The sequence below is a fragment of the Pseudorca crassidens genome, chromosome 12 (genome assembly GCF_039906515.1).
Source record: "Pseudorca crassidens isolate mPseCra1 chromosome 12, mPseCra1.hap1, whole genome shotgun sequence".
Lineage (NCBI taxonomy): Eukaryota > Metazoa > Chordata > Mammalia > Artiodactyla > Delphinidae > Pseudorca > Pseudorca crassidens.
In genome coordinates this window covers 15948166-16091475 of record NC_090307.1, presented here as the reverse complement: position 1 = coordinate 16091475, position 143310 = coordinate 15948166, and the positions used below count along the sequence as shown (strand labels likewise).

General features: G+C 46.4%; 3 protein-coding genes and 1 long non-coding RNA gene across 5 annotated transcripts; 2 read left to right on the top strand and 2 right to left on the bottom strand.

The window, feature by feature from the left end:
* The first annotated feature begins 53602 nt into the window (after positions 1-53602).
* SEC11C (SEC11 homolog C, signal peptidase complex subunit) lies at positions 53603-80041 on the top strand. Of its 2 annotated transcripts, XR_010933004.1 has the most exons (7): positions 53603-53796; positions 60918-61027; positions 63048-63197; positions 65368-65487; positions 67456-67513; positions 73341-73465; positions 79633-80041. XR_010933004.1 is itself a non-coding variant. In XM_067698932.1 (6 exons), exons 1-6 carry the CDS (start codon positions 53710-53712, stop codon positions 68407-68409), a joined length of 579 nt encoding a protein of 192 aa, XP_067555033.1. In that variant the 5' UTR covers positions 53609-53709; the 3' UTR covers positions 68410-68556. The 2 variants fall into 2 exon arrangements, 1 of the variants encoding a protein (XP_067555033.1); XM_067698932.1 differs by lacking the exons at positions 73341-73465; positions 79633-80041 and adding an exon at positions 68356-68556 and having other exon boundaries at positions 53609-53796.
* A 21845-nt stretch (positions 80042-101886) lies between these two features.
* GRP (gastrin releasing peptide) lies at positions 101887-113141 on the top strand. Its single transcript, XM_067698929.1, is given in 4 exon segments — positions 101887-102359; positions 108263-108430; positions 108433-108504; positions 112794-113141. Coding segments are annotated over 4 exon segments (711 nt in total). The 5' UTR covers positions 101887-101917; the 3' UTR covers positions 112823-113141.
* Positions 109478-133040, bottom strand: LOC137203243 (uncharacterized). The gene is made up of 4 exons (XR_010933003.1): positions 132792-133040; positions 116191-116317; positions 115151-115317; positions 109478-110518 (listed from the first exon to the last, which is right to left on the bottom strand). It is a non-coding gene; the product is annotated as an uncharacterized lncRNA (long non-coding RNA).
* Positions 133041-133173: 133 nt separating this feature from the next.
* On the bottom strand, positions 133174-137773 carry RAX (retina and anterior neural fold homeobox). The gene is made up of 3 exons (XM_067698928.1): positions 137485-137773; positions 136943-137199; positions 133174-134146 (listed from the first exon to the last, which is right to left on the bottom strand). Exons 1-3 carry the CDS (start codon positions 137771-137773, stop codon positions 133634-133636), a joined length of 1059 nt encoding a protein of 352 aa, XP_067555029.1. The 3' UTR covers positions 133174-133633.
* Positions 137774-143310: the final 5537 nt, after the last annotated feature.

Sequence of the window (143310 nt, the reverse complement as noted above, 5' to 3'; positions counted from 1 at the left end):
TTTACAAATGAGCGAAACGGAACTCAGAAAGGCTGTCTTCTCTATAGGTCAGTTATTTTCAGACGATCTGATAGCTACTGCTAGTTAAGTTCACCCGCAAGTAGAATTTAGATGAAAAAAAAAATAATGACAGCAAAATGTATTCAGTTCTTGCTTGCCAAGTTAGGCATTGGGCCAGATTTTGGACAAATATTGTTCTTGAATCCTTACAACAGCCCTGCCAAAAATGTGCTCGGTTTAAAAGTGAGGGAAGAGGTTCAGAGAGGTAAAGGAATGGGCAGAACTGGGCAAAGCCAGGCCCCGTGACTCTGCTTTGCAGTTTGTGGCTTCTCGGGGAACCGAGGGGAGCCAGGATACGAGGTATAGGACACTGCCGGTTGTGCTGTGACAATGCCAATTCCTGGGGAGAGAAAATTCTTCTAAATGGAAGGGTGCGCTTCGTGCCTTCAGGCAGACACATCTGAGAGCGACGCCAATGGAAGAACTCTTCTTTACAGCTGAAACCTCAAAATGCTAGTTAATTATGCTCTTCCATTTAAGAAATTGATTTAGATTTCCAGAGCTTGGTTATAAGCCAGATCTCGATTGTGAATAAGTTTCTATTCTGCAAGGACTTCTTCTGCCCACAATGTTTAAGGCACCCGGCTACGTCCTGGAGAAGAAATGAGTCTCTTGGAGCCGGCTTGAGTTTTGGAGGCTCCCGTTGCACAATTCCAGATACTTAATTGGCTCTCAGGACGAGCCAAGTCAAATTTGTTTTAAATTAAAGGGAATAAATTAAGTAGAAGGGATTCACCCTTCTTAAACAATAGGGCTTAAAAGAGTGAGTGGTAGTAGCTGTGACACTATCTTATTTGTTTTTCACAATAATCCCATGATTATAAGATCTACTTTGCTTCCCATTTTGCAGAGGTGGAAATTTAGGCCAGAGAAGTTAATTCGCTTGCCAGAGGTCACAGAGCTAATATGTGACAGCTAGATTCAGAGCCAGGCGTGTCCAACTAACGATAAGGTCTGCACCCTTACCTTCCGCTCCACCTGCCGCTCTGTTTTCATACCGTGACAGGTAGAGATGTTGTTGGCAAGTGACCCATTCTTGGGAAAGCACTGGGGATGCCATTTCAAGTGACACGCTGGCCTTATGGAGCATGTCATTTCTTAACGATGTCTAAATCTCCCTTGCCTCAACCCTTTGTAAACCAGGACTGGGTCGGGGGGTGGCAGGCGTTGGCATTTTGGGGACCGAGCTCGGGGAGCGTATTCTATACGGGACACTGGGGCACCAACCTCAGGTCAAGACTGTTAGGGAAAGTCAAGGTTCGTAGGGGAGGGAGACGAAGTCCAAAGGTCCACAGATAGATCAAGAGGGGACCACGGAGAACTGAGTTGAGCTTTCCAGGGTCGCAGGGAGGGAGCGTCCGTGTGGCGGCCAGGATCACTCGTTTGTGTCTTTTGCCTCTTGTCTGTGGGGCAGCGTGTGGACTGGTCTGGCTTTCAGGGTGGACAGTGACACCTTTGCTCCCGCCCAGGATTTCTAGGAGCCATGGACCGTGCTCTGAAATGCTTTTCTTGGCAGAAGAATGTGCCGGCCCTCTGGGCCACAGAGATGCCAGGAAGCACGTGCTCTGCCCTGAACGGCCTCTGATAATTGAGTTTCCTCTGTCGTGTCTGGGCACGCCGGTCAGCTGACCGCATGGCTGTCTTTGGGTGTGGAATGCTGAGGAATCTTTACACGAGCCGTCGAGGAAGAGAGGAGCTTTTGTGTAGGGGGATCACGTTGGGCCCTAGGGCGGGAGGCCGCAGCCTTCCACTCGAGCAGCCTTCCTTCTGTTTTAGAGACAGAGCCACGACTTCCCATAAATGCGTTTTCCAGGCCAGTGTCCAGTGGTTGTTTTATCTCCTCTTGGGTGTAAATCAGGCACCTGATGACCAGGTGAATAGTGATCACTGAGTATTGTATTTTCATCGTCCAAAGAGCTGGGTTCCCTCTATCATGATGAATAAATCCAGAAACTTTTTTCTTCTCTCCTGGAAAAATGGGCAAATATAAATAAATATTGGGCACTAGTGTGAAATCAGTGTTTTCTCGACTTTCTTTCTGCTGCTATACTCCTGACGCACTCCCATCAACAGAGTGGAACTCTCTAAGTGGGGACCAAACACACATATCAGAATTGAGGGGAGGGGCCTGCCCGGCGTGGTTTGAAGATCCTCCCGCGAGATCTGAACCAAGAGAAACAGGTGATGCTGCTATAGCCCCAGGGGCGCTGCTGGCCCTGTAGAGGCACAAAGGAGCGCAAAGCCCCGGTTACGATTAGCTACCTCAGACAGCATCTCTCTCTCTTTTCTTTTTAACTTTTTATTTTATATTGGAGTATAGCTGATTGAAGTATTTGTTGTTGTTGTTTGTTTGTTTGTTTTTCACCATCTCTTATTCCCAATCCAAGTTCTCCTCTTAAGTGAATTACGGGGATGCATAAAACCCTCTCAATACAACTGAAAGCTAAAGATGTTCTTCTTGCTTCTTCTGAAAAGATAAATCACACGATTTTCTTCTGTTAGATAAAAAGGTATTGCTTTTTATGTCTGTTACAGATAATGTGCTTGAATGGAAAGCCAGAGTCCTTAAAACTCCATTGTACCTTGATTCTCGGAGTGGCCCATTCTATCTCGGCGTCGACACATTTTTCCTGATCAGGTAAAATGGTGTTTTCTCTGCTGTAGTGCTTGTGGCTGCTTGTTTGGGGATGTGTGGATGTGGATGTGTGGCTGTTCTCACTTTAGTGAGAAAAATTGAATGGCTCACGTGGACTCACCTTGGCCTTTGCTTCTGTGCATCTCTGGACAGCACTGTTGTCACCGGTTCCTCTCTTTCATATCTTCAGTTTATTAAATGATTTAGGATGGCTCTCTAAAATGGGTCTTTTACAAAAGGTGGTTTTATTTATCAAAATTGTTTATTTCAGTGGTTCTCAAATTCTGGCTCATGGTGTGATGCAAATTCATGATCAAGTTGTCAGTTCTCACTACGGTGAAATGTGAAGAAATAAGAAAATGATGTGATATTACATAAAGCTATATTTATTTAAATTAACTACTAAGAGGTAGATTTCCTTAAATGTTTGATAAATGTAAGGCACTGTGTTAAGTCCTTTGCAGCATTACCTCATTCAATCCTCATAATGTTCCTATACAGTAGGGACAACTGTTATAATAAAATCCCCAGTTTTTTCGCTCTTTTTCTGGTTGAAGTGAAATTCACGTCACATAAAATGAACCACTTAAAAGTGAATGATTCAGTGGCATTTAGTACATTTACAATGTTGTACAACCACCACTTCTATCTCTTTTCATCATCGCCAAAGAAAACCTCATACCCATTAAGCAGTTTCTCCCCAGTGCCCCCTACCTCCAGTTTTTGGAAATCTGCTGTCTGTGTCTGAGGATTTACCTGTTCTAGATATTTCATATCAATGGATCCCACGATATGTAGCCTTTTGTGCCTGGCTTCTTTCACTTAGCATGATGTTTTTGAAGTTCACCTATGTTGTAGCACAAGTGTAGTACTTCGCTGCTTTTTAATGGGTGAGTCATATTCCTTGTATGGCTAGACCACAAAATCTCCATTTTTTTTTTTTTTTTTTTTTTTTTTTTTTTTGCGGTACGCTGGCCTCTCACTGTTGTGGCCTCTCCCGTTGCGGAGCACAGGCTCCGGACGCGCAGCCTCAGCGGCCATGGCTCACGAGCCCAGCCACTCCGCGGCATGTGGGATCCTCCCGGACCGGGGCACGAACCCGTGTCCCCTGCATCGGCAGGCGGACTCTCAGCCACTGAGCCACCAGGGAAGCCCAAAATCTCCATTTTAAAGATAAGAAAATTGAGACTAAAGAGGATAGTCCTGGTGGACCCATCGTCTAAACCCAGGCAATCCGACTGCAGAGTCTGTGTTCTAGCCACTGTGCTGGCCTGCCTCTACCTCCTTTGGGTTAAATATCTCTTCCTTCGTAGGGAGATGGTGCTGGCAGATGGAAGCTATTTTTATTAAATGCTAAGCATTCATCCATCCAACCGTGCTCTATTGAATGCCTGTTTGCCAGGCATTGTTCTAGGTCCTGAGGATACATCAATGGGTAAAACAAACAAGGGCTTCTCACGGGGCCTCCGTTTATGTCTGTGTGTGTGTGTGTGTGTGTGTGTGTGTGTGTGCGCGCGTGCATGATTGGCAATAAACAAATAAATAAACAAGAAACAATCTATAGTAATAAACATCAGGAAAGAAATAGAACAGGGGGTTGTAGCTGTTTAGACTAGGTCAGACAAGACTTGTCTGATGAGAGGCTATTTGATCTGAGACCCAAATGGCAAGAAAGAGCCGGCCATGGGAAAATCAGGATGAGACAGTTTCAGGCAGAGGGAGCAACTAGTACCAAAGTCTACGGCAAGAGAGGGAGAGCCTTGTTAAAGGAGCAGGAGGAAGGCTGAAGCATGGTGAAGGTGGAGGAGATGAAGACAGGAGAGACAGGCAGGGCTGGACTGTGTAGGACCTTGCAGCAACGCTAAGGAGCTTGAACATGGGTCCTGGCGGACTGGGGAGTTGCTAGATTGCGTTAATTTGGAAAGTGATATGATCTGGCATTTTAAGAACAATCACGCTGGCTCCTGTGTTAATAATAGACCTAAGAAGGTCAAGAACAGAAGCAGGGAGGTCGATCAGGCGACTTTTGCCATATTTCAGATGAAAAATGATAAGCCTTGGACTGCAGTAGTGGTGGTTAGAATAGAGAGACAAGGTCATGTTCAAGAAATGTCTTAGAAGTGGAAATGTTAGGACCTGCTGATGGATTGGATGTGAAGTGTGAGAAAAAGAGAAGCGTTGAGGACCATTTCTGCTTTCTGCTTTGGTAACTGAGTAGGTGGTGATGGTATTCATTGAGACAGAGAACACTGGAGAAGCAGGGTTTGGAGGGGAAAATCAAGCTTTCTTTTTTGGACAAGTTAAGATAAAGGGACCTTTTAGACATCCATGTAGAGACGGTAAGTAAGCAGTTTGCTGTGTAAGTCTGGAGATCAGTGGAAATGTCAAGGTTGGAGATGGAAATCTTGGAGTTCTTGGGATCCATGCAGAATTTAAAGCCTTGGTACTGAATCCTAGGACCTCTGGTGTCCCAATCTGTAGAAGCTGGGAAAAAGGGGAGGAGCCCCAGAGGAGTCTGAGAATGAGGGACCTGTGAAATGGGAGGACAAGTAAGACACCTCAGGGACCAGGTAACCAAGAGAAGAGAGCAGTTCAAGAAGGAAGGGTGTGGTCTACGGGGCTCACGCTGGGGGAGTTGAATATGCCAAGAAGTGATCTTTGCCTTTGGCAACATGAAGGCCTCCTGGTGACCTTGTCCACAGTGCCTCCATGGAACAATGGAAGAGGAAGCCTGGCTGGATCGGGGCAAGGATGGAAGGATGTGGAGTCGCTGACTGGGGAGTGGGGCCAGATGGTTAGTGGGGATCAGAGAGGTCATTAAAGAGAGGCGATTCAAGGACATGTCTATGTAGGATGCTGGGAACAGCTGAAAAGGAAGGCACATACTGATGGGTGCTGGAGAGCTTGGTGTTGGCCAAACAACAGAGCCATCTTCTGATCGTGCCTCATTAAAAAAATTTTTTTACAAGTCCATGACATTAAAAAGTGTATGAGCAGGGCTTCCCTGGTGGCGCAGTGGTTGGGAGTCCTCCTGCCGATGCAGGGGACACGGGTTCGTGCCCCGGTCCGGGAAGATCCCACATGCCGTGGAGCGGCTGGGCCCGTGAGCCATGGCTGCTGAGCCTGCGCGTCCGGAGCCTGTGCTCCGCAACGGGAGAGGCCACAGCAGTGAGAGGCCCGTGTACCGCAGGCCTCTCAAAAAAAAAAAAAATGTGTCTGAGCCACTGGCTTAGGTAAGAAGTAGCTCCCAAACAGGAATTACAAATAACCGTCCATTTTCTGCAGCACTTACTTTTCTGCTCTCCTGGTGTCTTGCTCCCTCTCCTCTTTCAGGTTTTTACTCAGATGTCACCTTCACAGCAGGCCTTCCTTGTCCTCTCTATTTATTTTATTTTATATATATTTTTAATTTTTAAAAATGTTTATACAATTTTTAAAATAAATTTAGTTCTTTATTTAATTTATTTTTGGCTGCGTTGGGTCTTTGTTGTGGTGTGCGGGCTTCTCATCACGGTGGCTTCTCTTGTTGCAGAGTACGGGCTCTAGGTGCACAGGTTTCAGTAGTTGTGGCGCACGGGCTTAGTCGCTCCGCAGCATGTGGGATCCTCCCGGACCAGGGCTCGAACCTGTGTACCCTGCATTGGCAGGCGGATTCTTAACCACTGCATCACCAGGGAAGTCCCAAAAACGTTTATACAGTTTTTAAAGGCGACTTTCCATTTGCAGCTATTACAAAATATTGGCTATATTCCTTGTGTTGTATAGTACATCCTTGAGCCTGTCTTATACCCAGTAGATTGTACCACCCTTCCCCACCCCATTTTGCCCCTCCCCTCTCTCCCCACTGGTAACCAGTAGTTTGTTCTCTCTATCTGTGAGTCTGCTTCTTTTCTGTTATATTCACCAGTTTGTTGCATTTTTTTAGATTCCACATATAAGACTTCATGTGTCCTGATTTATCGTTTTTCTTTATCTAACAGACTGTAGATGCCACTTTATTTATATATTTATATATTTATTTTCTGTCTCTCTCCACTGGACTAGAAGGCAGGATATGTCTCTGCTTTGGGTACTGCTGTTATCAGCGCCTAAAGCAGTGCTAGGCTTTTAGTACTGCTCAATAAGTAGTTGTCGAAATGACTTCTTAATTGTTTAATGACTCAGGCGCGGTAGGTTCTTGGGGGTAATGCAGAGGAAGTAGGGCACAGAATGAGCTGAGACCTGACCACTAGGGCAGCAGCTCGTGCTCGGAGGTGGCCAGAGTGACAACAGAGAGTAGCCCAGACGGGCAAGGGTCAGAGTCCACCGTCTGCACTGAACAAGGCCATGATATGGGAACCATTGGGCACCAGACATTCCAAGAGGGCATAGCTGGGTCTAACCAGGCAGTTGAAGTCCAAGTGCAGGGTGGGAGGCTCTGGAGAGGGTGGGGAGGTCCGCCCAGGGGACAGCAGTTCAAAGACCAGAGCTCTGTTCCCTGCAAGGAGACTAGTAAGAACAAGAAAAGGACGCCTTAGGCTGGCTAGGACTGGTTGGCAGAGCTCCAAGTCCGCGGAGGGGAGCTGGCGAGGACAGATCAGGATGGCTGGAACCAAAGCAAAACTCAAGCTGGAGACTTGCCACTAGGAGGGAAGAATGAAGGGCACGAAAGGCCACTGGTCATCCCAGGGCCATCAGTGGGAATCAGAGACAACAGAGAGCCATTGGGTCAGCCCTGAGTTATCCACAACACGGGCCAAGGCCACAGAGATTTCAGATGTCCAAGAAAACTACAAAAAAGCACCGTTTTTATTATAAAGATAACCTACCTGACCCTGGGCTCAGTCTGGGGCCCAGGGAGTGCTTGCTTTTATCAGTGCTCCTCAGAATATGGTCTCTTCCAGAATCATATGGAAGCTTGTCAGAAATGCAGATTCTCGGGCCCCACCCCAGGTCCACTGAATCAGGCACTCTGACTGTAACAAGCCCTCCAGGTGATGCTGCTGCCCGCTAACATCTGAGAACCGCCGTGCCGGCCCTGGCGTGAAAAGCTGAGAGTGGCAGAGTGGGAGCCAACAGATCCTGAAACAGTGCAAGAGACGACATACGTTTCTTTTTTCTTTATTCCTACTTGCTTGTGTTTCTCATTGTCAGTCTCAGTAACTGTTTTTTCTTTTCCCCTTCCAATTTTCATTTTATTACTTTAGAAAGTGCACATCGTCTTTTAAATAAAACTTTCATTTGAACAATGGAAATATTACTAACAGTGATATGTAGTATTGCCATTGTGCTAAGAGATTAAAGTCTTTTATCTCATACAAATCTCACAATGAACCTATAAATTTGGAAGCAATATCGGGCCCACTTTTACAGATAAGGAGGTTGATGTTTAGAGATGAAATAACTTGCCCAAGTCCTCCCAACTAGGGAAGTTAGAATCAGAACTGAAACATAATGTTTTTTCATGGCAAATCTATGTCTTAATCACTGTCACTAATATATTTACATAGTAATACTAAACACTTCTGATGATCACTGGTGATGGTTTTGGAATCCTTTTCTATCTCTCAGGCTGACTTCATACATCTGTGTTGCAGGATTTTATTCTTTCCCAGTCTGTTTAGGTCACTGGGTCTTTTGAGCCTCCTGGAACGAGTTCTCTTGTTCAGAGTGTGTTTTCCTGCCAGGCTTTCTCTTTGTTCTGTCTTTGTGAACTTAGGATGGTGCATGCCCGCACACAGAGTGAGACCCTGATTCATTCTTTCCGGAAATTAAGAGGCGGCTGGAATCAGAATTGGCTGTGCTACTTCCTCAACTCAGCGCTCTCTTTTACATGTCTCTATAAATTTTGTTCCTATTATAGTGAATCCAATTTGCTACATCTCTAAAGAAACTCTTGCTGGAAGAGAATAAAGGCATTCTCCAAGCCTCCCTGATCCTTTCCAAATCCTGCCCAACACATACACAGCCTTATTTTGCAAGAGGAAACACATTTGTTCTTTTTTTTAAAAAAATTTATTTATTGGGCTTCCCTGGTGGCGCAGTGGTTGAGAGTCCGCCTGCCAATGCAGGGGACACGGGTTCGTGCCCTGGTCCGGGAAGATCCCACGTGCCGCGGAGCGGCTGGGCCCGTGAGCCATGGCTGCTGAGCCTGCGCGTCCGGAGCCTGTGCTCCGCAACGGGAGAGGCCACAGCAGTGAGAGGCCCGCGTACAGAAAAAAAAAAAAAAAAAATTATTTATTTATTTTTGGCTGCACTGGGTCTTCGTTGCCGCACGCGGGCTTTCCCTAGTTGCGGTGAGCGAGGGCTACTCTTCGTCGTGGTGCACGGGCTTCTCATTGTGGTGGTTTCTCTTGTTGTGGAGCACGGGCTCTAGGCATGCGGGCTTCAGTAGTTGTGGCTCACAGGCTCAGTAGTTGTGGTGCACAGGCTTAGTTGCTCCGCGGCATGTGGGATCTTCATGGACCAGGGCGCGAACCCGTGTCCCCTGCACTGGCAGGCGGATTCTTAACCACTGCGCCACCAGGGAAGTCCAACACGTTTGTTCTTTAGTGAAACACCCACAAGGGTCATCGCTATAAGTGTCAAAAGATTGGGAAACTCAAAAGGTACAAACTCGCAGTGATGAGACCAATAAGTACCAGGGATGTAATGTACAACATGGTAAGCATAATGAGCACGGCTGTGTGTTTTATATGAAAGTTGTTCAGAGAGGAAATCCTAAGAGTTCTCATCGCAAGGAAAACAATTTTTTTTCTATTTCTTTAATTTTGTGTCTCTATGAGATGATGGATGTTTGCTGACCTTATTGTGATCATTGCTCCATGACGTATGTGAATCAAATCCTTATGCTGTACACCTTAAATTTATACTGTGCTGTGTGTCAATAATAACTCAACAAAACTGGGGAAAAAATGGTTGGGAAGCTCACTCACATACTTGCTTACCATCAAGTTATAACCCAAAGGCATCGCCTCAGTTTCTTTAGCTGAACGTTCTGGGTAATGAATTTGTCATCAGGATACGTTGGTTAAGAAGAATTCTAACTGGGATCTTGGGCAGCCCACTTAGGCTTTGAGTCTCAATTTCCTGACTAGGTAAGCAGGGATGGTAATATTTTCCCTTTTGCCTAGCAGGGCTGTTTATTCATCTATTCAGTCATTCACTCAACAAACATTTACTGCAGAGTTGTTTGGTATGGCTGGAGAAGCAAAACCAACACCATTAGTGAAAGTGCTTTGAAAATGATGTGACACTACAGAAATGCAAAGCCTTGATGTTATTACTTCAAAAGACCAATGTGGTAGTTATTAGTGTCAATCACCAAGTATTTCTGGCTCTCCTCCCTACAGGTACTTGGTAACATTCCACTTCCTGGCCCCATGATGCTTGGGTGGGCTCCATCACTAGGTTTGACGCATGAGTAGTACCTGGTCTTACTATTATGCTAACAACTTTAAGCATGTCACGTCTGGGCTAGAACGTTTACTTATTAACTTGAGGCCCTCCAGAACGCTCTTGTCCTATGTCCTCTGCCATGGTCACTGCTGAACTAGCAGTTAGTGGCCGCTCCATCAGCCTGCCTCCCATAGTGAGGAAGTTGCTGAGCCCAAGGTGACTGGCCATGGACGTGTACCATGAACAAGAAAAAAAACATAATGGTTTTAAGACTTGAAGATGTTTTATTACTGCAGCGTAACTTACTGTGTCCTGAGAGAGACAACCAAATTAACCCATGAACTGTATCACTGATAAATCATTCCTGTGATCTATTCTTCTCTTTCTTTCAGTGGCTGGTTAAGTGCAAGGTCCTTTTTAAAGATGCATTGGAATTCAGACAAAGGAATAACCCCTAAAGTCATACTCAGATACTTTCTCAGTTGCCTGACAAAGTAGGTTATTTATATAACTTCTTAATTCATTATTGCTATGTAATCATTTATTAATTTTTAGTCTTTAACCCTCTTTTGAAAGAATTTTCCAAGAAAAATAAACTGAGAAAAATAATTTTCTTCCTTAAATACGGTTGCTCTTGCTGGTATAATGGCTTTTGCCAGTGGAAGATACCAGTATTCATGGTACTTTTTTTTTTTAGATTTTATTTTAGTTTATTTTAAATTTATTTATTTTATTTATTTATTTTTGACTGCATTGGGTCTTCATTGCTGCACGTGGGCTTTTCTCCATTTGCGGCAAGTGGGGACTACTCTTCGTTGCGGTGCGCGGGCTTCTCATTGTGGTGGATTCTCTTGCTGCGGAGCACAGGCTCTAGGCACGCAGGCTTCAGTAGTTGTGGCTCACGGGCTCAGTAGTTGTGGCTCGTGGGCTCTAGAGTGCAGGCTCAGTAGTTGTGGCGCACAGGCTTAGTTGCTCCGTGGCATGTGGGATCTTCTCAGACCAGGGCTCTGGTGTCCCCTGCATTGGCAGGCAGATTCTTAACCACTGTGCAACCAGGGAAGCCTTATTTTTGGTATTTGTCCTAGTAGAACTTGAACTATATTAAACCAGCAAAAACACCCTTATTCCTCAGCTGACGGACAGCAGGTTTCAATAAACATACAGTCAGATTCTCATGGAATCTATGTTCGACAGAATTTGTATGGCTCATATAAATTAATAGCAATTGGATCCTGTAAATAAGAGACTAATGGTAATGATAAAAATAGAATAAGATACAACTGGGAGAGGGGCTGTTTGAAGCTTGGGACGATGGTCATTCCACTGTCAAGCAGAACTAATGTGTGGTTGGTCGGAGCAGAAAGGAATACAATATTGGGACAGAATATGGAACCAATGGGATAGCAGAGTGGCAGTGATGTAATGAGACAGCAGAAGTTTGAGGAGAAAAGGGAACTTCAACTCATGTAACCCAAACCCTTTATTTATACACTTTCTACATCATGGTTTGTTGCTGAGCCCAGATCTCATTACTTAGGGTCTATGGCTCTCTTGTTACACTGCACTGTCACAAAACAGGAAGGGAAGCTTTGAAACAATCTTCTGGGTTCGTCAAATGGACTAGGTAGGGTCTGACTCTCGTCTGCCTGGGCTTGAATTCTGGCTCAATCATTTACCAGCTGTGTGACCTTGAGTAAGTGTCTCAACCTTTCTGTGCTTGAGTTTTCTCATCTCAAAAATGAAAATAGGGACTTCCCTGGTGGTCTGGTGGTAAAGAATCTGCCTTCCAATGCAGGGGACACGGGTTCGATCCCTGGTCGGGGAACTAAGATCCCACATGCTGAGGGGCAACTAAGCCCGCATGCCACGACTACTGAGCCCGCACGGCTCAATGAGAGAGCCTAAGTGCCACAAACTACAGCGCCCACGCGCTCTGGAGCCCGCACGCCACAACTATAGAGAGAAAAAATTTTAAAAACCTGCACGCCACTACTTGAGAGAACCCGCGTGCCACAACAAAGAGCCCGCGTGCCGCGGCAGAAGATCCCACGTGCCCCAAGCTCTATTAAATCTAGTCCTCGTTCTGAATGCTTGACGGAATGCTTACTCTTTCAATATCTTTTGGGCACGTGGCACTGGGTTGAGTAGCCTGTCCTGCCCTGTGATCTTCTGGAGGAGAGGGACTGGCATGCTGGCCAAGGGTTCTTAGTGACAAATGCCAAGATGGGTTGTTAGGGGTTGGGGTGTGGGATCCAATGGCCTGGTGGGTTCTGCCTGGGACTCTTGCTTCAGAAGAAAACTCCTGGAGCTGCGGACTGAAGAGCAAGATGTGTTTTACTAGGCAGATAAAGCAGTCGTGGGGGGCAGAGGGAGCACAGGGCGGGGGGGTGGTGAGGTGGTGAGGCCTCATGGAGCAAAGATGGCGGCAAGGATCCCAGCGAGTAACTTTTTGCAGGACGTGCACTGGCGATGGGCAGTGGGAATGGAGAGGGGGCCGATCAAGGACACTCCGATTTTCCAGCTCAAGCGATATGGAGGATGGTAATGAATTCTTGAGATGGGGAGTGCTGGAAGAGTGCCAGATGGGAGCCAGGAAGAGAGTGAGTCCAACCCGGGACGAAACTTTGTCACTGCCGAGGGCCCGGGTTCAATCCCTGGCTGGGAAGCTAAGATCCCACGAGCCGAGTGGTGTGGCTAAAAAATCAAACAAACACACCAAAAATAAAACAAAATGAACACACACACAAAAGAAAAATAAGGGAGGCGTCACCAACCTTAAAACACCCTCTTTAAGGTAAACCCAGTGAACAAGCAGCCCTGCTCCTGGCTATTCTGATGTTCTCATTCATGATGGCAAGACTCACTGTTCTTACTCAATTATGATTTATTACTTGCCTTTTTAACTCCAAGAAGAGTGGAAGTAAGATCATTTGCTCACTCGCTCTTTCTGTATTTATTGAGGGTCCAGTATGTACCAGGCGCCGTTCTAGGCTCTGAGGATTCAGCAGTTGAGAAGCCATGCAAGTACCTCTGGCGTGGGGGTTACAGTCTAGTGACTAGAGATAGACAATAGATAAATAAACAAATATGCAACACTAAGTTGCAATATGCAAATCCATTTATAATAGGTCGGTGATGATAAGAGCCACAAAGTGATAATTTGGAGAAGGAAGAAAGACAGAGGGTCTTCCTCCGGAAAGGTAGTCAGGGAAGGTGACGTTTATCGAGGACCCTGAAGGAATTAAAGGAATGTTCTAAGCAAAAAAAATTCCGTGAGCAAAGAAGGATCCATGGAAGAGAACCAAGAGCAAATGTCCTGAGGTGGGAGCCGTGGTTGATGTGTTTGCAGAATCTCAAAGAGCCCAGAGGTGCCAGAGTGGAGCAAGCGTCTTGCAGAACAGAAGGAATGAGGGCAGAGAGGTGGAGGGGAGGGGAGGGGAGGGGAGCAGATGGCCCAGGTCTGTAGGGCCAGTGGGCTGTCTTTAGGACTTTCCATTTATTCTGAGAGCAGAAGCCTTCGGAGGATTCCTGTAGGGGAGTGGCATGGTCAGATTTACATTTTGCAAGCATCACTCTGGCCGCAGGGCAGAGAATAGACTGGGGAGAGGGCAGAAGAGGGGGGCCCACGTGCGGGCTACTGCAAGTTATAGAAAAGGCGAAAACCCAGTTTCTAGGCGTAAGCCCTTACAGATGTTATCTCACGGGAACGAGGAGAGTAGAGGCTCCCGACCCTTACAGCTGTGTGATTATTCCAACTAGGAGCCACATGTTAAAAATTAGTTTAGTAGATTAAAAAAATTGTTGATAATAATGTCTAACTAAAACAGAGGTCACGTACTAAAAATAAAGGCACCCCTTCCAGTCTTACCTCCCACAGGACACCTGTGTTAACAGTTTCTTATGAATTCATTCTTGCAGGGATTTTCCACGTATTGTTTACACGTACTTTCCCCACCCCGTCCCCTGCCCCCATGAATAGGATTACACTTAATGCAGCATTAGTTTGCGCATAGCTTTTTTTATTTAATGATTTAGTGCTGGCATATTTGCATGAAAGGGCTCACCTCACTGATTTTAAGGTCGCCTGGGATGACGCCATGTGGGTGGCCCATCCACCACGTATTTAACCGGTCCCCATGAATGGGCATGAAGGTAATTTCCAAGTTTTTTGCAATCTTAGACGATGATGCAAAGTCTATACATTTTTGCGCGGTTGTCTGGGCACGTCTGCAGGGTAAATTCCTACAAGTGGAATCCATGATTTGGTGCATCTAATGTTCTGATGGATATCTTCCAATGGACTTTCCCACCAGCCAGGAACGAGAAGGCCTGCTTCTCACACCCCCGTGACACTGGCTGGTGTCACACTTTTTAGTCTTTGAAAACCCACTTTGACTTTAAAACTTAAAGGTCGGACAAAAATGAAGCGCATGTACATTTATATGACGCTTCCCACATTTCAGTTTTCTTATCGATCTCCTTTGATTCTCAGAAAATCTTAGGAGGCAGGAACCATCCTCCTTCTTAGAAGAATTTAAGGAACAATCGGCCCCCTTTTCCACAGAAGAGCAAAGGGAGAAATTATATGATTTTCTCAGTGTGAAAAATTTAGACAAAACTAGAAATCATGTTTCACGTTCCTTCCCCTGTACCTCCCCAGGCACAGTCCACCCAGCAGCCGCCACCCACCCCCACTGGCCCCAGCTCGGAGGCTGCCTGGGGCTGGACACTGGCCTCTACCCTGCCCTCTCCTGAGGACATCTGACCTGAACTCTGGTTCAGAGGGGAGCAGGGGGCTGACTTCCTCTCCCTGGGGAGATGGAGGGGACAGATGGTGGGAAGGGATGCCGGGAGGTGAGAGCCTGAGGGCTGTGGGAGCAGCTGCAAAGCAGCGTGATCAGATGCCTCATCTGGCAGGACCCAGGACCCAGTGAGGACTCTGTGGCTGTCGTCTGAGCTGATCTGGGAAGTTGAATCTTGGCATAGCTGGCGTCCATTCTCTCTGAATCGGATCACCAATTTCAGCTCTGTTCCCCAATACCCACCACTCCCCCGCCCACCTGGCGCTCTCTGTGAAGGATGTCATCACTGTGGGGAGGAGAAGAGTCCCACAGGTCGGGTCTGGGTGCAGACCAGAGGCAGGGTGCTGACCCCTATCTCTGCGGGGGGTTGCTCCTCCAGCAGCCCTGCCCTGCCCTCCCTGTCTGTCATACCCCACCCCAGGCCCTGACGCCCCTTCCGAGATGTTCAGAGGTGCTGCTGGGCCACGTGCTCTATCCTTGTTGCACAGACCTGCAGTCTTACATATGTTCTTTAAAAAAAGAGGGCTCTGATGGAGGCCCACCCAGAATCCACGCCAGAATTGTACATGCCTCCCACGGTGTCCAATAGGGGCCACCAGACACGGGTGGACCAGTGAGATGTACTACAAGTGTGTAATACACATCGGCTTTTAAAGACTTGGTAAGGGAGTTCCCTGGTGGTCTAGTGGTTAGGACTCTGCACTCTCACTGCCGTGGTCTGGGTTCAGTCCCTGGCCCGGGAACTGAGATCCCGCAAGCTGCATGGTGCGGCTAAACAAAGACTTAGTAAAAGAAAAATAATGTAAAATAGCTCAATATTTTTTTATATCGGTTATCTGTTGAAATGATAATATTTTGAATATATTGGCTAAAAAAGTATGTTATTAAAATGAATTGTACTTTTGACTTTTTAAAATGTGGCCACTAGAAGATGTTAACCAAGTGGCCGACCTGTCTCCAATTATATTCTATCGAACAGCTCCGGTCTAGACGTCTAGTGCCTTATTCATCATCATTGTAGCGGCTGCAAATCCTGCTTGGAAGCAGGTAGTGTATGAGGGAGGAAGGAAGAAATAAAGTGAGGAAGGGAGGGAGGAGAAGAGGGAGACTGGAAAGTGATTTTCATCTAGGGAGGCCTCGTGGAAGGAGCACGCCACAATGTCAGATCTCGGTACTGCTACGTGGTTGGACCATCTGGGGCAAGTGACTCAAACTTCTCTGAGCTATAATTTCCCCATTAGTAGAATCGAGGTCATAGTTACCTGACAGGAGTATTTTGAGGTTTAGGAAGCTCCTAGCACAGTGGCTGACACGTACGACTTGCTCCGTGAATAACAGTAGTTTTGCATAAGTAGCACCTGCGCCAGCACAAGACAGGAGCTCAAGAAAAGCTTTTGAACCCACAAATGTATGCAGGTTTGGGGGGTGTGTGGGGAGGTGGTCGCCCACGCAGTACAATCTGTTTTCGAACATCTTATCTGTCACTGCTATGTGCCCACCCGGGGGACCGAATGGAACCTCTGTGGAGAGTCACCCTCTCGCCCAGCTTTTTCCTGCCAGGTTGCAGCCTCTTCACCTGTATTCAGCGTGCTTTTTGGTTAGATTGTTCTCCCTTGTGCCCTGGAGACCCGTCTGGGAAGTGCCCGAGTTCCACCTGGAGAACGGCCAGCAAGCGTGGTGGCCGAATTTGCTGTTGCTAGATGACTTCCTGTCGGTCCAGGATGCGGTGAGTTTTAAGTCATTGGCCGTGAAAGGGCAGAGAGGTGCAATCCGGTGTCTCCCTTCACATGGTTTGGTGAACTTTCCCAGAGCCAACCTGAGTCTGATCTGCTTTCTTCTGGCATATTCTCTGGAGTAATAGTGATGCTGTGGGTGGGAAGACTAGCCTCTGGTGATGGGGTGGGAGTTACGGCACCATCCCTGACGGGGCACTTGCTGTGAAAGCGGAGCGGGGGCAGGGGAGTGGGTCTGGGGGGACAGCCATCTCGGTGCCTGCCCCGGACGCAGCCGCCCGCTGCTCCGTCACGGTCCGTGTCGCCCCAGGGGGAAGGACACTTTCTTCACCTCCGCCCAGAGAACCAGTAATGAGATGGAACGCCGCACCACCCCCTCCCCAGAATGAATTCTATCCCATGCCCAGCAGGATCTGACAGAGCAACAACGTCTGTATATGTTGGTCATGGCTTCCTTAAAGCCCTAGTTGCCTCCTAATGAGCCTGGAGCAACTGGAAGTGAAATAGCTGTAATTAAACCATGTCACTGCTTTCGCCTTGAAAGCACAGCTGAAAGGAGCATCGCTACAGCGCGGCTGCATAACCGCTGGCCAGCCAGATGGCTGCCTCTAGTTCACAAGTGCCCAGCAGCTTCGACGGGGTGTACATCACTGTCTAACTGCCTTCCTGTGGACCCACGTCTGTGACGGGGTCCAGGAGGAGAGGCTGGGCTGTTTTCCCAGAGTCAGACTGGCTTGGGCCATACGTGGGACAAGGAAAGCTGTCACTTGTCTTGGATAAGTCTGGTCTCCCTGGGGCCGAGGGCATGGGAGGGGAGGCCAAGGCGCCTTTTATCTCTGAAGCCCTGGAGAGAACTGCCCGCAGGAATTGCCTCACATTGAGTTAGAAATACAGGTAACCGCCTGGTGGCTTTGGCCGGCCGATCTCCTGTCAATCATGCGTGGGACCTCTGGGGTTTCCCACAAAAGCTCGCCTGCAGCCAGGCCTCTGTCCTAAATGAACACATTCTCTCCACCTGGAGTTGCGGGAGGGCAGGAAGGCAAGGAAGAGAGAACAACATCGACCCTCTGACTCCAGCGCACCGTAAGGATAATTAATCCTTACATCCGTGAAACGTGATGGAATTTAGTTCCCACCACTGTCCTGGGAGATTAGCTATTATTGTTGTTTTCAACAAGAGAGAAAAGTTGTCTGAATTTCCAGTTTGTAAAATGGTAATAATATCTACTCCCCCGGGATTGTTATAACGATTAGCTGAGATGAGGTATGCGAAATGTCTGTAACTCAAAGTCCTTTCTGTTCCCATGGAAATTTCGCCCACCCGCCTGCTGAGTTCCTCCTCCTGGTCCAGGAAGGCGAACCGATGTGGAGCAGAGCTGGTACATGAAGGAGAGAAGTGAGCTTTGCTGGTTTCTTTCCAGTGCAACGGCTGGACGTGGGATCTTGCCAATGACTTTCAGTTCCATCTCGTGACCCCGGTGATCGTCTTCATCCACGGAAAGGGAGTCTAATTGGAGCAAGTGTTTCTCCCCGTGTGGCCTCTTCATAAAACTGTTCAGAGAGTCTCCAGTTCTGGGCAAAGCAGCTTTTACGATTTAGGAAACGAATTTTCCAGAAGAGTGAGGACACCAAACCCGCCACTGTTTACTTCTTCTGAGTTCTCCTCTAATCTTTGTCCTACACAATCAGTCTGTATTTTTGCAGAGTTATAATCAGTGTGTCTGTCATATCCGGTCTCAGTTTTTTCCATTTCACTGTTCTTAGAAACATTTCCGCATCTGGACATGACCTGCTTACTTGTTAGTTTCAGGATTTATATACCATTTTTTATGGTGGGCACCTAGATTGTTTCCAATTTTTTTTAAAATTATTATATATATATTTATTTATTTATGGCTGCATTGGGTCTTCGTTGCTGCACGGGGGCTTTCTCTAGTTGCGGTGAGCGGGGGCTACTCTTCGTTGTGGTGCGCGGGCTTCTCATTGCAGTGGCTTCTCTTGTTGTGGGGCATGGGCTTTAGGTGCGCGGGCTTCAGTAGTTGTGGCTTGCGGGCTCTAGAGCGCAGGCTCCGTAGTTGTGGCGCACGGGCTTAGTTGCTCCGCGGCATGTGGGATCTTCCTGGACCAGGGCTCGAACCCGTGTCCCCTGCATTGGCAGGCGGATTCTTAACCACTGCGCCACCAGGGAAGTCCCTGTTTCCAATTTTTTATGATTATGAATGGCACCTCAACGAATGTCTTTGAACATATGCTACTTTTTCCTCTTCTGTACTTATTTCCTTGCGGGGTTATTTCCAAGTGGAATTACTAGGTCAAAGGGTAGGAACAATTTTGCAGTGCTTGTTACATATTGTGAGATTACTCTTCAGAAAGGTGGAGTAATTTATAGTGTCCCAAGCAATGCATCAGTGTACCTGCTTCCCCACGTTGGATGTTTATCACCTTAATTTTTGTTAGTTTTAGAAAAACTCTTAAGGCCTCAGTAATTCACGGGAGAATTATAGTTTGTGGACTGTGCATGCCATATTTTAAAAGATTTATTATTCTTTTTGTTAAAATACATGTTCAATTTAAGAAACATTGGAAAATATTAGGATAAAAAAGGGAAAAAACAATCACCTTAGACCTGTTTCCTCACTTAAGGAGAGGTGATTTTGCTATCCATATTTTGATGTTTATTCTTCTGATCTTTTATTTTGCACAGTTTTTTATACATGAAAGGATTCTGCATATATACTTTAGATCTTTCTTCTAATAGTTTTACGATATAAGCATTTTCCCATTTTATTTTATTTTTTAAGTTAACATACTTTTAATGTCTGTATAACATTCCATTTCATGCATGAACTATGGTTTACCTATATCTTCCCCTAGTGTTAAATACTTAGATTATTTCCAATTTTGTAAATAACAGTCTCATAAACATTTTCGTGGTAACCATTTGTCTCCAACGCTGACATTTCTAGAATGCATATCCTTAAGAAGAATTACTGGGTCAAAGGGCATGAGTCTTTTGGGCTTTTGAAGTATGATGACAAATTGCTTTCCTTAAAGGCTGTATCAATATTCAGTCCTCTGGCCATCTAATTACACCATTGCCAATATGGACTATTAATAATTTAAAAAAACCCCAAATGAAAACCTTGTTATTTTAAGATATGTAAGAAAAATTCATTTTTCACATCTAATTTGTAAGTCTTTGATTACTAACAGTGGAGCTGAATTCCAAATATGTGTTGACCAGCTCTGTTTCACGATTACCTGTTAATGCCCTTTGCAAGGAGACATTTAAATCACAGGCTGACCCATGATGTTGCCCACTCCAGCCACATGCAAGGACTCAAGTATCCTGGGCAAGGAAAATGCATCCAGTTTTGTTTTTTTTTGTTTGTTTGTTTTGTTTTGGTGGCGCTGCACGGCATGCGGGATCTTAGTTCCCCAACCAGGGATCAAACCCATGCCCCCTGCACTGTGAGTGTGGAGTCTTAACCACTGGACTGCCAGGGAAGTCCTTCCAAATTTTCATGTATCCTAAGAATTGAATACTTTTTAAAAAGGCAGATCTGTCTATTTACATGCATATCTGAAGCACGTGAAGCTTCCTGACTTCAAATGTAGAAGAGTTTTTGGCTGACCACTTATAAAACATTGTTCCATGCTTCCACTAGGTACAGAGGTAGTTTGCTGGTATAGTGAGCTTGAGTCAGAGGATGTGGTTCAAATCATGAGTGATAAATTACCAGCTGGGGGACCCAGTGTAAGTCGCTGGACTCTCATCTTCATTGTTCATGTCTATGAGATGGAGACGATGCACTTCACATCAGGGCCAGAGGAGAAAGCGAGATCATACATATGGGAGCTAGCACAGTGCCCTCTGTGATGGGCTATGACTGCTGGAAGGGTTCTGGAGACATGGCGGGTGCCTGCAGGTACAGGTGGGCAGGTGCGTGGCTCGGCCAGCCCTGAAGCCCCAGCCAAGCAGAAAGGGCGAGCCTCTCCTGGCTCCCTCCGAGGTACACTGGCAGCAGGATGCCCTGACTGCTGGTCAGGTGTTTAGTGGAGAAAGGGTTGGTTTCTTCTGAGGCCTCTCTCCTTGGCTTGTAGGTGGCTGTCTTCTCCCTGGGTCATCACACGGTCTTCCCTCTGGGGTATCTGTGTCCGAATCTCCTCTTCTTATAAGGACACCAGTCATATTGGATTAGGGTCCACCCCAATGACCTCATTTCACCTTAATTATCTCTTAAAGACCCCATCTCCAAATAGAGTCACACTCTGAGGACCCGGGGTTTAGAATGTGGTTGGATGGGTGCGGGAGGGGGGGGCGGACACAATCCAGCCCATAATAGTCTGTATTAGGAAGCTTTTATTAGAGTCTTTGTAGCGGTGGTAGGTAGTGGAGACCTGTCTGACTCCTGAGAAGAGGTACCATGGTTTGGGCTCCAGTCCTTCAGGGAGTTAAACAAATATTTCCTTGGGTGGATGTGGGTTTTTACTGGATGGCCTGACTGAATGGTTTACCACCCACAGAGGACAGTGAGTTCTTAGTACCTCCCCACTCTAGACCTGGTGGGAACCTACTTGAGTGTCCTTATGACTGAGGCATCCTGGCCCCAATGTCAGCATCTTTCCGAGAGGCTGTCATGGAAGGTAGATTTCAATTCCTCAGCTAAAAACCAGCATTACCCAAACTTGCGACTATGCTACTACATTTAGCCTCTAAATGGAAAGAGGTATAAAAGGTAGGGCTTTTGTTCCTTCAGATAACACACTCTTATAGAATTCTAGTAATTCAAGGAGAACTGAACTGGAGGGTCTGGCAAAAGGCACGGTAAACATACAGCATTGTTACCATACCTTCCCTGCCCACACTCATGGCAGACATTACTAGTCAATCACTGCACCACTGAGCTAGGATTCCTCTTCCATTCCAAGCATTAACACTAAACTAGAATTGCCACTCTAGATAAAAATAATTTGCTCCCTGTATCACTGTGGTGTTAAGCAATTGGTATCTCATCCCTTCCTCGTGAAGAACCATGGCAACTTCGAGCACTGGAATAGGACTGCTAAAGGCAGGCTTGTGCTGGTTGGTTTGGCACTCATGTTTGACAATTCTTCCATAGCACTGCAGAGCCTCCTGGTCCCAGCCCTCACAATTCCAAGTAGATACAACCAAACATTGCCTTGCTCTGAACCTGTGTCCCGAAATCTCATTTCCTGCCCCAGAACTGCCCACATACTACAGCTGGGACTCCTTCAGGAACCCTCTCAGCCTTACACGTGCAGAGTCCCAGACTCTGGAGGAGTTAATTTTTGTGGGGCCACCTTTGACCCAAGGGGGTATAGAAGACAGTAGGAAAATGCTTCTTTCTTTCATCCCCCAGGACAGTTTTGAGCTGGCTCCACAGAACATTCTGGCATTGGCCACCATGATACTGCATCTTTGCATTGGCCTTCCTGCTTCCCTATTCCAACCCCATCCCTTATTCCTACCTCCACATGAAGTACCTGCACCCTGATATCTGTCAGATTCTCCGTTCGGGTGGGTGGAGGGTCCCTGTGTCCCACCTGCGCCTGTCTCCTGAATCAACCACCACGTCTGTCCATACAGTGCTTCATGGGTGGCAAGGGAGATTCCCAAGCATGGTCTCCTTTTGAGCTGCACAGTAAGTTTCAGGGTGAAGATGAAGAAATTCAAGTTCAAGGCCCTGCCCGGGGCCCGGCAGCTAGTAAATGGTCAAGACTAAAGGCTAACTGAGGCTCTCTAACTCCAACCCAGCTCCGGCCCCACTCGACCACAGCTGCGCCCATGGCAGCCTCTCTCAAAGGCAGGCTGGCAGGAAGCGCCTCTGATTGCCAAGGTTGCGAGTCTTTCGTGTCCACACATTTTGCGGTGAAGGAAAGTGAACGTCCTTTCTTCTTTGCAGAAATCAACACACCCTTGTCCTCCTCGGGGCCACGCTGTTCTTGGCATCTTTCACCGCCTCTGCTCTGCTCACACTGGCTTATAACCTTCCGGTAGCAGCTCCGTCAGAAGCAAGGTAACCGCGGTTCCCAGCCCGCCCTGCTCTATCCCTCGCCTGCCCTCGGACTGTCCAGGACCTCCCAGGCAGGGCTGCTGTATGGATGCCAGGCTCTTTGCACTGTGCACATCGGCTCCTGGAAAAACTCCTGGGTGGGAACTGTTCGGCCTTGACAGGAAGGTTGATTGCGTGTTTGTTTCCAAACTTCTGAACCTTTCAACTTGTGCAGGGGGTCTGCTCTGAAAACACAAGGAACTCACTGTTGCCCATTGAAATACTTCTCGGAGGAAAGGAGCGCCCTCAAGTGGCCGTACTGCGTTTCTCCTCCAGCGGCGAACTGCCGCTTGGAATCTCTATTATGGAATAGATAGACTGAAATTTAAGGAAGCTGGGGTTACCTCTTCAAGGTCACACGCCTAGTAAGTGATACGGTTGTGAGCTGAACCTGGGACCTTACCCACTATGCTATTTTGCCTTTCCAATGGGGGTATATATAACACTTCTTCCTTATAACCACCCTGAGTCTTCTACAGGAAAAACTGATAAGATTTCCTGCTAATCTATTCTCAAGGCCGCAGTCAAAGAGATGAAAATGAAAATCGGATCCTGTCAGTCATCTGCTCAAATTCCTCCATTGGTCTCAAGGCAGAATCCCTGTCTGACCTCATCTATCACTTCCCTGCTTGCTGACTCAGGGCCAGCCATGCTGGCCTCCTTCCTTCCACACACCCAACATGCTCCCTCCTCAGGGCCTTTGCACTTGCCATTCCCTCACTGGAGAATACTTTCCTTTAGAACCTAGATCTTGGCAGGGCTAGCTCCTTCACTTCCTACAGGTGTCTGTGCATACATCACCTTCTCAGAGCAACCTTCACTGACCTCCTGATGTAAAATAGCCCAGAACCGTGTCTGGCGCAAAAGTGCTCAAAATGCATTGTGAGTGGAATAGATGAATGAATGAATGACTGACTACACCCCAGGCCTTTTGACCAGGGAAGCATCATGCCCTTCTCGTCATGACATCAGCCTCTGTGGGCATAGCCAGGTGACCGAGAAGGAGGCTGGCCCCTGTGTAGCCCAGCGGTTCTCAACTCCAGACGCAAATGAGAGTCACCTGGGGAGATTTGAAATCCCACTGATGCTTCCAGCAAGCACCATCCTGGACCAGTGGAGTCAGAATCTCCGGGGGTGTGGCCCAAGCAACCGAATTTTGTAAGTGCTTCCATGAAGAGGTTCACTCCTTTCAGAAGAGGTTTACCTCTGGGAACCACATTTTTAGAGCTATCCCAGCATACCAGCCACCAGAAACAACTATTTAAAATTGGGCTTCCCTGGTGGTGCAGTGGTTGAGAGTCCACCTGCCGATGCAGGGGACACGGGTTTGTGCCCCGGTCCGGGAAGATCCCACATGCCGCGGAGCGGCTGGGCCCGTGAGCCATGGCCTCTGAGCCTGCGCGTCCGGAGCCTGTGCTCCGCAATGGGAGAGGCCACAGCAGTGAGAGGCCCGCATACCACCAAAAAAAAAAAAAAAAAAAAAAAAATCCAACCCACCTAACCATGAAGTTCCAGAAGAGGGGTTTGCCATTGCCATCCTACTGGGTGTGTTTCCCCGTATCAGTGGTTTCTCTGGCTCTGTACCAAGGCTCTGACAGGTGGGATGCCTCCTCCTCGTTGCCCACTCCTCCCCATGCGATCACCCACCAAGCCCCGCAGGTTGTTTCTCCTGCCATCCTCTCATAGCCTTTCCAAATGACCTTGTTGAAGCTCGTCTCATCTCTTACTTGGATTTCTTCACTAGTTTTATTGCTTCTTGTCTTCTTGATGTCAAATCCACCCACAGGGCAATCTATTTAAAATACTACCTTGGCCTTGAACTGTGCAAAACCTTTTCATATGACTTTTGTTGATCCATAAGACCTTGAGGGCAGAACATGTCTTATTTACCTCTGAATTTCTAGCACCTGGTTCTGAAATCACTCAATAAATGAATGACAGATAATTTGCTTCTCAATGGAAGAAAGGCCAAGAATTCCCTTGCATTATTAGGGGGCAATGCTGACCCCAAATCCCCACTGCTAGGCCCTACCTTGGTTTGCCTAGGTCTTGTGGGTACCTCACCTAAACGTTCTAGAGATGAGGCACTGGTCCTTGGAAAATCTCGTGTTGCTCATAGCAGGAACAGGAGCTAGGGCTTTATTGGAAGGAATGGATACACAGGTGCTACATGTGTATTTTCCTATAGGTTGGAGTTATGATATTCCCCTGAAAATGCACAATTCAGTTGTAGATTAAAACAAAGGACCATTCAAGAGGTGCTTTAGCGTAGTCCAGGTTCATGGTGCCCAGGGAGAAACTGGATGTGAGCAGAGGGGAAAACCTAAGATGATGACGGGGCATTTGGGAACCACTCAGAGGACCAGGTCAGGACCAGGGAGCATGGAGCTAGAACCCAAGTCAAGCAGAGCTGGAGGAATGACTTCGATGGGATGAGTAGGCCAAGTACCAACTGTAGAAGCCAGAAAATAAGAACACAGAGTCCCAGCTGGAGGCAGCTGAGGCACGTTCCACGTGGTAGGAATAAGTCAGTGTGCATTCTGAGTAAGAGTGAAGGGACCCTAGGCTAAGAGGAGCTTGTGGAGAGCCCCTGAGGAAGTAACTTTGTGCCCTGTAGCCGGGGCCTAGGGCAGGAACCTGAGACCCAAGGAGGGGAGAGCTTCTCTTTAGAGACAAGATGGTAGAGTGATAAGATGCTAGTTCAGGTTGATGTAGATGTCATCATAGCACCTTGAGAACTGGAACAGAGAAGCAAGAGAGACCCTTGGAAGATAGGTCTGGGCCTAAAAAGGTCAAGTAAGGTGACATCTAAGATCTTGAACTGAGCCCAGTAATAGGATTTAACTCACGGGGCTATTCTGTGGGCTGGAAACATCTCCATTCTCCCATTCCTTCCGCCATTTTATGTCCCTAGGGACAGGCTGTGTGCCGGGGCCGCTCACGTTTATGGTAGGGGCCAGAAGCAATCACGGAGCCGTATTTGGCTAAGGAACAGAAGGGGAGGTTAGGAGTGGTGGGAGTGGGTTAGAGCATTACTTTTTTCTTTTAACTTTCATCCAAAAATGACTCAAGAGTCACCATAAGTCGCAAAAATACTAGAGGAGATCTCGTGTACCCTTTTGACCTGCGTTTCCCCACCAGGAATGTGTTAAGGTAACTGTGGCACAGGATCACAACCAAGACATTGACATTGACATTGACACAATCCATAGACCTTAGATCCACCAGTTTCATGTGCACTCGTCTGTGTGTGTGTATAGTTCTGTGCAATTTTAGCACGTCTGTAGATTTGTGTAACCATCACCACCACAATCAAGGTACAGAACTCCTCTGCCACCAAAAAGGTCACCCTTGTGCTGCCTCTTCGTGGCCACACCCCCCCACTGTCCCCTACCCCATCCCGACCCTCACCCCAGTAACCGCTAATCTGAACTTTCTATTCGGTCAGATTTGGTCATTGACTGAGGTTTACAAATAGACCCCTAAATTCACTAATAACACACAAAAAGTGAGCGTAAAAAGAATTAAATACACAATGGCCCAAACGGGCTGTGAACGGTGGCTTTCCTTTCCCTGTAGGTGCAGGCTCTGCTGCGGTGGATTTGCTCTCTGTCGACCCTGTCCCTAGTGGCTGCCCTGGCATATACGGTGGGTGACGTCCGCCGCCTCTTCAGTTGCCGCTGCCGTCACCAGGCCCTCCACCGGCCCCCGCGGGCTGGGTATTGTTCGCGCATCAGGAGGGCTACGGAAGTAGGATGCAGTGACGCAGCATGGGGCTTGCTCCGGGCTCACACACTGGCCTGTTAAAGGCGACGGTGTGAAAACATATGTACCCAGAGAGACTTTTATTTGCTACTGAATGACTGATAGTGACTCAAAAACATCTATCTGTTTATATACTTGGGGAAACCCACTCACATATTCTGGTTTAGATGTTTACACTGGTTTATATACAAATGCAGGTTCTGAAAGAAAAATTTGCAGCCTCTCCAATGAAGCTAGTTTAGAAATTGGAAAAGAACAGGTAGGGGGTAATGTCGTGAGAAAAAAAATTACCAGTGCTGGGACAAGAGTACTGACCACACCCAGCCTGGGCTTTGGTCTCCTCATCTGAGCGTAGAGACTGAAGAGTTGGCAACATCCCCTTCAGCCCTTTGATGACTGGGGACACTGTTTCTGTTGAGCCTGGCTTTCAGAGTCAGGCAGAAAAAGAGCTTAAATGGAAAGAAAGGGATCATCTCCAGATTAGAAATGTCTATTCAAGTCACTCGACCTTTTCCCCCATTCCTCTCTATTTGGCATGAGGTGCTTGAGGTGTCAGCAAATGACAGAGAAAGGCTGGAGGGATTCACCCAGCAAAGGTTCTGGCCCTGCACTGCCCAGAAGCCCTGAAATCACGGAATCAGAGCCAGGTGGAGGCAACACAACTTTATACCCCTGGGAGATAATCAGGGTGAGTTTAAACTTTGGCCTGTGAACCCAAACCCGTTAACCTCAGCAAAGGTGGCTGGAGAAACCTGATGAAGTGAACATAAAGTCCTGCTTACTGAGCACAAGCTTATGCCAGGCCCCGTGGAGAACTTCACTCCTGTGTTCTCGGGCAATACTGGCCACGCCGCTACAGGTAGAGCTATAATTAGCTCTGTTTCTCAGTGAGGAAAATGGTGCCTGGAGATGAAGCAGCGTGTGAAGGTCACTCAGCTAGAAAGTGAGCCCAGGCCTGAGGGCACCGCCCACAGCCCCTGCTCTTCATTTCTCTACACTAGCCACGCCCACCCCCAAGATGTTTGATTGTTCAAATTGTTCTTGAGTTTTATGAGTATATAATGATGAGGGAGTTGTTCTTTAACTTCAATTTTTTTTTTAAATATATTTTTTTATTTATTTATTTTTGGCTGCGTTGGGTCTTCGTTGCTGCGCGCAGGCTTTCTCTAGTTGCACTGAGCAGGGGCTACTCTTTCTCGTGGTGCAAGGGCTTCTCATTGTGGTGGCTTCTCTTGTTGCGGAGCACGGGCTCTAGGTCCGCGGGCTTCAGTAGTTGCAGCACACGGGCTCAGTAGTTGTGGCTCATGGGCTCTAGAGCGCAGCCTCAGTAGTTGTGGTGCGCGGGCTTTGTTGCTCCGCGGCATGTGGGATCTTCCCGGGCCAGGGCTCGAACCCGTGTCCCCTTCATTGGCAGGTGGATTCCCAACCACTGCGCCACCAAGGAAGCCCTAACTTCAATTTAAAAAGCTTTCCCTTCTATGGAGAAATGATGTTAAAGAGGAATTGGGTTGCGTTCTCCTTGACTGATGTATTTGCATTTATGGGCGTCTGTTTGGATCACATGACCTCCACTTGGTGACAGTGACCCTGAGCTGTTGACAGAGCCTCAGAACATAAACAACTGCTCCCCCTGGCCTGGTACAGGCCACCTCTGATGTGGTGACAAACAGCACAGTATTCCTGTCTAATGTGACAGTCCTGCTGGGTCAAACTGGTTAATGTCCATCAGGATTAGAGAGGAGTGACTTAGGTTAAGTTAGAACGTGAAACAAATTTGCAGTTTTACCAGTACAGTGGAGCTAGTAAATACTATCAGTCATTAGCCTGAGTGTGTATAATACATACCTCTTTTAATCCAAATGATGAATAAGCCCTCTGGCTCATTCTTGAGCAATTTATCATTCAAAGGTGTATTGTTATTAGCCAACCACAATTATAGGTGTGACTGATGTTCTAGGTTTGTATCTCCAACACTATCTGTAAGATACCAAGACTGATTAGTAGGTCAATGTAGGAGGTGATGGGTTAGATAAATTTTTAAAAAATGTGTCCACCTGATGACCTTTAGAAAAGTATACTTATAAAAGAACATGTTTTTCTTCTTCATAATTTTACTTATTTATTTTATTGAAGTATAGTTGATGTACAACATTATATAAGGTACAGTTGTACAATACACTGATTCACAATTTTTAAAGATTATACTCCATTTATAGTTATTATAAAATATTGGCTACATTCCCTGTGTTGTACAATATATCCTTGTAGCTTATTTGATATGTAATAGTTTGTACCTCTTGATCCTCTACCCCTATCTTGCCTCTCCCCCCTTCCTTCTCCCCACAGGTAACCACTAGTTTGTGCTGTATATCTGAGTCTGCTTCTTTTTTGTTATATTCACTAGTTTATTGTGTTTTTTAGATTGCACATATAGATCATATCATACGGTACTTGTCTTTCTCTGTCTGAATTATTTCACTCAGCATAATACCCTCCAAGTCCATCCATGTTATCACAAATGGCAAGATTTGATTCTTTTTTATGGCTGAGTAGTATTCCATTTTATGTATACACCACATCTTCTTTATCCATTCATCTGTTGATGGGCACTTAGGTTGCTTCCATATCTTGCCAATTGTAAATAATGCTGCTATGAATACTGGGGTGCATGTATCTTTCCAAATTAGTGTTTTGGGTTTTTTTTGGATATATACCCAGTAGTGGAATTGCTGGGTCATGTGGTCATGTTTGAGGAAGAAGACGTATTCAGTTGAGACTGTCAGGACAAGAAGGGATTTTGATGGTTCAGATCATCTTTTCCATCATCTTCAGTCATGGCCAAGGCAGACCATGCTGGTCTTGTTGAGTTGCAAGAGTCACCTTCTGACCATGTCACTCCTTCGATTAAAACTTCTCAGTGCTGGGACTTCCCTGGTGGTCCAGTGGTTAGGACTCTGTGCTTACACTGCTGAGGATGTGGGTTTGATCCCTGGTCAGGAAACTAAGATCCTGCAAGCCGTGCAGTGAGGCCAAAAATTAAAAGAAAAAAAAAAATCAGGGGTGGGAGGGTAACTGGATTAGGGGTTCATTTGCAGATATGTGGTACAAAAGCACTCCAGGCAGAGGGGATGCTAAGGCAGCGATCTTCAGTCTGGAATATGTTTAGTGGGTGAGACGAACAGCAAGAAGACCAGTGAGATAGGGATCAAAGGTCAAGGCAGGAGAGAGATGGGAATGAGGACAGAGAAGAAGGTAGTGGTCAGGTCATGCAGGGCCTTCAAGGCCATGGGGAAGAAGCTGGATTTTATTCTAAATGCCATGTGATGTGATCTGGTTTATGATTTTAAAAGATTACTCTGGATGTTTTCTTTTCTTTCTTTTTTTTTTTTTTTTGTGGCTTGAAACAACAGAAATTGATTCTCTCACAGTTCTGGAGGCTAGAAATTCAAAATCAAGGTGTTGGCAAGGTCCTTCTGGAAGCTCTGAGGGGGAATCTCTTCCATCCTCTCCTGTGTCCTCAGCATGCCTTGACTTGTGGGCGCATCACTCCAATCTCTGTCTCCATCTTCACATGGCCATCTCCCTGTGTCTCTCCTCTGTGTCTGTGTCTCCTTTTCTGTCTGTCACAAGGACACTTTGGATTTAGGGCCCACCCTAATCTAGGATGATCTCACCACCCATTACTTACCTTAATTACATCTGCAAAACCCTTATTTCCAGTTCTGAGGTTCCAGGTGGACAAAGCTTTGGGGAGACCACTATCCAACCCACTGCAGAGAGCCATTGGTCTTATTCAGAGAGGGATTTCTCATTGTTTTAAATTTTCATTCATTTAACTTAAATAGCCATGAGTAGCTTGTAGGTCTCATATGGGACACCCAGTTGTAGAAGATATACCAAGTTACAGAAGGCGAAGGGTCTGAGGCCAGACAATGTTAACAGCCTCGCCCCAAGGCCCAGCAGCTCGTGTTGTGCGCCTTGAATCAGAACCCAGGTTAGCAAAGGGACTTTGCATCTTGTTTTATATGTGGAATGTTTTGTGCTCAGAGGTTGAAACCCACTAAGGATTAAACTGGCCGTAAACTCAATGTTAGTGTCCCTTATTATTACTTTCATATTGCTGCAATGGGAAGTTGGGTTTTTTTTGTTTTTGTTTGTTTCAGTACGTGCTCTTAAAAATTATAATGAAAAAGACCTTCTTAGTAGAAAGTTCACAGCCTTTGGGGCAGAACCCAGAGGGAGCAGTGATGACACAGCATCTTCCCAGACCCAGGGAGGGCCTCGAAGCTCCATGAATGGGTGCCTATTCCCTCCAGGTCTGGTGCACCGGCTGCTTTCCTGGGATAGCTGGAGCTTCCTGGCCAGCATGAGCTACGCTTGCTACTTGGCGCACCCATCTTCATCATCCTCTACAATGGGCTTCAGGAGATGCTTATTCACTACACCGACATCAACATGGTGAGGCAGCCCCAGCTCTCAGCTCGTTGTAGCAACACAATTTGCTCTCCCCGGAACAATGCAAACTATTGGCTTCATTAGAACCTTATTTTCTGTTTGTTTGTTTGTCAAAAGCCTATTGTTCTTTGTTTTATTGAAGGGAGGGCTTCAGCACAGGATAATAGCTTTCTTTTCTTCTCTTTATCTTTAAAGTTTAGGGCTGTTTGTCTTACAGATCTGTTTCATATAGCCAGGATGGTACACTTATTCCAAATGCAATAGGAATCTTGTAGTAAGACTGTGTCCACTCTGCCCCTCTTTCTCTCTAGTTCTGTCTTTTCTCTGGACACTGTTTGCCGACCTTCATCACTGGGCTGGCCCTGACGCTGTTCATTGAGAAACCATGTCAGGAACTGAAGCGGTGCCTGCTGGGATCAGCGCCTGCAGGGCCGTGAGCTTCCTGTAAAACCCGAAAGAGTGGATGGCCCTTTGTGGGTGCTGATGAGTAAAGGCAAGTGTGGTCTTGTTTATGTAACGAAGGCTTGTGTTCCCAAAAAGGAGTGTGAATCTGATTTTTGTGAATGTTTAAGGTATACAAGTTCTTTAATATATAAAACAGTTCCGAGTGTTTACTATATAAAAGAGCTCTGCGTTAATCTGTTTAGTAGCACAATAATTGCCCTCCAATGTAACTTTTTAGCAAAAAAATCTGTATTTTGGGGGTCTCATACTGCATGTATTTTCTATATCCGTGATCATAGGAGAACATCAAATGTAGTGAATTTAATGTACTTCAGGCTTTAATGCTCACTTTTCTTGGTAAAATCACAGTATGTCGTTTTGTACATTATAATTGTTTTTGTGTTATTATGATACCTTTATGGACTCGTAACTTTATCCTAGATGGTATGACCCACTGGTGTGCACAGTTCATGGGTTTGTCATTATAGGTGTTTCAAACCTTGTTCATTTTACAAGGTGGTCTATTTTTGTTTTTTTGTTTGTTTTTGCTTTTGTTTTGTTTTGTTTTTTGGCCGCGCTGCACGGCTTAGTTCCCTGACCAGGGATTGAACTCAGGCCACGGCAGTGAAAGTGTCGAGTCCTAACTACTGGACTGCTGGGGAATTCCCGAGATGGTCTATGTTATGAGTTGAATTGTGTCCCCTGAAAAAGACATGAAGTCCTAAACCCCTGGTACCTTAGAAAGTGACCTTATTTGGAAATAAGGTAGTCAAGTTAAAATGAGATCATGGAGGTTGGGGAGTGGGTGGCCCTAATCCAGTATGACTGGTGTCCTTATTAAAAGGGGAAATCTGGGCACAGAGACAGATGTGTACAGAGGGAAGATGATGTGAAGACACAGGGAGAAGATGGCCATTGGCAAGCCAAAGAATACCAAGGATTGCCAGCAGACACAGAAGCTGGAAGAGGCAAGGAAGGATTCTCCCCTAGAACCCTCAGAGAGAGCATGGCCCTGGTGACACCTTAATTTAGGACTTCCAGCCTCCAGGACAATGAGATGATACATTTCTGTTGTTTTCAACCAGCCAGTTTGTGGTGCTCTGTTACAGGAGCCCTAGCAAATGAACACAGTCCCTCAACACAACCTCTAATAGAGAAGGAAGAGACCCTAGTAAGTGGCTTCTATCCCCTCGGTTTCCAGCAAAGAGGTAGAGAGATGGGAGAGACTTGTAAGGCCAAGTGGAGACCATGGATGTCCCAGTTTTCAGGCTTGTGTTCCTTCCTGGGTGTGTAATTTCTTCTTTTTTGGGGTGTGTGTGTGTGTGTGTGTGTAATTCATGTTGACCGTCCCTACTTACATATGTCTAACATCACTTATAATAACGCCTTTTGTGTACTTAATAATCAAAGGATTTATTAACAACCATGGGGTTACCAGGAGCTTATTGGCACAGAATGCTCCCCATCTGTATAGGATCGCTCTCTCTTTTTTTTGCCGTACGGGGGCCTCTCACTGCTGTGGCCTCTCCCGTTGCGGAGCACAGGCTCCGGACGCGCAGGCCCAGCGGCCATGGCTCATGGGCCCAGCCGCTCCGCGGCATGTGGGATCTTCCCGAACCGGGGCACGAACCCACGTCCCCTGCGACGGCAGGTGGACTCTCAACCACTGCGCCACCAGGGAAGCCCTGTATAGGCTCTCTTTGCCTTCAAGTGGATTTGCAAGGAAGACCACTGGGGTGAGGAGGGCTGCAAACCCCACATCCTTTGACAGGGCAGTTGACAGCTAATCTTGTCCTTTTCCAGGCGGCCTTGGGGAACGAGCCACATTTCCCCGAGGTCTGATCTGCTCTGCTGGCAGAATCTGACCTGAGTGAGAAGCCAAGTCCCACCCGGGGGACAAGTCTGTAATAAAACGCGCACCAAGTTGGCTTTTTGGGCTACTGTGAAGTTCATTGGGTTCCTCGGGAGCCCCCTGGTGGCCGATTCGGCACCTGCGCCCTCTGACTTAATTAATTAGGCCTCAGAGGAGAAGTTGAGGGTGGGTGACATTTACAGAAGGAACACTGCGATCCCGATGGACCCCAGTGGGAAATGACTCGCCTGCCAACATTGCTCGGCAGTCCAATTGCCAAGTGCTTCTAGTTATGAGGCAGGAAACCCGGGGCCCTTGGAAACAGCTTTCCAACAATTACCAACAAAGCCTTTGAACGTTTTTTTTAATAAGAAAACAATATTCTCCCCACGATTGCAATTTCACAAAACATAAAGTAGGGATAAAGAAGTCCAGTTTTGTTCTGGCTCTTGTTTCAACCCAGAATTCCCTAGAAGTTTAAGATTTATAGAATGTGTGGACCTTATTTGATTCTATAACAAACTGTAAAAAAGCGTATGACATTTATGGGACCACTGGAAATTTAAGCCCTGCCTGGGTATTTAATGATATTAAGGACTTATTAATCTTTTAATGTGATAATGGCATTGTGGTTACGTGTTTTTAGAGTGATTATCTGTTAGATGCCTACTGAAATATTTATGGACAAAATGATATAAAATGTAGTATTTATCTCAAAATAATATTGGGAAGAGGTGGGATAGATGAAACAAAATTGGCCATTTAGTGATAGTTTTTGAAGCTGGTGATGGGTACATGGGACCTCATTACACTATTTTCTTTATTTTTCTGTGTGTTTGAAGTGTGTATAATAACAAAGTCAAACAAGTTTATAGAGGCAGCAGGATGGGAGTATAGTGTCAATTGATGGGTGTCTCCTCTAATTCTTCCTAAATTCTGAAATCCGTGTTTCATCCCCACATACCTACCTGTGGATAAAAATAGGTCACATCAACAGTATAGGATCACTCCCCAGCAGATCTAAGGGAGCTCAGCCCTCCTTAAATTCCTCCTGACTGGTTTCGGGAGAGTCCAGGGACATCTTGCTTGTTTTGAGAACACCTGGGCTCTGCTATTTCCTTTTTTAATGAGCAGGCCCTCCTCAGCTGCACCACCCCTCCCCTCCCTGCTATCAGAGCTGCTGCTGAGAGCTGCTGGCGGTGGCCAGAGCCTCCTACACCCGCTGATGTCCCCACGCCACCCTCCAAAGCATGCCGCCTCCTCCCATGACTTGTCTGTGCAGGATGTGGGCTGAGTTGCCTTGGTGCTCAGGGCCACCGTGTCCATTCTGAGCACAAACGGTCTCCACAAATGCCACAAGCAGATAAATCCCCGTGCCCCGACTTGAGCCATCTGTGCTTTCTCATTCAGGCTTTGACGCAGGGCTGCTGGGCGCTCATCGAGTTTTTATAGAAACTGCTCTTGCAATTTCCCTCTTTCTAATATACGTCTGTCTCTCTTGGATGCCCTAAGTCTATGGCCACTGGTATGGAGGCGACCTATGTGGCAATCACTTCCTCTTTACGTTTGTCCTGTTCACCAGTACGTCTCTACCTCACCACCATGACTGGCACACAGTTGGTGTTAAAGAAGTGTCAGTTGACACAGTGATGGAATCAACCCTTTCTTCCTTTAGATGAGTTTTTTTGTGTTTTTTTTTCAGGAGTCTTCTTTTACAGATAGGCAGGCTCTCTCAACGAGGTTTCAGATATGTTCAATTTTATAGGAATCTTCCCCCCAAATGACCCAACCAGACCCCTTCCAGGGAAGCTCAAAGTTGAGAAGCCCCAGGGCATTTGAAGGGGTGAGAAGCCTTTATAACTTTAGTCCCTTGACCCCGAGTGGAATTTAAATCAACGCTGTGCTGATATAGGCTGAGAGGCAGCCACTTTTGATAACCTACCCACATTTGTGTCCCCTCCTCTCTTGCAAAACAAACTCTTAAGTTGTTCTAGTATCAATGTGCCCAGACAGAGGGAAAGTTTCATATTTAGTATAAGACAATTTCATCTTCCCGTGTGCCTTTGCCGATGGTTGGTCCAAGTGTGGTCATGTGACTCAGCTCTGACCAATGAGGTGTAAGGAGAAGTGTGCTGGAGATTTCTAGGAAAGATTGTCTTCCCTGAGTATGGAGGAGGGTGGAGCTTCAAGGAGACAGTCCTTTCTGTCCTCACCTCTATTAATCTTGTGAGAGTACAGTGTTATTTAGAGTTGTTCCTGTCACTATTAGGTACTATTTTTTCATTTTTCTTTTTTTAAAATTAAGATATAATTTGCATAGAGTAAAATTCAAGCATAAAAGTACATGTTTCTGTGAGTTTTGACAAATGCATACAGTTGTGTAATCACCACCAAAAGCAAGATATAGAAGAATTCCATCACCCCTCAAAATTTCTGGAGTTCTTTTATAGTCAACCTCTGTTCCCACCCCCAACCCTTAGCAACTATCCACTTCTCATTTCTGTAGTTTTGTTTTTTCCAGATGTATTTATTTTTAAATGTTTATTTTTTTAATATAAAATATTCCAAATATTCAAACAAGCTAAAAAATGAAACAATGGGTACCCCACATAGCCATCTTGCCTAATAAACGTAGGTTAACATTTTGCCACTTTTCCTTTGGATATGTTTCTTTTTGTTTAAAAAATAAAACATTGTGAGCACAATGATAGATCTCCCTGCATCCCATTTGCTTCTCCCTTCTCATCCAAGTTTCATCCACATTTTTTTTTAGATTTTTTTTTGATATGGAACATTTTTAAAGTCTTTATTGAATTTTGTTACAATACTGTGTCTGTTTTAAGTTTTGGTTCTTTGGTCATGAGGCAGGTGGGATCTTAGCTCCCCGGCCAGGGATCGAACACACACCCCCTGCATTGGAAGGCAAAGACTTAACCACTGGACCACCAGGGAAGGCCCCACATTTTTATATTTTTACTAATAACATGCATGTGTCTATCAATGGTATATAGTACTTTGTTTTCAAACACTATATAATTTGATCCATACCGTAATATCCTTTTGAAATATGATTTTCCCCTTTAAACACCTAGCTAGCCCATCACTTTGAATGCGAATGGTGTTCTGTTGTGTGCATGTGTGCCTTAAATGTTTAGCAGTTCACCACTTGGTAGGTAGATATCGGTTTGTTTTCAGTTTTTCGTTATTGCAAACATGTTTGTAACCAACTCCTTGTATGTGTTTCCTCGTGGAGATACATTCGTTTTCCAGGGTATATAGTCAGGAGAGTCATTGCAGAGTTATAGGGTGTATGTATACTCAACCTTACCTGATAATGACACACAGTTTCCTAAAGTGATTTTCCAAATTTACACCTTCACTAGTGGTGATTGGGGATAGACACTATGACTCAGAGAGCCTCGCCAACACTTGGTACTATTGACCTGTTAAGTTCCTGTTAAATCCCAGATGAGTCTATAGTAGCATCTCGTCACTTCACTTTGCATGTCCCTGGCTACCAATGGGCTTGAGCATTTTCCATGTGTGTTTTGGCCATTTAGAGTTTCCCCTTCTCAGGCTGCCTGACTATCTTTTTCCTATTCTGCTATTGGGTGTTTGTCTTTTTTTTTTTTTTTTTTCGGTACGCGGGCCTCTCATTGCTGTGGCTTCTCCCGTTGTGGAGCACAGGTTCCGGACGCGCAGGCTCAGCGGCCATGGCTCACGGGCCCAGCCGCTCCGCGGCACGTGGGATCCTCCCGGACCGGGGCACGAATCCGTGTCCCCTGCATCGGCAGGTGGACTCTCAACCACTGCGCCACCAGGGAAGCCCGGGTGTTTGTCTTTTTATTATTGATTCTGAGATGTCCTTTATGTATTCTGAAGACTAATCCTTTATCGATTGTGCTGCAAATACGTTCTCCCAGGCTGCGGAAACTTCCTATAGGATATGAATGCTTTACCTTTTAATGCACGCAAAATTATCAATCCTTTCCTTTTGGCTTGCACTTTTCGGATCTTGTTCATGAAATCCATAGGAATGTTCTTTTGTATTTTTTCCATGGGGGGAGAAAAGCTTCCATGTAAGTTCCTGATCTCATGCTGCTGCGAGTTCTTTGAGCTCTTTGTAAGGTGGATTTGTAAGGTTAGAGCAGTCCTCGATAGGGGAGGGTGGTCGTTTTGTCTCTCCAGGGAAGCTTTGGCAATGTCTGCAGACATCTGTGTTGTTTTTTGGTGGGTAGAAGCCATGGATGCTGTTAAACATCCTACAATGCACAGGATAGCCACCTCCCAACCCCAATCGCAGAAATATCCAATAAAAAAATGTCCGTAGTGCCCAGGTTGAGAAACTCTGAGTTAGAGAACAACAGTGATGATGGCTGGGTTCACACAAACCAGGACCCTCACATTCAAAGCTCCTGTGTGGGGAGGACTGAGGTCGTGTCTGGGGCTGTCAGCACTTAGACAAGTAACACTGGGTCATTCTGTGTTGAACTTGGTAAATATGCCCAAGCCAAGTGCGTTAAACCTACACAGGAGGGAACTTGACCGAATCTGCCAAACAACCTAATATTTGCTCTGATCACAGTAGGAGGGGCGGCGGTGCTGCCAGAGCTCTTTAATCAGGCCTTACTGCCATGCTAATGAGCCCCAGAATGTATTATGTGCTGTTTCTGGAAAGGCACAGCATGTATCATATTTTCTGGTCCCAAACAAGCTATCGGTTCGCTTCGTTGTTCATTAAAAAAATCGTGCTCTCCACCCTGATGTGGTGTCAGCATGCCTCTGTTTCTTTCTCTGAAAAATGATGGAATTTGACAAGATTCATGGTTCTCAGATGCTGCTCTGTGTAGGCCGCTTGCAGCAGAGTCACCTGAGGTGCTTTTAAAAAATACAGGATAGGGCTTCCCTGGTGGCGCAGTGGTTGAGAGTCCGCCTGCCGATGCAGGGGACACGGGTTCGTGCCCCAAGATCCCACACGCCGCGAAGCGGCTGGGCCCGTGAGCCATGGCCGCTGAGCCTGTGCGTCCGGAGCCTGTGCTCCGCAACGGGAGAGGCCACAACAGGGAGAGGCCCGCGTACCGCAAAAAAAAAAAAAAAAATACAGGATAAACTCCTGGAGATTGACAGCTTGGGTGGGACTCAGTAATCTGGACTTTCCTCAAAACTTCCTGAAGCTTTCTAATGAGTAACAGTGGTTTGGTTTGTTTTGTTTTGCTTTTTTGCCTCGCCGTGTGGCATGCGGGATCTTAGCTCCCCGACCAGGGATCGAACCTGCACCCCCTGCAGTTGGAAGCGCGGAGTCTTAACCACTAGACCACCAGGGAAATCCTACTAATGGTGGTTTTGAACCACTGGACTCAATAAGTGGTAGGACTGGTTCTACATCATAGAGTCTGGATTTATGACATTCATGAGTGAATAGCAACTTTGCCAAAACATGAACAGACTTTGATTCAAAGTGAGCTTTCTTGTGCCTGAAGAGGGTCCTTAAAAGGTTTTCCTCGGGAGCCATCCTCAGCCTTTCAAGCCCTGAACATCCTTTGGCCAAAGGTCTCTGCCATTGTGAGTTCATGAAGGGATTTGGGGACGCCGGCTCCGTGCAGCAGACTCCGTTCATTCATGGACACAGGGGGGCATTCATTCACCCACTCCTCTGTACATTCATCAAGCGTTTATTAGCCCCTGCTCTGAGCCAGGCACTGTGTGAAGCACCAGGGATACACCGTCGACAAGCACAGGTGCCATTTCTGCTCTCCTTGCTCTTACAGTGTCCTGCGGTGAGGGTGACAATAAACCACGCCCCAGGTACCTAATGACAATGACCTGAGAGCTCTGAAAGCCTGATCCTAAGTGGGAGGCTGGAGATAGAATTTCTGGGAAACTAGCCTTAAACTGGGATTTAAAAAACAATAATAAGCAATATTTGTTGAGGGCTCGTGACATGCCAAGTACTGTTCTAAGCACTTGACAGAAACCAAGGCTGATTTAATACCAACACAGACTCTGAAATAAGTATCACTCTCATCCTCATTTGCACATGGAGACACTGAGCCATGGAGATACATACCCGAGGCCACAGCCAGGTGGGGGAACCGGATAGAAGTCCGGGCAGTTTGAGTCCGGAGCCCACACTTGTGGCCACCGTGTTCTGGTGGCTTTCAGATGGGTAGAGTTAACCTCTCAGGGGGTTTATGGAAAATTCTCTCCGGAAGTTTGTCTGCGGCAGCGTGACATGGGCTTTGAAGGTGGGAATGATTTAGCGTGTTTGTAGTCCTTGAGGGCTTTGAGAGGAATTTTGTGTTTTCTCAACACTTGAAGGAGAAAGAGGACCAAGGAAGCTTAAGGGAGGGTCTTACCATGAGCCCTGGGAAGCCAGGGCTCCTCTGAATGTGCTGCCTCCTCCATAGCTTTGCTCGGTGCCCCCGCATCCCCCCAGGAGGCCCCTCGCTCCCTCCCGGTTCTGCAGACATGCTCAGGGTCTTCACGGCTCTGGGTCAGAAAACGCAGAGGAGCCTTGAAGAGGTTAGCAACCTGTGGTTTCCAGATCTGCACTGGGAATGGGATGCACTTGTGACTAGACAGCTGGTAATTCTTCCTCTGGCATCAAATGAGGCTCATGGCCTCAGAAAGCCTTCTCAGATATGGAGGAGCCCCATCCTAGGAAATGTCTTATTTTACAGAGACTGGACCTGAGGCAAATGTGCTTCAGGACACACAGTAAATCGGTGTCTGACATGAGCAATCAACCAAGTCCAGTGAAGGAGTTTCTTTTATTCTAACTAGATCTGCACTGGAAGGGTGATCATACCCCATGATCTCACTTTATAAAATCCTAGGAGGGGGCTTCCCTGGTGGTGCAGTGGTTAAGAATCCTCCTGCCAATGCAGGGGACATGGGTTTGAGCCCTGGAACAGGAAGACCCCACATGCCGTGGAGCAACTAAGCCCGTGCGCCACAACTACTGAGCCTGTGCTCTAGAGCCTGCGAGCCACAACTACTGAGGCCACGTGCCACAACTACTGAAGCCCATGCGCCTACAGCCCGTGCTCTGCAACAAGAGAAGCCACCGCAATGAGAAGCCCGCGCACCGCAAGGAAGAGTAGCCCCCGCCCGCCACAACTAGAGGAAGCCCGCGCACAGCAACAAAGAACCAGTGCAGCCAAAAATAAATAAAATAAATGAATGAATGAATGAATAAATAAACAAATAAATAAAAATCCTAGGAGGGATTTTATAAGGGTCTGTCTTATAAGGGTCAGGAACCTGTTAACCATCTAGATATTCTACCCTTCAGTGCCTGCTGTTGGGAGTGTTAGAAAAACACTATTTAGCCAATCATCAAATGTTAAGGGTCCAAAACATTGTGTTCCGGCGTGGCCTGACCTGTAGACATTTGGTTGGAGAAGTAACCATTCCCAGCTCCAGACATTTGATTTGTCAGTTACTATTCGGTACAGAGAAATGAGGCAGGTTGCAATGACCCTGCCGAAGGGGATAACAAGGTTGAGAGTGTCTAGGTTTAAGCAAGTATCATCAGGACTTCATCAAGGAGTAGGTGGGGAGCTGGCGGCAGAGGGACGCAATGGGAATGCGAGTAGCAGTGTCTGCCTGAGTGGCTGCAGACAGCTATACACTGGAGGGAACAGGAGAATGCCTTCTGCACTTTGCAATGGATTTGCAAGGAGAGCTCCTCTCTCCCCAGACTGCGCCGTCCCAGCTGGGAGTCTAGGAGTTGTGTCTCCTTTGAGCATGGCCTGAATCTCAGCCCTGTCTCAGAGAGGAGTGGCTCGTTAGCAGAGATCTCCAGCATTTTTTCCCCAGCTGCCTGACTTTCGTGTCATGATGCTGGTTCCTGCGATGGCAAAGAGGGTGCCTTAGGGCTCAACCCACTCTGCTCCTGGATGGGAATATTTCTCACGGGAACATCGAGGCTACGCCAACCTGGCAGATGGTTCTCCTGAAGTGTAAGGCTCCACCTTGCTGCTGGGGGACTTCTGCCCCTAAGAAGAGATTATTCCTGGGGCCAGTTACTAGGGAAGAGGAAGTCCTAAGACTGGAAAACAGAACTAAGAAGGCAGAATATAGTTAAGAGAGAGAGAGAGAGACCTCAAATGCTTTCCTTTGTTCAAGGCTACATTGTCACAAAGTTTAGTGAAGGTAAGAATTACCTGGGGATTTTGACAAAAATCAGGTTCCTGATTCCTGCTTGTTTGCAGGTGATCATAAAGCACGTGATTCTGATGACCACACTTCAGGAAACGCTGATATTGACACTAAGGGGCGGGATGTTCCAAAACGTGGTCCTAGGGGTATAGGATGTTAAATCAGCGCCCACCACATGGACAGGGATGAGAAGAAGGAAAGCGCTACGTCAGGAGGCTTCCGCCGCCGGGCACCTCCCCCTACGGTGCTGTTACCAGAGCAACAGGAGCTGCAAAATGTCGATGCCTCCCTTGCTTCCGCCTCTATCTCCAGAAACTCAGTGCTTGCTCCTGAAAAAGCTCATCAACAAGGTGACCTGTTGGCTGCACAGGGAGAGACTGGCTGACATCCAAAGTACCAGACATCTTTGCTCTCCTGATTACTAAGGACCTCATATGCAGTGGTGCTTTTTGGTGACAGTCAATTATTGTCACACGTGGGGCTCATTCTGCGAGGATTTTACACGTAACTTTCCCGCACACGGTGTCGATACTTCCTCTAGTCTTGCTGCTTCCAAGCTTCCAATCGTCCAGCCAGATGGTCAGTTGCTGCCCAGGAATCAGTGAAGAACCCTATGTCTGACCATCTCTCCTTTAAGGAAGTTGAAGTTCTGCTCATTGCAAGGATTTCTTTGTCCTGCAGGGCTACCCCTGACTGGGGCTATAATACCACATCAGTCTTCTGCCATGTTTCAGAATCAACCTCTTCTTCTTAGTTATCTGGTCCTGGGGAACCACCTATGAAAAGCCATGGCCAGGAAGCTGCCACAGAGAACCAAGCAGGTCCAAGAGGTTTTCCAGCAGATACTACAGAAGCAGCAGAGTTTTTGTGTTTATCTCACTTCTGCCTTCCAAATCTCTCCTCGAATATTAAATCAGTGCCCAGGACACGTGTGCAAACTGAGATTCGGGAATAACCCCACAGTCCCACGGCTCCTCTACGCCAGTGGTTCTTAAACTTTTGATCTCGTGACCTCCTAACACCTTCAGAATTATCTGGCGTCCCATAGAGCCTTTGTTTATTATGAGGGTTATACCTATTGATATTACTGTATTAGAAACTAAAATTGAAAATTTTTAATATTATTTAAATACAACAATAAATTTATTACATGCTAACATAACATATTAGCATATGTTATTAGCATAACATATTAGCAATATTTTTATGAAAAAGTACCTATATTTTCAAAACCAAGAATTAGTGAGAAGAATGCCATTGTGTCACAGTTCTGCAAATCTCTGTAATGTCCAGTTTAACGGAAGATATATCTGCTTCTTCTATCGTCTACTACTTTCAGTCTATTGCAATATCACACATCGTGTAGATTCTGGAAAACTCCAGCGTATACTCACGAGTGAATGGGAGGATAAAAAAGGACATAATGTCTTAGTATTATTATGCAAATAGTTTTGACCGTGTGGATCCCCTGGAAGGCTCTCGGGGACTCTGGGTTGTGGGGTGACGGGTGGGTACCAAGATCACATTTTGAGAATCACTGCTCTAAATAATATGCAAATTAAAGCAATAAATGACTCTGGTCATAAATATATCCTGCCTAACAGAGGGTCTCTGTGATAAAGCCCAACACAACAGCTACTGAGCAGGAATTTATAATTTGCAAAAATGAAGGACATGGTAAGATACATGCAGATACTCATATACATACAACATAGATATATGATATAACGGACATATATATTCATAGACGAAAACATGTTTTCTTTCTTACCTTCCAAATTTTCTCTTAACATAGCCTAGAAAAATCACTATTACCTTCCTCGATGATTTCTCTTACCTCCTCTGCTCGCAAAACATTATAAAACGATGGGTCTTCCCTGGTGGCGCAGTGGTTGAGAGTCCGCCTGCCAATGCGGGGGGCGCGGGTTCGTGCCCCGGTCTGGGAGGATCCCACGTGCCGCGGAGCGGCTGGGCCCGTGAGCCATGGCCGCTGGGCCTGCGCGTCCGGAGCCTGTGATCCGCAACGGGAGAGGCCACAACAGTGAGAGGCCCGAGTAATGCAAAAAAAAAAAAAAAAAAAAAAAAAAAAATTATGAAACAAGCAAAACAGTTTCAGACCTGTGGGTCTGTGTCATGGCAGACTTTCATCATCTTTCCTCCCTTTGGTGGGAGAAGTCAATTCCTGGGCTCTGGTTGCTTTGATCTGAAGAAATAGACGTGCAGAATCCAAGAGAAAGCCTTAGTTGCAGGTGTTCAGGTGGCCACTAGAGGGCAGCACCTGAGGGAACAGGGCCGGGCTCCATTGCCTTTTGAAACTCACCAGAAGCTTCCTAGAAAAACTGCAGACTTGAACTGTGAATTAGAAGCATCCGAGGATTCATGGTTTCCAGGCTACTGGGAAATTTTGATTGTCGTGAGGACCAAAATAAGGTTTCTACTTAATCCTTTTGGAAATATATCTATGATTTCTAACCTAATATATCCGATATTTTCCAACTGAAAACAGCTTATGTCTTTTCAGTGATTTCCACTGCCTTCTTCCTGAGGAAGTTGAAATGAAACTAATGTTTCATTTTTTGTTTTCAATCGTTAATATGAGGACTGCCTGTCTGACTTGACCTCAAAGTTCCTGCATCTTTTAATACCCATTGCATCAGACAAATGCCTGGATGTGCCCTCCCCACCTCCACCCCCACCCGAGCTGAGGGATGATGCTGGCTGGACCTCCATTCTTGGTGACGGAGACGTCGTGGAGGGCACTGGTGCTCCTGGTGAGAGGACGGCTTGGGGAACTGCTCAGCTCCAGGCTGCTCTGGGTGTTCCAGGACCTCTGATCAAAGCCGACCATGGGGGTCAGCTCAGAGATATCACATACCCAGGGAAACATGGAACCCACACCCACTTGAGGAGTGAGGAAAGGTTCAAGTGCCTCTGGGACCACTTGGGATCAGATGCTCAAGACTTGGTGCCCTCTGGTGTTGCCCAGCCCTCAGCCTGATTTCCACAGTCCCCCTTAAAATCTTCATTGGTACACCTTTGGGTCTTGAATGGAGTCCTGCAACATTGACGATGAAGCTGTCCTTGGTATCACAACGATACAAAAGTGCAGAGTGACACTGGCTAAGGCAGAGCTTCGTCTAAGCAAGTACTTCTTTCTAGCCTGGTCCCTGTAGCAGCAGCAGCACCCGGGAACATGCTCGAAATGCAAATTCTCAGTTTCCACCCCAGACCACCTGCATCAGAAACTCTGGGGATGGAGCCCAGCAATCAGTGTTTCCACAGCCCCTCGGGATAGTTCTGATGCGCACTCAAGTTTAAGAACCAGCAAAGCCATATTTAAATGGTTTGTTCATGGGTGCAAAGCCAGATGAAGCTGGAAGTAAATGACAGAGAAAACGAAAGTGAGAATATAAAAAAAGAATCAAAGCAGAGAAGAGAAACATTTTCAAGCAAGTGTAGAGGAAGAGAGCTCCCTGCCTGGGTGTGTGAGAAACGATAGGTTGCACCTGCTCTAGAACAATGTCAGCAGTTGAATATCTATCCAGAGCTTTCCACCCTGCTATGGCAAATGTATCCGGCTAAAAACAACTCTTGGGTTAGTGACCTTTTATTCAGCTAACATTAGTCCTCTCATGGCCTCCAATGCACACAGAGAAATTGGAGAACTGATGAAAATCTTTAAAGTCTACTAAACACCAAAGCCTTCCCAAACACTGTGTGCTTTTCAGGGTGAGTTGCTTTTTATTGGGATTTCAGATTATTGAAAGGTTATCTGCCTCCTGTTCCTATAGGGATTTAAATAAAACAAAAGAGAGGAGCACATGCTGTGATATGTGATGTGTGCTTTCTTCCCTCCACTGGCCGGGCCTGGCTGACTGCCGCTGTGGACAGTCAGGGGGAAGATTCCGAAGCGCTTCCCGAAAGGAAGCTGCTTCCCGATCAGCAGCTCCCCGCACCTGGAATGAGAACGTTCACCGGCGTGAAGTGATACCTTCCAGGTCTTTGCGGCTCTCGCTGCCAGAGGGGCGTGTGGCTGCCTTGTGCCTCAGTTTCTTTTTCTGGAAAGTGACCACTTTGGGGTGTTCCTACCCCAGACAGCCACTGTGCCCCTTCTGTTCATCTTTATTCCTTTTCTCTCCTCTCATTACTATCTGGCCCTTTTCTGTTTGACAGCTATCCCTACTCCTTGAGTTTCTCTCCTGGATCCAGCAAATGGAGTTTTTTCTTCCACTTGTAATTTCCTCTTTTTCTCCATTCTCATTTCTATCTCACTCTAATTCCTGCCTCATTCTTCCCACTGATCTTGTCACCTTTTCCATCTTTGTGAGAGAGACTGTGCTGTTTTGTTTTGTTTTGTTTTTTGTTTTGTTTTTTGCGGTACGCGGGCCTCTCACTGTTGTGGCCTCTCCCGTTGTGGAGCACAGGCTCCGGACGCGCAGGCTCAGCGGCCATGGCTCACGGGCCCAGCCGCTCCGCGGCATGTGGGATCTTCCCGGACCGGGGCATGAACCCGTGTCCCCTGCATCGGCAGGCGGACTCTCAACCACTGTGCCACCAGGGAAGCCCTATGTCCTACTTTTTAAATCTGTTCCTTTGTTCCCCAAGGTCTGTCCTTGTCCCATCATAGACAGCCAAAGATGAGTTACCCACTTTGGGGGATAAGAGACTGAGGTGAGTTAGTTTCAAAATCTGAGACTAAGGTGGTGAATTCTTGACTTCTAAGATCAAAGTTACCATTCCGATGTAAAACCAAAAAGTTATGAAGGGGGATGCTATCTAGCGTAATCAATTTTTCTTTGAAGCCCCTTCAGAATTCTAAGTGAGAGAATGGAGAGGAAAGTTTAGAGGAGAATCAGTAGAGATTACAAAGGGCTGTCTTTGCATCTACCCCCTTCCATCTGAGTCCTGAAGGTGGAGCAACGTTAGATATATGCTTTTTCTAAGATGGAGAATTCCAGAGCAGAAGTGCCTCACCTGGATACCCACTTGGGCGTCAGAAGCACTCAGGAAGTTAGCCAAGAAAGACCAAAAGAGAGCGAACTGTGGACCCAAAGAAGCCTGGGGCTTGAGGTGACGCACATGCATATGAAGCCCGGAGGCCACGACGGGCACTTCAGTGGGAGCAGTGAGGACAGAAGCCAATGACTCAGCAGTGGAAGAGGTCACATCTAAGGGCTGGATGAGACAGACTACATTTCCAAAGATGCTAGAACAGGTGTGAGACAGATCAAGAGGGAGAAGCAGATGCAAACAACGGCTCCTGAAACTCAGGGTATGCGTCCCTTACCTCAGTTGCCATCTGGGGAAGCAATGAAGTGGGTAGGAGAGAATGTTTCAAAAATCTCAAAGTGACCTAGTTTTAAAACTCAAAGTGACTACATTAAGTTTCTGCAAACCAGGAAGAAAGGGGCTTTACTATAACTTTTCTAAGTTATAGGAATATAGATTTTTATTCCCCGGCAGCCATGACTGTGAGACTTAACAGTTGCCATGAAACATTGGAGGTCACAACTTTGTTTCTATAGATGAGGAAACTGTGTCCCAAGGAGAAAGATGGGTGATTCATGGTGACACTGCTATGTGTGGGCACAGCCAGGAGGACAGCCCAGAACTCCTGAGTCTTATTCCAGGGTACCCAGCATCACAGAGGGTTGCTTCCTGTGTCTATCAAACTCTTGCAGAACGTATCAGCCTCACAGATGTAGCAAATGTAAGAAAACATCTCTCCAGCTTTTTTTAAAAACATAGAACATACAGTTAAGCTTAGAAGCCAAATTTCACTGTCTCATGATGGTCAAGTAACAGGGGACATAAATCAAAATGAGCATTTTTGGCTAATGAATGTCATCTTCCTCCCTCCCTCCCTCCCTCTTTCTCTCCCTCTTGCTCTCTCTCTCTCTCCCTCCCCCTCCCCACCCTCTCTCCTTCCTACTCCTGACACATTTCTTAGCATACAATTCCTCAAGGCTGGTTGTAACAACCTTAAATCACAGGGAGGCGTTCAGAAGACTCAGCTGGGATACAAGAGGGTGGCAGTTTGAGAAGTGGTGTATTTTGACAGGAGCGCTTAGGCATCCGAGGGGGAGAGAGATTGAGTAGGGGGGAGAGGCAGCCCAGATTTCCACCTTCTGATGATGACATCCCTGGGTAACAGTGCAGTCCTTCTGAGCCATATCCTTCCACAGATGCAGAATGCAGTGAAGGCAGAGTGCAGCTCAGAAAGCTCGTGTCTGGTACCATGAACCAGGTGCAGCTGACTCAGATCTGAGATGATGAGACTCATTCCTACCCAGCCAGGCTCCAGTGTTCCTGCCGGGGTTGACAAGATTCCAAGTCATCTGTCAGATGTCTTCCTGTTTGTCTTCCATTTGAGTCCCATTTCTCTCCGTGAAGCACAAGTAGAGCCGAGATTCCTCAGTGTTCGTGGTGCAGGGCTGACGCTGGTTTCCAACACCATTGGTCTGTAGGTGGCAACTTGAACTTACGAACTGAAAGTTGAAACTCCCACCTGGAACTATGTCTGCTCATGCAGTCTGGGGGGTTTCAAAGGGCAGAAAAGAGCAGAGGACAGGCTGCACCACCCGGAGTACCTGTTTGGATTTGTCAGACCTAGAGAATTTAGGAGCTGTTCAATAATGTTTCAATAGAGGCTTGATGGTTGTCCAGTCTTTCGGAGGGGATGCCCCCTGTGGGTTGAAATTTGACCCAGATGGATTCTGAATCCCTTTGAAGTATTAGAGGTTGTGATTCTAAATGGAGCAGTTGGTCAATAGCTGGGTGATTAAGGCTCCAAAATCACCCATGGCTGAAGCACACAGAGTATTTTGTTTGAAACGTAGGACCGTTCTGTGACTGTAGAGTCACACCAAGAATTGCCTCGGGGCTCCACTTTACTTTGGGTTGACAAGATGTCAATATCTGACCATTATGTTAAATATAATTCCTTAAAGCCCAGTACAACAATCTAAGTGTTTTGCCCCCTCCAAGTTCAGCTAATAGTGTGACACTGAAAAGTCATCTCTCTCTCTGAGCCTTATGCTCGCCATCGAAGAGGCAAAAGGCTTTCAAGTGTGTGATTTCTATGGTCTCTTCCAAACTGGACAGCCCACGACTGTCTAAAATCTCTATTGTATGGAATTAGAAATCAGCCTTTCTGGAATGAATTCAAAATTTTAAATGTTCACACTTTTTGGCTCAGTAATTCAGTTTCTAGGCATTTTATCTTATAGAACGAGCAAGACACACACATATACATATACACTCACTGCAGCATGAATTAAAAACAAATGAACAAGGGAGAAGAGACTGGGGTTGGAAGACTACGCTTCAAGCTCAGGGCAGGAAACTTCTCCCATCTTGTTAGTTTCCATTCCCACTTGAGAATCTATTGCTGCTGCACCTACCTATCCTTGTAGTTCGGGTGGGTCATAAAATACCTAGGACGTGATGGAAAATTCGGGCTGCATGGTCGACTGATGTACCCCAGTTGGGCTTTCAGGATCTTCGGAGGACCAATACAGAAGTTGTTTCTCAAGAGGAGAGTAGGTATCTATGGGAGTTCCCTGAGTGTCCAGTGGTTAGGACTTGACGCTTTCACTGACGCGGCTGGGCCTCAGTCCCTGGTTGGGGAACGCACAAGCCGAGGGGCGTTGCCAAAATAATAAGAAGAAGAATAGGCGTCTGCAGAGGAGGGCATTCATTAACTCCCAAATCCTAGAAGTCTGCTCCGTGGTGCTCTTTCGGTGCGTTCTGGAGTCTCCAGAGAGCATTCTTATTTGCCACAACACTTCGATGTGTGTTATAGCCCTTTATTATTGTGTCTGTTGGCTCATACAATCTAAGTGGTAGAGCAGCTTACACTGGAGCTGAAGCCGCTGCAAAATCTTCTCTTGCCATGGCTCCCTCTTAAAACTGGCAGCCTTACGGTCACTTTGTAGGTGGGGCGACATAACACACCCAGAGGGGTCTGCGTTGACTCCAAATTCTAAAAATACCCCCCAGTGTTGCTCTCTTTATTCACGGTAATTGTTTAGATGCGCAGCAACTGGTCTTTCACCTTGAAAGGGATATCTCAACACGATCCAGACTATTGAACTTCCAGAAACTTCACTAAGATGGCAAAAGTGAACATTTTCTTTCTCATTCCCTCTAGGGAGTGAGGCAACATGCAAGGCACCAAAAGTACTTACTACCTCCTTGGAGTTCCCTGGTGGTCCTGTGGTTAGGATTCTGAGCTTTCACTACCACGGCCTGGGGCCTGGGTTCAGTCCCTGGTGGGGGAACTGAGATCCCACAACCTGCCTGGTGCAGCCGAAAAAAAAGGTGCTTATACCACATGTTCATCAGCTCCAGCCAGTGTAATTTGATCAATGTAATGGAACAATGTGATGTTTTTCAGAGTGTCATGGTGTGTCAAGAGTGTCAAGATCTCTGGAAACAACATTATGGCAGAGAGCAGGAAAGTTGACATAATTCCAAGGCAAGACTATGAAGGTATACTGATGGCCTTGCCACGTAAAAGCAAATTGCATATGGTGGTCCTTACAAATTGGCATGGAAAAAAGACTTATTTAGGACAATAGCTGCATACCAAGTGCCAGGGGCTGTGTTGATTTGCTCATGGAAAAAGTGTGGGATAGCGGCTACAATTGGAGTCACCACCTGATTAAGTTTACAGTAGTCCATAGCCATTCTCCAAGATCCATGCAACTTCTTTTTTTTTCTTTTCTTTTCTTTTTTCTTTTCTTTTTTTAAACTTTTTTCTTGTTCTGCATGCAACTTCTGCACAGGCTGAACATGTGAGTTAATGGAGATGTGATGGATATCACCATCCCTGCATCTTGTAATCCTTTAATGGTGGCCTGGATCACTGTAACTCCCCCAGGGATGGGATTTTGCTTCTGGCTTAGTATCTTGGTAGGGAAGGGACAATCTTTTGGCTTTTACTTAGCTCTTCCTACGATAATGGCCCTTCCTGGATCAGAGAGAGAACGTGGGGATTCTTAGATTGGGGAAGTATATCTTTTCGAAATACACATCCAAGAACTGAGGAAATGGACCACAGGTGAGTCCATACACCAACAAGTTCCACTGTGAGCCAAATTTGAGCTAAGACTTAGTCTATCACCTGATCACTATAAGCTCCTACTTTGACTTGTGGGCACAGTCACATTTTAGGTCTCTAGGAATATAAAGTCAATTCAGAGACAATGTAGAGTGATCTCCCAAAGACCTGGGTATTTCCTCTTCCTCAGTGTGCAGTCACTCCTGTATATAGCCGTAGGTCCTAGGCAAAGAGTTAAGATATATGCCACCTGATCGTGGAGAAGTTCTCTGAGGTGTGACAGACTGGGGCTGGGAAGGAGGAAGCTGGTACTGAGGAGACTCCCTGGGAAGCTACACCCTGGAGTGCTACTTACACTTGCTAGGGAACCATCCTTTGTGGCGCTGAGGAGACTTGTTGGAGGCTGAGGATCGCTGGGTGTCTCACATGCCACTGGAACAAATGTATAATGGCATGTGTCCATTATACATCAGTATAGCATCAGACAAAGTAGTTTCACTGCCCTCTGTGCTCTGCCTATTCATTGTCCCCACTAACCCCTGGCAACCATCGATCTTTTTCCTGTCTCCATAGTTTTGACTTTTCCAGAATGTCATATAGTGGGAATCATATCATAGGTAGCCTTTTCAAATTGGCTTCTTTCACTTAGTAGAATGCATTTAAGTTTCCTTCATATCTTTTCATGTCTTGGTAGCTCATCTCTTTTTAGCATTGAATAATATTCCACTGTCTGGATGTATCACAGTTTGTTTCTCCATTTGACCACTGAAGGATATCTTGGTTGCTTCTTAGTTTTGACAATTATGAGTAAAGCTGCTATAAACATTCATGGGCAGGTTTTGCGTGGACATAGGTTTTCAACTCTTTTGGGTAAATACCAAGGAGCATGATTGCTGGATCTTATAGTTAAGACTATGTAAGAAATTAACAAACTGTCTTCCAAAGTGACTGTAACCAATGTAGTTTTTAGTTTATGGATAAGGAAAAGGGTTCATGGAAGTTAATCAACTAGTCCAAGATTGGAAGGTACCTGGGGATTTCCACTCAATGTCGTTCTGCTTTGCTCCTTACCCAGTGCTCAACATATGCAGGAGCATGGAGGCAAAGTCTGAAGGATGTGCCCTAAGGATATTGGATGGGTAAAACCTGGGCACCACGTTTGTTGGTCACAGCGAATGTGAATTCTCACCCTTCTCCCGCAAACCTGCTCTGCCTATAGCTTTCCTTGCCTCAGTTGAGGGCAACTCTATCCTTCCAGTTCCTCAGGCTAAAAACCCTGGAGTCAGCCTTAACTTCTTTTCTTCTCTCATACTCTGTATCTATTCTTTCAAAAAATCCTGAGGACTCTACCTTCAAAATATATCCAGAATCTGAACACATCTAAATACTTTCATTTCTACCATCTTGGTTCCAGCAGCTGTTAGTGCTGGTTTTAATGATCACCCTATCTTCCTGATTGACTGATGACAATTGTATATTATACATCTGATGTTTGGAAAATTTTTATGCAGATTAGCTTCTGGCTCCATACCTCTCAAACCTTGTTTCTTTTCTATTATCCACGTACTTCCAAGGCCAGGTGCTGTAGGAGACCCTCATATCAGGATACCACCTCTAGTGCAACTTCCTGCCACGATGGCAGGTGAATTGGTACAGCGGGTGGTAGTATTCCTAGAAGCCATTCCTACAAAAGGATGACAGGAAATAGCCATGAACCACAGAAATATATCTACTAAACCCAAACTAAATGTATCTCCAACTCAACCTCTCCTTAGCTGGATCCTCAAAATGTTCCTTGTCCCTCCAGCATGAAGGGAAGTATGATGGAGGGGAAGTTGGAATGCAAAGAAATGGGAATCAACCAATAGCGATTCAAATATCTTGTTTTTTTAATATTTAAAAAAATATTTATTTATTTATTTGGCTGCACCGGGTCTTGGTTGTGGCACATGGGATCTTCGTTGCCGTGTGGGACCTAGTTCCCAGCATGTGGGACCTAGTTCCCAGATCAGGGATCAAACCCGGGCCCCCTGCACTAGGAGCGTGGAGTCTTAACCACTGGACCACCGGGGAAGTCCCAAATATCTTGCTTTTTAAACTCTTACAAAACCATATGACCATTTTTCTTCAAGGCTTCAGAAGGGGCCTCTGCAAGTGAAGTGTCCCGAAGTGTACGTTTCAGTAGCTTCCTGGTAAGTCAACTTGTGGGTTATTTTAAATTGCCACCTGCTCCCTTCCCGCAGAGCTTCTCCTCTCTCTTATCTGCTTTTCCTACTTCCATAGCACCACCGCTCCTTAAGTACTGTATAACTTATTTATTATGTTTCCCGCTGCTAGATGTTCATTGTTTCTTGTGTCTAGAATAGGGCTAGGTGCATAGTAGATGCTCCAAAAAATTTGCGAATAAATGAATGAAATAAATAATGCATAAATGAGTAAGTGAATAAACTAAATATAATCTAGGATCAGGATTACCATAATCCAGTATTTGGAAATTTAAAAATTTGAGTTCTATTCCAGACTCTGCCACTTTACCTTGACCATGTCATTTAACCTTTCTGGGCTTCTGTTTCCTCGTGCATAAAATTAATTGGCTATTTTTTCATTCAATTAACATCCGTTGCGACACAGCTATGATCAGAGGATACATCATTGTATTCTCTTGTTTCCTTGCTTTCAAATCCTGTTACTCTTGCAGAGCGCGGAACTCGGAGGCTTCAAAATTCCCGCCTCTTCCAGGCCCCGCCCACCCGCCAAGCCCCTGTGTAGACTCCTCCCCTAGGCCGCACAGCCTGCCCCCTTGCAGAAGCCCCGCCTTCCCTAGTCGCAGTCATCCAATGGCCTAGATACACGGCTAGGTGAATACCGAGGGCTTTAGGTGTCCTCCTGGCGCCTGACCAGAGTCTTGGGGAATTCGGTTGCTCTTGAGCAGTCACTTCCCCGAGCTGGCCGAGCCATATGCAGCATCACCAGCTCCCCGAGGTTCCCTCGCAAGGGTCAGACGAGGCTCCCGAGCCCGGTCGCCCCAGTCTCTGGGAGCCCTGGGTCTTCACTGGACGAGGCTCTCGGCGCGCGGAATTCTGGGAGTGGTAGTTTTCTTCCTCCTGGTTCCTTCCAGGTACACTGGTGGCTAAGACTCGCAGGACTACGATTCCCAGACGCCCGAGCGAGTCTCAGGTCACGTGGCCGGCAAGGCCGTTGGGCGGGGGCCTGGCCGGTGCTCCGCAGCTGTCTGTGACACCCGGAGCACGCGGGCCGCTTCGGCCCCCCAGAGAGCCCGGCATGGTACGCGCGGGCGCCGTGGGGTCGCATCTTCCTGCGTCCGGCTTGGACATCTTTGGGGATCTGAGGAAGATGAACAAGCGCCAGGTAACGGAGTCCCGCGTGGGGGGCGCGTCCGGAAGCCGCGACCGGCTGAGACAGCGGGGAGTCGGAGCTCCCCGAATGGGGCTCCCGCAAGGACAGCGCCCCGCGACTGGGGCCGGTGGCGACCCGAGGCTCCCACCCTGGGCTCTCGGAGGCCCTGGGTTCAAATCCGCACAGACCCACGTGTGGGCACTTAATTGCACTGACAAAAGCGCAATTAGGGGAGCGTAGCCCGGAAGGGGAAGAGAATAGGAACCCCGTCCTTTGGAGGTCGTGTGGTTGAGAAAGCGGGGAGAGATGACTCTACCGCGAGTGACAGCCTTCTGCACGTATTTGAAGGGCCATCCCGTGGAAAAGGGAACAGATTTCTCGGGGGGGTTTCTGAGGCCTGAGGTCCTGAAGGAGGCTGCCCGCGGATGGAAGTGGCAGAAAAGCAGGCAAAAGGGGAGAACTTCCTAGCGATGGGAGCTGTCCAGTAATGCCTCCCGACGCGGTTTCTTCCCATCCCGGGGAGTGTTTTGCCGGCCAGGCTTTGGGACTAAATAAAACTCCTCGTGCGGGAGAGCTCACTGGTGGTGCTCCATCATTGTGGACTGAATCAGTGTTCCAAAAGGGATTCCAGATGTCTTCTCTAACTTCATTCTTGGATTCCGTGGTCTGGCAGCACCTTGAATATCGGAGGCAGCTAGCGTGGGGTCTTTGGGCGACTGGAGTTGATTTCTCACCCCTCTGGGAGAGGGCCTCGGAAGAAGACTTCCTTTATGCCTCTCCTTAGCCCGACCCCCGACCCCGTCCCCCTCTCTCTTTCTTTTTTCCGAGTAGAATTTCAGACTAGTGCAGTAGCGTGGGGGAATTTGGTGACTTGAATCTCATGAACTGTGTTGAGAACCTGGTTGCTTCTAGGTGTGCATGTCAGTTGAGCTCCTGGGAATTTCTGTGATTAAGATGAGTTGTGGCAGACATCACTATCTGGAAAAACCAACAGCTAATGCCCTGAACATTGATGTGGTTTACAAGAAAATCCTCCAGGAAGTAGAGCTTTACTTAAAAAAAATCTAGACTTAATTGGGTAGGTTTTAAAAATGTCTCTAAAATTGGTACCGATTACCGACTGCAGACTATCAATGAACGCCTTCTGGTGAATCTGTCAATCGCTAAGCCAGTTTGCCTTTTGAAAGCTCTGTATATTCCCACTCTCAGTGATAAGGCCCGTTAGTAGCTGGTTGCATTGTCTGTATTTTGCTAGTCTTCTAATTAAAATTCAGAAGCTCAAATCTGCTGCCTCCTTGTCCTTTTTGTTTTTTTTTTTTTAAAGCTTTGTCCTTTTGCTTTTTTCTTTTTCCCTCCACAATAGCATCCTGTGACACCTTGTCAGGCATGCTCGCTCCACCAGTCTTGGAAGAGAGACCTCCTTTTTCTGCTGCCCTTGCTTACAGTTAATTAAGGAAAGAGCCACATGCAAAAACAAGGACTCTTTGTTTCTGCAGTGAGAAAGAGAGGAAGAAAAACAGCCACTGGCATTTCTGCTGCTCTGTCAGCCACAATATCTGGTCTGAAACGTTTGTTTAAAACCCGTAGACATTGGCTATTTCATCTTTGCTTGACAAAGACTGTGAGCTTGCTTCTAAACTCTGCTGGGATGATTAAGTGCCAAGCATACAGAGTTGGTAGGCAAAGATGAACAATAAGAAAAGGCACCAGTGAAATGTGGGGTGTATATTTCCAATCAGCTTGTCAGTAGTTCCATCAAAATTACATTTTCTAGATTCCAGGATTTCAGTCCTAGACTTAGATACTAGGTCCCTTAAAGATAGGGTGCTGGAAGGGTGATGTGTGGTTTTGCAGTTAGCTTGATTGTTAGGTTTCTATATAATTGGCTATCTCTTGAGCAAATAAATGTCTTGCTCAGAGAAGTTTTTTTTTAGGAATTGATTTTATTTCCTCTCAAAGAATTTTTCAAGCATAGAAAATCATACTGGAAAATATATTCTCAGTACGTGGTCTTTATTAGATAAGTGGCAATATTGTATAATTTTCTTTTATCAGGGTGGAGCCCGATGGTTTGAAAACGTGTATAAAGATGGCAGTCTCTATAGAAAACCATGCCTTGGGGCTTTCCTAATCAGAGCTGCAGTTCATAATGCAACAGCAGTTCTTTACTAAATCCTTTAGGTCAAGCAGAGCAGGTGGTGAAGTTTTTGAACGTGAACGCCAGTGAACAACTTCTGCTTCAGGCTGATGTGGCTAGCAAGGCTGATTTTACTTTAAGCAACCGTTTAACATATTATAGCCCAACACTTGAACAATGTCCGTTTAGCACTCCAGTTTCCTTTTTTGCTCTCCTGGGAATTTAATTTAATTTGATAATTTGCTATTGACACTTAAGCCAAGGAGTTAAAAAAATGGTATGTAACTTTAATTTTGAATTACATTTATTATCCTATTTTCATTTATTACATCGAAATATGTTATTTTAATGCACCTTTTGTCCCCACTTTTGTAACCTTCACGATTACCTCAAATTACATACTTGCACACAGTTGTAATTTTAGCAAGAGACAGTTTTGAGCTTTGCTTTTCTTTTCCTTCCTATCATATCAGAATGTTTTCATGTTTTGTCACACTCTTCAAAATGATTATTTTAACGGCCTCTATCTTGTCAAATTGCTCTTCCTTTAAATACTTCCCTACCCCTTCCCAGATTTTGAAATTAATCTATGCTCATCATAGGAATTTTAAAGACTAGAGAGTAGTTTAAAGTAGTTTAAATAAGACAGTCCCATCATTCATAATTCCACCATGCTAAGATAGACTCTTAGCATCTTGGGGGATCTCCTTGTGTTTGCTTTATAAACTGTTAAACAGTTTGGGGAGATCCTACTGCAGCCTACATTTTTCACTCAATATGTCTTAAGTGTTTCGTCCTGCCATTAAAGTTCTTTATTCATTGTTTCGAATAGTGCAGTAATTTGCCGTTATTTACTCAGTCATTTCTCTGTTGTTGCTCATTTATTTCCCGTTCCCTTTAAAAATAAGACTGTGATAAGTATCTTTGGGCCGTAATTCCCTATCTGCCTTTAGGTTTAAACTGGTTTAAACTGAATTCCTAGAAGTAGGGTTACTGGGCCAAGAGCAACCTTTTGATACTAATGCTTGACACTAAATTGCTTTCAGAATGGTTATATCAACTTGCATCCCCACCACTGGAATATATGCTTGCCACGCTCTGAGTATTAGCATTAAAACACACACACACGCACACACACACACACACACACACACACACACACACACACAAATAAACAAAAAACCTTTACATTTACTAGGCCGAAAAGGGGCAAGGGGGAGGCAGGATTTGGTTTAAACACTTTGTGTTTATTCGCCACTTATGTTTCTTCTTTGGAATATTAATAGTTTTAAGCTTGTACTTCTTTTTTGTTGTTGCGATTTTAGTGTTTTTCTTACTACTAGTTTATATGTGCCCACCGTGTATTTCTCACTATTTATTCAACAAACTGAATACTTACTTTTTCCCAGGCCTGTGTTGAACATTGGGGACACAGCTGTGAACAAGGCTGAAATGATCCTTGCCTTTGTGGAACTTACAGTTTAGAGTGAAAGATGCATTAAATAATTATATGCATAATTATCAAGGTGATGGATGGTATAAAGAAATACAGGATGCAGTGAGAATATATAGCAGGAGGACACAGGCTGGTCTATAGCAGAGGTTGGCAAACTCCAGCCCACTGCCCGTTTTTATAAATAAAGTTTTATTGGAATTCGGCCATGTTCATTCTTTTACGTATTGTCTGTAGCTGCCTTCCCACTACAATGGTAGAGTTGAGTCATTTCAACAGAGATGATAAGGCCCATAAACCTAAAATATGTATTACCTGGCCCTTTACAGAAAAAGTTTGCTAACTCCTGGTCTAATAGGTCAGGGAGGGCTTCCCTTGGGAACTGATGTTTAAAGTAGGACTTAAAGGTGAGTGAGTGTTAGGTGTGCTAAGGAGAGCCTCCTGGGCCACGACAGTAGCCGGTGAAGGTCCTGGAGTGGAAAGGAGCGTGTGCTTTCTGAATCACTGACAGAGCCCGCCAGTGGAGCTGGAGTGCAGTGAGCTTTACTAGCTGACACTGGAGAGGAGAGGCCATATATCAGACAGGGACTTAGAGATCATATTCACGCATGGAGTGTGGGATGCAATCAAAGAACCTTATGCAGGGCATAGAGATGAGCCGATGACCAGAGGTGCATTTGAAAACCAGTGCTGAGTGTAGCGTGGAGCATGCGTCGGAAGATGCACGCGTGGACATCGGGAGCCTGCTTAGGAGGCGCTCGCAGTGTCCGACGGGCTGTGCTGGTGACTTAGATGAGCGTGGTGGCAATGGGAATAGAAGGAACTGAACAAATACCAGACATATTTAGAAGATAGAGAGGATAGAACGAATGGGTGGGGGGTGACTGCAGACAGCTGGGTGGATGGGAATGCCATGTAGTGAGATGAGATCACGAGCACTGAAGCCTTTTTGCAGAAGCTAAGTTCAGTTTTGACCGTGTTGGGTTGGTGCTGCCTTTACAGACATCCGAGTGAGACTGTCAGGGAGGCAGTTGGAAATCTCAGTATTGGGAGCAGTTAGCTTGATGGTGCCAGTGCCGGCATTTGAAGGTCCAGTTAGAGGAGGAGGAACTGGCAGGAAGATTAGAAAGAAAGTGGTCGGAGGGTGGACAGTGTGCTATCCTGGAAGCCAGGGGCGGAGAGCTTGTAGAAGTGATCATCTGTGTTGACAGCTGCCAAAAGGTCAGCAAGGTGAGGACTGACAGTTGTCCGTTGGATTTAGTGAGCATGTGACTGGGTGTGTAGGCTGAGGGGTGACTGTAGATGGAGAGGAAGAGGAGAAACCTGGGGTAGAAGCTCCTGAGGTTTGGCTGTGAAGAGAGAGTGTACAAGCCTTACGGAGGATGTGAGGTGGAAGGAGGACTGAAGGTGGGAGAGACTGAAGCCCAGGGGAGGGAGAAGGTGTAGAACAGTGGTCCAGCCTCTGTGCATCAGGACCACCTGCGAGCCGTTTGAGAAACAGGGATGCCAGCACCCCTCCCCTCCCATTGGTTCCATCGGTCTTGGATGGAGACCAGGTGTACCGTGTTCCAAAGGCTCTCCAGGTGATTCTAACGTGCAGCCAAGGCTGAGAACCAATGGTAGAGAACAGCGGTTCTCACACTGTGGCCCCTGGACCAGCAGCTTCAGGGTCACCTGGGAACTTGTTTGAAATGCAAATTCTCAGGCCCCACGTGGGGATGCTAGTGCACACTGAAGTTTGAGAACCGCTGCTGTAAAGGCTGGTCTACACTTTCAAAGTCAGAAGCGTGTAAATCCACCTGCCACATGCCTCCTGGGCCTTCCTGAGTGTCTTCAGCCCCCATTTCTCCAGGCCTTGTGCATTTTTAAGACTATTTAAAACTATATTTAAACTGTGCTTAAAACTGCATTTTAAACTGTATTCGATCCTCAAAAAGAGTCCATAACCCTGCATTCTGTCTCAGTTAAAATTATATTTGGATATTTGAGGAAAACAGTACTGTCCGGAGCCATGTGATCTGAGTCCTAGCTGGAAAGCTAGCAGGTAGTTAAGACGGGACCTAACCTACCTAATCTCACTTGCTCTGAAACACCACTAAAACTGTATATAGTAAAGAGATTTTAAAAAGTCATCAGTTACTCCAAGATAGGAAGCCCAGAAAGGGAAACAAGAGCAATCAAATACTAGAAGCTGGAAAACAGAAGAGTGGCAACTGACAGCTGGAACCAGCAGTGGGGGGACATGGAGGAATAAGTCTCCACTGCTTACGCTGCAGATGCCGCCAAGACTCAAGGGCTGGCAGTCCCAGGTGTCTCCAGAATGCGCGGGAGGGGTGAGGGGAGGTGGGGCTCAAATGAATGAGCTGGGCAGAAATGCTGAGACGCAGTTAGAGCCCAGGCTGTCCTCTCCGACTCTACTCAGAGGTTTCCCCTCGCGGGTAGAGGTCTGGAAGCTTCTTCTCTGGAGGGGTAGACAGAAGGTCTTGGAGTAAGGCGGCTGCCAGGCCTCATGGGGGCTGCACGCTGCATGCTGAGGGTGGAGAGACGGAAGTGGGTGGTGGAGGCCCCTGGAGGGCCGGAGTCCGGCCGTGTAGGTGAACACACAGGCCAGAAGAGCAGGCTCACGCGCCCGGGGGGAGGGGCTACTTGAGCTAGAGACGTGGTGGGGGATTGAGAAGTTTCAGGGCCAGGTATGCCGCTGAGAGTGGACGGTTCAGGTGGAGGGAGAGGGTCATTGGAGGCGAGGAGGCCCAGGAATTGAGACACCAGAGTGTTGGGTGGGCCATCCACGCTCTTCAGATCACCCAGAGCAAGTGCAGGAGGCAGGCCGAGGCAGGTGCCACAGTCGGAGCCGTCCTGGGGCACAGTGAGGGCGGGCAGCCCTGTGGGCCCTCTGTGGTCTCCGGTGGAGCGAGGGCGGCTTAGAACTAGATGCGGACTCGGTGGCCTTCCTGCCGTGTTCTTAACCAAATGTTTGATGCTCATCATTTAAAACATTTATGAAAACCCTAAACATCTAGGTGTTTCCAGTTTCTGTTCACTTTTGAATTGTAATTTCCGATGCAGAGTAACCTTGTGTAGGACAGAGTGCTGGAAGACTAGGATTCTGCACCCTCATTCGGGACCCTTCTGGCCGTGGGGCTGAGGAGTGTTCTGGGTGAGCTGTGGGCATGTCGGGGCTCTCAGGTTAGACCTCCGCCCTCTGCACTAGAGCGGGAGGCCAAGCCATAGAACCTGAGCGGTGGGTCCCCTCAGGGTTGAAGGTTCTGGGGGATTCTGGAGAGGTAAGAGTCGTACAGAGGCCTTAACAAAGCAGGTCCCACAGATTACTCTGGTTTTTAATTTTTTTCCTTTTCTCTCATGGAAGGAGAGAAGATACATGGGCATTCCATGGTCAGAAGTTGAAATTCTACCTAATTTTGTAGCTTGTGTGAACTAGTTTCATGTCCTAAAATAACAGCTTTTTTTTAAAAAAAACAAGCTTTGGGTTAGTGAATATTCTGTCACCGGTTCTTACTTTTGGTTTGGCCTTTTTCATTCCAGCTCTATTACCAGGTCTTAAACTTTGCCATGATTGTGTCTTCTGCGCTCATGATCTGGAAAGGCCTGATCGTCCTCACTGGCAGCGAGAGTCCCATCGTGGTGGTGCTGAGGTGGGTCCTGCCAGCCGTCCTACTGCTGCCCAGGACCCAGGAGCAGCGTGGACAACCCAAACTCGGTGTTTTAATTGGATAAAGTTTTAGAGTTTTCTTTCTTGATACCTGTTTTGAGAAGGTTTCTTTTTTTTTTGGCTTTTGTTGAAAAATCTTTTTCAGTAGACAGTTGAGGCCTTTCATCATGTTGATGCTTGTGGTCCAGTGCAATGTGATTCACTTTCATGTTTTAATCCATGTTAAATGACATTTTAATAAGATAGTAATAATGCATTATTTGTGTACACATTGATTTTTAAACGTAACTAATTTAAAACTCTTACTTGGTTCTCTTTGTCCCGCATGGGCAGGGAGTCTGTGCCCAGCATGGTGTCTGGTGTTTGCTTAGGTTTCTTCAGCAGCGCTGTGGTAGCTGACTCCTCTCTTCTCAAGACTCTCAAGACTTTTACTCTTAGAAAGCCCAGCGTATTCATCTTAGAACAGTTTATACTTTAACTTCCCAGAGCCATGAAGTCATCCAAGGGGAAAAACTTAACAATCAACTTGAAATTAAATAGCGTGTTTGTGAGCCCTTAGGTGCTTGGAGATGCTCTGCTCACGGTGCCTTAGATCGCTGAGTCTCCCTGCAGTGGGAGTGGAGCCCTGTTGTTCCACGGGGAGCAGCGGGCTGGAGCAGTGACGCGGGCCGGGTCACCGCTGGCCAGAGCGGGAGAACCAGCACGCAGGCTTCTTGGCCCCCAAGCCAGTGCCCTTTCCCTCCTCTGGGCCCCGCTGTCACGTGATGGGGCAACAGCTCTGGCCCGGGCTTCACCAGGCCACCCTTCTGTGGCTGGCCAAGGGGCCTGCTTCTAGAGATGCAGCATTTTCATAAACTTAGGAGCCTGAGGATGGCATGGTTCACACACAGAGCTGAGGGGGCCTCTAATTCACTGGTGTTTACACTGTGCTCCAGGGGTGCCCTAGGGTCCAGGTGGATGGGTTAGGAGGGAAAAGGTGACCAAGCTCACGGACTATAGACACCTTAGCCTTGCTTCGGTTGTGATAGCTCCACTTTTATGTACTTTATGTGACTATATTTTACCTGGTAAGATTTCATTTGAAGGAAGGATTTTAAGGCTTTTGAAAAAAAGAAAAAGTTAAGCCCCTCAAATTGAGATGGGCCCAACAAATATGGAAGCTGAGGTCCAACAAGGCCAAGTCGCCCGCATCTCACAGTTACTTTCGGCAGAGCCAGAACTCGGTCCGAGGTGTTCCAGCCCTTCTTCAATCACACAGACACACTGGCGTGCAGAGATTATTGTGAAATTGCAGTACATGGGGACTTTTTTTTTTTTTAAAGCATCCTTTACAATTCTAAAGCAATTTGGCTTGTCAGTATAAACTGTTGACATCATGAGGGATGTGTGACCTTGGGGAACACTGACCTTGGGGGAATCCCTGGCCCTTGAGGAAAGCAAGAGTAAGTTGTTATTAGTGAAACATTTCAAAGGACTGCCTTCCTAATGGGGCACGATAATGACTCTTGCTGCCAAACTTCAGCGTACTCATCCTGCCTCTGAGACTTGTTCAGGGAGTTTTTTTTTTAAAACTGCTGTCCTTGTTATCACAGACTGAGATGGTTTTCTAGAAACTTCTTCCCACTGCATGTCTTCAGGAATTTTGTCAAAGGAGTAAAGATGAAGCAGTAGGTGAAGAAATTATCCTAAGCATTTTAGCCATCATTGGCTTTTACTTCGAAGAGTCCACATTTTTCTTAGTTCTTTTTCTACCTAATACAAACTGCAGAGCGACCCGCTAGTGCCCTTTTCATACTCAAATCCAAGAAGAAATCGCTCCCTTTCTCACCATTATCACCTTGAGCCATCAGAAGGAAATTGCTGTGGTTTGTTTTATATCAGAGACCTGCTTGACTGTTGATGAAAGCGGATATTCTAAGTGGTATGTTTGTTGTATTCTTTATGGGTTGAAATATTCACCTGGTGTGAACATAATTCTGATGTGACTTTGTGTTTCTTTCCAGTGGCAGCATGGAGCCCGCCTTTCACAGGGGCGACCTTCTGTTCCTAACAAATTTCCGAGAAGACCCGATTAGAGCTGGTGAAATCGTTGTTTTTAAAGTCGAAGGCCGAGACATTCCAATAGTTCACAGAGTAATCAAAGTTCATGAAAAGTAAAGAGGCTTTACTTCTCTTTGGTTTTGTTTTGTAGACACAACTGTGGACAGTTTGAATGGTTGATTAGAAAGTAGCAGAAACACTGGATTATGTTCCTAGTTTTGCCATTTAGTAATTGGGTGACTTTGAACCTGCTACTTAACTGAGTCTGTAAGATGGGAATAATACTTTACCCACAGTAACCCACAGGGTGATTATGTGAATGAAATGAACTGATGTTTACTAAAGCACTTGAAAAACGAATTGCTGCACAATGTACACTGGAATGTATTCTTGCAGAATATTAGCTATTTGAAGGAGTCTCAAAGAAAATCAAATCTCATGGTAATTGAGGATAATTTTCGTAAGAGAATTATCTTCTGAAATGCAGAAAGCTACCTGTTTCTCAGTGTCACTTTGGACAAACTGGCATTCTCAGCAGTAATATTAGCCCTGGATGAATAAAAATTCCTTTCCCCATCTCTTCCCATGATTTGATCATTGCATATCCTGCATTAATTCTCCCCACCACAGATGGCTTTGCCTTTTCCTTAAATGCCAGTGATGACTTATTAAAACACTTCTTGGGAACCAGAAACAATGACTTCTAGCTCAAACGTATTAAGTTTCCATGAGAGAGTACAGTCACGTGATTAGCGAAAACGTTACATACGTGGTTATTCATTTACCTTTATGCAGCTTAGTATAGCATTTTACCTGCATGAGTTATGGGATTAAAGTTAGGTATATATATTTGTATTTTTTAAATAATGGAGCATTGCTCATTCTCTCTCTGTGTGTGTGTGTGTGTGTTTGTGTTTGTGTGTCTAACTATTTGTACATTTCTGGTATGAGATTCTTATTCCATTCACTGCTTCCAGGTATTCCCCAAAGATGTTTGATACTAAAAATATTCACTTCATTTTACTCTAAACATTAGAATGATGTTTCAGTTTGTGTTAAAACACTGGTATTGCACTAACATTACCTTGTTAGTAGTACTTGTTAACTTACTGATGAAGAAATACGCTCAGTCATGATGCGACAGAACTCTCACCTGATTTTAAAACAATGTCCAAAGATGGGAAATTGTGCATTTCCTGTAGAGCTGCACTAGCCAATGAGTTCGCCACCCGCAATATATGGTTAGTGAGCACTTGAAATGTAACTAGTGTGAAATATACACCAGGTTTCAAAGACTTAGTACCAAAAAAGACAGAGACTATCTCAATAATAATTTTAGATTGATTATATGTTGAAGGAATACTTTTGATATATTGAGTTAAATAAAATATATTATTAAAATAAAAAAAACAAAGATGAGAAATTGTTCAAAGTTAAGGAAATAATGATGCTTTGCTTTCGTGAATTGTGAGAGATGGCCCGGGTTTTTCTACTCTTAATTTATTTTATAACCATGGCTACAAATCCGCTCGCTCTTTTGGGCGTGGTTTCAAATCTTTGTGGGCTTTTAATATTTTATCAGATTATTTAGTGCATTTTCTCATTTGTCTTATTGAAAAAAGACCCTCTTTATAGCTCTATAAGGCTATAATATTGTGTTTCTAGTATCAAGGCTGTGTAAGCACCAGTTTACAATGTTTAAAATGAATCCCCCCTGTCTCTTTAACACAGTGGTTTTATGCCGTTTGTAATTCCTGTTTGTTTGCAAACTGGATTGTAATCCACTTTGCACAGTGGTGAAGGAAATAAGGCATTAACACATCCCACATTTGGTAAGGAAAAATAAGCTTGAGGAGAGCTAAGAGCACATTTGTGTTTGAATTACCTTGTGCTCAAATCTGTGTAATCTGGGACCAAGTTCATGTGTCGAGTGAAGAGGAATATAATCTGTGTTAACCAGTTGGTCTGTGGGGATGAAGAATGGATGGAAACAGATGCTGGAGCTAAGCATTGCCTTCCTGGTGCCCTTGTGCTTCGCCATGCTTTTTGGTTATCAGGGTAACTTAAGTGTTTTAGAATTTAAGTCTACAAAATTGTCATTAGATTTGTGCTTTAGTTGAATGGTTGTCTGCCAGCAAGCATCTTAGACCAAGAAAGATCAAGTTATCTTTGACTGCTTTTCTCAGTGCCCAAATCTGCCTGTGAAGTGTTGGCCAAGCTAATACTTCTCTAACGATGCTGTGCTGAAAATAATTTTTGAAAGGACATTGTTTTGCTTTCCAGAGATAATGGAGACATCAAATTTCTGACTAAAGGAGATAATAATGAAGTTGACGATAGAGGCTTGTACAAAGAAGGCCAGAACTGGCTCGAAAAGAAGGATGTGGTGGGGAGAGCCAGAGGGTGAGTGAGGATTAACTTTTAAGTTATACAGAAGATTCAGAAACCAGAAAAATATTTAGAAACAAAGAAACCAAGGTTAATAGAATGATACATTACAAAGATTATACGTCAGGAGAGTTGTAAGCAGTTATTCTTTGTACTGTAAAGACTAAACAAAATTCAGAACTTCCTAAGGACCTGAAATCTAACGCTGAATGCAAGTATGCTATCTGTATCATGGGTTTAATTCTATTTTTGAAATAAATCCTCACCTAGAGATTATTTATAGATTTTAAATAACAATTATAAGAAATCCTTTCAGAAATAACTACTGTGTAACACTGTGATGAATATTCTAGGTATTCCTTGTACCTATATAGATGTGTGTATGCATATATAATTTTACATAGAAGAGTTTTATTTTTTCACCCAAGAGAAGGTTGCACATAGCTTTCTGTGTCAAATCTACACCTATATCTTTTTTTTTTTTTTTTTTTTTTTTGCGGTACGCGGGCCTCTCACTGTTGTGGCCTCTCCCGTTGTGGAGCACAGGCTCCGGACGCGCAGGCTCAGCGGCCATGGCTCACGGGTCCAGCCGCTCCACGGCATGTGGGATCTTCCCACAGGGGCACGAACCCATGTCCCCTGCCTTGGCAGGCGGACTCTCAACCACTGCGCCACCAGGGAAGCCCTACACCTATATCTTTTTAAACGACTGCATAATGTTCCTCTGAGAATCATAACTGATTTCACTAGTCCTCTTTTGGTCAACATTTAGATTATGTCCTGGTTTTTACTACTAAGAAAAGTTCTGTGATAAAATTTTTAATACCCACCTTTGCATAATTGTTCCAGCCATGAGTTCTGCTTCTGATTGACACAGCAGAGAATCTGTCCTGTTATTAAATATCAAAGGAGATTCTCCCCATCTCTTGGTGACCCTTTTTATATTTAACCCTTTCTAGAAATGTCTCCTTTCATTGAAATCCTACCAGCTGTGTAAGGCTGGAGAACACCGGTGACCATTTTCTAAGATGCAGCTTTATTCATCAGCTCGTAGTTTAAGGCCTCTTTCGACCCCTTTCCTCCCTCTGCTCACCTTTTAACCATTTCTCCTCTGTTGCAATAATCCCACCTGGATATCTGCAGGGAGATGACAGGGACCTGCAGCTGGTCAGTCCTGTATTTCTAGACACTCTGGTGAGAGGCTGTGTATAAGTGAGAGGTTGATGCCACTGATTTTCAAGCAGACTGGAGGGTACTAAGGGAGTGTTACCTTGTTTCCTATCAGTGACATGATGGACGCTTGGGTCAAACTGATTCCATATTGACATTAATTTTGTCAGCATGATCATTGGCTGGTTTATCCTGGCTTATCCGCTCTGGGATCATAATCATGTTTGGGTATAAATTACGGGATTCACATTTGTGTCCACTGCCCAACCGACTTCTTTGTTACATCTGAAAAGTGCTGTGCAATGAAAATGATGAGGATTCCTTCAGTTACAAACTATTGGGTTGCCAAAAAGTTTGTTCAGGTTTTCCCGTAAGATTTAAACCCGAACGAACTTTTTGGCCAATCCAGTAATTATTCATGTGCTTTCAAAGCTCTCTCGCACAGCAGTTTATATATAGGCTATCTGAATCTTACATCTCTACTAAGAAAAATTAAGAACTCGATTTGCCCTTTCTGTTGTACAAGTGGCTCAACTAATTATTTTCATTCTGTTAGGGTGAAATGCAGCAAGTGAAGACAAGTAGCATCTCTAGATCCTAATTTGCCTTCTTAAAAAGTTGTCCTGGCTGTTAGCGCTAATGCTTTTTACTAATAAAACCTTCTGAGACAGGAGTGAATATTGTTTTATGGCCCCAATCAGTGTTGTTCCCAAGGAAGACGTTTTCCTATGCTGATTTATAGTGTTTTCAAGTATTGCTATCATTATATTACAAACACTTTTTACACTTCTGGCTTTTTATCCCACAATTTAGGTTTTTACCATATGTTGGTATGGTCACCATAATAATGAACGACTATCCAAAATTCAAGGTAGGAATTTATGTGTACGTCTTTATTTTTTAAGAAAATACTGGCGCTTTTATACATGCAACTGTAAAGATGCAGTCTGTTAAGAATGTTCTGCTAGCTAATTCTTCTGCAGAGTATTTGTAGTTAATGACAAATTAATATACTCATTTTAATTATGTTTTAAATTATTGAAATTAATTATTGAAAGTAAGTACTTCCACCTTTTATGTTTATATAGTGTGTTCTAAAATGGCACCTATATAGTTTTTGCTTTTTATTATGGAAATCTTTAAACATATGAAAAAAGTTGTACAATAAGCCCAGTAATGCTTATCTCCCAACTTCAACAAAAATAGTATCCATAAGTATATATATATATATTTTTTGCGGTACGCGGGCCTCTCACTGTTGTGGCCTCTCCCGTTGTGGAGCACAGGCTCTGGACGCGCAGGCTCAGCGGCCATGGCTCACAGGCCCAGCCGCTCCATGGCATGTGGGATCCTCCCGGACCGGGGCATGAACCCGTGTCCCCTGCATCGGCAGGCGGACTCTCAACCGCTGCGCCACCAGGGAAGCCCCCGTATGTTTTTTTAATCACTTGAAGCACAGTGGGAAACCTACACATGAATGAGTAGCACATTAGCAGTGTTTGTTGGGTGTGTGATCCTTGGTCCATCAATATATTTGGGGGTTTTAACTGTTACGTGTTATTGAACAGCTCATTTCGAGAACAAAGCATGTGGAAGAGGTCATCTTTTGATCCTGTCCTCAGTCCAGTATTGACCAGACTTTATCTGAATACATTTATAGACCAAATTTGTTTGTAGTCCTCACGGTAATTTTCCGCTGTGTTTTCTTTGCAGTACGCTCTTTTGGCTGTAATGGGTGCATATGTGTTACTAAAACGTGAATCCTAAAATGAAGGGCAATTCCTGGGACCAGACAGAAATAAATTCTGTTGAAAAAGAGAAAAGCTAATATATTTGCAATGTTCCACTTTCTGTATAAAAGGAAACAATGTGGAGACATTTTTGTCTTGTTTGAATAAACGATTCATCAGTGAAGATTGTTTTCTTTTGTGGACTCTGATTTGAGTGTGCTCAGTCTCTCTGCTTCTCGTGGTGATCATTCTAAACCAAGCTTGAGGGTCTGCAGCACTTCAAGAATCAGGCAGGCCGTCTCTGGGCCCGGCCTGCTAGTGGGATAATGTATAGTCCAAACGTGATATAGTTGTAACACCTGAGTTTCAAAAATAAAATTCTTCTCATAGCATTTCCACGAGAAACAGACAGGCCCTTAAAAGAAAATGATTTCTTATTTATTGAAGTGTAGTCTGATAAACGAATAAAACCTAAAACCTTTTTGGAAGGAAAGGTGTAATCTGCTTTGTTCTTGTGGCCTGGTGTATCTTGAGATGGTTGGATAAATTATTTGAAAAGTGTCTGATAAATTATGACAACAGTGCGTACTCCTTTGACAAACTGCTCGAAGCACAGAAGGGTAGAAGGGCTGTGTCCTTTGTCCCCTCAGTCTCCCTCTCCACTTCCCAGGGATCTCCACTGTTACAGTTCAGTTTCGTTATCTTTGCACTGTACACAGTCCTGAATATAAAATAGTCCCTCGTTAAACCTCTTTCAGACCCTCGTGTCCCAGCTGCTGCCTTAGGTGCTAGGGATACTGAGTCCCAGCCTGGATGGAGGTTCCAGTGTAGTAGAAGGAACAGGTGATAAACTGACGTGTGATTTCAGGAGGGACAGTTGCTGTGGGAAAGAAGCATATAGAGGGTGCTTTTCACATGGGTCAGGGGAGACCTCTGAGGAGGGGACGTAGAGCAGAGTTAAAAGAAACGAGAGGAGGGGGCTTTCCTGGTGGTCCAGTGGTTAAGACTCTGTGCTTCCACTACAGGGGGCAAGGGTGGGGCAAGGGTTTGGCAAGGGTTCAATCCCTGGTTGGGGAACTAAGGGCCAAAGAAAAAAGAAAAAAATAGAAACACTCCCAGGGAACACTGGTGCTGCTGGTGCCCAGACCACACTGCAAAGTGTTAAGGGAATAAAAAGGAGGCCAGTGGTATTTTCAGATACTCTCTTCAGTTTTGCCAAAACGTTCTCTCTTCACCGAACAATACGATGTTGACATCCTTTTCAGTCAGAACTTAGAAATCTACCTCATTCTTTCAGGTTTGTTCATTTCTGATCTAACAATTTAGAATCCTGCCTGGTAGCTTAACCACCCATGGGCCTTGAGCATAACTTCCCTCAACCTCAACTGGAAGATGAGAACTGCTCTCACCTCCCTGCATGTCCCCAGGAACTAGTAGATGATTCCTTAGCCCAATGCTGCCCACGTACGCAGTTTGCACTCAGTACATGTCACCCGTGGTTACGTGTGTTTTCCTCTTCGGCATAACCTGTGCCTTCACACACCTGTACAGTCACTTTGTGACTGAGCTGTGATTTGGGGACGACCAGCAGGTGTGATCCGTGGCGGGCAGCCTGCCCTTTAATCCTTAATCGCTGCTAAAGTAGGCTGTTGCAATAATGGACCTCATCCTGTTGAAATCAGTGAAGTGAAAGAAAAATTTACAGGATGCTTTCTAAAAACATTATTCTCTGGTGCCCTTTAATAAACTCTTTTTTAAGAAAAGTAGGTTTTTCATCCCTGAACTAAAGGTGGAATTTCAAATGTTGGGTCAAAACTTTATTATTTTATCATCTTTCTGGGGTTCTGTAGTTGGTTAATATAAACTTTAAAAAGCTCCGTAATGTGGCTAAGCTTTTCGGTAATCCTTTGAACATGCCTGACATTCTGAAATAAACTTTACAAAGACAGGTAAGAACCCAGACACAGTTCAGCCAGTGCCATTTGGTTGTGGCTTGTTAGAAAGTATGATCTCTTTTGGCCTTTTAGAGGCCACTGGTCTTTATCAAATGGAAATGATGGAAGTTAATGCTGGATCGATGTTCTTTTATCTGGAGTCTCAGTTGCAGCCTCGATGTCTGGAACGAGAACCAGGCCTGTATCTGGGCAGACAAAACTAGCACTGCGGTGTGGCAGTGGATTCACTGAGTAGAACCTCTTGCTGGGAGCTTCTGTATGCTTCTGGGACACACATTTCTCACGTGGTTGAGCAACTGCTTTTCCATTTCACGACAGCTTAGAAACCTCAAGGTGAAGGTGTCTGGTGGACACTGGCCAAGCAAGGATACCCACCGAGAAGGGAGAAGACCAAGTATAAAAAACAGTGGAAGGGACTTCCCTGGTGGCGCAGTGGTTGAGAGTCCGCCTGCCGATGCAGGAGACACGGGTTCGTGCCCTGGTCCGGGAAGATCCCATATGCCGCAGAGCGGCTGGGCCCGTGAGCCATGGCCGCTGAGCCTGCGCGTCCGGAGCCTGTGCTCCACAACGGGAGAGGCCACAGCAGTGAGAGGCCCGCGTACCGCAAAAAAAAAAAAAAAAAACGAAAAAAAAAAAAAAAAAACAGTGGAAGGATTTCAAGACACCACCTAGTGGAGGGACAGACAGCTCATGCTCAGCTCACAAAGGACTCTGATACACAAGGACACTTACACAGAAGCTAAATGGTGTTTGCTATTCTGTATTTTAAGATTGATTTAGGTTTCTATCAGAAACTGGAAATTTTCTACTGTGGAATTAAGCTTCAGTTTTTTAAAAAGGTTAGTGGTGGAACCTCTGATTTCCCAACCCACAGGTCTCAGTCCTGCCTTTTTCCCTTTGACAATGAATGTGTCAGTCCTATGCAGATGCTAGACACACACACACCCTGAAACGACCAGATAGTGGGCTCTAAACTCCTCTATAAAATTTTTGCCACTGTCCCAAGCAAGCAAGCCTGGGCAGATGAAACATTCTTGCGCAGTGGAAGAGGTCTGACTTTTAAGTAAGCCAGGTAGAAGAATCTTTAAATAAAGAAGCAAGCCTGGCGTCTGCTCTATTGAAAACTGCCCAGGTGGCTCATGCGGCCAGGGTTGAAGACCACTGAGAAACGTCCGCACAGATTAGTCAGGAGCAAATGTGATTAGGATGCTTGATTGTTCACATCTTCCATTTCGTCTTCATGAAGTCATTTGCAGATTGCATGGTAGGAAAAAGCCAGACATGACCGTTTCTATGTGCTACCCTCTCCCCTCCCTTTCCCACACCCAGCTGATGCTAGCCATCTTGATTAACTGTCTCCTGGTTTCTGCTTCAGTACCTCGTCTTACTAAGTAGCCTTTGGCCCGGCACACGGGTCGGTCTGTTTAGTCTCAACCTGAAAATCCAGGCGGAGATCCATCCATCCCCACTTTGTGGGTTCAGCAGTTCGCTTAGTTTCCAGTGAGAGGCATGGGGACGGGGGGGGGGGGTGCAGTGGAAAGAAGCTCTGGAGTCACCGTGGTTTAAGCCTTGCCTCCACCTACTAGATATGTAGCTTGTAACTGATGAGACTCAGTTTCCTTATGTCCAGAATGAGTGTCCAGGTGGGCGAAGGATTTGTTAGATGCTTGGTGTTCATCAAACAGGGCTTTACGCTTTCTTCCTCAAGGTCACTGGAGTTTGACCACTTAGAATTTGTTTATTTTTTAAGCCCCCATGTCCTCGTGAACATTCTTCCCTATCGTTTTTGGCCGTGAATTCTACTACGTTTTCTCTGGATTTTAAATCTGCTTCCCTGCATTGTTGCAGACGTATCAATGGACATTTGCCCCCAGAGCCTTTGCTTTTAGCCACATGAAGCTTCAGGAAGATGTAGCAGAGGGGAAGGCCCTTTGCCACGTGACCTTGGGGGCGAAGCCTTCTGTTGTAGTTTTCTCTGGGCTTCTTCCCCTTCAGTCCTCACCCAAACACTATCCACTACATGCCTGCTGTCAGGTGTAATCGTCTCCCTGCAGGTGTTTAGCTTTTGCCATATGGCAGGAATTTTGGGGAACAATTTAGAGCAGTTTTAGGTCCACAGCAAAATTGAATAGAAAGTACCAGACGTTCTCCCTGCCCCACAAACGCACAACCTCCCCTACTATCAAAGCCCCTACTCTCAAAGCCAGCATGGTAGTATGTTACATTTATGAACCTACATTACACGAAGCTATCACCCAAATTCCATAGTTTACATCAGGGCTCACTGTTCTGGGTTTTTTTGAATTTTATTTATTTTTTTATACAGCAGGTTCTTACTAGTTATCCATTTTATACATATTAGTGTATACATGTCAATCCCAATCTCCCAGTTCATCCCACCACCACCTCCCGCCCTCCACTTTCCCCCTTTGGTGTCCATACGTTTGTTCTCCACATCTGTGTCGCTACAGGGCTCACTCTTGGAGTTGTACATCTTATGAGTGTTGACAAATGTGTCATGACATGTATTCACCATTGTGGTGTCATACAGAATAGTTTTACTGCCCTAAAAACCTTCTGCCTATTCATCCATCCCTCCCCCCACCTCTAGCAACAACTGATCTTGGTCCTGTCTCCATAGTTTTGCCTTTTACAGAATATAAAACAAGCAACACCGCAAAACAGAAAAGAAAATCCTCTGGACACCCTGTCTACTCCACTCAGCGTTCTTTGGTTCTCTCAGGTGCTCTGGGGCCCCAGGTGGCCTCTCTGGGACCTCATGCCTTGAGGACATAGCTCCTAAACGAATATGCAAACAGTAGTAACTAATAGGGGCATATTGTCTACCTCTCAGGAGTATTTACATTTTAGTCATGAATTTGTGAAAAAGCTCAAGGCCTTACATGTGGGGTCATTACGGATGCCCGAGTAGCTGAGATAGAAAAATCAGGTTTGGAGGCGTGGGAGTTCCCCAAGTCTCTGGAATCACGCTTTTGCTTTGGTTACATGGCAGGGATTATGTCTGAGCTGATGCAGCCCTTGCACAGCTGCTCATAACCACGACCTGCTGAAAACGGATTTATGCAAAACGCCTGCCACCAACCCACCCTGCTGCCACACACACGCCCACGTGTGCAGGTAAGTGGCTTTTGATGGATTAGCTAGTTTAAAATTTCGGTCTGAAATTGGTTAAATAAAAAAATCAAAATAACGAGTTTGTATCACTCAGGCAAGTGATACGAACTTACAAAATGGGAATCCCAGCGGGACTGTGACAGCTAAAATGTAAAAGGGAGGTTAAGGGCTTTAAGAGGAAACTTGAAAAACAAATAGCCGAAGATAGAAAGATCCAGGAGACTCGGCGTGGGAGTGGAGTGCCACACAGCTGCTATAGTTCTTCCCTGCTCTAAGCTGGGCGCCCTGGGTCCGCAGGAGCCGCGCCAGGTCCCCTCCAGGGCCCTGCTTGGTTTTCCCATCAGAAAGGCCTCTCACTTGAACCCAGGCCCTGTGGCCACGACAGATGTGACAGGATGTCTGCCACCAGGACCTAAGCGCTTGGAGCCTCCGCTGCACTTCGGAGCCACATTCTCCTTCCCTCCGTCACTATTTCCAGTTTTTGCCAAGTGGGGAGCTAGGAAGAGGAGGAGGGAGAGGCCAGCAGTGCAAATGAAGCAGCTAGAGTAGGCCCAGGCGTTTGCATTTCTAACTTGAGTTTCTATATTAATTCTTCCGAGTTTGCCTTCCTCAGTGGTTTTCGGTCCTGGCCACCCATTAGAACCACATGGGCACTTTGAAGCATCAGGGTTTCCAGGTCCTGTCCCACACCGTTTGAAAGAGAGTCCTTGCAGGTGGGACCCGATGCTGCAGTTCTAAAGCTCCCAGGTGACTCCAGTGGGCAGCCGGGGCCTCGCTGGCTTGAGAGCAGCTTCCTTACCCTGCATGGCACAGGGTGTCCACGAAGCCGGTCAAGAGTTCCTCTTGCGGAGGAGACTTCTAGGGCAGGAGATCCCCGCATCCCAGCCCTCTCAGCTGCCAGAACGTCTGGAACCTGATTTACCCACCTGGCCTTTACCATGGGGCGAATGCCTTTCCCGGAGAGCAGCCTTCTTCACCCACCTCCCCCTTGGAGCAATCTCACCAAATTCCTCCCTGCCTACAGCAGTCAACATCTGGGAGGGGTACTTGGGGCAGTGAATGGAGAAACTGGGGGCCGGGGTGGGGGGCGGGCACTTTGTTCCCTACCTGTATAGGTGTCTCTAAGTCAGTGCTTCCCAACCTTGACTCTGCATAGGAATCGCCTGGGCATCTTGTTAGAATGCAGATTCTGATTCAGGAGGCGGAGGGTAGGGTCTGAAACTGCATTTCTAACAAGCTCCTAGGTGGTGCTGATGCTGCCAGTTGGAATAGCAAGGCTCTAGGATGCTACTTCCCTCCACCCCTTTCTTGGAAGTTTTTGGGGTTTGGACCAACTGGGGTAGGTGGCTTCATAAGTTAGGGGACCAGGAATGAGGGGGCCTGGCATCCTTTACTTGGAGGGCATTATGCTAAGTGAAATGTCAGACAGAGAAAGACAAATACTGTATGATATCATTTACATGTGGAATCTAAATACTATTATTTTAAATTAAAAAATAAATCCTTCGGCCATGTCCTGTTTTTAGTGTCAAGTATAATACAAAGTTCCCTTGGTGGTTTTAGTGGGACCTTGGGAATTAATAAAGGGTCAGCACTCAACAGGATTCAATGCTGGGCCCTGCAGTATATGAAAGTGAGACCCCTTTGCGGAATTTAAATATATTTTCACTTGCTGAGGGGTTTATTAAATGACTTGTAGTAAACACCAAAGCTCTTGCTTTCTTGAGAAAAACTGAATATCCTTGTCAAAATGTCTAAATAGGGGCTTCCCTGGTGGCTCAGTGGTTAAGAGCCCACCTGCCAATGCAGGGGACACGGGTTTGAGCCCTGGTCTGGGAAGATCCCACATGCCATGGAGCAACTAAGCCCAAGCGCCACAACTACTGAGCCTGCGCTCTAGAGCCCGCGAGCCACAACTATTGAAGCCTGCGCGCCTAGAGCCTGTGCTCTGCAACAAGAGAAGCCACCGCAATGAGAAGCCCATGCACCGCAGTAAAGAGTAGCCCCTGCTCTGCAACTAGAGAAAGCCGGTGTGCAGCAACGAAGATCCAACGCAGCCAAAACAACAACAAAAAAAAGAAAAAAGTCTAAATAGGACATTAATAAATGTACTCCTTTAATTTCCCAGTGTTGAACAAAGGCTAATGTTGTTAGCTCTGACAAGATTCAGTGGCTAAAATCAAATATAGACATAAAATAAAAAAATAAATACAACAAAATAGCAACTCAGATATCTGTGGAGTATTACAATGAAGACATCAGAGATTCTCTGTCTCACTGACCTTGGATTTGGTCCTTAAGAATGGTTTCCGCCATCTTGGAACCAGAGACAGCTACAAATATGAAATCACACTTGTGACTCCTCCTTCCCTTACATATAATTTTTCGCAGCTGCCGTGTGAGTGGAATTAGGGAAGTCGAGTTAACTTTTGCATAGAGAAGATCAGGGTTCCAGCAGAGTGATATTGAAGAAGGGCGTATTTTGTTGGCGGGAAGGGAAGACCCGTAATGAAGTACCCTTTGGGAACTGCTGATGCGATCTGAGAGCCTGGGGAGAATCTGCCAAAATGGGAAGAGGGTTGGACTTTGGTGGCACTGATTGTTCAGGATTTGAAGACTTTCCCCTCATTACCAAGTCGTGCTGGCCTGCTGGGCTCTTGGCCATAAGTAGGCAGTGCTGGTCTGGGGTACAGTTCCCCAGGGACCACAGGGATCGAGAGTGCTATACGGTAGGGAAATGGAAACAGGGTCTCTGCCTAAAAGCAGCGTTTCCCCCGTGTGAAAAACGAAAAGCTGGAAAAAGCTGCCACAACAGGTGACAAGGTTTCTGTTTTCTCATAGCTGATGTCCGGGGAGGAAGGTGGGAAGACATAGACACATCCTTTTAAGAGGACCTGAGCTGAGCTGTGGCCTGATTCTGAAATATCCCTGAGGTCTTTGTAGGACCTGGTTCTGAATTGTTTGCTATGGAGATGTGGGGAGCCAGGAGAGACAGTAGCAGAACTAGGAGAGGCAGAGAGAAACTTCCCACAAAACAAGAGCCTAGAAAACGAAATTGGAAACTTGAACTCTAGGCAGAAAAATAAAATTTTGTGCAAATTTTATCAGGAAGATCAATTTCATCATTCATTCAATTTGAAATTAAAATAATATAACTAAATAAAAGAATTTTTAAGCTCATTATGTTGAGGATCTTTAAAGGCCCAGGAAGAAAAATCATTCATAGACATTAACAAAATATGACAAAACAATAACCAACCATAAATGAATGAACAGGAGTATATGAAAAATAAGCAACTGGAAATCTGAAAAATAAAAACTACGTGGTGATTATAATTGAAAAACTCAATGGATAGGTAAAACCTAGACTAGAAACAGGCAGAGTAAATGAAGATAATACTGTACAACAGAATGAAGGCCAGAGAGACAGAGACTGGGAAAGAAACAGAAGCTAGGTGGAGAGGCTCTAACATGCACCAACAGAAATCCAAGAAAGCATGAAAGAGGAAATTCCAGAGCAGCATTATTTGAAGAACGAATAGGTAAGAAGAATAAAAGAAGAGTATTCTAGGACTGAATAAAGCTGTGGACTTCATATTAAAGGTATTCTCTGTGTACTGGGAAAAATAAATAAGATTCAATCCACACATACACACATTTTGGTGAAACTGAAGAACATCAATGATAAACAGAAAATCTTTGGCCTTATCAGAGAGAAATGACCTATTACCTATAAAGGAACACTTAGGTCGAAAGCCTGCTTCTCCTGAGCAGCAGTTGATTTTAGCAGTTAATGGGCAACGTGCTGGGGAAATATCTCTTAGCCTGGAATTCTGCTCAGCTTTAGTGTCGTACAAGTGTGGAGACAGATGCCTGACCTTTGTAGACAAAGACTAAGCTCACTACCCGTCGAGCCTCACAGAATAGCCACTGAGCAAGAAGAAATCCAGATAGAAAAACAAATGGAATCAAGAAACAGCAGCAAACACAGAAATAAACAAGCAATTGGTAGAAATCGGCTAACTCAATTAATTACTGATGACCAGAAGAAGAAAAATAAGCAAACTTTTGTGCATTTTATTCTTTTAAAGATGAAGTTCTGGATAATAATAAGAGGAAATAGGCATGAGTATATATCAGTTTCCCACTAGAATATCAACACCCAAGAGACAGGATTTTGCTTTGCCTCCTGCTGTACCTCCAAACATTAGCACAGTGCCTGTCACACAGGAGGTGTTCAGTAAGTGTTTGTTGACTGACTGACTGAATGAATGAATGAGGTAGGGTAGAAGCAGACATTCAATGGGCAAGTCTACTCAGGTTTTTGCCTTGTTCTCGAGGGGACAAGAGATACTGATAAAAATAAGGTGAATGCTAAAAGGATAGAGATGCCATCAAGAGTATCAGAAAAAAGAGAAGAAAACAAAGAGAATATAGAAAACTGTATTAGCCCAACAGAAGGTAGAGGAGAAGAAAGAGAAGAAAAGTAAAAGCTGATAAAGAGAAACCAGAAAGTAGAAATAAGTTCAAATGTATTAGCACTAATCACAATAACTATAAATTGAACCAACCTACCTGTTAAAGGACAGAGACCATCAAAATGGATTAAACCAAATGAACAACAAACCAAAGCCAGAAATTTTCTAGAACAGTGAAAGGTTAAGAAGAAAAGTCTGGGAAATGATATTCAAGGCAGATATTAATTGGATGGAGCTTTTACAGTATTAATGACAAATAAAATAGAATTTAATTTTTTAAAAAGTTACTCAGGATAAAGAAAGACATTGCATCATGCTAAAAATCAATCCACAAGGTACAGTAAGCATAATCTTGTATGCACATAACATAAAACCCTCGCATATATAAAGTAAAAATTAAAAGAATCAGAAATTAACTAAAGCACAGTCAGCATGGAAGATTGTTTTTTTTTTTTTTGCGGTACGCGGGCCTCTCACTGTTGTGACCCCTCCCGTTGTGGAGCACAGGCTCCGGAAGCGCAGGCTCAGCGGCAATGGCTCACGGGCCCAGCCGCTCCGCGGCATGTGGGATCTTCCCGGACCGGGGCACGAACCCGTGTCCCCTGCATCGGCAGGCGGACTCTCAACCACTGCGCCACCAGGGAAGCCCAGCATGGAAGATTTTTAACACATCTTTATTAGAAAGTGCCAGATCAAGTAAACAATGATTAGATAGTGTATGGAAGATTTGTTCAACATGATGAAAAAAATTTTGACATAAGAAATACAGATATAGAGGTCTGCTTCCAGTAAAAATAGATAATATGTATCCTTTAAAGAACACATGAAAAATTAAGAAAGGAATCACACATAAGGACCCAGTTTTCAAACAAATTTCAATTTTTAAAAGCAATTAAATGAAAAATCAACTGAAAAATTTAACATACTTGGAAACTAGAGCAGGCACTCTTAAAGAACTCATGGTTTAAAGATAATTCCATGATGGAAGTGGTAGGATACTTAGAATTGGATCTCAATAATAGAATCATACACTGATGATATAAAAATTAATGAATTTTCAAATTTAAGATTCTTAAAAGACAGCAGAGAAAACCCAAAGAACAGAGAAGAAAATCATAAAATCAAGGGAAAATTAATAAAATAGAAAACGAAGAAATAGTAGTTTTGTTTAAAGGTCTAAGGCAAATATGACACAAGTGAAGATTTGTTAAATCTGTCTGGTATATACATGAAGTATATATTATATTATTCTGTACTTTTCTATGTGATTGAAAGAGTAAAGTAAAATACTGGGCACGAGGGGGCTGGAACGCTTTTGCCTAGATCACAATTTTGCCAACGTCAAGTTTACTCCAGATTCTCAGGGGCAGAGTCTGATTTTGGCCATTGGCTCTTCACTTGACCTGCCTGGGCTTTAGCTTTTTGGCGAAGACATCAGGTTGCTGTTTTTATTACAGAGAATGTGGCAGAAGAATATCCCTAAATTACTGCACCCATCCTCCTGTAAGTAGAGCTGAGGGAGTTTCTTTGCTAAAGCCATATGTACACTGAAGTAGCTGTCATAAGCCTCTACGGGATTGCCTTCACGGGTTTTATCTCTGTGCGTGAAAACATACGAAGGAATTAAAGGAAAATGATGTTAGGATTTTAAGGTGGAAAGGGACCTCCTGTCTGTCCTCTCTCCCATGGCAGGGAGGCCTTTTACAGTGTCAAGGAGCAGTGTGTTCTGTGGAACAACGGAGAAAGCTCAACGCTTATTGAACAGAAGTCCCTGGGACTCTCACCCACTGCTTTTAGCTTCTAAAGCAACACATCAAAAGTTTACTCACTTCCAAATGACAACCCTTCAAGTGTTGGAAAACAACAATCTGGTCCCTCTTCAGACTTCCCTCCTCCTGGCAGCATGTCCTCAGTTCCTTCAGAATGGAAAGAATCGAGCAATTCTTGACTACCTGTTATACATGCCAAGTGGCTTAGATGGAGGGTGTGATCATCTTCAAATTCCCTGTGAGTATCTGCATCGCAGATAGGGAAACTGTGGCTCAGGGAATTGAAATAACTTAGCCTAAGATCCTAAGGTTAATAAAGCAAGTTTGACTAAGCCCCTGGGCTTTCTGCTCCTCCATGCTGTTCGCGAGGTGTGTGGTCTTCGGGGGACCCTGCAGCCCACCCTGCCTTATGCTCCCTGCGTGCTCAAACATGCACCCAGGATGTGCTACTGAGAACTGGACATGACATCATGACTTCCAATAGCCTGTTAGAATATTTTACCTTACTCGATCCTCTCTCCAAACCACCGAATATGTAAGAAAGGCATTAGCTCTCACATATTACAGATCAGGAAACTGAGGCTCAGTACAATGGATGCCCCCCCTCCCTCCAGATCAACCAATCTTTAAGTGGAAGAATTGGGATGCAAACCCAAATCTTCACATTCAGCGTGTCTTTCCCGTTGCTCAAGATGCCCACCCATGATCCAGAATCTCACCAGCATTAAGAACTGGTCCACCCTAGTTAATCTGGACCTAAGTACCATAATTGTTAATACATGGCCCCAAATGGCCTTAGCTCCTTTAGCAGCCTATAGGACACTACTGCCTTATGCAGATTCTGTTAGGAAGTAGTCCCCCAAATCTCGTTTTACAAAAACTGCTGTGACATCACAGCTTCTCTTTGTGCCACCGAGTTTACATTGATCTTTGTGAAACTGCTTCTTTCCTCCATTCCAGTGGACTCTATTCCCAGCTCCTGCCCAGAAGAGTATTTTAGATTACCCCTGTGTCTTCCAATGCGGTAGATCCAATGTAGTTAGAACTGGGTAACCGGCACCCTTGACACGCCTCTGTTTGCTCTCACGGTGGATCTGTTGATGACACTGGGGAAAGCACACCACTGAGGACTGAGCCTGAGGGTGTGAGTTCCAAAAGCTCAGGGTCCTGAGGAAACACAGTTGCAGAGAAGGGAAATTGGTGTGTATTCAGATGCCACCACTGCACCATGACTGGGATAACTGTGGGTGTGTGCTGGGGGGAGCAGCCCCCCGGAGATATATTCTCTCTCTACAGTGGGGGCAGGTTGATGGATTTGGGGGGAATGAGACACACGTGGAGACATTCCCCCATATCCTCCTAACATAAAATCTTTCCCCTAGATAATTACAGACTGTGCTCAAGGTCACAGTGAAGGTCATTCAATACCAGTGTTTTTCCCCCGCCTTTGCCTCATCGGGGGAATTCAAGTTGCTTGGAAATATCCCATCGCAGCTGCCTGCCTTTGGAGCTTGCTCTCAACTGAAGGAGACCCCCTTTTCCAGCTCCACCCCACACTCAGCTTGCCTCTCTCTAATTGCTTAGCACTCTTTCCTTTTCCTGTCACCACGCTCTCCCAAACAGATGGTGTTTATAGACAGGAAAGAAGCGGAAGTTATTCAGCTGCAAGACTGGTAATCGATACCCAGAAACCGACCCTCTGAAGATGACAGTCAGAGGAGGGTCCTCATGGACGCAGCCACTAAAACAGCTCAGAGCAGAGACCGATGAGCCTGGCCTGGGCTGTGTCCCAGGGATAGGATGACAGCCTCTTGTTCTTGTAGCCAGTTAAGTGGGATAAACATATGTGTTTCCTGCTGGCTTTTCCCTATTTCTCCCTGGACTTTATGGCTGTGTGTGTGAAAGTTTTATGTTCGTGAAGCCAGAGGCAGAGACCCGCCTCTTCCTGAGCTGGTGGGCAATCACCCCACTAGGGGCTGTTTGTTGAACTCCTGCGTGATTGTACTCTGCTTCTCACGTGTTGTTGTGGAGACTCAAGAAAAATCCTCAGCTGCTCTTCAGTTGCTGAGAGGAGGCTGTGCTGTCAGGACAGCGGCCCTCTGAGAACTGTCCCAGGCAAAGGTAGAAATAAGATGAGAGGCAGAGAGGGAGTGAGGCGGGCAGTATATTAGTGTTGCTATATGGGAACTACGGAATATCGTTACATGTGGAATCTCACACACACACACACACACACACACGTATATTTGATGCCAGGAATCTTGGGTTCAGATGAAAGGGGGGTTTGGGTGTAAGATGAAAGAGGGCACTGATTTTGAACCAGCTGCCAGGAGGGTTGGAATGGAGGGAACCAGCAGTGCTTAGGGAGTGTGGGGTGGCATGGGGGCCCCAGGTGCTGAGGGAGATCATGGAAAAGGACATAGGTTCCTCTATAACCCCAGGATGGCGGGTTGCTAGGACAGACAGGTTTCCTAGTGGGTCAGGGCCCTGTGTGTAAAAGGGTCTGGCAAAGCATGGGATTCGGGGGCAGCCTCCACATCTTAGCCAATTCCCATTTCAGGGACCTCTCTGTGTCCCCCTCTGCTTCCCCATAAAAAGGTAATTTCTCTTTTGGTCAATGCCTAAAATGTCTGTAGCAGAGAAATGCTTTTATACGGCAATTTGAGATAAGGCTTAAAACGCAGCAGGGCCCACAAAGGGAGGTGACACCACACAGAGGTGGAAGTACAGGCTTTGGATTCTGTGAGGCCTGGGATCCATCCCAGCTCTGACATTTGCTTCTGAGGTGATTTCTATCACTTTTTGAGCCTCATCTTCTTAATCTTTAAATTGAGGACTACAGTTTACACCTTCCTTGTAGGGATCAAAGGAGCCAATGCATTTTTTGTGCAGTCACGTTTGTAAACCATCAACAATTGGCAACTAGTACGAGTCCACCCATGCAAATGAGTGTAAAAGATTCATTCAACACATAAATGGCAGAATTTATATAAGAGAACATGAAAGAGAACTCAGAGGAGATTGAGGGGCTTAGAGGCAGAGAAGGAGAAAGAGGGGAAAAGGAAAGGAACACAGCAGCCAAGGCTGGCAAATGAACACACAGGGATGCGCAGGCTCAGGGCCCTGCCCAGAGGCACTTCCGGGTCCCATGAGCGGGTCCAGGACGGTGACCAACCTCAGTGAAGGATGATCCTGCTGCCAGTTACGGAAGCAGGTGGCTCGGCTTCCAATCATATCTGTGGATTTTTGTCTTGAGGAAAGGAACCTCATTTCCAGACCAAATACCAATTAAATAGATTCCAGGTTGAGACTGGTCTCTGCCCTCAAGCCATATACTGTATATGGGGATGGGGAGATTAAGTACCAGCAAACAATGAGAAGATGGTGACAGGTTGAACTGGCAGGTCCTGTGGACTAACAGTGCTTTGGTAGCAGGGACTCCAGGGCTGGGGCAGCCAGAGCAAGCGGAGAGGGCATTCCTGACAGCAGAACAGCAGGAATAAAACGGGGAGCCTGGATCACTCAGTGGGGGAGACCTGTTCCCCTGAATTAGGTGCTTGTGTGTGGCGTGGGATGAGTCATTCCCAGCCAAGGCCATACCTTGGGAAGGTCCTCACAGGGCGAAATTCAGAGTCGGGCTCCCAGGAGTGGTGAAAGACATGTTGATTTCTCAGGGGGTGGGGAAGGAATGAAGGGCATGGAAGGGCAGGAATGTCAAGGCAGCTTGTCCAGGAGGAGGGCGACACCTCAGAAAGGATAGGCAGGACATACTTGGGTGGGGTCTTGTCAGGTCAAAGCCCACACCTGAGTTAGGAAAACTGGGGTCTCACCAAGTGGATAGGAGTTTTCCTGCTTGGTCATTCCTTGTTTAAAGGGCTAAAGAATTCTACTGCTAATAAAAATATAACTTAACCTAGCTCTCCATAAAGATTACAAACTTTTGGGCTTCCATGGTGGCGCAGTGGTTAAGAATCCTCCTGCCAATGCAACGGACACGGGTTCGAGCCGGGGGCTGGGAAGATCCCACATGCCACGGAGCAGTGAAGCCCGTGCACCACAGCTACGGAGCCTCCTGCGTTCTAGAGCCCATGAGCCACAACTACTGAAGCCTGTGTGCCTAGAGCCCGTGCTCTGCGATGAGAAGCCACCGCAATGAGAAGCCCACACACCACAACAAAGAGTAGCCCCAGCTCGCCACAAGTAGAGGAAGCCCAGGCGCAGCAACAAAGACCCAACTCAGCCAAAAATAAATAAATTTAAAAAAAAAAAGGTTACAAACTTTTGAGAAATCAGGTAATAAATCCACATATTAAAAAAAAAAAAAAGACTTTGAGCTGGTGTGCTTTCTGACTCCATTTTCTATCTATTTCCCTTCATTGCATCAAGCATGTGTGGACAGTCATGTCCTTTGGTGTCAGATCCTAGTATATTCAGATCTTATCAGCCCTGTCCTTTGGAAGTCACGGTAGCCACCATGTTGAGAGCTGAATGATGACAAATATGTGACAGTTTCCATCTTTCATTTTTTGTCATTTCCATACCTACTACTTTAATGGCAAAGCAATGAGATTACCGGCATTAAGCCACCACCGTCTTCCTATCCCCAAGCTCATTCCTGGATAATTTTGCCTGAGGTTGAAAAAAAAAAAAAAAAAAAACCCAAACAGTAAAGCATCTGCTTTAAATTAGGAGGATATTCCTTGGTATTCATATTCTTAAAGTAAATTAAAATTGGTTCATCCGTCTTCTTTAGAATACACAGGAAACTCAAATGGTCGTGGATTTGGGGCTTGAATTAAAGAATTTCCTCATGGCCAGCTCTGCTGTTAATTCAACCTGTTTTCTTAGGATATTTAAGCCTCAGATCAAAAGTAAAACTCAACACCAAGGGAGAAATAGAGTCTGAGTTGCAATTAAATTTATGCCACTATTCAGTAATTATGGAAGGTGATTGGATCCCCTCTAGGCAAGCTGAAGCCAGGTTTGTAATCCCCACTCCATTCAGAAGGATTAACTGTTCATCTTAATTCAAAATCAATATAAACAGGCACTCTAGAGAGTCTGCCCGGGTACACTGGGCCTGGCACACCAATTTACTGACAGCAAACCAACTGTTTCACCAGTGAAGTCCCTGGTGAAAGGCCAAATATTTCAGACAAAAGTGAAACAAGTGAGGCCTCATCAGGTCCCAGTGACACAGCACTATTTTAAAGGTGTCCTCTGGGCAATTTGGAAATGATCAGGAAATTCTAAATGTGCGTGTCTTTAGACACAGAAATTCCATTCCTAGGGCTCTACCTTAGAGATACAAATCTGTACAAAGATCACGCACAAGGATGTTTATCACCATGTCATTTGCAATAACAAGAAGCGGGCAGTGACTTCAATAACAATCAATGACAGTACCTTCACACAAAGGGATAATATTTCTTCAGGAGAAGGTTGATTTCTAGGTAGTGACAGGAAAACATTCCTGGCATACTTTTTAGTGAATAAAGCAAGCTTCAGACTAGAATGTGATTCCAGTGGAAAATCAGAAAAAAGAAAAGCATCAACGCATGCTGTTGTGTGGAAGAGTATACACCCTGTGGTCAGATTGCCTGGGCTCTAACTCCTGCTCTACTGCGCACCAGCTGGTCAGCATGAGCACGTGGAGGAGGCCTCGGTTTTCTCATCTGTAAACTGGAAACGGTAAGACTACCTGCCTTGTAGACACATGATAGGCTTTCAGATAAAGTATCAGACAAACTATTAATAATGATCAATTCTAGGGAGCTAGACTTGGGGGAGAGGAGAACTTTCTTTTGTTTTTAAACCGCATTCACTTCCAAATTGTTTTTCTTTGCACGAATGTTTAAACTGATTTTTTTAAAAAATGTTCTCTCTGAACTAGAAGCCATCTATCAACAGATGATGACTCTGGTTGCACCCTTGGTTGACTGAGGATTAGTGAAAGGTGAAGATATTTATCAGTTCAATCAGGACCCCAAGACACCCTGAGACTCTCTTCCTAGGAGAGAAAGCTCTTGGTCCACAGGACCCAACAGGTCCACTGAGAACCACAAAAATCTTACCACAAATGACTCTGTCCAGCTCCCCACACTAAGTGAGCTTGGTCTCCTATCAGCTCAAGACCACGTGGCTTGGATGACCCCAGCCCCTTAAAATGCCTGTCTAAGAAACAACACTGTCAAAGGGATTTATTGTTTTTTCAGGCTAAAACCTGACTATAGGTTCCTGACAGCTTTTTTCTTAGAGCAGTCACTTTAGAAAACTTACAATTATAAATCCTTTCTCTGCTCCTTTGAGATGTAAACCTTCTACCACCCAGAAATGTCTCCTCAAGGATCTGGGAGCCATCTCTTTGAAATGCAAACATCCAGGGAGAGAAGTACCCATGTCTCCTGGTCTTGTGGGAGGGGAGGGGCCTCACTTGGTGGGTGCCTTGCTCCAATTTGCAAACTACCTCCTGTCATAAAGATGTGAGAAGTCTGTTTCTCCTCTGGATAAGTGCCAATAAGCAAACACAGATGGCCTAATCACATTGACCACCTCCCCCCTTATATATCCTCTAGTACTTTTCTTTTAGCACAATCCAGTGTTTAGAAAGTCTCCCACCTCTTATTTTAGTGGTGTTGGGCTCAATGTTATACTGAAGTCTCTCCCCTACTGCAGTAGTCTCAATAAAATCTGTCTTGTCACCTTTAATTGCTATACACCTCTGTTTCTCTTTGACACCACTGTTGAGGGAGGACTTCATCAAAGGGAAAGCCATGACCATGGGGAAGGGAGGCCTTGGCATTTACCCTCGTGGTAATTACTTAATCTCTGCCCCTCAGTAACTACCAGAGGGAAAACTGGGTAGTTGTTGTTCACTACGCCAAAGACAGCTGAAATGTGAGTGAGGATTTCTCCCCCATATGAACATAAGCCCTTAAGTGAGTGCTTTACAAAGTACTGAGAAATGTGCTAAACTCTCAATATACAGCAGCTCATTAAGTCCTTACAGTAACTGTATGAGATAGGTGTTGTTATTTTCTTAAACTCTAAGCATCAGAAAGATTAAGAAATTTGCTCAAGGTCACATAGCTCATAAGTAGCAAAGCCAGGTGTCAAATCCTAGTGTCTGTCTCCATAAGCTTTTGCATGGCCTAGATAAAAATCATGGTACAGACGTAGAGAATGGACTTGAGGACACGGGGAGGGGGAAGGGTAAGCTGCGACAAAGTAAGAGAGTGGCACGGACATATATACACAGCCAAATGTAAAACCGATAGCTAGTGGGAAGCAGCCGCATAGCACAGGGAGATTGCCTCGGTGCTTTGTGACCACCTAGAGGGGTGGGATAGGGAGGGTGGGAGGGAGACGCAAGAGGGAGGAGATACGGGGATATATGTATATGTATAGCTGATTCACTTTGTTATAAAGCAGAAACTAACACACCATTGGAAAGCAATTATACGCCAATAAGGATGTTAAAAAAAATCATGGTAGCTCTGCAGATGAAGTATAGCTTAAATTCATGTTTAGGCTGGAAGGTTTCTTTTCCATGGAAAATAACTATGTCTTAGCGCATGTAATCAAAAAATAGCTGTACTCTAGCAATAACAACAACAGACACCTCTGTAATAAAACACTTAGCCTTTTTCCTCAAAACCGGATAAAATAAAAAGAAGAATGTATATATATGTATAACGGAGTCACTTTGCTGTACAGCAGAAATTAACACAACATTGTAAATCAACTATAATTGAATATAAAAAAAAAAACTGGCTTTCAGGCCAGTGAAATAGGGTGGTCATGGTACAGATCTCAGAACCCTGCCCTTTTTTCTTCATTCTCTTTCTTAATGGTCTTTGAAATGCCTTCTCTTGAGTATTGTCTCACTCCCCAGCTAGAACATCAGCTCACACTGGGTAGGGATTTCAACTGTTTTGTTAACATCTGTATCCACAGTGTCTGTGGAAGTGCATGGCCCGTGGCTGGCATCCAATAAGCACTTGTTGAAGGAAGGAAGAAAGGAGGATGGGAAGAAGGGAGGGAGGGAGGGAGAGAACTGAAGTGAGATTTAGAAATATGCTATCTCTAATTCAATCCCCCTCCCAACCAAACTTAACGCGGCCGTCCAGAGAAGTAAGTGACCAGCCAGAGGGAACAGGTCTCTTCACTCTTCAACTAGGTTAACTACTCCACCCTTCTCGGGTGGTGGTGAGGGGGGAGGAGAGGGGCAGATGTGAGAATAGCTTAGATTTTATGAGGTTTCTCAGTCTCAGCACTGTTGACATTTTGGGCCAGAAAACACTTAGAGCCTCTCTAAGATGATTAACCACGTTCCTGGCTTCTACCCCCTCAATGTCAGTAGCTCTGCCTCCACCACCCACCTCTGAGTTGTGACAACTGAAAATGTCTCTAGGCATTGCCAGTGTCTGGGGACAGAGGGATGGCGGTGGGGAACAGGGCAAAACTGGCCAAGGTCAAGAACCACTGGATTAGAAGATAATGTAACGATGAGTTACTAACTGGATAAGGAGTAATTAAACTCCAGTGCTTAAACAGAACTGGGGGACATCTCAGGCTTTCGGGGGTACTCAAAACCATCGCATATACTGTGGAGAGAACCAGAATCTTGGGATCTGGGAAGGTTCCAAACTCCAGAAGCAGAGGAATATTCATCAACATGATGACTCAGGAAATGAGTATTCTCATGGTCTGCCTGCCATTCCAGGTAAGAATTCAAGAAATTTAATAAGAAAATTGATCTGTCTGTGCATGGTGGAAGAGAATCTAATGAACAACAACCCAGGCAAATTCAAAAGCCTCAAATTATTCTCCCTAATAGCAGCACAGCCATTTTTGAACGCAATTATGGACTTGAAACCCCACAGGGGAATTCAGTGGAAATCATTTAAACATTTATTTGATGTGAAATATCTGACCCAAGCAATTCATAGAGCAATTAAAGAAGTAGGGTCTGGGAGATTTGACGGTAACATAGTTTTGGGTTTTGTTGACAAATGGTCAGTAGGAGTAAAAATTAGTGGCATCTTAAATTAGATCTGAATGTGAATAAGAATCAAGGATCCCAGAGGGCTCAGTACAGGAAACTGTATTATCTAATAGACAGTGCTCATTAACAACCTAGAGGGGAAAGTAAATTTGACCTAGATTAAATTTGCAGATAATACAAAATGAGTGACAAATAGCAAATGCAGAAGATAAAGTTAAAATTACCAAAGACCTGGACGTTAGAGAATCTTGATCAGAACTGAATAAGATGGAATTTAATGAGAAAAGGGAGGCCATTACATGGTCAGGTTTGATCACACTTGACGGTCTGTGTAATCAGATCACACACAGGAGGGAGAGGTCGGGATGGTTGTGGATAAACTAAAGGGAAACTTGGTATTCCTCTAACACACCTTGGAAGGTTGGCTTAATAACTTAGCATATTGTGTCTGAAGGAGATTTTGCAGCAGAGGAAGTGGGGTGTGGCAGGTGTGAATCTGCTGCCCCTGCAATCTTAGTTCAGGGGTATAGAGTTTTGCTATAGGAAAATGGAAATCTGGTGAAGTTGATACTCTAGTAATGGCTGCAAGGTGATTCAGTGCTTTGCATCATCATCGCCTATCGAGTTCCTACAGATAGCCCAGATTCCGTCATAAGGACTTTATTTTGTTAAAAAAAATTTAAAACAAAGGCTGGTGAGCATTACTTTGTTACTTAAACATATACATATATATGTATATACATGTATATCGAAGAACAGAGCACTCCTAACAAAATATATAAGAGGAAGATAAAGACCAGTGTAATGGAGAAGACTTCTTTCCCTGATAACAGAGAATAATATAAAAGCACTTTAAAATGCTTCAGTTTTTTTTCTAGCTTTTAAAAAATATCCTGGGCTTCCCTGGTGGCGCAGTGGTTGAGAATCTGCCCACCAATGCAGGAGACATGGGTTTGAGCCCTGTTCCGGGAAGATCCCACATGCCGCGGAGCAACTAAGCCCGTGTGCCACAACTACTGAGCCCCCGTGTCACAACTACTGAAGTCTGCGTACCTAGAGCCCGTGCTCTGCAACAAAGAGAAGCCACCACAATGAGAAGCCTGCGCACCACAAGGAAGAGTAGCCCCCGCTCACCACAACTAGAGAAAGCCCGCACGCAGCAACGAAGACCCAATGCAAACAAAAATAAATAAATTTATTTAAAAAATAAAAATAAAGAAAATAAAAAATATCCTTACGATTTCCATGTTTTACAAGTGAGGAAACTGAGGCACAGAGAGGTTAAGTGTTTTGCCCAGGGCCAGGCAGGAACTGGCAGAGAGGGGATTATCAACCCATATTCCTTGAGGAACAACCTGTAACGGGGAATCTGTGAGAAAACCTAGAAGATTCCTGGCAAATCTGAGAGAAGTGGTAAATTCTATTTGAAGGCAAATTCTGTTTGTTGGCTCTAGTGAAAGAAACATGACAGGGCTTCCCTGGTGGCGCAGTGGTTGAGGGTCCGCCTGCCAATGCAGGGGACGCGGGTTCGTGTCCCGGTATGCGAGGATCCCACGTGCCACGGAGCAGCTGGGCCCGTGAGCCGTGGCCGCTGAGCCTGCGCGTCCGGAGCCTGTGCTCCGCAATGGGAGAGGCCGCAGCAGTGAGAGGCCCGCGTACCGCAGGAAAAAAAAGAACAAACAAAAAAAACATGACATTTGCCTTCAATATGCTCCTGTCTCCTTTTTCAGAACCTCCCTATATTGGTTAGGGATTTATTTGGCTGTAAGAAAAACCTTATTCACAGTGGCTTAAACAAATAGGGGTTGATCTGCCACAAATAACAAGAAGACAGAAGTAGATACTGGTGATGATTTCCCATTTCAGCAATGCCTGGGCTGACGTCTCTGTGTGTTTCTTGGTCTTTCTCTCATGGTTGCAAGATGGTGCCAGAGCTGGGTGGAGTGTCTACGTTCAAGGCAGGAAGGAGGTGGGAGGTTCCTTCACCATGAAGGCAGAAGCTTTCCCAGAAGCCACCACAAGCTGACTTCCACTAAGGTCCCCTTGGCCAAAATGGGTCACATGAGCACACCTGCCTGGGAAGCGATTTGGAAAGCAGGAAACAGGATTGTTATGACTGAGTTGAAGCAGCCATTGGGTAGGCAACTATATGTATCTACAATGACCTCCTTCTCTCTTCCTTTCCCCTCAGCCAAGCAACCTGATTCCGGCAGCGCCTTGGTCTGAGCAGCTGACATGTTCTGGCTAAAGTGTAAGCCAGCAAAGAGCTAAGATGTGCCGATTTCTAGTGTTGATTTTCAGTAGAGTGTTTCCCAAGGACCTTAAATCACAAATCTGTAGGAATGGGTTCTGGAAAGCCATCCCTTTGCAGGGGCCAGCATCCATGGAGGGATTTGAATGTTCACCAGGGTAAATATCTACCAGGCATTTTTGGCCAGTAAACAAAGTCAGAATTAGAGACATCCCAAACATACAGTAATAACTGGATCATTCAAACAGGGAGAACTGGCTTCTGTACCAGGAGCGGATGCTGGGCAGCTTTTCAGAAAGTGAAACATATGATTACTATACCACCAAGGAATTCACTCCCCGGTATTTACTCAGGAGAAATGATGTTACATATGTCTACACAAAGACATGAATGTTCATACAGCTTTATTCATAATAGCCAAAACACAAACAGACAAAAACCAAGAGAACCAACCCCCCCCTCCATTGGGAACAACCCAAGTACCCATCAACTGGATACCGGTGAATGAGGAAACAAATTGAGAAACAGCCACACAGTGGAATACTATTTATTAGTAGAAAGGAACCAACATCGAGTACATGCAATGATGTGCCTGAATCTCAAAAGCTTTATGGTAAATGAAAGACACCAGATGCAAAAGACAACATACTGTACAATGCCATTTATATGAAATTCTAGAAAAGACAAAACTGATATGTACGAACAGAAAGTTTATCAGTGATTTACTGGAATTTTGGGGGGTGATGGAAATGTTCAGATCTTGATTGTGGTGGTTGCATATATTTGTCAAAACTCAAAAAAGTATACTCTTAAAATGGGGCACTTTAATATGTAAATGGTACCTCAGTAAAGTTGATTTTTGTTTTTAAAATCCTATCTATGTCTGCATTTTCATCTTTTCCTCTTCCTTCTACCCCTCCTCTTCTTCCTCCTCCTTCTTCTTTTTCTTCTTCCTTTTGTTTCCTTTGTTCCTAGCCAAGTTCCTTTTGGAAAATTCCAACTTTATTGGGCAGAACTTCAAGAAAAGTGGTATTTGCCCAATACTTACAAGAAATGCAGAATGCCTTAGAGATTAGAGGGCATTCATGGCAGTTACCCACATTTGACAACAGGGAGAGACAGGATGATGGTTAATTTTATGTGTCAACTTGGCTAGGTCCCAGTACCCAGATATTTGATAAAACATTATTCTAGGTGTTTCTGTGAAGGTATTTTTTAGATGAGATTAACATTGAAATCAGTATACTTTGAGTAAAGCAGATTGCCTTCCATTATATGGGTGGGCCTCATCCAATTAGTCGAAGGCTTTACGAGAAAAAGACCGAACTCCCCCAAGCAAAAAGGAATACTGCCCGCAGTCTGCCTTTGGACTCTGCAGCTCTTCCCTGGGTCTTCAGCCTGCTGGTCTACCCCATCAGATTTGGTCTTGCCAAGCCTTCGCCATTAATTCTTTAAAACCTCTATCTATTGATCAATCGATCAATTGATATAGATATGGATATCTGTGTGTTTGTATCTGCGTATATAAACACATACACACATCCTGTTGGTTCTGTCTCTCTGGAGAACCGTGACTAAAGCAGACAGGTAAGACAGACAGAGCTGTGAAATTAGGTAAAGCTCTAGGCTCTCAAAATACAAGTTGCTGCACAAGGGCTAGCAATGAAGAGTTGTGTGCACCACACTCCCAGGCTTCTAATGCCAGCTCCTTGACCATGGACAAGCGCTTACATTCTCTAAGACTCTTCCTCCCCGCAAAAGGGAAAAATAAAATCATCTCTTCATTAATAAGCATTAAATGAGATATTGATACAAAGCAATTCTCACTTTAGCATAGACGATATTGACTACAAGAGGGTTGCACAGTTAAGCTTCTCGACTTCTGGAGCACTGCTCTTTGCCTGTACTTGGATACCTATATAGTATCCCCTCCTTTGTCTTAAATGACAACCAAACTGTCCACACTACTTTGAACTTTAAGAGGACCAACACTAAACTTGGATTCAAATTCCAATTTTGGTAGAAAGGAGTATTTAACTTATCAAATTAAAACTTCTTCGTATTGTATGAAAATAGTTCACTCAAGTGTGTATCTGTTATTTATTGGTCATCAAAAGAGCACTTTGCCTAAAAGAAAGAACTTGCAAGTGTGCAAAATGTATACAATCCTTTGTGAAACTGTAGTTTATCATTAGTTTGTATCTGTAAGTTACTGTTATAAATATTTCCTGTATTTTTTACTGTTATAATATTGGTGCTATGATAAGTGGTCTTAAGCAACTTCCAGATAGTTCATTTGAGCTGACCTATTACCGTCATCACTGTTGGCAGCGGGCACTCATGCCCCATGACACTGCTCTACCATCAGGACCCACCTCTTCCCCCGTGTTCCCAGGGGGCTGTGCCGGGAGGCTCCACGTGTGTACATGGCTCACCAGACACCCTCGTTTCTGCGGTAATGTAATGTGCTGGTCTGAATACCTGGGTGCCACAGCGCTAGATGCCATCAAGAGGAGTACGAGAGAGAGACAAATGTATGTTGATTCGATAAGTCAAATCAGATTAAACTAATGGAATTTCAGAGATTTTCCTGAATAATATTTTCCTTATGAACTTGCTACTAAACTCGGTTGCAGCTTGGCCTGCCTGGAGTTGAGAGACTCTGGTCCGGAGAAGTTGGCAGGCTGGGGGGACGGTGATTTGGAGATAACCCCATGTCCCATGTGTGCAGTTGGCTCTTCACACAGAGTTTATAAAATGGTTCACATTCATGATCTTTTTTATTCTTGTCCTTACAAATATCCCAGGGGAGTGGCAGGATGAGGAACACAGCCTCTGTGGATAGGTCCTTAGAAGAAAGAACCAGAGTCGCTCAAGCCCAGAACTGCCCTGCCCTTTGTACCATCACCAGCTCTGCCCTCGGCCTCCTGCTGCCTTGGTGCTCAACTCTCTACTACCTGAGGGGTAGGGGCAACATCTGAAGCCTTCCAGCCTTCCAGGCACATTTGACCTGGCACAGGCGGCTGCTTGTACAGTAGCTTTCATTTCCCCAGGAAGCCAAGTGACATAGGCATATACCTGTGGAAAGTTCTGGAAAATAGTCCCCCTTGCTCACTGGATCCTCTGATCAATGCTCAGCACCCGTGTCTCTCACTTTCTCAACTTTAAAGGGAACACAAAAAGATACATGCACCCTTATGTTCATAGTCGCACTATTTACAATGGCCAAGATATGGAAGCAACTTCAAAGTCCATCAAAAGATGAATGGGTAAAGAAGATGTAGTACGGGGCTTCCCTGGTGGCGCAGTGGTTGAGAGTCCGCCTGCCGATGCAGGGGACATGGGTTCGTGCCCCGGTCCGGGAAGATCCCATGTGCCGCAGAGCTGCTGGGCCCGTGAGCCATGGCTGCTGAGCCTGCGCGTCCGGAGCCTGTGCTCCGCAACGGGAGAGGCCACAGCAGTGAGAGGCCCACGTACCGCAAAAAAAAAAAAAGAAGGTGTAGTACATATATACAATGGAATACTACTCAGCCATAAAAAAGAATGAAATAATGCCATTTGTAGCAAGCTGGATGGACCTAGAGATTTATTTATTTATTATATATTTTTGGCCGCATTGGGTCTTTGTTGCTGCGCGTGGACTTTCTCTAGTTGTGGTGAGCAGGGGTACTCTTCATTGCGGTAAATGGGCTTCTCACTGCAGTGGCTTCACTTGTTGTGGAGCACGGGCTCTAGGTGTGTGAGCTTCAGTTGTTGCAGCACGTGGGCCCAGTAGTTGTGGCTCATGGGATTAGTTGCCCCACAGCATGTGGGATCTTCCCAGACCAGGGATCAAACCCTTGTCCCCTGCACTGACAGGCAGATTCTTGACAACTGCGCCACCAGGGAAGTCCCAGACCTAGAGATTATTACACTAAGTGAAGTAAGTCAGACAGAGAGACAAATATATATCACTTATATGTGGAAACCAAAAAAAAAAAAAAAAAAAGGTGATACAAATGGACTTACAAAACAGAAATAGACTCACAGACATAGAAAACAAACTTATGGTTACCAAAGGGGAAAGGTGGGGAGAGGGATAAATTTGGAATTTAGGATTAACAGATACACATTACTATATATAAAATAGAAAAACAAGGACGTACTCTATAGCACAGGGAACTATATTCAATATCTATCTGTATATATATATAAAACTGAATCACGTTGCTGTACACCTGAAACACTGTAAATCAACTATGCTTCAATAAAAAGTAATAAATAGGGCTTCCCTGGTGGCGCAGTGGTTGAGACTCCGCCTGCCGATGCAGGGGACACGGGTTCGTGCCCCGGTCCGGGAAGATCCCACATGCCGCGAAGCGGCTGGGCCCGTGAGCCATGGCCGCTGAGCCTGCGCTTCCGGAGCCTGTGCTCCGCAACGGGAGAGGCCACGACAGTGAGAGGCCCGCGTACCGCAAAAAAAAAAAAAAAAAAAAAAAGTAATAAATAAATAAAGGGAACACTGGAGGATGTTTAGATCAGTCAGGATGGGAGAGGAGGTGCAGTCCTTGCATCTGAGTGAGCATTGACAATACAGAACGAAGAGAAGAATGCAGCAGGCACGATGGGGTCTGTAAATATGCGGGGGTGTCAGGAGGACCGGGCAGGGCAGAAGAGGACCACGTGATCCACACAATGAGGGAAGCTAGAGAGACACTATGAGGAAGTAAGTTCACTCTAAGGAAGAGTTTTCCAACATCGGTAGTCTCCAAAGATGAGAAGAAGTGAGTTCTCCAGCACTGGAGACGCTCAAGTGAGAGCACAGGAGCACCTGGCAAGGAAGGAGTTAAGGATGAGAAGTTGGGCTAGGTCAGCCCCCCAGCAGGGGGTGATTTTCCCCCACCAAGGAAATCCTGCAATGTCTGCAGACTTTTAGGTTGTCACACTGAGACACGCTACTAGCATCTACTGAGTAGAGGCCGGGGGTGCTGCTAAATACATTACAATGTCCAGGACAGACCCCACAACAAAGAACTATCTGTCCCCAAATCTGAACAGCGCTGAGAAACCCTGGAGCAGATAAACTGGAAGTCTGGAGCCTAATTTAATATTTTTAAAATAAATTTATTTACTTATTTTATTTTTGGCTCCGTTGGGTCTTTGCCACACGCGGGCTTTCTCTAGTTGCGGCCAGCGGGGGCTACTCTTCGTTGAGGTGCGCAGGCTTCTCATTGCGGTGGCTTCTCTTGTTGCGGAGCACGGGCTCTAGGCATGCGGGCTCAGTAGTTGTGGCTCACGGGCTCTAGAGTGCAGGCTCAGTAGTTGTGGCGCTCGGGCTTAGTTGCTCTGTGTCATGTGGGATCTTCCCGGACCAGGGCTCGAACCTGTGTCCCCTGCATTGGCAGGCAGATTCTTAACCACTGCACCACCAGGGAAGCCCCCAAGGCTGGAGTCTAGGGTAATCGCCCCTGCAATCTGTCCAGGAGCTCAGAAGACCATGGAAGGTAATAGTGAAATGCCAGAAATAACTGGATTTCAAGGAAGATTGCAAAGTAGGATGTTCACGTTGACATCAGAAATATATTTGCAGTTTCAGACACTGAGGGCTACATTTTGGGACTCTGGCCATCCCTGCTGTAGCCCAAACTATGAGCATGTTATTCTCCAAAAAGCAAATTTATATGTTCCCACCACTTCCACCCACTTCCACGTACAAGTTGCAAAACGATGTCCACAGATCTAGAGGTGGGTGGGCGTGGGGTGGGGAATAGCTGAAAACAAGCAAAGGGAGGAATCTGCAATGAGGTTTCACCCAAATACCTCTAAAAATTATTCCCAATATCTCCTCTAAAATTATTTTAATATACTTTTTATCCTTCTGGGTGATGAAATTTATCGACCCCCAGAAAAGTCCTGTAACTACAAAGAAACTCATTTTTGCCAGACTTATCACACTCAGAGCTTGAAAATCAGATGGCTCTGAGGTTGACTCTGTCAGTTACCATTGGGTCATTGGGCAAGTTAGTTAACCCTCCTGTGCCTCAGTTTCCTCATCTATAAAACAGGACAAATAACATCTATGTCATAGGACAGCTGTGAGGGTTACACGAGTAAGTGCACAATGCCGGGTACATGCCAGATGCTCACTGAGCAGCAGCTGTTATTCGTGTGATTATCTCTGGGAGATCTAAATAGCATGTGACATTGGGGTTAGGCATTGAGCAAGAAAATTATGCCGTCTTGACACTCACACCTGAGATAAAAATTAGCTTGCCCTGGGCTTCCCTGGTGGCGCAGCGGTTGAGAGTCCGCCTGCCGATGCAGGGGACACGGGTTCATGCCCCGGTCCGGCAAGATCCCACAGGCTGCAGAGCGGCTGGGCCCGTGAGCCATGGCCGCTGAGGCTGTGCGTCCGGAGCCTGTGCTCCGCAACGGGAGAGGCCGCAACAGTGAGAGGCCCGCGTACCGGAAAAAAAAAAAAAAAAATTAGCTTGCCCTAATTATAGTTCTCCATAATTATTAATTAAAACAAATAAGCAGCTGTCAGTCAACAGATACACACCCTAGGGAGGGAGATATTACCAATTTATAGATGAAGAAACTGAGATGCAGATGCTAAGTCACTGGCCTGGTAACATAGTTGCTCCTAAGTGGCAGAGGCAGAATTAGAATCCACGTGCTTGCAGGACGCCAATGCCTCCTTGTTCCTTTCCATTTGCCTTCACAGCCTGCTTCCTTGGCTTTGGACTGGATCTGGGGATCTTGGAGCATCTCACTGCAGCAAGACCTGTCCTCAAAGCCTTCATAGGCACCAAGGTATAAATGACCAGTGACAGCAAAAACAGCCCCCTAAACCTTAAGACTCCTAACCTAGACTCCACTTAGGGCAAAGATAGAGACGCATGTGCTATTTTCAATATTTCAAAAAGCCATACATTGGGGGAATTTCCTGGCAGTCCAGTGGTTAGGACTTGGTGCTCTCACTGCTGGGGCCCTGGGTTCCATCCCTGGTCGGGGAACTAAAATCCCATAAGTCACGTGGTGTGGCAAAAAAAAAAAAAAAAGCCATACATTTACCCCTGATGAAGCTGAAAAGATGAATTAAGATGCAATGTTTCACTGATTTAAGCTGGAATGACATCTACTCTCTAGGTAATACTGGTGACTTCAACCTGATTAGAAATTCTGATGGACAGACAGTTCCTATGTCTTTGATGAGTAAAAATGAGAAATCTAAGCAATAAGGCTTGTTTCACAGTAAAAAGTCCATCAAAACCTAAACTACGTGGAAGAGAATAATAAAAAAAATGCCCTTACTTGGACGTATATACACTATCAAATGTAAAATAGATAGCTAGTGGGAAGCAGCTGCATAGCACAGGGATATCAGCTCGGTGCTTTGTGACCACCTAGAGGGGTGGGATAGGGAGGGTGGGAGGGAGATGCAAGAGGGAGGGGATATGGGGATATGTGTATATGTATAGTTGATTCACTTTGTTATAAAGCAGAAACTAACATATTATTGTAAAGCAATTATACTCCAATAAAGATGTTAAAAAAAAAAAAGCCCTTTCCAATGTCTTGGAGTCACTGAGCTAAAAAGAAACAACAGACGTCATGAAATATCAGGCACAAGACAGCATGTGCCTGAGGATCTGGGGAGCAGGGCCGTTGTGTATGATACCCACACCTTCTTTTCAGGGAACACTGTCCTGCCCAGAGCCCTGTGGAGTGGACGCTGCCACATCTGCCACCATGTGTCCTAGCCTCTATAAGAGTGGACTGGACACTGTGGAGTCACTCATCTCTAAGCTGTTGGGCAATCTAGAACACGTATAGCTGGGTCACAATAATGAGCTGGGTCTCTCGTGTTTCTCTCCTGGAAACCAGGAGTTGGGGAACTGAGAGATGGAGGCAGTTTCCAGCAGAGGTGCAAGACAGGAGGCCAGGACCCCAGCCCACCCCACACAGGTGCAAAAAATGTCAGTGAAATATCACGGCTGCTGGCTACATAGATCTTTTGTGGAAACAGCTAAAGGGCTAAGATCCATTTATTATAGAAAGACTAGACTAAACATTCCCAAATGGGGAATCCAACGAAGGGGTACCCTAATTTGTGCCACAGTGATAAGAGGGTGCAATGCCCCCCTGAGCCTAAGGGGTGCTGGTATGGTAGTTAGCAAGAGATTCTCTAAGGGACGTAGAACTCTGGGGCAGAGGAGACGGGCCGGAGACCCAGTCTTTCCTCTCCATGAGGGGAGGTTTTACTTTATTAAATAAAATTTGTAAGACCTCCACGTGCCTGAGGAACCCTAGGCTGGTTCTGTCTGTTTATCAGCCGTCCATCAAACTCCACTTACTCCTTCTTCCGCAGCGGTGCAGGCAGAGCCAGGCGCCTGACTGATTATCAGGGCTACAGCTCCCAGCCTCTCTTGCAGCTCCCTGTGGCTGAGTTTTTACCGATTAAAATATGAGCAGAAAAGATGAGTGGTACGTGTGGGCTGGTATATTAAGAGAGTGGCGCGCCTCCCCATTTGCCCTGTCGTGCCAGCTGCTATCTAGGCCGTGCAGGCAGGGACAGTACACTTAGTGCTAATTAAGTGTGGTCCATGCATCAGCTGCTCATCCTTGAACCGTTTGTAACCCATCCACAGCAAGATAAAGAGCTTATGCCAGAATGCAAATCAACAGCACTAAATGCAAATCATTAAACACAGTGTTCAGCTGACAAAGCAAGATATTCTCGATGAAGGAAGCAATGCATTGATTTACATCCTGACACAAGCTCCTTATCTCCTTACAGAACACCCCTTTGAGGAGCAGAGCGCTAGGGAGGGGTAGAGGCACAGGATGGAATGAACCTGGGTTCCTGAATATCTACGTGGAACAGAGCGCTGAGCTATAACAAAGAAGGGGAACAAGTCATCCCTATCTGGCAGGGCTGTGGTTAAGATTTTAAAAGCGATATGAAAAGATACCCAGCCAGGATCTACTGGGGCTCATTCAGTACTGGCTAAATGAAACCTGCAATGGTTTCTTTCTCTAACTTGTCACAATCCATTGTCTTTTCTGGTTAAAGGACTGGACTCAGGCTGCTATACCTGGAGGACAATGCAGCATTCACATCTCTTGAGTCCCTGTTCTGTACCTTGGACTGGGTCAGACACTGTGGATTCAGCCCTGAGCAAAGACTGACACACTCTCTGCCCTTGTGGGATGCCAAAGCAAATGACACGTCTAAGCCCGAGACCCGCTGCAGAAAGCCTGTAGACTAGGGTGCTTAGAGCAAGAGCTGAAGTGAATGGAGGAACCTGGGTAGCTCCTGGTCTGCTATAGACCCCAGAGTGTGTTGCCTGAATTTGCAGAAGAGTTGCACTTTCTGTAGAGCTGTTCCCACACTTCATTGTATTTACAGTAGTTTTCCCTTGGTCTCATAGTGGGAAAAACGTCATTAAAAGATTCTAAAATAATCTTGATTAAACTAAGGGGAAAGGACATTTTTCTATAACTTAGTCTGGAGAGAGAAAGGTTTTCCAAAGGCCCAAGGTTGCAAAAGCCATTTAGACCCAAGCATTTCTTAGGTTAGTTGTTCATTCATCAAATCGTTGAACACCACTGTGATCCAGGCTCTTTGAAGACACACAGGGGAACAAGACCGAGTCCCTGTGCTCCTGCAAGCTCATGGCCAAGTGGGAAGTGGGAAGCCTACGTATGATCACCTGACTGTGGAACATGTGCTTACTAATGAGCAGAGCCTGGGAACCCAGAAGGATGGAGTCCAAGCCCATTGTAGGCTTTTTTCCCCCTTGATTTTCACTTGGGGTATTCCCTCAGGATAGTATTACTCTATTGCTTGGCTAATAATAGTGATCTTGAAATTAGCATTTAACCTTCTAGCCAGACACATGCATGGAAATACTCTTCCAAGCCCAAGGATGCTCAGTCATGCAATAGGCACATATCCTCTAAGAACGGCACAGATGTATTGAATCACCAGATATCCCAAAAGACGTATGATTTCAACCTAATTGGTATCAACGCCCAGTATTGACATGGAACACCAGCGGGAACCAACCAGCAAGGCAATTCACCAGCACTCGGTGAGGAATTGGCATGCGGGAACACACCAACACACCCCCGGCTCTGACAGCCGAATCGTGGGCAACCGCATCCTACCCGCTTCTATTCACTGTTGCATTGCTATGGTGCCCACCCCCTTTGTATCCATGGCATTGACAGCCTCGGGAGTTGGGCCGGTGACCATTCCTCGTATCTGAGAACAGAAGGAGAAGGGGAAGGTTGGGCAGCTCTAGAGAAGTGTGTAAATGGCAGCTTAGGGACAGTTTGAGCTTTCTGGTAGAGGCGGCCTAGGGAAATCGCCGCAGAAGCTTCTTCTGTTATGTGGATGCCGTATGCTGGTGCAGGGAACCAGGAGTATAGTAAAACTATTGTTAGTATTGTAGCTCCGATCACGTTACATGTCTTTCCTGCTCCAGCCTCCATCGCACCCTACAAGCGGGCAGGGACGCCTCCGAAACCCCAGGTGGGGTGAGGGTCTTGCGGCGGTGAAGCGGCGGCGCTCTGTGGGAGGGAGCAAAGGTCGCGAGGTTCATGGGCAGGGACCGCGAGGAGGGAGGTGATCCACAAAGGGGGAAAGTCTGAGAAACAGAGGTGCTTTGCATTCCGGGCTCCGGTCCCCTCTAGCAAAGCCCAGCCTAAAAACATCCATCCTTGGCGCACATCCCTCTCTATCTCCCCCACCCCAGCTGCGCCCCTCGCCCCTGGGGTCAGGCCGCGGGGTCACTGCTCCTCCTCGAAGGATCCGAAGGCAGCTAACGCGGGAGGCGCCCCGGTGAGGCTGGGGAGGGAAGAGTTCCCTAAATTGTGCTGGAGCGAAGGCGTCGAGGATAGGAAGAACTGACCCAGGCTGGGGAAGGCGGACGGGGCTACGAGGGAGAGAGAGAGGGGACAATGTACGCTCAGCCTGTTCATCGCTCGGCAGGAAGATGGATGATTTTCGGAGACCGTTGTCCCCGCGCTCCGGCTCGCTCCAGGGAGACGTCAGAGCGCTGGGGTCGGCGGTGGAGGATCCCCCTACGCCCCCGCCCGGGCTTGCATATAAAGTCGGGGCGTCGTGGAGGCTGCAGCAGCGGCGCTGGCGGCGGCGGCGGCGGCGCTCCTCTGAGGTCCCGGTCCTCCCGTCTCTCCTCTGCAGTGGAAGCGCACTCTCCGCCCAGTCTCGCCGCGGCGCTCCGAGGGCTTCCCGCCGGGACCATGCGCGGCCGCGACTTCCCGCTCGTCCTGCTGGCTCTGGTCCTCTGCCAGGCGCCCCGGGGACCGGCCGCCCCGGTGTCGGCGGGCGGAGGGACCCTGCTGGCCAAGATGTACCCGCGCGGCAACCACTGGGCGGTGGGTGAGTGTCCGGCGCGCTCTAGTCCTGGCGGGACCAGCCAGCCGAGGGGGCCAGTCTCCCCATCTCTCAGCTTTTCTGCGGCTCTGCGTTGGGGGCTGGGTTTTGCTCCGACCTTTCCACTCAGACGCCAACCCCGTTCTCCCAAAACTCCACCCTGCCCTTCAGTATCCCGGGAAGCCGTCGGTCCCTCGGCAGCCTCCGGCTGGTCCCTCGGTCCTTTCCCGCTCTCTTCCCTCCCCCGCAGGACACCCGAGCCAGCGCGCAGCTCTCCAAAATCCCAGCCGTACGCGGAGATCACGCTCCCTCCGCATCTCCCAGCACCTCCTTTTATCCGTCTAATCACAACCCTGTCTGGCACGGTTCTCTCCCTGAACAATTTTGGGGAGCTGGGTCCCCGAGCGCGTCTCGGAGCCCTGGTCCAGCCTGGCGGCTGCGCCTTTACCCCCGACAAAGCCACAGGTGTGGGACACAGGGCGCAGCGCCCACCCTGGGTTTCAAATCTGTTTGGCAATCAGCGCCTGAATCCCACCTCTATTTGGGGCTCGCCTGAATTTCCTCAGTCCTTCTTTGCCTTGCAGCGATTTTCTTTTCCCTGCCCTTTTGCCCAACCCTCCCTCCTTCCATCCGGCAGGCTCGGTGCTCCGGGAATCACACGTGGTCTCCACGCTGATCCCGGGTCTCTGTCCCCGAAGTCCTCGCTTTTCTCCGCCTCTCTTGACCCGAAACCTCACGCTCTCCCCTAGCTCCTTCCCTCTTTCCCCGGCCTACAAGTCCTGCTTTCCAGGCACGGGCTTGGAGGTTCTCTCGTCCCGGCCCCCCGGAACCGCAGCGGCTTGGACCGGGTCTCGGGCCGCGGAGCGCGCACCCGCTTGCTTCCCCGCAGCTGGGAGGCAGGTAGCGGCCCCGCTGCTTCTCGCTCCTCCAGCGTCACCCCGGGGCTCTCGGCCGCGCCGAGCAGAGCCTCTAGCAAATGTTGCCAAGCGTTCGACTTCCTCAGACAGCTCCCCACACAGCCATCTACAGCAGCCCTAGCCTTTCCAGGGAAGCCGGTCGGTCCCTAGAGAGATTTAAGGCGGTGTGTGTGTGTGTGTGTGTGTGTGTGTGTGTGTGTGTGTGTGTGTACGTGTGCGTGTGCGTTTCACGATTTCCTTAGTCATCTACTTAGAAGTAGGGGAGGGTGTGTTGGAAAGATACTTGCTAATTCAACTCTCAGAGGATTTACAGGCTCTCGGGGTGAAGACTAGGATGAATTTAGAAGATGGGGTGAAGCTAGAACTGCGCGTCCTCAGCTCCTGTGCGCTGTGTAGGTTTCCCTCAGAGAAATGGAGCGCTCTGGGTTGCGACAGAGTAGTTTTCATTATTACTGAAAGAATCATTTGCCAAGTCTTGGCAACCCCAGGGATGAAAGTATTTGTCATCTTTGAGGGACACCCGGAACCCAGGAGCCTGGTATCGAGAGGAAGGGTTGGGATGGGTGAAAACCCTTGCACTTCCAGAGAGAAGGATACTTAGAAGATGTTAAAGAAGCCAAACCTAGAATCGAATCGATGCTTAAAAAGGGCTCCTGGGAGTTTAGATCAAGTGGCCATTGTTCACTGCGGCCAGCGGCCAGTGGGCTGGGAAGGTGGAAAGAAACTTCCAGATTTCCAGCCTCTTTTGCTCATCCATGTTTTTGTACTAAATATATATATATATATATATATTTTTTTTTTTTTAATTATTTATTTATTTATTTGCGGTACGCGGGCCTCTCACTGCTGTGGCCTCTTCCCTTGCGGAGCACAGGCTCCGGACGCACAGGCTCAGCGGCCATGGCTCACGTGCCCAGCCGCTCCGTGGCACGTGGGATCCTCCGGAACCGGGGCACGAACCCGTGTCCCCTGCATCGGCCGGCGGACTCTCAACCACTGCGCCACCAGGGAAGCCCTAAAAAGACTTATTGTTAATGTAACCCTTGCAGGCTAAACGCAGGACAAGAGAGTTAGCTGGGAAGCTATAATCATGGTATTTCTGATGCAAGCCAACGTGATTCCAGAGCACATCAGTCCCCAGGTCTTTCGGGTGTCGGCCATTTCATCACCCTTCATGGTGGTACTTGGGCATTCCCAGCCCCAAAGTGTACTGACCAGTGACACCCCCAAATTGTCTTATTCTCTTATTTGTTCTCGAACACACTCTTTTTCCTTTTTCTCCCTTGACTGTGCAGATTTGGTGAAGAACAAGGGAAAGAGGGAGGTGACATAGAAAATTGCATTTAGATTTAAGATGACATTGCAGTGGCACAAGTTTGCTTTGGGTGGACATGCCCTCTGTTGGAATGCGAGCATTCATAAGCATGAATGCCATGTTAGATTTTAAATTGAGGTTTCTGCCCTAAGTAAATTCCTGTCCTCCTCAGTCACTGAAGACATGGAGGTTAGTTTTAATTAAGGTTAGTTTTAATTAATGCAAACGAAAGCTACATATTGCTGTCTGTGAAGAAGCTGTTAGCACAAACTTGCAGGTTTGTTAAGTGAATTGCTTCTTCCAGCTGAGAGAAACGTGATGTGGCCATGGAAAAACAAGTTAGACTGAAAACGTAACCAATTCTTATCTGTCTCGATGTTCATGGAGATGTTTTGTGTGCCGTGAAAATATAGGTCAACACTAACACTGGTAACTATCCCCTGTGCACCCATGAAATGTTTCTGCTCGTGGTTCTAACTCTGATGTGGAGCGTGCCGTGGAGGGTTGAATGCTGAGCACCAGTGTTCAGCTGCAGAATGGTGTTACATGATTGTGCTATCCGAGCTACTGTGAAATACAGCTGAAGTATCACTCCAGAAAAACTAGCTCTTAATACTCAACGCTTTCTGTCTTAATGGATATTTTCTGAAGTTAGGATAATCTTCAAGTATGGAGCTCAAGAAAATTCTTTTCTGTTGCAAACCTGCCATTTTAGTGGTATTTTTACGTGATTAAAGAGGACAAAAGCTTCCCCCCTACGCCTGGCAAGGTTTTATTTTTTCAAGTGCTTATCTTTTGATCTCCATTATTATTATATGGATACATAACAAATGATGATGGGAGAAGAGATGGAAGTGGGCATAGCGTCCACGTTGCCATGGAGACGATTATTTGGTTGACGTTAGCTAGCTAAGAAGTGCATTAGGACCCAGGGAACGTGTGCTTCCCTGGGACGTTCTAGATGGCGCACTTTCCTTAGAAAAAAGAAAAACATCTGTGGTCTAGGGGAGGGAGTCTGAACACCCATCCACCAAATATGCAAATACTGAAATTCAGTACAAGGTCCCAAAGATCTATGTTAAATCACCCACAGAATGGAGGCCCATTTTAGCCTTCCATTGTAGAAAAGTCACAGAATTCTTCAAGCATGACAAAAATGAAGTTATTTGTAAAAACATCTCCATCATCCCTCTGCTTCATTGCCAATAACGCCTTTCTCATTTCCAGCATCCTAACCAGATGATAGACAATGACCGAGGACAAGAGCAACTGAGGTTATTACTGGGAGCATCAGATTCTAATCCCACTTTCCCATTATCATGATTTGATTTACTCCATATTTCTAAGCCAAATGATTTGCTACTTCCTGGGAGGTTGTGGAACATAATCATTGTGATGGCTAAATGCAGAGTTATTTAGTAGATATCTGGGTACCAAGTTTACCAAGCAGATAAGTGAGGAGCCAGTTTTTCAAGATTCCAATGCTTCAGTTGGGACAGTGTCCTTAATAGACTCTTAAAATTGTGTGCAGTGTCAGGTCCTAAGTGACTTGGCAAAGCTCACACTGCAATGCAGGAAAACCTCATTTTCAGGCTCCCCAGTACACACAGAATTAATTTTCCTGAGTTGCATAACTGAGTCATGACCTAGTGATATATGATCTCCATTCCTTTTGATAATATTAGAAAGCTTTGGCAGACCTTATCCTTATTTCCAGACCCCAGAATGATTTCTAACTGCCTTATATCCTTGGGAAGTTCAAAGACACTTCAAAGCAGTATAATATCGTAGAGTCTGGACTGTGAGCTGATTTTAATCCCAGAATCTTCACTTGCATGTATGTGACTTTTGGCCAGTCTCATTTTCATCGAAGTTAGTACAGTGTGGATCAAATGAAATAATCTGCATTTAAACATCCTGTGAACTGTAAATACACACACAAGCAATAGAGTTACTGTGAGGGCTTCTCTCTTGGTGGACAGAACAGCTGGTAAGGGGCCTCCTTCCATTTGCAGTGACTGAGGTCTGCCACGTACTATTTTCATGATGCTTGCCTTACATACTTCTAATGCCAGTCAACACTGGAGCCACAGAGAGCTCTTTCCTTGTGAGCTTTAAATCAAAAGCACCATAGTTTTACTAGTGTTAGAAATTTGAAAGTGCTATAAAACCCAATTACAGAGAAATGGAGAAAATCAACTGAAGAAAGTAAATAAGATAATGTGAGTATATTCAAGCAATGGGCTAAAATGTAAAGAATACAGACCTTCAATACCATACCCTTCTGACCCTAAGGCTATCCCCATTTGCATACATGAATTTCCATGTTTTTAGTGGTTTGGCCTCCTGCACAGCAACTTTTATTTGTTTATATGGCAAAAGCTCATCTCTGGAGCTAATGATAAACTTTGGTGACCATTTTAGACCTCCAAGAGAAAATTCTGCATTTATATGGCTGAAAAGTGTTGGCCAAAACTTGTCTTCAACCTGTATTTCATTACAAACTGTAATTTCTAGGTACAATTTCTAGGTGCAATTTCTAGGTTCAGTCTCAGCTAAAATTCTAAGAAAGTTTAAATGAAAAATTCCTTTGCTACGTTTGTATTACAGGTAAGAGGAAAGCAACACCTTTTAATTTATTTATTTTAATTAATTAATTTATTTTTGGCTGCGTTGGGTCTTTGTTGCTGCGCACGGGCTTTCTCTGGCTGCCGCGAGCGGGGGCTACTCTTCGTTGTGATGCTCGGGCTTCTCACTGCGGTGGCTTCTCTTGCTGTGGAGCACAGGCTCTAGGCGCTCAGGCTTCAGTAGTTGTGGCATGTGGGCTCAGTAGTTGTGGCTCGTGGGCTCTAGAGCAGTTGTGGTGCACAGGCTTAGTTGCTCCGTGGCATGTGGGATCTTCCTGGACCAGGGCTCGAACCCGTGTCCCCTGCATTGGCAGGCGGATTCTTAACCACTGCTCTACCAGGGAAGTCTGAGCAACACCTTTTTAATCACACAAAGAAAAGCACAGAGACTTTTCTTTTCAGGAACAATTCAAGATTGACTGGGGTAGTTGTTCGAACACCATCATTCAGCTGGGAATAGAATTCGGTGCACACAGAAATGGTGATAGAATTTTAGATATGGAAGGTTCTTTCGATGTCATCTGGTCCAACATGTTCATTTTATTGTTGATAAAATTGAAGGTTCGGGATGCTAAATGACTTGAGAGAGGTCACCTGGCTAGTTAGCAGAGGGGCTGGGACCAGACCCAGGGCTTCTGAGTTGCAGTTCTGAATTCTGTCTATTCATTAGGCGTTTTGAGCACAGATCAAAATCTGTCAGTCGTTTATGAACTATATCCTAATAATATCAATAAAATGCTATTTATCCCACATTTAGGAGAAAGCAGCACAAACACAATTGGTGCCCTTTTTAATTTCTTGTTCATTCATTCCCCTGGGTTAAATTTGTGGCATTCTGTTTTTGTTGGGGTTTTTTTGAACCAGAGTATATGCCTTGTTTTATTTCTTTATGAATGTGGCACTGAATTTTTTTTAAATTGAAGTATAATTGACATACAAAATTATATAAGTTACAGGTGTACAACATGGTGATTCATAATTTTGAAAGGTTATACTCCATTTACAGTTATTATAAAATATTGGCTATATATTGTTTTTGTTTTTGAACAGGACATTTAATGGGAAAAAAGAGCACAGGAGAGTCCCTGCATGTTTATGAGGGAGGGAGCCTGAAGGAGCAGCTGAGGGAGTACATTCGGTGGCAGGAAGCTACAAGGAATTTGCTGAGCCTCCTAGAAGCAAAGGGGACCAGAAGCCATCAGCCACCTCAACGGGAGCCCTGGGCATTCGCCAGTCCACCTGGGATTCAGAGGGCAGCAGCAACTTTAAAGACGTGGGATCGAGGCTCAAAGGTATAATGAACATACTGGGGAAGTGGGAGTGGGGTGAGGAGGGGTCGGGGAGGTAGGAGGTGTTTGGGGAGAGTTGGAAGGAGGGGAGGTTTGAGCAGGGAAGAATAAAACTGTTCGGAGGTAAGACTTCACAGCAACTACATCAGGCTGACGTCAGTACACACTCAGAAAATGAGTGGCCAATCCTCATGCTAGCTTTTCTTTTCAACATCATAAATTATTTTTCCTCTTAACACATCAAACTCCAATTTAGGAGTTTTGTTAGCACTTGTGCATTGATAGGATTTTTTAGCCTACCAGACCCTTCCAAAATATTTTGATAGTGAGGCCATAGATTATTTGAGTTGATCCCTGTGGATCTATAGATATGGTTTTTTAAAATTTATTTATTCATTTATTTATTTTTGGCTGTGTTGGGTCTTCGTTTCTGTGCGAGGGCTTTCTCTAGTTGCGGTGAAGGGGGGCCACTCTTCATCGCGGTGCGCGGGCCTCTCACTGTTGCGGCCTCTCTTGTTGCGGAGCACAGGCTCCAGACGCGCAGGCTCAGTAGCTGTGGTGCACGGGCTTAGTTGCTCCGCGGCATGTGGGATTTTCCCAGACCAGGGCTCGAACCCGTGTGCCCTGCATTGGCAGGCAGATTCTCAACCACTGCGCCACCAAGGAAGCCAGATATGTTTATTTTTGATGAACACTAGTGGAAGGGCCTATTCACAGAAGCTTTTGGAAGAGAGCATTCCTGTTTGCTACTTTTGATGCAAAATAGTACTCCTTCATATTTGTTCCAAGATTACCTAGTTCGGGTCTCATCCTAATATTTCAAAACTTGGTGAAAATATCTCAGGTCAACTGATCTGTTCAGTATATGATTTTATAGAGGATAGGGGAAAAGAATTATAACAAATTGGCATTGTTTAGATACAAAGACAGTAAATGAGATAGAAGAGAATAAAATTTATAGGAAGAAAGCAAGGCAACTGAAAATGATGTGATTCTCATTAACTTTTAAGAAGTTTCCATGAAATTTATGATAAAAGGCAAAAATAATCATTACAATACCCCTAATAATAACAACTGCTAGTTTTAGTGAGTATTTTTTTATAATCCAAGTACTGGGTGAAACACCTTACCTTCATCCATTTCCTCGGATAATACTCACAGCAGTCTTAGGAGAAAGATTCAGGAAGATTCTATTATTCTCTCCATTTTAGAGGTGAGGAAACTGAGACCAGTCATGCAGCTTTTCAAGGGAAAAGCCCGTGCTGTCTGCCTTGGCCAGTCCACTGCCATGTGAGGCATCTTCTGGGAATGGTTCTCATTGATCTTAAATATGAAGGATGCAGGATACAGTGCAGCTTTCCCTCTCGATGTTTCTGCCAATAAATAATACTGTGTTTCACTCACAGACCTTGGAGAGTTCACCATGTCCCTCTTTCATGGTGGGTAACTCTGATTGATGACCCCTTAACAGAGGCTCAGGGCTGGCGTGGCCAAGCCTCGGATGGTTTCTCCAGAGGGAGGCTTTATGTGTCACCACTCTTCGGTCTACTGTGGATTCTCTGTGCTAAATGCAGAGCAAAAAAAAGTTCTTTGTTGCATTAAGCACCTAGAGAGAAAGTCTCTGGTAGCCTTTATTCAGAGAGAAAATCAGGATTCAATCAAGCAATACAGAAATAAGTATCAACTTTGTACAGAGCCCTGAATGACTAATTCTCTTGTCCACACCCTTGTCTGTGAATAGATCACGTGGTTCTAAAGGCTCTCAGAACTTGTGATTGACTTCTTGGGCCCCGGCTGGCCCGGCCTATTCTTGGCCAAACACTGAAATGGGGCTCCCCTGGTGGCGCAGCAGTTGAGAATCCGCCTGCCGATGCAGGGGACACGGGTTCGTGCCCCGGTCCGGGAAGATCCCACGTGCCGCGGAGCGGCTGGGCCCGTGAGCCATGGCCGCTGAGCCTGTGCGTCCAGAGCCTGTGCTCCGCAACGGGAGAGGCCACAACAGTGAGACGCCCGCGTACTGCAAAAAAAAAAAAAAAAAAAGAACTAGCAGCAGGGATTTTCAGAGGCTGAGGACTTTTCTTAAACTTAAAAAACTATCCACATATACTCCCCTCTCCCGTTTTAGTAACAAAACATCAAGTCCTGTGGCCAAATCTCCCAGAGCTGTAGTTAGAAACTGAGCATCTTCCTACATTTTGATGACAAAGATATTTACTTCATTCAGAAAAGATTCATGTAAGTGCGCACTGAATCTAAACTACTATATCACAACAAACAGGAAGTTTTTAGCAACAGTTATGGCCAACCATTTTCAAGGTGAACCTAAATCTTTTAACTTTACCCTTCTCACAAAAGCTAATGGAACTTTTACCCTGTGGTTTCTATAACATGAAGCAGTGCTCAGCTCAGCTCCAGGCCCTGATCCATAATCCTGGATGCGGCTGTGGACTGTCCTGAGTTTCAATGAAGGTTGAGGTGAGCCTTTGGGTTCCTTTTGTAGTTGGGACCCAGTTCATTGTTTTTTGAAGCCGAGGATTTTTTCTCTTATTTGGCGAGCATGAGGAATGGGAACTGGGGAATGCATTGCTGGGGGTGTTACGGAAAGGAAGTAAATGTACAAATTTGCTCTCACTTTTAAGGGAGAGATCCCACTGTCCCATCAGATCAGTACAGAGAATAGAAAGGTTCTATTTATTAATATGTGAAATGCTCCAACGGAAGCTCCAAATATAAGGAAAGCAACATATGGTCAAGAGTAACTAAAAAGCTTCTGATTACCCTGCTTCTATGAAGGCGGAGGCCAGCTTCACTCTGCTGGCTCCCACCTCAGAAACAGTGCCTCCCAGTCACAATGGCCAGCGTCAATCTACACACAATAAATGCTGGAGAGGGTGTGGAGAAAAGGGAACCCTCTTGCACTGTCGGTGGGAATGTAACTTGATACAGCCACTATGGAGAACAGTATGGAGGTTCCTGAAAAAACTAAAAATAGAACTACCATATGACCCAGCAGTTCCACTGCTGGGCATATACCCTGAGAAAACCATAATTCAGAAAGAGTCATGGGGCTTCCCTGGTGGCGCAGTGGTTGAGAGTCCGCCTGCCGATGCAGGGGACACGGGTTCGTGACCCGGTCCGGGAAGATCCCACATGCCGCGGAGCGGCTGGGCCCGTGAGCCATGGCCGCCGAGCCTGCGCGTCCCGAGCCTGTGCTCCGCAACGGGAGAGGCCACAACAGTGAGAGGCCCACGTACCGCAAAAAAAAAAAAAGTAGAGCTACTCATTCTTCCTTCAGTCTTAGTTAATTTGAACAGAAGCCACAACAAGCCGACCACAATGCATTTAGAACTGGCAGAAACCCCGATTGCCTCCTCCTCCCAAGTTGCCCACACGACTACCATTTACAGTCATGGGTTTATAATACTGAATTGTGTAGTTCATAAACTAGCTTTGATTTGGGGAATGAGGCATTGCCAAAGAAGCAAAGTAACAATTAAGATCCCACATTCCTTAGCAGTCTCCCTACCCGGCTGCTACTTTAGTAACAAATTCCTGGGGATAATACATGTAATTTCCAACTTTGGTCAAACTACACCTGTGTAAATGAACTTACGAAACAGAAACAGACTCACAGACATAGAGAGCAGACTTGTGGTTGCCAAGGTGGGGAGGGGGTGGGGGAGGGATGAATTGGGAGTTTGGGATTAGCAGATGCAAACTATTATACATAGAATAGGTCCTACTGTACAGCACAGGGAACTATATTCAATAACCTGTGATAAACTATAGAGGAAAAGAATATGAAAAAGAATGTATGTACATGTATAATTGAATCGCTTTGCTATACAGCAGAAATTAACACAATATTGTAAATCAACTATGCTTCAATAAAAGAAATTTAAAAAAATAAGGTTTTCTTTTAAAAAAACATATATATATATATACACACACACACATATGTAGTCATATCAGAACACAAGTTAAGCTAATATAACAAAAAGACCCGAAAATATAGTGGCTCCCCAAAAGGAGGAAGTTAACTTCTCTCGGGGGACAGCTGTTGTTCTCAAGCATTAACGTGCTCAGAGTCATCTGGAGGACTTGTGAGAGCACAGATGGCTGGGTCCCATCCCCAGAGTTTCCAGTTCTGTAGGTCTGGGGTAGACCTAGGAATCTACCTTTCTACCAGTCTCCCAAGTGATATTGATGGTTTACTGGGGTGGATTTACTTTTAGCATTAGACTGTGGCATCACTAACTACGTTCGCTTAACTCTTTCTAATATTTTTTAAGTTGGTGGACTCTCCAGGTTCTCAGCGTGAAGGAAGGAACCCCCAGCTGAACTGATACTGACAACGGTGGCCTCCCTCAAAGAAGCAAAACAAAACCCTCAAGAGACTGCGTTCTATGGGCATCAGTTCTACTGGGTCATCAAGTTTCCTTTATGCAAAATACTTAACTATTCTTGTATCTTTCAACTTTGACTAAAGTCATGATTTTCAAGCAGCATCTTCTGGTTTGAACTTGTGTGCTGTGAATAATTGTCCATAAAGAGTGTTCCAATTAATGTTCTTTACATCTGGGCTATTTGTCTATTAGATTCCAGTCCTTGCTCCCATTCACAATAAAAGCTTAAACATATTGTCCAAAAGGCAGGTAGTTTTCTTATTTCAATTCCAAATGAGAGGACAGTGATTAATACTGAGATTAACAAACAGGTTGACAGTGAACTTGTGTGCTCATTGATGAAAGCAGGCTGAATTTTTAGCTTTGCTCTCTGAAAGCCACTTACTGATTCCTTGTAGTGACTTAGAGCCTTTATAGATGCCACTTACTAGAAGCTCAGACTTGCTTTATCGTTACCCAGTCGGATGGGCTAGGTTGAACATAGACGCTGGCCTTCTTCATGCCATAATAATTCCCATCTCTTCAGCCCTTACCATGACTAGGTATTTTGCTGATGGTACTGATATTCTCCTCCAAATAGTTTCATAAGCTGAAAATGATCCGTCTCACTTAATAGCTAAGGAAACAGAGATAGGTCAGCTGACTTGCCCAAGGTCACACAGTAGATGGAACTGGGATTCAAACACCTAAAGTCACCAGATTTTCTGTAGCATTTGACAGTTTTTCTATTACCTCATTTTGAGCCCCTCTTTCAGTATATTTAAGCCTAGCAAGTAGCACTGTTTCTTCAAAATTCCATTGCCAGCCAGAGAGAAGTAGTCCCCAGAGCCAGATTTAGTCAGCTCCGCAGTAAAGGGAGAAGATCGGTTCCAGAGATTCCCTTCCATTCTCAGAGAACACGGCCTGGCGGTTCACAACACTCCCCAGTTCCATTTTTATCATGACATTCACACATTAACAGATTTTAAAGCTTCTTTGCCATATGTTTGGATTTCCTTCATTTGGGGAAATCACATATGAAATGGTGAAGAGATTTATCTTGCCTTTGTTCTGATTATCAAAGAACCACATAAGATGTGATGTGTTCTAATTTCTTTTAAAATCACATTGATTCCCAACTTATCCAGAGCCAGACCAGGGAAAACATGTGAGGTGTGTTTTCAGTGTCCTGTCGCCTTCCTCTCCTTGGGACGCCCTGAGCCTCTTTCCCAAGAGCTCGATCCTGAGCTGAGTGCACTAAAGCCCGCCATGCAGCTGACGATGAAGGGGAAGCCCTATCCCAGGATTCACCCTCCAGTAGGACACTCATAAAGATGAAAACAACCTTCTAGACCCAGGGGACATTCCTCCAAGGGTGGCATTTCAGGTAGGGAGAGGAAGACAATGCTTCTGGAATAACCCCATCTAGACAGTCACCTGTTTGGTTGTTTCATGAGAGTAGATGTGATCCTATGTTGCAATTGCAATCATTTTTCCCTCATGTGCCCTGACTAAGATACAAGAACTGCTCACTTGAATCCCTTGACCTTTGCAGACGCCTAAGTACCAAGACCTGGTCAAGACTAGAATCCCTTTATCCATTTATCTGTCCTTGAATGGATAAAGAAGATGTGGTACATATATACATTGGAATATTACTCAGCCATAAAAGAGAATGAAATAATGCCATAAGCAGCAACATGGATGGACCTGGAGAGTATCATACTAAGTGAAGTAAGTCAGAAAAAGATAAATATCATATATCACTTATATGTGAAATCTTTAAAAATGATACAAATGGGGAACTCCCTGGTGGTCCAGTGGTTAGGACCCTGCACTTCCACTGTGGGGGGCCTGCGTTCGATCCCTGGTCAAAGAACTAAGATCCCGCAAGCCGCGTGGCATGGCCGAAAAAAAAAAAGATACAAATGAACTTATTTACAAAACAGAAACAGACTCACAGGTATAGAAAACAAACTTATGGTTACCAAAGGGGAAAGGTGAGGGGGAGGGATAAATTAGGAGTTTGGGATTAATATATACATACTACTCTATATTAAATAGATAATCAACAAGGACCTACTGTATAGCAATACTCTGCAATAACCTATATGGGGAAAGAACCTGAAAAAGAACAGATATGTGTATACGTATAGCTGAATCACTTTGCTGTACACCTGAAACCAAACAACATTGTAAATCAACTATATCCGCCCCCCTCCCCCCCAAAAAAAGAAAGAAAGAAAGAAAAACTATTAGAATACCTTTACTTAAGAGATACAGCTTTCCGGGCTTCCCTGGTGGCGCAGTGGTTGAGAGTCCGCCTGCTGATGCAGGTGACACGGGTTCGTGCCTCGGTACGGGAAGATCCCACATGCCGCGGAGCGGCTGGGCCCGTGCGCCATGGCCGCTGAGCCTGCGCGTCCGGAGCCTGTGCTCCGCAACGGGAGAGGACACAACAGTGAGAGGCCCGCGTACCGCAGAAAAAAGAAAAAAAAAAAAAAAAGAGAGAGAGATAGCTTTCCCTACACGGAGAGCTTTCCTGAACACTTGTTTGCAAGTGTAGTCCCGTCACCTATCTGTGTGGGCTTATTGGGTCAGGGAATTTTCAGCTGCAGATAATAGCAACCACCTTGAGTTGTTTAAGCAAAAAAGCCAGGTCTCCGATAGGTTGTCGAGATGGCTGCCACGTGCTCTGCTACCCCTACAGCATTCTGCAGAACTGCTGGAGTTAGCACTCTCTTCCCTTGCCTCTGCCACTACCTGTGCCCCTGGCATTATGCCCCTCAAACTCTCTTCCGCCCTTGGCTTACTTCCAAATCAGAGTTTTGAATGTCTGCGTCTGATTGGTGGAAGCTAGCCTGTATCTAGCAGTGAGGGAAGCTGGGAAATGTAGTTTTTAGGGTTCTACTTTGGGACCACGAGACGAAAACTGTGGGACCAGACAACTAAAAATTGGCACTTGCCATCTGCTTCTACAAGGTTTAGGTCACTAGCCACTGTAGTCGCTGACCTTCAACACACCCTGAAAGGAGTTCAGGAATGAGGCACTCTGTGCTCTGGGAAAAACTGGAAGAACAGGCTTTTAGATAGTTAGATATTTTCAGGAAAAGATTTTTATGAGCCCAGCTCTTGCATTTCCTCATATCCATAAAAGCACTAAAATCATTAATGGAAACACCTGCTCCTCGTGACCAGCAGTAACCTTCTTGTGACTAGCAGCTACCTTCTGCCAAAATGTTTGCTTGATTGTCCTTATCCTTCTTCACCCAAATCACGTATATACCGGCCCCCCCCCGCTTACCTCTTTGGAGCAGTTCCTCAGAGCATCTGAGAGGCTGTCTTCCAGGATATAGTCCTCATTTTGCCCCAAATAAAACTTAACTCACAACTTTCACATTGCACTTTTTTTTTTTTTCAGTCTACAGACCCTATCAAAAAGAAGAGAGGGTGTTTAAAAGATATGGTCAGCCACAGGTTACAGATGTCCCCTGCCCCTGTGCTCAAAAAAGAATTTCCTCTTTGATTTCTGACCATTCCTATTCTAGAGAAGAGTTAACACCCAGCCTGGGATTCTGGGAAAGGAGGAGCCTGGTGGATGCTCTCTGCAGCACACAGCCTAGGCGTGTGCATACAGCAAGGAGAGAAGATTGCTTTTAAGACGTGACAATATTTAGGAATCCTTGCAGCGAAGTGGGATAATCAAGAGGAAGAATCCAAAAGGGAAGAAAGCAATAATAATTGCCTTCAAATTTGCTCTTTTAAACACAGTCTTTTAATTTATTTTAAGCATCACATGTTGGATTGCTCTGGGTAATTTAGCGGTCTTTGCTTATGATCAGAGGTTCAGTAACACACTCAGCAGACATTTCAAGCAGTGCGGTACCATTTCTAGCCCCACAATGCCCACCGTTCCATCCGTATTGGGGATATATGATCACCACAGAGCATCTTAACCTAGCTCAGATGTGTAGGGAGTAATCTAAGTAAAATGTGGGATTTACATAATTCATTTCCTCAACCACAGGCTGCTTTAATCAGAGAGTATGAGATAGTTCTTCAAGGGAAACCCACAATGATAAACTATTGCCATTCCCAAAGCAGAAGGACCACGTGAATACTGCTGAAATGAACGTGAGAATGCAGATATCTCTTCAAGATACTGATTTCATTTCCTTTGGGTACCCAGAAGTGGGATTGCTGGATCATATGATAGTTCTAACCATGGCTCTGCTACTCTTTGCCCTGTGATCAGACCCATTAAACTAATTAATGGATGATGAATGAATGATTCCACATGACTCTAGATGGAAAAGAGACTATTTTGTAGACCTTCAGGAATGACCACTGTACCAGTTAGGATACCTTTGGATGTTCGTAACTGAAAGCCCTCAACTCAAATTGGCATAAAAGGTCGATTTATTATTTCATATACCAGAACTCCAGAGGGAGGTAGTATTCAACATTGTTGAGTTCAGTTTAATTCAGTGACCCAAATATATCCTCAAGGATAGGGGTCTTTCCATCTTCCCACTCTGCCACCAGGGTTCAGATTTATCCTTAAGCTGACTTCTCTCATGGTCACAAGATGGCTGCTGGAGTTCCAGCTGTCACATCCAGACAAGACAAAATTCAAAAGAAGAAGAAAGGCCACTTCTTTTCAGGCTTCACCTTATTAATAGTGATAAGTCCTTTCCCAGAGGTCCTTAAGTCCCTCACACCTCAGTGACCAGCTGGGTCACATGCTTGCCCTAATCCTACCACTAATGAAGAGAACCAGACCACTACGACTGACCTCACCGATTTGGATTTATCCATTGAGTCACGTGGGAGGAGTGTCAGGAACCTAAGCAAGACTCTCTCAGTAAGGAAGGAGGATGGAATGGATGTGGGAGGAACTTTCAACAGCGTCTGCAATAGGCATGAACCTCATTTCTTGTGACCTCACACAACCCTGGTTCTAGCAGGATAACAATTTCAAACATTAGTCACGGCTATTAAGTGTAAACATGCTGGGTTTTATTCCATTCTCAGACGCTCATGTAAAGTCCTTTCAGAGTTTTAAGGCCACAAGTCCGTTAGAGCAAGCGACAGTCCGTTTCTCTTGCTGGAAGCACTTAGGTTGTGACTGCAGTTGATAGGTCGCTCCTGGCTTTTGACTGAGCCTTTCTCATACTTTACTCCTTCCTTGCCTTGCAAGACAAGTGGCCGTGACTACCCACATAATAGCTCCTCTGACTCTACCGCTGAAATGAACAGAAATGGAAAGGAAATCGAATTGTACTCTCCTCTACCTGGCAATTTCCCAAGATGCCTCAGCTAGAGATAGCTTCCATGGATAGGCTGGGGGTTGAACTGGAATTTGAAAAAAAATAAAAACCGTCCAGACCAGATTGTAGAAGGAGCTCTTTTCTTTTCACTTAACTCCTGGGGATGGAGGGAGAAAAGAAAAGTGAATAATGTGAAAAACAATTTAACTTAGTAGTCAGGAACTGGCAGCCTGCTGGTTGGATGTTTGCCTGGGCAGTGTCTTAAAAATGAGAACTAGTGACAGAAATTTCAATGTCAAGGGATTTCACATACGAATCTCCCTGTGGCAGGGAGGGGCTCACATTCTCCACTTTGCTACAGTCCCCTCCACGCCCTAGTGCCCCCCAACCCCGCCTGCTACACTTGTTTACATTACCTGCCTGCCCAGTGAGAGCTGAGAGGATGCACAGAACCTGTCAGTCCATCATTCCTGTGCTAATCTGTGACACTCAGCATGCTATTTGGTATTTCAGCATGCCCCTATTAAAAAGCAACTAGTCTGGGGAAAGAAAACTATTTGCCCTTAATGTGTTAACCCCATAGCCCAGGCAGAGAAGACCTGCAAAGGTAAGGAGGCCGCCACGGGAACAGGCTGCCTCTGCCGCCTTCTCCTGCCCGACATTTTCATTCTCTGATGAGAGCCTTCTTTCTCAGTCCCCACTCAGCCCCCAGGATGAGCTGCTCCCAGAGTTGCCTTCTGTCTGCCTCTCCATCTTCCTGACATACACCTGACTGTGTAGCTCCCTTCCCTGTTTTTATTCCTTCCTTTTTCCAGCACCAATCCTCCTGTCTCCTCCATCACTAGGGTCACAAGGTCGCCTTCTTCGCCATTGGGCACTTTACCATGAGCTACTTCCCCTTGGCTTCTGGCCTCATCATTGTCTTGGCTTTCTTCCTGCCTCTCAGCCTCCTTCTCTGTGTCTCCTTCACAGCCTCCTCCTCCTGGGTCTGTTGAGTCCTGGGAGTTTCCAAGACTCCCTTTCAGGCTTTCTTCTCATCTTTGACCTTCTCTGTAGCAAACTACTCACATGACGCCGCAGTGACCCCAGATTCCTGCTCAGCACAGATTTCTCCTCTGAATTTTCTTTTAAACTGAACAAGGGTATTTGACGTCCAGTTATTACATATAAAGTAAGCCTCAAATTTACTCTAGTTCTGGTCTTTATTCCTTCATTCTCTCTTTTTTTGTTTGTTGCATCATTTCTTGTTTTTTAAGATTTTTTTATATGGACCATTTTTTAAAGTTTTTATTGAATTGTAAATTTACAATTGAATTGTAAAATTGTTACAATATTGCTTCTGTTTTACGTTGTTGGTTTTTTGGCCATGAGCCATGTGGGATCTTAGTTCCCTGACTAGGGATCGAACCGTTACCCCCTGCATTGGAAGGCAAAGTCTTAACCATTGGACCAGCAGGGAAGTCCCACATCATTTTGATAATATTAGTGTAGATGACATTTACGTTCTGTTTTGTCATACTAAGTCCCACATTTGTTTCATCCTAGTTTTATAGATTGCATATATTCATGCTCATCCACAGTTCTTGTTTTTAATTGAAATAGTTGATTTACAATGTTGTGTTAATTTCCGCTGTATAGCAAAGTGACTCAGTTATAGGTATACACAATTCTTGTGCTGTGGTTTTCTCTGTTATCTCTTGATTAGATGAAATCCATCCTCTAATATTTATCTTAATAAAGGCTCTTAAGAAAGAATAATGTTCCTTGAATTCTTTCTCGTTCAGAAACTATTTGTCCACAGCCTCTATTCCTGGAGGAAAGTGATCTAGACTCAAAATCTTTCCTTGAGTATCATAAAGAGATTCCTCACAGCTTCCATGACAATCTCAGCTATTTGGAGCAGTATTTATATATTTTCTTTTCATCTTCAAGTCGTAACTATCTTCTAGTGACATTGCCATTGGTGTTTCAAGCTCTTGTTTCTTTGCATAATATCTAGGAAGAGTAGTGAGGAAATGGGAAGATGCAGTGTCCCAATACTAAGTTCATACAAGAAGTCTAGCCCATGGGACTTAAAAAAGAAGGTAGAGCGGAGTTCCCTGTCGGTCCAGTGGTTAAGACTCGAAGCTTTCACTGCTGTGGCCCGGATTCAATCCCTGGTCGGGGAATTAAGATCCCGAAAGCCATGGGGCGCCGGGGGTGGGGTTGGGGGCGAGGAAGGAGGGCAGAAAGACATGCCTTTGACGTTTCCTTTACCGGGGTGGGGGGAGTTGGGGGTAGATACCGCTTTAGCATGAATAGAAGTCAAACTTGGAAACTCCAAATAGATTATCTTGTTCAGTTTTTCAGAACAATCCTTAACATAGATGATACTATGCCAATTATATGCAGATTAGTAACTTGTGGTATACAAGTTAACAACTAGCTCAAGGGCGCCTAGCTTATAAATTGGAAAAAGCGGAATAAAACCCATCCTTTAAACTCCGAGCCAAGTTCTTGTTTAATATACCACAGCTGTCTCCTACAAATACCCCAGAGTCAAAATGATAATTCCCTTCCTGGCACGGTTAATGTCTGTTCTTCTAGGAAGGAAGAATGAATAGAACAATTCTTAATCTCCTTTCCCATCTCTGAGCCTTAAGTATCATCAGCATCTCTGTCATTGGAGGGTGGCCAAAAAGATCACAGAGCTTCAAAGTATCTCCTCACCAGATTTCTTACACACTTAAATTCTGTTAATTTTTTGGGTTGGTCATTGTACCCCCAGAAATTGACTCTTAAAACATAAATATTTCTAGGTGGGTGATATATTAGGATATTTAAGTCATTAATACCCTGGTATTAAATAACAGGTATTGGAAACTAACCTGAGTGGCAATCCTATAGCATATAATGTCTAATGGTAGGACTAAACTTATTATCTGTTGTCGTTTGAAGGATACCAGGAAGAGAATACCATGTATCAAATATTTTTTACTGCATAGGCAGTAAAATTCTAAAATTTTACTTTTAGTATAATTCTAAAATTCTACCTTTAGTATAATTTTTAATTAACTAAATTTGAATTTAGAATTGTCCTAGGGCTTCCCTGGTGGCGCAGCGGTTGAGAGTCTGCCTGCTAATGCAGGGGACACGGGTTCGAGCCCTGGTCTGGGAGGATCCCACGTGCCGCGGAGCGGCTGGGCCCATGAGCCACAGCTGCTGAGCCTGCGCGTCGGGAGCCTGTGCTCCGCAACAGGAGAGGCCGCGATAGTGAGAGGCCCGCGCACCGCGATGAAGAGTGGCCCCCCTGTTGCCGCAGCTGGAGAAAGCCCTCGCACAGAGATGAAGACCCAACACAGCAAAAATAAATTAATTAATTAAAAAAAAAAGAATTGCCCTATTTCAATATCGACAACAATATTGTACTACAATCGTCAAATTTGCTAAGAGACTAAAACTTAATTATATCAACCACTAAAAAGAGAGGAAATTATGTAATGTGATAGAGGTGCTAAATATCACTACGATGGCAATAATATTGCAATAATTAAATGCATCAAATTAACACATTGTACATCTTAAATTTACACAATGCTATATGTCAAATATATTCAATTAAAAAAAAGAATTTCCCTACTTCAGGGCTCATTTTATTAAAACACGAAAATATTTCCTCACTCATGCTTTGAATAAATTGATTTAGAACTAATTCCTTCCTAACCTGAATTATGGAGGGGCATGAGAAACTTGAAAGCATAACATTTCTTGGCCTTCCTAGTGGCTTTAATGACAAGAATCCCCGGGGTTGGGTTGACTTGGCCTAAGTGGGAATCTGAGCAGAAAAGGAAGGGCTTTCCATCACAGGGGCAGCGTGAAGCCCATGGACTTGCGCAGACTCAGAAAGGAAGGCCATTCCTTGGCTGAGAAAATGCTTCTCATAGCTGGCGGGAAGTAAGGTTCTGTTGGAAAGTTCTGGGAAGTAAAGTTCTGTTGGAAAACTCCTAGTGCCCAATTAGAAGGTGAAGTTCTCAAGATGACCACCAGATGGCACCCTCAGCCAAATTACTGAAGTACTCTGCTGGATCAGAATGTTGCAGGTGGGAGGATTTTTGAAATGGTCTAACCATTTCTATTCTATTCTATTCTATTCTATTCTATTCTATTCTATTCTATTCTATTCTATTCTATTCTATTCTATCCCATTCCATTCCATTCCTTTTATGTTTAGGCCGTGGCAGTGAAAGCCCGGAATCCTAACCACTAGGCCACCAGGGAGTTCTAACCCTTCTATTTTACAACCAAGGGACCTCGGCCAGGGTGAAACTACCTTGCCGGAAGCCACATATCAAGTCGGCGGCAGAACTGGGGTTCCTGTGACCCCTTGACAAGGAATCCAATCATGTCTCTATGACAGTAATCTCAAGGAATTCTCCTCACCCCAAATGGAGCAAAAGACAAAAACGACACAAGGAGCTGTTGTTTGAGTCTGAGGACAAAGTCTTGCTTACGCAGATTTTTGGCCAAGTGTCAGGCAGTCCGATTTACTGTGGGCTTGTTTGCTCTAGAAATGAGTCTGGGGTTGGGTGGGGCGAACACAAAGCAGTGGGATTTGGAGATACAACAAGACAGACTGATCCCGGGAAAGTAAGAGGACAACAGGCAGGGAAAACCAAGGAGAGATGCCAGGAGATGAGCTTTTTTTTTTTTTTTTTAACATCTTTATTGGAGTATAATTGCTTTACAATGGTGTGTTAGTTTCTGCTTTATAACAAAGTGAATCAGCTATACATATACATATGTTCCCATATATGGAGACGAGCTTTGCACTAGGGACAGATGCAAGGAGGGGAGAAAAGGCAATTTAGACAGAGGACGCTCAGTGAAAGAACAGGAATGGGTGCACCACTGCAGCAGGGCAGGCCCGAGGCAAATGGCATGTAAGCCCAGCTTCCCTGCGGCCCAAGGCCTCTCTCTCGTCACACTTGTCCCTCCCCATCCCTACCTCACCAACCTATCACTGCAGAAAATGTTCTCCAGCCAGGAGCTGACATCACAGAGTGAATTTCAGTGAGCGTTCTCTTTCCCAGGAGAGTTGGCATTTTAGGCTGGTCTCTCCTTTTGGATAAAAAGGTGTTGTCCACCTTAAGCAACAGTATAGAAGAGGGGCTTGGGGAGAGCGAGATGCTGTCAAAGCCAGCGGTTTAGAGCAGAGGTTTTCTATTAACCAGAAGGTCAACAGGAAAGGAAGTGGGTGAGTGAGACATGTGGGTGGAGCCTTGCAGGCAGAAAGAGAAGTTGAGATTTGAAACTGCAGAAGAAGTGTGTGGATGTATTGGTCACTGTGCCTGGGACAGTAGGCACTCATTATCTGTTAGCTGAATTGATACGTCCTTAATGAACTTGAAAAGGCTCCCTGGCAAGGGAGCAACACGATGAACATGGTATTTAGGAAAATTCTTCCAACGTGAGTACCTGAAATGGATGGAGTTTAGTGGAAAGACTTAAAAAAAGAAAAACAAAACAAAACAACAGCTTTACTGAGATATAATTCACATACCATACAATCCACCCATTTCAAGTGCCTCATTCAACAGCTTTTAGTATATTCAAAGATATAGGCAACCATTCATCACCACAGCTGATTTTAGAACATTTTCATCACATCAAGAAGAAATCCCATATCCTTTATCCCCCACTGTGTCCCCATCCCCCTGTCCCCCAGCACAAAGCAACCATGAATGTATTTTCTGTGTGTATAGATTACCCTATTCTGGAATTTCCTATGAATTTCCATTTACGTGGTATGTGGTCTTTTGTGTCTGGCGTCTTTCACTTAACATAATGTTTTCAAGGCCCACCCATGTTGGAGCATGTATTAGTATCCCATTCCTTTTTATGGCTGAATAATATTTCATTGTACATATATATCACATTTTGTTTATTAATTCATCTGTCAATGGGCATTTGGGTTGTTTCCATTTTTTAGCTATTATGAAGAATGCGTATTATAAACTTTCATGTACAGGTTTCTGTGTGGATGTACGTTTTCATTTCTCTTGGCCAGAATTGATGGTTCCTATGGTAACTCTATATTTAATCATTTGAAGGACTGCCAGATTGTTTTCCAAAGTGGCTGCAACATTTTTACATTTCCCCATGAGTGTATGTTGGGTTCTGACTGCTTCACTTTCTCACCAGCATTTCTTGCTGCTGACTTTCTGATTCTAGTCATCCTAATGCATGTGAAGTGGTATTTCATCGTGATTTTATTTTTCATTTCCCTGATACCTAATTATATCAAGTATTTTTTCTCTATTGTTTTTCTCTTCTCTATTTTATTCATTTCCACTCTAATCTTTTCTATTTCCTTCCTTCTTCCTTTCCTTTCCTTTCCTTCAAGTTTAGTTTGTTCTTTTTCTAGTGTGTTAAAATGGAAGGTTAGGTTATTGATTTGCAATCTTCTTTTTTTAATATAGACAGCATTTACAGCTATAAAATTCCCTCTAAGCACTGCTTTAGCTGCATCCCATAAGTTGTGATATGCTGCATCTTCATTTTCACTCATCTTAAAGTATTTTCTGTGGGAGTAGAAGGAAGAGCTTGGATAAAGGCATAAAGGTAGGAAAGCTTGGGTCAAGCTTCGTGGTCAGTTGAGTTTGGCAAGAGCAGAGGGTGTGTGCAGAAGAGTTTGAGTGACGGAGAAAGTTAAGTTGGAGTCATCTTGTATGAAGGACCAAAGAGTTTATTCTGAATGGATTTTAGATAATCAGTTGTCATTTCTAGGACAATTGCCTTATTTCACTTTCTTTCTAGATGTGGAATGAGTGGCTTTCTGAAGGTGCAGAAGACAGGTGGGGGAAAGTTTAGAAGGAAGGACAGGAATAGGGTCAATCCAAACACAAAAATCAGCAAAGTCTGTGCAATTCCTGCCCTGCTGTCCCCATCTTAGAGAAGTGGCTGGTGGGGTCCAGCCACCACTGTGACTACTTCCCAGGCAGGAGGAAACACTGGTGTGTTACCAAAATAGCTTCATCCCATCCCCCTGTAGGAGGAAAAAATTGTATATCCTTGTTTCATCACTGGCTAAGTTTTAAGTTTTGAAAATTCTAACAGTCTTGTTGCCCATTCTTTCCCTTTTGAAACTCTCTTTCTTTAGCTTCCATGTCACCATGCTTTCCTGATCTTCCTTCTCTCACTCCCCTGCCCTCCTCCAACACTGTCCATGAAACTCTGGAGCCTCTCAAGGCTGACTCTGTCTGCTCTTCTCACTCCACACTCCGTCTGTCTTGGCAAATCTCATCTCATCTCTGCCCATGGCTTTGATTATCATCTGTGCACCGATCTCAGAGCTCGGATAGCAGCCAGCTCTGCTCTGAGCTCTGAGCCCCAAGCCAGTACTAGGAGTTGCCTACCCAATATCTCTACTCAAACTCATTTGATCAGGACTGAACTCACAATCTCCTCATTCAACCTCAAACCTGGCCTCCTTGTCACCACAGGAGGCGTTCATGCTCTTTCCCCTCAATTACTGCAATAGCCTTCTAACTGGTCTTCTAGAACTCTCTCTCGCCTCCTTTCCAGCTCTTCATACTGCAGACGAGATGATTTATTTGAAATGACCATATCCCCACCTATAGCAGACATTAGTTAATTTTTGGCCATCCAGCAGGTGAAAACACTTCCTATGTTGGAAAATTCCCCTCCTTATGAGTCTTGGTTGGATGCAGAACTTGCCTCCTAAAATTGTTTTTAGCCACGTAGACTCTTACTTTCTCTTTCCTTTGGCCTCTGCCAGACCAGCCTTGTTCCAGAGCTTCAGCCTGGCCCCGGTTCCTCCTCCTTCGCGCATGCCGTGCCCACCTCCACCCCTCTCCTCTTGCCTGGCTAACTTGTTTTCCTTTCAGAGTTCAGATTGAGTGTCACTTCTTCAGAGGAGTCTTCTGTGACTTCATGGTCTAGGGCAGATTCTTTGTTATAAGCTCTTATAGGATGGAATGCTTTCTCTGGGCCTCACATACCCCTGTACTAGTTACTGTGCATCAGTTACTGGGTGCTTCTGTTGGGTCAGGCACTGAATATGCAGGGCAGGACCAGAGAGCTGCCTTCAAGGAGCCCACAGTCTCCCTTGGGGCCGTGGACATCACTATGGGGTGAGTGCTGGGGTAGCACTCCCTCAACAAAGTGCTCGGGGGTGGGGGAGAAGAACAAGGAACCGACTGTTGCAAAAAGGCAGGCCAGCTGCACAGAAGGCAGTAGCATCTGGGCCAGGTCTGGAAGGAGTCTGCGGCGGGGGGGGGGGGGGAGTCCTTCCAGGCAGAAGGAATATTCATACTCAAAGCCATAAAGTGAAAAAGCACATGGTGGACCAGTGACATGCAGAGGACTCTGGTGTCACTTAAGCAGAGGATGAGGAGGGAAGGGGGTTGAGGAGGAAGGCAAGAGAAAAAGCCTGGAAAGATGGGTCGGGTCAGATTCAGAAGTGGCTCAGACGCCATACTCATCAGCTGCTTGGCTTTTGTCCCATGAGCCATAAGGAATTGTTTTAAGCAGAGGAATTATTTGAAGCACCTAATTCTGACTACAATGTGAAGGACAGATTGAAAGGATTTAGGGACAGGAAGATAATATGGAAGCTGTATCTTTATAGCTCCAGAGCTTATCAAAAAGAGAACCCAATAAATATAATAGGTAGGGCTTCCCTGGTGGCGCAGTGGTTGAGAGTCTGCCTGCCGATGCCGGGGACACAGGCTCGTGCCCCGGTCTGGAAAGATCCCACATGCCGCGGAGCGGCTGGGCCCGTGAGCCATGGCCGCTGAGCCTGCGCGTCTGGAGCCTGTGCTCCGCAACGGGAGAGGCCACAGCGGTGAGAGGCCCGCGTACTGCAAAAAAAAAAAAAAAAATATATATATATATATATATATATATATATAATATATGTATATATATATAATAGGTAAATGAATCAATGGTGAAATAATCCAATAAATGTAATGGGTAAATGAATCAACGAAGAAATAACCATAAACTGGGACCATGAGAAGCACTGCATGCCATGGGAGGCCATGCAGCCTGAGTGAGACTTGATAAAGCCCTGAGCTGGAGAGCTCGCTGGAAACACAGGGCTGGGTGAATTTAAGAGACATTCTGAAGTAAAATCAATGGGGCTGAGTAGTTAACTGCCTACAGGCATTGAAGAAAAGGGATGAATGAATTAGGGTTAGGTTTGCCTAACAGTGACCAAAAACTTAGACTTAAAACAGAGAGCCCAGGTAGCAGTCAGGAGCTAGCATGGTGCACCAGTGCCAGGGGCTTATCACATGTGGTCCCTGCCATCATGTCACTCAATGTCCTCAACATGGGGCTTCATGACATGGTCCAAGATGGGGGCTCCAGCATCACGCCTGTCTTGTAGCCAACAGACTACAGGACAGAGACAAGAACAGGGCATGCTGGTGACCTTTAAGAACTTACATCCTAAAAGTGTTTTCCGTTCCATGACATTGGTCATTATTTAATCATATCCAATTGAAAGGGAGGCTGGGCGACGTCTCTGTTCTGGGCAGCTAAAATTTGGAAGATGTATGGCTGAGAAATAACGTAGAAAGGAAACTGGAAAATATCTTGCCTCAAGGGGTCAAGAACAATTTCATCGCATCTGTTGGGTGGCTACGAATGCAGAAAGAGAGAGGAGAGTTTTAAGAAGGTTTTTAGGAAGCCACACTGTAAAGACAAATAAGTTTTGTTTTGAACATATCTGTTTTGGGGTGGCCTGTGGGACGCCAGGTGGAGAAAACCAGTAGGCACTTGCAAACGTGTGTACAGTTTCATTCTTGTTTCCTCTACTTAGGCTATGCTCCTTGAGGGCGGAGGCTCTTGTTTATTCATCATTACATGTCCACCACGCCTTGCAAGTCTCAGGAATGGATAAAGATGACAGGAAAATCAAGAAGGTGAAAAAAACTAACAGCTAAGTTTTTAAAGTACAAATGGGGAGAATATAGAACCCAGCCACTGTTAGCACTGGAAAGAACTTTCTCAGACCACTTTGGACAGGAAGGTAGCCTCCTACGCAGTTCATTCAGAACCTACTAACCTAAACACACACACACACACTTATACCATGTACAGAGCAGAAGAACTGCTTTTAAAAATGAGGTGTTCCGGGGACTTCCCTGGCAGTCCAGTGTTTAAGACTCCACGCTCCCAATGCAGGGGACATGGATTCTATCCCTGGTCGAGGAACTAAGATCCTGCATGCAGTGTGGCCGGGCCAAATTTTAAAAATAGAATAGAATAGAATAGAATGTGTTCTGTTTCAGGAGTCTATGGTGGGTGATGAGGGATAAAGGGAGATTTTGGAGATATAGCTGTACAGGGGGACCTGTTTGGGGTCACATGACCAGGCAGTGTCACAACCTTGACTGGACCAGAGATCTCCTGACTTCCAGGCTGAGGGGTGACACTGCACCTGCCTTTAAGAAGATGACCCGCCAAAGGTAAGGGAACACGGCCCACTTCGTGTCTTGCAGGGCTGTGAGAGACGTGGCCAAGGATCTAGACTATTTAATCCAGTTTAACGAAAGGAGTTTTACAGAGAGCAATTAAGGCACAGTTAAGGAATTAATCACTAATGAGTCATTAACTCTGCCTCCTATTGTACAGCTAACAAGCTGAGGCCAGATGATTGGAGCCAGTTCCCAATTAAGGGGACGACATTGGCCAGAAAGCGCACCATCGGCCTCTTGGAAGAGTCGGGAGTGCCTGCTGCGGCTGCCGGGCCTCCCCTTTCCCAGGCGGGTCAGGACGCAGGCAGAGCTCGCGCTTGCAGAGCGGAAAGGAAAGGCCAGCTTTACATTAATATTATCTTCCCTGAAAATCTTTTTTTTTTTTTTTTTTTTGCTGGCCTCCTGGAGGCTGGAATTCCATTCGTGTAGTAAGGTTCTGTTGGCGGAAAGGCGCGCTTGGACCTAAGACCGAGAAGGGTGCGCAGCGAGGCTGGGGGTGCGGGAGCGGGCGGGAGGCGTCACGTTAAATGCTAGGTTCCTGGGGGCGGCTGTGTCCGGACTCCTGGTGTCCCTTCCGTGCACCTCCCGCGGGGAGGACGCGGCTCACTGCAAGCGGAGTCCCCCGCTGCCCTCGCTTCCCAAACCTGGCTACACCGAGGGCTCTCCGCCTAGGCTTTCAAGTAACCGATGAACTTGGCCCAGAGCAGGAAGGATGAGAATCCCCTGCCTCCTCCCGCCGGATTCTAGATTGTCGGGGACGGGCAGGGACTGTCTCCCCTGGTGTAACATTTCCCATCCCCCCAAACAGTAGCTATACGTTTAAAATTAGTAAAGACAGCGGGGCCGCCCCGTTCAGTTGCTGACCTCGGGGCCGAATCCTGACCCTCCCGAGGGGTCTCTCCCAGCCCTCCCACCCCCTCTCACCCACACCCGTCCCGATCACCCTCCCGGCAGCAGAGGTGGGAGCTCGGGCCCGCAGGAGACAGAACTGGGTTTCGAGAGCGGGAAACCCACGTCGGATGAACAGCCGGGACCGGCCTGGGGTCGCAGCGCGGGGCTCCAGGACACCGAGCGAGGAAGACCCTCCGCGGCTGCGGCCGCCTCTGGACCCCGTGACTCTGGAGACCGGCTGTTTGGAGAGGCGGAGCCCTCAGTGTCCTGCGTCCCCGAGGGAGACAGAAATCACCACCAGAAGTCCGGAGCCGCGGCGCGCAGGACGGTCACGTCACCCTCACCGGCAGGAAGAGACTCCTCCATAAAGGGAGAAATGCCAAAACTGAAATGCCGCCAACGAGGCGGGGGTAGCTGATGGCGGCTAGGTTAGCGGGGCGCCCAGCTCCGCGCCGGCCCGGGATCTCTGCATCGGCCCTCGGTCCAGGGGGAGCTCCAGACGGTCTGCGCCCGCTGCACCGCTGGCCGTGCCTGACTCCGCCCTTCCCTCGGAGCCGTCCAATCCGAGGCGCCCTTCTCCGCCCCGCCCCCGCGGTCACACAGCCTGGCCCCTGGCGGCTCCTACCCCAGCTCCCAGGAGCCCGGAGGAGCGGTTTTGACGTCCCACCTTCTTTCCACCACCCCCACCCCCACCCCTCCGCCGGCTGCCGTTCAGAACAGGGGTCGTCTTCCTGCGAGAGGGTCCCCAGGGCCTCCCTCCTAGTCTGACAGGATCCACGTCGGCCTGAAGCAAGGCCTGCTTAGAGCAACACAGTGTCTTTTCTCCCCGAACCCCGTAAGACCACTCCCAACTGGTTCCTGTTTCCCTTCAGTGGACAGTGGTAGCCCGAACCAAACCCGCAGCCTCATCATGGAAGACTCAAGAACCATTTCCCAAGTGATGAGGGTTTACTGGGGGAGTCCTTTCCCCCAGAGTCCCTGAAAGGCGTGTGTCCGCCCCAAATCAGAGCCAGCACAGCCTAGTTTCGGAAGGCAGTGCCGCACCTTGACCGGCACCTCTGCAAACTGCTTTCCGTAGCCGTGAGCTTGAGCAGCGGCCCCAGGTGTTTCTGGATCGTCTGGGGCTTTAACGCTCTTTAACACAAGCCATTCTCACCTCCTACCGGAGTTAAGTACAGTACCGCCTGCCCGCCTCACCTGCACCCCTCCTCCTGGAGCTGGGAGCTTGACTCACCGCGGGCCCAGTGGAGCTGCCCTACTAGGCAGCCTTTAGGAAGAGGGCGGGGAGGGACGCTGGGGCTGATGCTCTGTCCAGGCCTCCCCCAGGTAGCCCAGGAAGGCACTCACAACGAGCACCCATTCCTCAGCATCTCAATTCCCAGTGTGGCCTAATGAGCTGTTCTTGGGAATTGGAATTAAGGAGCACTTATTCAGCAACTATTTCCCGAATATGCAATATGATCGTGAACGGACGGGACTTACAGTTATTCCAGCTCCAACGCTTACAAGCAGAGTTCATTGGTGCAACCTCTCTGTGCCTCAGTCTCCTCATTTATAAAATGGGGCTAGTTGAATCTTCCTAGTAGAGTCCTTGTGAGGCTTAACTGAGATGAAACCACTTCGAAGAGTGCAAGCACATAGTAAGCTTTCAATGATCATTAGCTATTAGTATTTTGATCATTTTCCAAGGACTTGTCCCTAAGTCCAGGTATGGTTCACCCTGTTGGTGCCTAAAGAGATGGTTTAGAATATCCCTTCTCAGACTAAACTAGTAAAAGAGGAGACGAAGATGGTGGAAAGCTGCAAATGCAAAAAGATAGGAAGAAAAATAGCAGAGAGAAGGAGACAGAATGAATAATGGAAATGATCTAAGGGAATCGAAGAAGTTGCTGATGGTGAGATGCACAAGGTCAGAGGTGCCCAGGACTAAGGTGAAAGAGGGCAGAGCAAGTGTGAACAGCCGGGACCGGCCCCCCGCAGCGCGGGGCTCCAGGACACCGAGCGAGGAAGACCCTCCACGGCTGCGGCCGCCTCTGGACTTCCAACTTCAGGGCCACTGAAGTTGGAAGTTCTCTGAATAAATCATTCCTAGTAAAACGAGGGCATTAAAGGATGAAAGAGAAGATAGGCCAAAGTGAAAGAAATTTTCTTACACATCCATCCTGAGTTTACCTATTTTTTTTCATGCCAAGATCTGATATTGCTTGGGCCACTCCATTCATTTCCCTATGGAACCTCCTTGTCAGAGAAAAGCGCAAGTATCAATATATTACTCCCTACCTATTGGGGGAAATAACCCGTTCGATAAATTCTTCCTGACCAGCCTACTATGTGTTAGGCTTCAGGTGAAGGTCTAGGGGTACACAGCTCTGGTTATGCCACAGCCTCTAAGGACCCACATGGCAGGGACTGAATCCTGTGACGACACTCCCTCTACTCCCAGCCCCGGGATAATCCTCCTTTTCCCAGGTAGGTTTCAGGAACCCAAGAACAGCACAGGGATACTCGGGATCAGAGAATCGGGATCACAATGTGTATTGCTTCGTACCAGGTCATTGGTATAGTTTACACAATGTGGTAAACTACCCATCTTTCCCACTTCCCAGGGAGGTGGGGCTCATTTACAGGAGGAAAGTGGGCTGTGGTGGTTCACTAACGTGCTAACGACCTATAGACAGTAAGGAGCTGGTTGACGCTAAGGCTCTTGGCCGCGCCTTCCCGGGAGCACTCCAAGATAGGCCGGAAGGACCTGCGCGGCGGGAATCCGGACGATTCATACCGCGGCCTCTCAGGCTGGGAGTTCCGGGCTCTCCTTCGCCCCGGGGACGCCGCCTAGTACCCTGGGAGCTTCTGAAGCCCGCGGAGACTTCTGGATTGCTTTCCCGCCCCCCAGAGACGGCGCCAAAGAGCCACAATACTGTCCACAACGCGCCCGCGAGAATGTGCCCTCCGGGTCGCGGCTCAGAGCGCCCCATGACACGCTCCCCGAGCGCGACTGCTAGCCCGCCGCGCGTCAAGCGGAAGCACTGGGTTGCCGGGTGCGGAGCGAGCTGGGGAGGCGAGAGGGCGGCGCGGGGCTTAGAAAAGGAAAAGTCGCTCTGCCCCAGTCTTCGGAGCACTAATGTCATCAACCCTGGGTAGCAGGGGCGGGCCCCGAGCCGGTGACCTGGACAATGATCTGAGAGGGGCCTGGGGCCGCGGCGGGCTGGAAAGAGGGAGGCGGGGCCGCCAGGAGCTTCGGGGAGTTCAAGTCTTACCCTGGGAAGATGGTGTAGAAGCTTCCTAGGGTCTGGCCTTCAAAGTAGCAGCTGCAGCTCGGCTATTGGGGTATCGAGGGGCTGGGAACACGCAGGCCGCTGAGCCTTAGGCTCCAGACACCCGGAACCCCACACACTCGCAGGCGCCCGCCGTGCCGGTAGAGGGGCGCTCTGGTCTAGGGCGTCGCTGTGTCTGGGACGCTGGCGATTCTCCGCTGCAGCACAGCTCCCCGAGGAGGATGCGCAGGAGGGAGCCCCAGCTCCTGCGCAGCCCTCTGCTTTCCCGCACCCTCCACATGCATCACGGCAGCCCCTCCAGAAGCCTCCTTCATACACACATCTTCCTCCCCGCCACCGCAGTCCTGAGCGCGCTTAACCAGAGTCAAACCAAAACAGGTAAATCTTTAATTCTCCTCCTCAATTCTTCGAAACTACTTTTACAGACAGTTCCTCAAACACTTTCTCCGCCTCCCCTTCCTCCCAGTCGGCCTTTTCTGGGGTTGCCACGCCGCCCGGGAGCGGCCGAGGTCAGGGGCTTTGGGTACCTTGAACTTGGAGGCTCCGGCGCCCGCCGGGGTGGCAGCAGCGTGGCCGCCTGTCCCCCTCCAGCAGCAAGGCCCGGGGTCCGTGGGAGTGTGGGTGTGGCCAGAAGGTCTCGGCTGGCCTGGGGGGTCAGCCCTCCGCGGTGAGTCGGGCGCAGATGCACATCCTAGACCTAGGTCTTCAGGCGGCGCAGGGCAAGAGTGGCCGAGTCCGGGGGACCCAGGGAGAAGGCGTGAGCGCCTGCGGCTCGGGGTCGGCTCCTAGGACGGGCGTCTGGCCTGAATTGGTCCCCGGTGCCCTTAGAGGGCCTGCCACGGCTTCCCGATGGCCTGGATGTGCTCCTTGGCCTTCAGGCGCAGCGCCGCGATGCTGCTGTTGCGCGGGTCCGCCTCGTCCAGCGGGAACTTGTCCCCGAAGCCGGGCCCGCACGGGTAGGCGGGCGGCGGCGGCGGCGGCGGCGGCGGCGGCCCAAGGGGCTGCAGGCCGGGCCCGAGGGGCGGGGAGTTCAAGAAGGGCGGAGGCGGCGGCGTGTAGCTGGCGGGCAGGCTCTGCGCCGGCGGCCCGAAGCCTGGCAGGCTCTGCAGCGCCGTGGCGCCCCCGCCCGGCAGCGGCGGCCCGAGCCACGACTCGAGCGGCAGGGCGCCCCCCGCAGGCCCGCCGCCTCCGCCGCCCGGGCCCGCCCCGAGGGGCGCCAGGGCCGCGGCGGGCGGGGAGCGGCTGAAGGAGAGCAGAGGCGAGTCCTGCAGCTTCATGGACGACACCTCCAGCTTCTCCTGCCGCCGCCACTTGGCCCGTCGGTTCTGGAACCACACCTGCGGAAGGCAGCACAGCGCCGTCGGGCTGCGGCGGGGGCAGAACTCCCCACCCCCGAGAAGGACCGGGGCTCGACAGTTTCACCTGCTCCTTTCATCCCCGCCGCCACCCCACGCTCCCCACCCGCCTTATCCTTCTTGTCTGTCCCGTTTGCTCCAGTCTCCTCCCTCCTCCTCTCTCGCGCCGAGTCTCTTTGTCCCATCCCTGTCCTCCGTGGTGTTCCCACCCTTGTCCCTGTTTACCTCACCCTTAGCTGTGGTTGTATCTGTTTCCAACTCCTGGCACCGAGCAGGCAGAAAAAAATGAAGTTAACCCTGGAATCGGACAGTGGGACTTGGGAAACCAGATCTCACCAAATTTCTGTGACCTGCTGGTTGACGGTCCCTCCCGACCCTTCGCTTTAGACCCGGCTTCCTCCCTGTGTGGTACAGTGGCTGCGCTTTGTCGCAGACTTTCTGTGCTTTACCCACATTTTGCCTGTTATAAACATATGTATAAACAAATACTCTAAGTACTGTAACTGGAAACATTGGCTGTTAAAATAGAGCTATTTCCACAAATTACTGATAGAACAAAGTGGGTTGATTTTATTCCAGGCATATTTAATATGCATATTACTGTTCGTGAGATTTTCATTTTTATTTAATCGATATCTGACTAATATTTCTGATATTTCCTAAAAATGGCTTTAAATGATTACAATAGTTCAAGTTTAATAATCTACTTTTACTCCGTGGAGTTAGTTTTGACGTTAGCCTAAGATAAATTCAATGAGTTCAAGTTTTTCTTTTTTTCTTTACATAGAGAAAGTCCACACCAAGAGTGAAGTCTGGTCTCTTAAGGCTGCAACTTCCATTACTATTTGATAAAAGCACAAGAAAGGGTGTAATTAAGGTTTCACTACCAACTTACCACCCTCAGGAACAGAACAGAGAGAACTGGTCTAGTTTAGTGGGGAATCTAGAAAGAACTTTGGCCAAACTGGGGGGGGGGGCTTCAGTGTTAAATTTATGAAGGAAAGTGTGGGAATAATTACCACCTCAGAAGGGAGACAGCAGTTCTGAGTTAATTATAGGGAGAGAGGCCCTCATAGGAAAACTGAGAAAAAGCCATCCAGCACCTGAGCAGAGCAGGGCAACTGTCTGCAAGGCTGGGATTTGGGGGGCGGGGGGGGGGGGAGAGAGAAAGAACAAAAATGCAGGTACCCCGGGTCCCTTTCAATAAAAGATTCATCAGCATATCTGAGGCCCTGATTTTCCCAGAAACATTAGCTATATAGAGAAACACTGGCGCGGGTGAGGGCTTCCATCCCACTGCCTCTCCCTCCCCACCACCACCATCCCACTCCATCCCCCAAAGTATCAGCTATAGGCTTCAGATCCAGTATCCAGAGTCAGAGGGCTAAAACCTGGGATAGTCTGCTCTTCTGCTCCACTGCTGTCCTCAACACAGTGGGAGACTCTGCCTACCCGCCCCCCCTCGCAACCTGATTACATCATACCCATGTGTTAAGAACCCACCATATGCTGGGCCACTGTGCTGGCCCTGTGATCACAGAGAAGTCAGACACTGTTCTCAAGAAGCTCACATCTTAAACAAGAAGCAAACATCCCCAAACAAGTAGAGAGGGAGGAACGTGGGACAGAGGCATGAAGGGAGCCCTGTATTCCGGAGGGGCACTGGAGGGCTTTGCCCTTTCCTCTTTCTTCCTCTTTCACTTGTTTTCTTTCCCTCTTCCTACCCCATCCTTCCTCCCTGAAAAGCAGGTGCTAAAATGTCCGCCCCTTCAATGAAATCCTTGCAGCTCTACTGCCCCAAATTAGGAGAAATTGAACTGTCCTTGCCAGTTAATCCTGAGTCACATTAGGGAACTATTTCTTAAAACCATGACATTTACTCATTACTTTAACCCTTTAAACTAAACAGAAAAGACAAAAGGCAGGAGCATGTCCGCTTTTACTTTTAAGACAAGGCTAAAAGCCCCAAACATCTGAGTATCCTCACTTCCTGGAAATCTAATTCATTAGACACACACAAAAATCCCATCTTAGTTCCACTGCCTTTCAGATGCGGTGAAATTTGTTCCGAATGTCTCCCTTTCAGGCCTCTGTAAACTCTCCCAATTTGGAAATTCTCCCGGATTTTTCACAGATGACTAGCAAATATTTAAGGCTTTCAAATATTTTAATGATCAGGGATTAAAGATAATTCAGCTTTAATTAAAGCGAAAACCCCTTTAAATAAAAAAGAAAAGGCCTCTGCAGCAGTGGGAAGTTTGGCTGGATGTGCACCCGAGAAGCAAAAGTCAGTTTCTTAAACAAATCCACCGAAAGTTTCAACTGCGAGGCGCCAGGCTCTCGTTAAGAAGATAGGGTTTTCGTTTTCAAGAAGGTGAGCGCCGTAACTGACTATGGTGGCATTTGGGGCCGCAATCCGGTTACCCTCGAGCCGCTGTCTACATTCCCTCTCCACTCAGTGCTTCCCGCCCCCCGCCCCGGTCCTGGACGCTGTCGCCTCTTCAGCTTGCCAGCCATTCCCAGTTCCTCTCTTTTAGCTTAGAACGAGGGAGACCCCAAAGGGGAGATGCTACTACAAATTGGAACAGACTGTCCAAGGGACGGGGCATGGGGCGCATGGAAAATCTGTGACGCTCCTGTGGGGCTCTGGGCGAACCAAGCGCAGGAAGGCCCGTGGGAAAAGTGCCATAATAAATGCGTGGACGCCCGGGGATTCAAGGGAGCTTTGGCTGCAGCTTGAGCTTCCGGCCCTCCCGTGGGCCCATCTGGGCGCTTTACCTGGACCCGGACCTCGGGTAAGTTGACCTTGCCGGCTAGCTCCTCGCGACTGTACACGTCGGGGTAGTGGGACTTCTCGAACGCGCGCTCCAGCTCGTGCAGCTGGTATGTGGTGAAGGTCGTGCGGTTCCGTCGATGCTTCTTCTTGGGCTGCTCCTCCTCTGACAGCTTCGAGTCGCTGGGGGCTGGGGGTCCGACAGGCAGCCCAGGGCTCGGCCGCGCCTCCCCTGTCTCCTTGGGGCAGTAGGGGCGAGGGGCTGGGACGACGAGACCCCGCACGGTCAGAGACATTCCTCGGAGTATCCGAAGGCCACCCCGCCTACCCATGCGGGCTCCGAGATGGCCCAGGGAGGTCGGGGGTCAGGGCTGCAAGGGTCCCCTTAACTTTCCCTGAACGCAAGTTGGAAGCTCCTGCTACGCATATAGCCCCCACCCCTGCGCCCAGATGCCTTAATAAAAGTTAAGGCAGGGCTCTCTCCTCTTGCAGAGCTCCTAAGTCTGGGAACCCTAAGGGTCTCGGAGCAGCCGGGGTGCGTACTCACCTTCGTACTCGGGAGCCGGTGCCGGGGCAGGCGGCGTGGAGGGCTCGGCGCCTCCTGCAGGCGCCTTGGGGCAGGAGGTCCGCGCGCCCGGCCTCCTATCCCGCTCTTTCGCACCCCGGGCGACCCGCTCCTCCGGGAAGGAACCGAGGATCCCGTCGTCCTTGGTAAATCCCAGGATGGCTTCGATGCTATGCAGCCGCGAGGTGCTTCCGCCCGGGCTGCGGAGCAGGTGGCCGGCGAGCGAGAAGCTGCCGTCGGCCATGGCTGGGGCGCAGCCGGGCAGGTGCATGGGGAGCGCCGGGACGCCGGAGGGCGCGGCCCGCGCTCTCCGCAGCGCCGCCTGCTTGGAAGACCGAGAGCGAGAGGCTGGAAGTCGGCCCCTCCCGGGTGCGGTCGCCCAACCCGAGGGGTCCTGACTCAAGGTCAAGCTCCGCGGGCGATGCGGGCCCCGGCCGCGCGCGCTAGAGGAGGGCGAGCGCTCGGCCCGCGGCCGCCTAGGTCCCGGCGGGAGTCGTAGTTTCAACTCCCGGCGGCTGGGTCTCCGGGAGCTGAAGGTTCCAAGCCGGGTCGCCCCGGCTCCTCCCCTCTCGCCCGGTACCCAGCCTCTTCCCTGGTCCCTCCCCCCGCAGCGGGGCGGGTCCTTCCCTCGCCCAGCCTCAGGGTCCTCGCCCACCCACCCCGGGCTGGGCCGGCACTCCGAACCTTCCACCTCCCACCTCTCGACCAGCTCCGAACACTGCTGAGACCGCTGGGGCATGTTTGACGGGCCCGGGGACCCGGGTCCGAGGGCCCGCTCCCCGCAGTCCTGCCTCAGTGGGGCCGACGCCCTCGGTCCCACCTCCCCCTCGGGCTTGCCTCTCTTCTTCGGCTCCTCTCCCTCAGCCCAGGCTCGCCTTCTGCCCCGAGGCGCGCTTCCTGCGCCGGGCTGAGCGCCAGGGGCGACCCTTGGAAAGACCGAGAGCAGGCTCCCCGGCTTTCTGGCTTTGGAAGTCAGTCCACGCTTCTTCCCAGTTTGAATTTTCCCCTCTTTCTTCCTCTTTTTAGCCCCACCGGCAATCCTCTTTCGACTCCGTAGTCCGAAGCCTCGGACTTCAGGTTTATTTTGTTTGTCTTTATCTGATTTAACTACTCCTCCCTGCCCCCTCGGACTTGCGCGCCCGCAGGCCCCCTGACCCCGGCGCCCGCCCCCGGAGACGGTGGGACCATCTGTGCTCGCAAGCCTGGCGACTTCAAGGGTCCCACGGCCCAGCAGGAGGCTGGAAGGCGCCGAATCGGACACGCTGCCGGGCTCAAGCCGGTGGGAGACCCGCTAGGGGTTGTCACCCTCGCAGACTATTTGTCCTGAGGGAACCCTCCCTCCAAACCATCTTCCAGGCCAAGGAGATGACCCAACCTCAGGCTGAGGGGGGAAGGACCTTCGTCAGGGTGCAAGGCCTCGCGCTTCTCTGGGGGCTATAGGCACAATCCGCTGGCAAAGGGGACCCCGCGAGGCTTCCGAGGCCCAGAGTGACTCATAGGCCAAGTGGGAAGATGATTTGTGCGGGCGGATGGTTTTGTTTTGTTTCTTCACATCCCCCCCAGTGCTGTGAACAGCACTGTAAACGCCGGCTCTTCTCAAAGCTGATGCCAGAGGCAGCCCCTGCCCTCACTGAAATGTTGGCGGGAAATGTGAACCAAAATACTTTCCTAATAAAATCTGCAGGACCCAGAGATTCTTTTTCTTTTGTTTCCTGGTTTTATTGAGATGCTGCACTGTATAAGTTTAAGGTGTGCCACGTGATGATTTGACACATATACACACGTAAATGATGACCACAGTAAGTTTAGTTAACATCCATCATCTCATGGAGATACAAAACAGAGATTTTTAAAATCTCCTTTGCAGAGGCCCTCTGATCTCCACGCAGGGGCGTCTCCCCTTCCCCCCACCCCTGCCTCTACAACGTTGGTTGACTTCATTTTGCATTGAGATGAGCAGTTCATGGGTCCCTTCTGAGGGTCGGGCACTGATGTGGGCCATGTCAACATCACAAAAGAAAAGAGAGGCTGGGGCCACAGGCCTTAAGGAGTTTAACGTCCAGCCTGAGAGACAAGACAAAGGAAACCAAAGAAAAACCTGTATCTTAGGGTCCTCCACCTTTAAATGAATGTTAGAAGGACATTTAAAAGGACATGTAACTATGTTAAGGATCTTTAAATGGAAATGGTTATTTCTCCGTGATGGGCACATGGGAGGGGTTCAGTACACCAATTTCTCTATTTTTAATAAAACTGTAAAAAGGTGTATTAAAACAGCAAACGTGAGTTTACAGTAGGTAGAATTAAGCTGCTGATTCAAGTGAGAAATTATTTTTCAAGTAAAAGCTAAATTAATGAAAATCAATACACACTACAGTTTTTGTGTATCACTTTATGGTATTCAGCACATTCTTCATGCCATCCTAGCCTCACAACCCTGTGAGGTGAGCAGGACAAATATATTTGTCCCCATTTTACAGAAGAGAAAACTGAGGCTCAAAGTGATACAGCTCTTAAGTGGAAGGGACAGGACTGGAACTCAGAGTGGCCAACTCCTTGTCCAGTGCTCTCTGGCTGCCCCTCATTTGTAATTCTTACGGCAGAGTGTGATATTTTTGAACAGAATCAAAACACATCTTAGTCTGCAGTCCGTCTTTAATCCTTCCTGGAGACTGGATCCTGCACGTAAGAGGCTGAGGAAGAGGCAGCTTAGTTTCCCAAAGAAACGCAGTCAGAGCTTGTAGACAGTGGCCTTTGGGCGCTGGTGTCCAGGACGACAGGACGAACCCTCTGGAGGTTCCCGCCCCAGTGCAGGGGAAGCCTGCCACTTGGCCTCTTTTCGCATTTTCTAGGCTGTCAAAGGCACTCTCCCCCAAAACGATCTGGTGGCACCCCACAAGGTCCCACGAACCAGTTACAAAGGCCAGGTGGTTGAGATGCTGCCGCCTTGGTGACCAGAGGGCAGCCATAGGGATAATTAATTGGTATTTGCTGTTTCCCCTCTGAGTATGCTTTTTATGTAAACTCCCCCAATATTAAACTGATCTCTATAATCACTGCTAAACAAAGCTCCTGCCCACACGCTAAGGGGCTTATGGCCTTGTTTTCCAAAGTTAATTCCCTCTGGAACTGCCCAGCTCTCCCTAATAGGTCCAGGTGAGGTTAGCTTTTATTTACTGTTTATTTCAGAGTCTCAGGAGAAAAGCAGCAAAGACTTCAACAGCCACTGGCGAGGGACCACGGGGGAAACAGGGCAAAGCAGGACAAGGGGAGGTTGGGACTTCTTTTGTACGTGACATAAAGAGCTAGTCAATACTATTGTGGGCACAGTGGAGGGTACTCCAAGCAATCAGCCGGGGGTCATTGTTAGGGGCTAATCTACATGTGTATTTCCCAAGAACTCGATTAGGGAAGATGAATGGATTCGTCCATGTCCTTAATTCTTCTAGCCCAAAGCTGCATTTTTCCAGCAGTTACGCCAGCTCATACCCAACCCAGTTTCGGCAAAAGCAAGGAGCCTGGCTTCTGAACTCCACCTCTGTTTAATTCATTAATTCATTAGGTGGATCAAAGAAAACTCCCTCCTCACAGCTGCCAACACACGGGCTGAACTTTAGGCAGCTAGAGCCCCTTTCAACTTGGCATGGTTTGGAGAAACATTTCCAGAAGTAAGGAAAATGAGAGTGGTTGAGGCTTGCAGGGATGTTGAAGAAGGGGAGGCTCAGTTGATGTGGGGTAGACAATCTAGAATGACAACTGGATTGGGGAGATTTTGAGGAGAAAGGGGCTAGGGACTGGCTAGCACGAAGAAAACAAAGTCTAAACATAACCCGCCATCAAAGTGGCTCTTTTATCTTGGATGTATACAGGCGGTCCCTTTTCTAGAAGCATTCTAGGTGGACTGCTTCACCCACAGCACTCTTGAGAAAATGGGCATATATGGAGTGAATTTTCTGTACCCTGGGTGGGCAGGGGGCATACTCACAAGTGAGCTCATGGCATTTGAGTCTAGTAATTTCACCTTGAAGCAATGTTTTAGGTTTGGGCGAGAAAAGTGTCTGTTGGAGGACTTATGGGTTATCACTCCATAAAGTGTATAAAACCAACTCGATGTCTGCATGGAGACTATCCTCTTAGTAGATGTATTTTAATCCTGGAATAACTCCATCTGTCTCATACCACACTGGAGGACCATCTCCTCCCACAAGCTGATACACGTTCATTTGGCCAAAGCAACTTAACTTTAGTTGTAACCAAAGCAAAACTCAACTCATGCAATCATTAAACACACACACACACTGAAGTTCAACAAATTCAGCTGTCAAGAGTTAAGCAAAATATATGTATATATAATAACAGTTATTATTTATTGAATACTAACAATATGCTAGTGGGCACTCTTCCAAGTCCTTTATGTAGATTACCTAATTAGTTCTCACAATAACCCTGTGAGGTAGACACGATTATTATCTCCACTTTACAGATAAGGAGTCTGAGACTCAGAGAGGATAAGTCACTCACCTAAGGTTGTACAGCTGGTTTCAGGTGGAGCCAGGACTTGAACCCTGGTGTTTTTTCAGGAATATCCATCTAATCACTGCGTATACCACCTCCCAATACGGTGGGTGTATGTACATATTCACAGTTGATTCTCCTGTGGCTACATGAGAACTAGCAGATAGAGTAAAAAAATTTAGGAGTCAAAGGGCACAGGAATAATGTGGTTCAGAGTTTGAGGGAGGTGGGAGTGAAAAAGGTGTGATGTGCAGCCAGTAATTTATTTGGTCAATTATAATGATGCCAGATATGCTTAAAAAATAAGTATACCATTCAACTTCCCAAGGCTGCCTTATAAAGTTTAAGGAATTCTCTCTCTGTTCCCAGAGTTCCAATTCACTCTTAGGGTTTTGTGAACAATATATGTTTAAGCATTTACCATGTGTCATTTATTTTGTCCTTCTTTGATTCAATGTATTCTCCTCTATACTCTACTATTTTTTAAAATTAATTAATTAATTTGGTTGCACCAGATCTTAGTTGCGGCTCGAGGGCTCCTTAGTTGCAGCTCAAGGGCTCCTTATTTGAGGCTCAAGTCCTCCTTAGTTGTGGCACATGGGCTCCTCAGTTGTGGCATGCAAACTCTTAGTGGCATACATGTGGGATCTAGTTCCCTGACCAGGGATGGAACCCGGGCCACCTGCATTGGGAGCGTGGAGTCTTAACCACTGTGCCACCAGGGAAGTCCCTTTACTGTTTATTATCGTATGTCATGAGCACAGTATACAAGCTGCTGACAGTCTTTGCAAAAAAAAAAAAATCAATAGCTAAACTCTCTTTAATATTGACATATTGAGTCCAGAGATAAAATATACTATGCTTGTTCATCTCTCACTATCAGATCTTCCCAATTGATGAAACATTTCCCTACTAGAAGCAGGACGGAAGGTATATCAAGAAAATGTCCTTGGAGATGCTTATCAGAAACTCCATATTTATAAGTAGACAACTTATATCCCTTGTCACTTCCATAAAATTGGCACAAATGATCAACACCCTTCCTATATACCAGTTTATTAGTCAATATGAACACCTGAATCTTCTCTACCATTTTCAGACTAAATTGAAATAAGTATTGGGAATTCCCTGGCAGTCCAGTGGTTAGGACTCCAGGCTTCCACTGCAGGGGGCATGGGTTTGACCTGGGAACAAAGATCACGCAAGCTGATCTGCAGTGAATAAAAATCCCATAACATAATTGTGGCTAAAATACATAAATCAGTGAAGAGATGGGCCTCACAGGCATCTCTG

Excerpts from the sequence above, each read along its gene's own strand:
- SEC11C (XM_067698932.1), top strand. The coding sequence starts at position 53,710 with ATGGTACGCGCGGGCGCCGTGGGGTCGCATCTTCCTGCGTCCGGCTTG. Across the intron at positions 53,797-60,917 it reads GGAAGATGAACAAGCGCCAG|CTCTATTACCAGGTCTTAAA; the intron begins GTAACGGAGTCC and ends TTTTCATTCCAG. Across the intron at positions 65,488-67,455 it reads GTGGTGGGGAGAGCCAGAGG|GTTTTTACCATATGTTGGTA; the intron begins GTGAGTGAGGAT and ends CCCACAATTTAG.
- RAX (XM_067698928.1), bottom strand. The coding sequence starts at position 137,773 with ATGCACCTGCCCGGCTGCGCCCCAGCCATGGCCGACGGCAGCTTCTCG. Across the intron at positions 137,200-137,484 it reads ACCGGCTCCCGAGTACGAAG|CCCCTCGCCCCTACTGCCCC; the intron begins GTGAGTACGCAC and ends TCGTCGTCCCAG. Across the intron at positions 134,147-136,942 it reads TACCCGAGGTCCGGGTCCAG|GTGTGGTTCCAGAACCGACG; the intron begins GTAAAGCGCCCA and ends TGCCTTCCGCAG.